The following is a 144,179-nucleotide window of genomic DNA, read 5'->3' as shown; positions in this document are numbered from 1 at the left end:
TTCCCTTCTTCCTTTCTCCCTTCCTTCCTCCCTTTCTTCCTTCCTCCATTCTTTCCCATTGAGACAGATGGACAGAAACTTTGCTGCTGGCTTCTCAGCCCTTTAATTTCTTAACTCAAAGAAATCAAGCTAAGTCTTAGTCTTCCTTCTCTTTGACTTCGGGAACTGGTCGATTTTTCCTCATTTCTTCTCTTCCTCAAATCTTGCCCACTCAGATGCAGATCGCATGGAAGACAGATCAATAATAAGCAGCAGTGTCCATTGCTTCAATTTTCAGAGAGTCAAAGCCATCGTTTTGTCACTCTGTTGGGAGATCGTAGAATCACAGAATCATTGAATCATTGAATCATTTCAGTTGGAAGAGACCCTCAGGATCATGGAGTCCAGCCATAACCTAACCTAACTCTACCACTAAACCATGTCCCTAAGAACCTCGTCTAAACGCCTTTTAAGCACCTCCAGGGATGGTGACTCCACCTCTTCTCTGGGCAGCCTGTTCCAATGCCTGACAACTCTTTCTGTGAATAATTTTTTCCTAATATCCAATCTAAACCTTTCCTGGTGCAACTTGAGGCCATTTACTCTTGCCTTATCATCTGCTGCTAGGGAGAAGAGACCAACACCTTCCATGCTACAACCTCCTTTCAGGTAGTTTTAGACAGCGATCAGGTCTCCCCTCAGCCTCCTTTTCTCCAGGCTAAACAGCCCCAGTTCCCTGAGCCGCTCCTCATCAGACTTGTGCTCCCGGCCCCTCACCAGCTTCGTCGCCCTTCTCTGCACTCTCTCTAGTATTTCAATGTCCTTATGATGAGGGGCCCAAAACTGAACACAGGATTCGAGGTGGGGCCTCACCAGTGCTGAGTACGGTGGCACAATCGCTTCCCTAGTCCTGCTGGCCACGCTATTCCTGATACAAGCCAGGAGGTTGTTGGCCTTTTCGGCCACCTGGGCATACTGCTAACTCATATTCAACCGGCTGTCAACCAACACCCCCAGGGCCTTTTCTACCAGGCAGCTTTCCAGCCACTCTTCCCTGAGCCTGTAATGGGGTTGTCGTGACTCAAGTGACCTGGCACTTGGCCTTGTTAAACCTCATACAATTGGCCTAGCCCAATGATCCAGCTGGTCCAGATCCCTCTGTATGGCCTTCCTACCCTCCAGCAGATCAACACTCCCACCTAATTTGGTGTCATCTGAAAACTTACAAAGGGTGCACTCAATTCCCTCATCCAGATCATTGGTAAAGAGATTAAACAGAACTGGTCCCAGTACTGAGCCCTGGGGAACACCACTTGTGACTGGCCGCCAACTGCATTTGACTCCGTTCCCCACAAGTCTTTGGGCCTGGCCATCTAGCCAGACCTTTATCCATTGCAGAGTACACCCATCCAGGCCACGAGCTGCCAGCTTCTCCAGGAGAATGCTGTGGGATATGGTGTTAAAGGCTTTATTGAAGTCTAAGTGCACAACATCCACAACCTTCCCCTCATCTACTAGGTGGGTCACCTTGTTGTAGAAGAAGATCAAGTAGGTCAAACAAGACCTGCCTTTCATAAAACGTTTCATGGAAATATTTTCAGTGCAAGCATTTAAATCCAAGCTAGCCCATGTTCTTGTCCTACACCATCGCACTCTCCAATGCAGATGCCTGAAGGTAGCTTAGATGGATCCCACCCACTCTGTATCATTTCCAGCATGCCTGAGGATCCACTGCCCTTGACTCTCTATATGAACCCAGTAAGACTGAGGAAATAGTGACTGTCTCTTACAGATAACGGGTCTGTTGATACATGGATGTTCAGCATCGGGTTGTGGGAGAAGCAGAACCAATTATCAGGTCAATTGGCAGTTATATCTGCACTTCTGCAAGCATCACTTTTCACAGAAGAAATGAGAACAGGGAAAAGATGAAATTTCTTTAGGAAAACTAGGGTGAACTCAGAACTGTATATATTATGTCATTCACCAGAATGGTGACATTTGGCATAAGTAGAAAGGCAAAACTCCCTGTTGTAGGCTGGATGACAAGGCATCTGTGCTTGGTGCAATTTGGCTTTAATAAACTGCTTTTCGTATCTTTCCATTTTAAAACCCCTGCAGACATGCACAAAGTTCACTGTGAAATAAATGGAGTTTTGAAATGATTGCTGATGATGTCTTCATACTGATATGTATTTTCATGGAATTATTTCACAAAATATTTTTTCTTCCTTAGAGTTCATTGCCTAAGAGCAATACTAAGTTTTGTTAAAGGGCAAAAATGAGATGCCTTTGTACAGTTGTAATGATCTAATCTACATATGATTAAATGCTCAAGGAAATACCTTGCATGTTACCTCACAGATATTTTGAAAAGCACTTCATAACATGCTACAATATTTGAAGTCCTGAAAAAAGGGGGTTTAGAAACCCGTTTATTTTCAATCCTTTCAAGCTTCTATTGTCTGCTCAGGTTTTTGTTGCAAGAGGCCCTCCTTCTTCATGCATTGCTCCTTCCTCTTGGAGTTGTCATCTGCAGCTAACTTGCTGCTCATCTATGATCTGGAGCCCAGCACTGGTGTCACATTACCAAAGACTGCCCAGCTCTTCTTACTGCTGGAAACAAACACAGAACGTACTATAGATACAGGGGAGGGCTGCTGCTTCACATCGTTCCAAGCTGAATTCTCATACTCTTGCTTTTCACCTGAAGCTAATGGAGAACCTAAGGTTGATGGCCAGCACAGGAGACATATGCACATGCAGACACCAGCCCCCACTCACACACATGTAGCAAATATTTCTGCTGTAGAGTTTCCTCAATCCTTATCTCACCAGAAATAGGAAATTCAAGGCTCTCAACAAGATTATTTTACTGTCCCTGCATCTGAGTCCGGCTGAAAATAGACTGATCCTGGTTCAGCTTAGAGAGAAGATAGATAAGCAAGAAAGGGAAAAAGACTGGGTGTCATAGTGGGAGACAAACCAGCATGCACTAACAGTGTAGGGATGCCAAAATATTAGATATAATAGACCAAATTTCTTCATTATTAACTCCATGCTAACTAATTAACTACACTTTGAAACACAAGTATGGAACAAACAATATATTTCCAGATATATTTACTACAAATTGTACCTCGGCAATGCAAGTCACCTCGCTATGGTCATTTCAGAAATTTCACTCAGAACCAACTTCCTTTCTATCCCCCTTTAGATAATCTCTCTGTTTTTCATTGAAGAAATTAAAGCATACCAACAAACCTGTGCAATGTCCTATTAACTTTACAGAAACAGACCCATTATCTGTGAAAACAAGTAAAAGTTTCCCTTCTGAACAGAAAGAACCTTCCCATTTATTTCATAGAAACACAGAATACCAAGTTGGAAGGGACCACAAGGATCACCTGGGCCAACCTTTCTTGGCAGAAGTGTAGTCTAGACAAGATGACCCAGTACCCTGTCCAGCTGCGTCTTAAAAGTGTCCAATGTTGGGGAATCCAGCACTTGCCTGGGGACTTTATTCCCATGGCTGATTGTTCTCATTGTGAAAAAATTATCTCTTGTGTCCAATCAGAATCTCTGCAGAAGGAACTTGTAACCATTACCCCTCATCTGTCCATGTGGCTCCTTGTAAAAAGGGAGCCTCCATCTTTCTTGTAGCCACCCTTTAAATACTGGATCATGGTGATAAAGTCTACCCTAAGCCTTCTTTTCTCAAGGCTGAACAAATCCAGTTCTCTCAGCCTCTCCTCCTATGGCAGCTTCCCAGTCCTTTGATCGTCTTTGTGGCCCTTCTCTGGATCTTCTCCAGCCTGTCCACATCTTTTTTGTATAGTAGGGACAAAAACTGAGCACAGTATTCCCAGTGTGACCTGACAAGCACCGAGTAGAGTGAGATAATGACTTCTTTATTTCTGCTGGTAGATGCCCTTGATGCAACCCAGCATCCAGTTGGCTTTGTTTGTCACAGCAGCATACTGTTCACTCATACTGAGCTTGCTGTCCACCAGGAGCCCCAGGTCCCTCTCCAGAGAACTGCTCCCCTGGTGGGTAGATCCCAGCCTATGCTGCATGCCTGGATTATGTTTTCCCAGGTGCATGACCTTACACTTGCCCTTGTTGAACTTCATAAGGTTCTTGTTAGCCCACTTCTCCAGCCTATCCAGGTCTTTCTGCAGGGTGGTTTTCCCTTCTAAAGTATCCCCTTCCCCGCTTGATTTGGGGAAGCAAACTCCATCAGGGTACACTTGATGCCATCATCAAGAACACTTACGAAGATGTTAAACAGAATTGGGCCCAATATTGATCCCTGCAGGACCCCACTTGTAACAGGTTACCAATTTGAAAAAGAGCCATTTACCACCAGCCTCTGGGTGAGGCCTGTCAGCCAGTTCCCCGCCCCTCACACGGGCCACTTGTCTAGACCATATCGCAACAATTTGTTTAAGTCAGCCTGACTACACCGAAGGCCAAAGAAAGCAAGGAATAACCGAGTGTACCAAATCCAGCTCACAGAAGCATATAAAGTTACTCCTGCACTTGCTTCAGTGGGATATACCTACATGAACACGTATGAATACCGGGACAACAGAAAAAAACATCATTGCTTCAGTAGGCTTTCCATCCGTGCATTGATTTACCTGCTCTTGATTCTAACTTATACTTGCTAAATTTTAATTACCCTAAAGTCATACTAATGAAATACTGTAACAAGCTAATTATAAACAGGTCCAGAAAGACGCTGTTCACCACTTATGGTATTTGCAAAGGCAAGACCCTAAAAATGCCTCGGCTAACATTCCCGTGACTTTTACTCTGACTGATAGTAGATTTCCATACTCGGGATGAAATGCACTGGTCACACCTCTGTGCTGGTATTTTAGGCTGTCTGCAGACCCAGCAAAGTATTAGTAAAATCAGTTGGAATGTTTACATTTTTTGTTAAGGATGTGACAGGCATAAACATTTTATGCTTTAATGAGATTATGAGATCTTGAAACTCTGGATCTCATGCTATGTGGGAACCTGCACTGTTCGGCCTCAAAGCCTTTGTGTTCACAGTGCCTCATGCCAAACCCATCAGCTAGTGTCAGATCTGATTACCAGAAGTTACCCAGCCCCCGTCCTCAGCCCTCAGAAAGGGTCGCAGTAGATAACTAAGCTATCCTAAGACACATTCAGCAATGGAGTGTCCTTAATCCAGCTATTGCAGTATTTCACTTTCTTTCCTGATAGAAAGACTATCTAATTTTTAACTTTAAGGTTTCTTACTGAAAATTAAGTCCATCACTTCTTGTCACATCTGTCATGAAGATCGGGAGCAGATAGTTCTTTTCCTCTGTGCATTAGGTATTAGCATACTTAAAGATTAATCTCATGTTTCTCATCAGACTTCTCTTTTTTAAACTAAATAGTTTTACCCTGTCAATCAAGTATTTCAGAATTCTTAATCTTCCTTGTTCTGTTCCAGACACTCTTCAACCAATCTTGAAGAGCTGTGTCCAACACTGAACACAGTAATCCAGCTGTGGATCTTCCTGTTCTGTATGATGCATGTATCTCATAAACCAAACCTGCTGATACAGCCTGGTATATATTTTCCTTATTTGCAACAGCATAATGATTTTTACTTCTGGTTTTATTCTCAACAACTTGCAGGTCCCTTTCCATGGACAAGCTACCTGACTCTTCCCCTGCCTGCCTTTGCATGGCCAACTATTCCTACCTAAACTTTGCACCTTGCAGTTGTCCCTACTGGAGTTCATCCTTTTTTTTTTTTTTCTTTTTCCCAGGTCATTTTTCCAATTTATCAAAATCATTCTGAGCTCCAAGCCTGTCTTCCACCATTCTGGCATTACGTCCCTATCTGGAACTGGGTAGTCGACTGCAGAAATATTCTTGAAACAGCCTTCCATCTTGTTACTGAACTATGAACTACCTGACTATGGCTTCCCAAGTAGTTTGTTTCACCTTTTAATCTATACCCCATTTCTCTAGTTTGTTGTGAGCCTTCTTTAAAGTCAGGATACATAGCATCTGCTATTACTCTTTCTGCTACAGAAAGTAGGCAAATTTCTTCAGAATGAAAAACTCTGTTTACTGTTCTCTGTTTTACTGCTGTCTTCTAAGTGCCTGCACATATTCATTTTAATCATTAAATGATAGGTAAAAGAGTTTTTTCCAAAGTTTTTATTCTCTTCCATGGCAATTAAGCTTAGGAAGAGACTTTACCTACTGTTGTGGGCATGGTCAAAGATGGGAATCAACAGTGGGATCTTCCAAATTTCCCTTCTATTAAAAACTTCAGTACAAGCTCCCTAAGGTAGCAATTTCTAAAGATGTTAAGATTAGCTCTTCTCACAAATGGTTAAAAAAATTGAAACGTATCAGCCAAGCAGAAGGGAAAGCAATGACAGTCAAACTTATCCATGTTATGTAAAGACCTCATATGGAGGAGAAGAGATTGTGTAGTACATCTTATTCCTGCCTTTCAGAACTACAGTACTAAGGGACAGAAACTATCCTTGGAGTTGGGGGTGGTTTTCTTCCACTCCTACTTCTGCTTTTTTGTGTGCCTCCTGGTAAGTCATTCAACCTTTTTCTGCTGCAGATCTTCTGCCTATATGGTAGACATAATGATGCTCACTATCCTTTTTTTAATGTGCTTTACCAGCATAAAAGATGAAAAGTGTTCCTTAAGTGCTAAGGTGTTATTTAAAAATTACTTTCCCTGGGCAGGGAAAGTTAAGTCTTAGAAAACAGAGTGGGTTAAAAAAAAAAAAAAAAAAAGATACCATCCTATATAATGATGGTAATGTGCATTAAAACTGGAAGGAGTCTCAGAGTTCATTGCTCTGCTGATTGATAGAGGAAAATGAACATGCAAGGTATGCTTTTCACTCCTCTTTCATTTCACCAGCTGTCCCATGCAACCTTTAATTGCTCAGAAGAGATAAGCACATAAGGACAAGTGCATTATTGGTTGAAAAAAAACATGGACATCAAGTTCTGCTGTACCATAATCCCTTCCTCCACAAACATTAATTTGAAGTCAACATTTATGCAGTTTCGTGTCATTTTTCTTAAGACAATTTTTCAGCATAAACTTGAGTTAAGCGTAGATTTTGTCTAGACCTTGATAACAGAAGATAAACTGTCATGGCATGAAACAGCAAGCAGTACGTGCGTCTAATGGGGTCCTATGGAAGAAAGTAGAACAGCTTAAGAAATTTTACCCTTAACAATTAAACTTTTCCAAGAAATGTAAATAATAAATTTTTAAAAATGTCTCTACAGTAGTAAGTCAGTTACATATATTTTAAGACTCCTTGTGAAAGAACATATGAAAAAAAGAGGAAAGAGAAGAAACTAGAAAACTACTATTGATGATCCTTGAACAGACCTGTCTTTCAATATAGCTTACCCAAAATATTTGATTTTATTTTATTTACACTTGTAGCATCCCCTTGACTTGAACACCATCAGAATATGCCATCCTACCACATCCATTCACATTCCTTGAAAATGTGAAGTAGCTGCTGAAACAGGAAAATAAAGCTTGAAATTTGAAGTGGAGGCTTTCCTAGTGAGCTTCAGAAGTGCCCAACAGATGCTGGGGGGTGGTCTTCCGCTAAAGAATTTGTCAAAGCTATATAATTAAGTGGTAACATTTGTAAATCCCATTTGCTAGAGTGTCACCAAGTTCAAATCAGTAATGAAAGTGTTCTTTGAGCACCTAACAGATGATGTAGACAGACCCATTTCCACATGCTTGCATTTCTAATGTACTTCAAAGAGGAGATTCTTCTGCTAGCATATGGCCTAGTATAAAGCATTTTGTATTCTGGAGTGCTAACCTGTGGGATGTGAAGCAACTCTGTATGGAGGAGGCGGTTTCCATCTGAAAATGCAAAAAGCTAGCATTATGTTTGTGTATGCTCACCAGAGTCTTCATATTTATTCTTTCTTTCTTAATCTTCTTTATTGGCATATACTGTGAATTACACATTCCAGTACTATTCTTAGCTTTGCCATAATAGTCAGCAAGAGGAAGTCTATTTCTCATGTTTCATTCTCTCACACTTTCTTCTTCTTTTATTTTGTTAAACTCTCCATTATTCCCCTGCAATATGATAATCTATCTCCTTTTAAACATGCTCACTTCTGCTCTCCCTTTCACTCACCAAGCACATACACTCATTAACAATAGTTTTCATAAACTTGTCCCCCAATTTTGAAGAGAGGTTACTGTGATGGGTGGTTATATCCTTCTCCATTTCTTATTTAACTCAAGAATTTGTCTCAAGATTTGTCTCTCCATTATGTTTTTTGTTTGTTTGTTTGTTTGTTTTTGACAATGCAGTATATTAACAGCTTTGGATTCAAGACCATTCTCTTGCTATTTCTCACTATTATGTTGTAGAGTGTGGACTATATCAGCCAAACTACCTTTGAAATCCATTTCCAGCTGAGAAGATTCCAGATGAAATATTGTTTCTTGCTTCAGTGTGGATACTAAAAGTTTCAAACATGTCTTTCCTGCCTTCCACTGAGTCACAAATGTTACTTTAAAAATAATCTTTAATTTGAATATGGGTGGTCTTCATAATAGTTCATCCTCTGCTAATAAAGCAGGATCCTCAAACATTGACAGAATACAACGCAGCTTCAAAAACACATTGTCTCATGGATGGGGTACTCTCCCAATTGAGACCATATATCTCAACAAGAGCACTTGAAGAACATATTCCATATAGTTTTAGTTGTGCTTTAATGCTTTTCAGAATCTGGACAACAGGAGGAAGCCCTCGCTGTGTGATCAGACAGCTCTATCTGTATGTACAACAATTGCTTAGCAGATCACTTGTGTCTCTGGATTACAGTGTGATAAACTTGAAAACAAACTGTATCCCCTCATCCATGCCACATCAGAGCAGAGGTCTCAGTTACACTTGCAATGCCACACTGAGGGTTTTGGTAGTGAATAACTACTATTACATAAGTTTGAGATATCATCTAGGCTTTACCAGTGGCAACCCTTGTAGCTTTAGATATTTTAATCCAGAGAAAATACTGGAAAATGTTTCATTTTACAATATTATGGATCCAGATCTATAGCTGAGCATATGTTATGATAATTTAAAGTGTCAGGATAATAAAATCATTTTGGGCAGATTATTTCTGCTGGGCATTTGATATAAGCAATATTTCTCAAGGCATAATCTCCATATTTCAATTTAGTGGGTAACCTCACTCATAGAGTTCTACAACAAGGCAAATCATAGCTTAAAAGTAAATATAAATCAACCCCACTAACAATCTTCTCACAATCAAGGAATCAAACAGGTCCTTGTCTATTTTGAAGAAAGATTACAGAGCTCTTGCAAAATCTCTAAGTTTCCTGTTCCAAGACTGATTTCCAGTTCAATGCTGCTCCCCTTTTCGAGAAAGCTCTTCATCCAGAAGAAAAAAAATTAAGCCAAAAAAGCTCTCCCAGGTCTAGCCAACTCTATCATGGTATTTCCTACTATAAACAAACCTTTGGAATCACAGATCAAAACCTGATATCTATACTATTCTTCGTCTCCCCAAATTAGCGTTGTTCTTATCCTTCAAACTCACTCTATACGATTATCTTTGAGGGACAAATTAGAGTTTCCATTTTATATATATATATATATACACACACACACACACATATTGTCATTGTCATGATGGATAGTATAAATAAACTATAAGCATGCATTCCACCTAGGCTTATAGTGATGTGCATTTGCTTGTGGCACTTTGTTAGAGACACACAATGCCTTCTAACTAAAACAGCACTCAGCTAGACCTAAGGATGGTGCCTGGTGTACCCAAAGGAAATGAAGAGTTTTTGTCACACTTGCTCCTCCTCTTGGACTTGCACTCCTGCTTTGAAAGTAAACCTAGTAGGAGATCTCGCTTAGATGAATCCATCTTTTATTATAACAAGAGTCTCTCACACGAAGAATTTCTTTAGCTTTTAGTCATTCTTTTTTTATTCTATATTTATATTTTCCAGAAGGACTGCTTCAGTTCTTTTCCCGTTCTTGCTGAAACACTCTACTTCATTTTGAGATAGGCATAACCTTCCCCAACAATGTCTTATTTTTCTGTGCTGTGTTCTTTCTCTTCCTCGCCAGCTGAAAGAAGAGTCATTAGTAGCACCAGTGATTATGATTTTATAGGTATCCAACAAAGACAATATTTGTGCTTTGTCTTTTAGTCCAGAAGCCATTCAACACCTTGAGTTTTCCCGTGCAGCAAAAGCTGTATCAGAACTCTCTAGCTCAGCCTCTACAGTCATAGATTGAATATGGTTTAGACGTATATTTAAGCACTCTTCCAAATTTAAGTTTTGACAGGCCTCCTCTTTACCATTTTCCTTTCCCACTTTGCTCAGGCAGGGGGCATTGGTTTTTCCAATTATCGCTTCTTTAGAGGGAGGGTTTCCATTTATTCTGACATCACAGGCTATAACAGTCTAGAAGACCCATTATTGAGAGACCCATCCTAACCCTTGCTTATATTATTTTCATCTGCAAAACTCATTAGACTCGTTGATAAGGGGCAACAAGTTCATGGCTACACTAGACTGTATTTAAATTTTTCAAAGAATTTAACTTATGCTAAGACAACAGCAATTCTCCTAGTTACTAAAATGTCTCAATTCTTCACTTGTATTCCCTTTTGATCCTTTTTGTTTTACATTTACAGACTTCTATCAGAAGTTCTTATAAACAAAATGGATTATTATTTTACTAGTTTTCTAAAACACCTCAAGTCTACATTTAATGGAAAAAATAAGTCTGCAACAAAAAAGCAAGCTATTTAAAATAGAATGTGCCACTACCAATTCCCTGTGCTGTCCTGAACTTCCACTAAAAGAAAGGGGAAGAAAAATTAAATAAAATAGGAGGACATTTTCTTTCCTTTTTTCTCCGTAATAGAAGTTTCAAAGACTAGCGTACAAGAGCAGTGGAACACATAGCACTTTTACAGAGCTTAAGAAAAGCATCTACAGGGAAAACAATTATTTTCTGCAGATGAGTTCTTAGAGGCCAAAGTATTGTGCAGAAGAGACCTCTGAACAGGCTGTTGGCAAGCTCCTCTTGCTAAAGAACCCCTACATGCATCTGTTCCCACCAGCCTCTGGGGAAAGTAATGTTTCTTTTAGCATCCTTTTGATGGACCAAAAGGCAGCACCAAAAGTTCTCCAGACTGTAAGTCACCCACAGGAAGGGCATGAGCTCATATATAACTGGTGGTTCCACAGATGGGGATATGGATGAGGGCTCTGGGTGGGGCTGGTCAGGGCCATTAAGGCCTACTCAGGACCCTGATATAGAGCAAATTAAAAGAAAATAGATAATTCAGCCAAATTTATAGATAATAATAATGAAACAACAGACATTACTAGCTTTATGTGAATTTCAAGACATAAATGTTTGACGAAGAACCTTGGGTAAGATACACCAGTTGTGGAACTATTAACTGAAGTTCTGAAGACTGTCCTTTAGCAGCCTGAATATGTAAAGCTTGGTGGAAAAAAAAGGCACACTGAAAAATGCATTAATTTAAAGTAATACAGACAGTATATCTCCACCTGTTTTGGTAAACTGTTCTCCAAACTATTCAGCCAGTAGCCACAGACACATCTTCATGTGGCAAAGAAAATATGCTTACACAAAAGCTTCCAGAAGACCAAAGTCTTTTTCCACCACAACAAGAATCCATGCAGAAAAGTATGCTGACATAGAAGAGGAACTCCTAGTACTTGCACAGATCTATTTACTGGTTCAGTGCATATTTGTTTGTCTTATTTTTTAACAAGAAACAGAACACAGGTCACTGGATATTTTTTCAACTAGGATCCAAATAATATGACTTCATCTATTTTTTTCCCACACTATGACCCTATCACACAAAAGTTTTTGTAGGAGAAAATACTCTATTAAGAATAGAGTTGGTAATCAACGACCAAATTAAGAAGAAAAGCTGATGATGAGAGCAATCTGACCTCATCCTGGAAGCAATGCTAGTTGATCAAAGCAAGTTAGAGATGAAGAACTAACACGAGTCTTGCCAGTAACTTCAATTCCACCTTCATCAGTGGCGAGTGAGTCAACTTCCAGCAAACACATTACCATATTGGCGGGACTGAAATAACCTTCATATGACTGATAGACTGCCTCTGAAAGGACAGCTGATTTTGGTCCCTTGAATACTTTAGATGGCTGCGTTCTCCCAGTACCTTGAAGAACATAAAGTTATAAAAAATACGTGGTCAGATCACAACATACCATATGCTAGTCTGCTTTTTTCAATACAATCAGGCTATTCAGTAAATAAGCATTTGGAATGTAACAGTTTAGGGATAGGAAAGGATAAAAAGGCACCAATAACAACAATCACCAGGGTCATTAATCTCCTCAAAGCTACCTGCCAGATCTTGGCAGTAGAAGCAACAGACTTGTTTTTTTGGAAAGGACACAAATACAGTACTGTGGCTGATTGCTTCACCAGATATGTTGGTTTGGCTCTACTTTTATAGGCCTCACTGGCACACACTGTCCAGAAAGTAAAGTAAATACTTGAGAAACATGAATTCCTCATGTCAGATAATGGATCTTTGAAACAAACACTCAACATATGTGCATCGAGATTTGACATTAGACGTGGTAGTTTATTTTGCCCCCAGAGCAATCGGTAAAAGGTAGAGATGAGAAGTCCATAAAATAGCACACAAAAGAAAAACACAAACCTTCTGCAAAAATTAATTCATTTATATAAACCACTTCTAGACAGTCAACAACCATTGCACCCGGATCTGCTCCTGCAGAGTTTCTGACGGTAAGAAGATTAAAGATGATTCTATCCATGGCACCCAGACCGCCTTAAACTAAATGTTCCAGCTCAAAGGAATGTTGAACATGAGAAGGTGAAATGGAAATCCATCAACAGCAAATGTCAATGCTTGGCACAGAGCAAAACCGCTGCCTGATCTGAGATCAGGGACTGGAGCTCTTAGGCATGTAGAGCTATTCAGAATTTAGCAGATATTCCTGGCCTCCTTTCTGTGAGGACTCACAAGGATTTCTTTGCAGGTCCTGGACTCACCTGCACTATTTTCCAGTTCAACAAGGAGAGAATAAAGGACCTGTTTGAATTCCCTAATGAAATATAAAGTACTTAGGAGACTTCCCACAAGACCACACCAGAAGCCAGAACTATCCTACTAAAGAACTTTTTAAAACCTCTCTCCGTGTGTATGCTCCATACACTTGTGCACGTGTGTTTGTGTTTTAGAAGTATTGATTTGTCATTTTAATTTTTAAAGTGATCGCCAGATAGAACCAGGATATGCTGTAAGGTTAGGATAATTAATAGCGCAGTTTCAGGAAAGGGTTTTTCCTAGCTGCAGCACAAGCCACGTTCTTACTTAAAACATCAGATTATACCAAATATTTCATTTTATATGAGAGCACCCATATTAAAAAATTAGTATTTTCTAAACCAAAACACTGAAATGTTTATGTTAAGCTCTATCAACCTGGGCTGCTGCAGTGCCTTGTATAGCATGAGGATCTTGTTCTTCCTCCTGGTGACAGAAGTTTTTCTTGGTTTTCAACTGTCAAACACAGGTATTTCTTGAACTGAATATACGATCTAATCCCAGAATACAGCTATCCTGTATCTGTCGTTTTATAAAACAAATTAACTGACTTTAAACGCAGACTCTTCAAAAACACCCTAATACATCTTACATGTAGATATGTAGGCTGCAGGCCTGCATGGTTTATCTTCTTCCATCAGATTTTCTTCTTATTAAAAATTTTCTCACTGTGAAACAAATTGTTTCAGCAAATATTAAGCTACAGTATTACTAAATCTACAAAAATTAAAAGACAAAAAATAAACTATGAAATTTAAACTCCAATAAGAAGTGAAGTAGAGGCAGGTGCTATTTGCACATGCATCTCCACTAGCTGCAGTTTTACTAGGAGTTTCCTGACATGTCGCCTGAAGCTCCATGGTCTTCCAGAGCATTTGTGCAGGATCATCGGAGCATTTTCCATGGACATGATGAGCCTGACATTTCCCCAGCACCCCACCTCCTTGCCTGTGTTTTGCAGGGGTCTCCTTGTGTAGGTGATCTGTGCATATCAAAACAGGGTTTGCAAGGGATACAGAGACAAGAACACCCACATTGTAGTTCCCAAAGCTGGCCAAGTTGGCTGCCTGTTCAACACAGTCAAGACACGTTCGGAAGCAGAGCTGTAGTCCTATAAACAGCTTTACTGATGAACACGCGAGTGTGTATAAACTTCCAGCATTTTGAGGCTAGGCATCAATTTAGTGGATGATTTGAAGATCTGAGTTTCCAGGAACGGTTAGAAGAACAGCTATATAGCCTGAATCCTGTGGTGGATTTAGTCCAGAAAGCTTATGCTTCCTCTGTAATTTTGAAATCTGCCCCTGCTCTTGAAGGATAAGAGGAAAACTTTACTGTCAAAAAAAAGTACTACTTCAGAAGGACTCAGTAAAGCGAGTCCACACTAATAATATCCTGAAGAAGTAAAATCTTTGACTACAGCAGATATAAGATCTCCCCCACAATTTTCTTCTGTTTGTTGGATTTTATTTCACTTGAAAATAAAACATGTAGTTACTTGGGATCTGCATGATGCATGTTTACCTAATTCATTTGCTACTCGGTATTTTCAGTTCAGGAGATTTGCTGAAATTTTTGGCCCTGACAGGTGTCTGTGAAAGGAGTGCAGCTTCAGCAGAAGTCCAAATCTTGCCAAAAATCATCATTTCATAGGCCCAGAAAACACTGAGACCAAATGTGATCATTCTAGACTCCCTTTCAAGACCTCCCAAAGGAACAAGGAGCTGGCATGGGGGTGAGAGGGAAAGGCTCCAAGGTGTCTTTCCAAATGTAGGTGGGCTGACGGGTCACCTGGACCTGCCAGTTCCCTCTTTCCCAGCCATGTGTGGGCACATAAGGCTCTCCTCACCCCTCGCCACTCACCTCCGTGCCTGCAGAGGCACAGGAAGGGCCCAGTCCAGTCCCTTTTCTAAAATGGGGGTGTGCACTCACGTGGTCCATCTGTCCAGAGGCACAGAAAAATCCAAGGGAGTTTGCAGAAAGAGTAAGAAACTCCTTACTGGTCCCACCAAAATAGGCTTGGATATCCTTTCACTGAGCCTCTATTATGTCTCATTACTTCAGTTATTCCAAAGCATTATTTAACCAGTTTTTATCATTTTAACACTGTAAATTTGCATATCAGGAGGAACAAAAATTCAAGAATTTATCTGGTCCACAGTCAGAACTGAAGTACAGATTATGTCTCACCACAGTTAGGGACACAGTTCTATTTCTGTGTCAGCCAAATCAATGCTCCAACATCCAAGACAGAAATCCGAAAGTTTATTTATGTCAGCCAGTGATCCAACAGAGGGTTAACACAGGCCGGTTACAATCATACATTTATCTGTATAGGGTTTTTAAAAAATATATGTATATAGAATTACATTACATTTTATACATATGTATATATGATACATGCATCTCTTAAAGCAAAGTCAAACCTGTCATCAGCTGAATGCTTAACACAGATATATTACTTTTTAACACATTTGCCCAGAAGAGAATCTGCACTAGGGAGTACTGGTATACAAGCACAGTGTATTTTGTATTTCGGTAGAAGATTACCTCACCTCCCTCCATTTCCTCTAAAATCTGGGTAGAAGAGGAAATTAAGGGAGACAAACTGAACTGTGATGTTTAGGGAGTCCCTCGATTCTACCTGTCGCAGTTGTAAGCCTGCTCGGGGTCTCAGGGGAGTCTGGCTGTTCTTACTCCTCCTCTGCCAACCAGACAGTAACGGCCCACTGCTTTTATTCATTACCCTGAATGTAATGCACTAAATTTAACAAGTAACACACTCAGCGGGAATTTATTGGCCTTTTGCAGCATGATTGCAAGGTAGGATATGGATATGGATTCCAATTACTGCTGACACCCAGATAAGAGGAACAAAGCCTATATATGATTGTTATTAATCAAAGGTGATATCTGGTATTATGAAGAAAAGAAAAACCACGAATAATTTAAAAATACTTAACTAAGTATTTTTTCCTATCAAAATGTTGGTTGTTCCAAATAAAATTGTGCTGGTATTTTCTAGCTAGGAATAATAAAAAGGACAGCATATTATTAAAAAAATGGTCAGGAAGAAAATGTAAATAAAACCAGTTATTTATTATAAAATGACATACAGAAAATTCACATCTCAGGAGATGTAATACACTGCAAAAATCCTAAAATAAAAACATGTATATGTTCACAGCTATAGAAGTATAATGATCACTAAGCAAAATAAAAATTCTCAGTAATATATTCCAGAGGGCTGAGATTCATATTCATCTGACAGTATTAAAAGATGGGATAGGAAGAAATTAATTTTTCTTGTTCACATCTGGAGTTTAAATAGGTACAATATGAAATGGGCAAAGAACAAGCCAAAGACCACTGCATCAAAATTCCAGAAACCAGCAGATGTGAAACACATGTATATCTCTCCCAAACCTCTCCTGGGTGAGTACAGAACTGACTACTTAGCTATATGTGATTGCATTCATTTCATAACACTGCAACCCACAGCATATTAAATACTACGGACACTCAGAGCAGTAAGAGGCAAAGAAATCAGATTCATAGGGTTTAGAATTGCTGTTCAGCTTGGACGTAGAAGATGAAAGTCCTTTCCAAGCTATCCAAACCATTAAGGTCAGCAGGGTGGGACCAGAGAGCTTTGTGAAGTTTCTTATTACTGTCTATTCCCGATATTCAGGTTGAGCACATCAGATGAATGATATTTTCTGGTAACAATACTATTCCCTTTCTGAACCATAAGCAGGATGGATTACTTTTCAAAACCAGTGGGTTAAAAAAAGATGAAAATTTCTGAAAAGACACGATAGTACCATTTGCTTGAAATTCAGTGAGTCTGCTATTCATGGATAGGCTACCTCATGTGCCTACAGATACAGCTTCTCTGTTAGGTCAAAACTTAAACAGAAAAGGAGAAAATGATGTTTCAAATACCACACTGGCCTTTCCCTGGCCAACTCTAAAATTCTTTCCTGCTTCTTGAGAACCTCTTCCCTGTGTGCTGTTTCCCAGTCCCCTCAGTATTGGAAAAGCCAATGTATTTGCCCACTGGGAGCAGAAATGACACCAGCAGTGACAAACCATCATGAACTTTTCAGTGAGACTCCAGAAAGGAATCTGATGCGATAACTTGGAGACAAAACTTAAAAGAACTTTGACAATTCTCCTGTCCTTAATTAAGACTTTATTCTACAAGACATTATCATGCTGCCTGCATAAGACATAGTATATGTAGAAAACATACTGCACGTGTAACTTGTGTTAGCTTGCCTTTTCTGGGATGCTTTCTCTCACCTGTGAAAAGCAAGAGACCAGTTTGCTGATGTGGAGGATCATATTTTTCACCTGTTTTGTGAAGAAAAATGCCATAAGCAGATCAGCGATCATGCCTTACATATACAACATAGACAAAAATACAAGTTATAAAGATTTACACATCTCATCAAATAAAGAAGGGAGACATCTTAATCCTAATGAAGGCAATTACTTAGTGAAACAGCAAAGAAGTCATGTTTTCTTACCATATTTTTGCCATTTTACCTGGTATATGAAAGTGTTTTGAGGCTGGGTACAGCAGGATAAAGAAAAGAATAAATAGAGAAGAATAACGTATTTTTTGAAAAAATTACCTTTTAAACAGACCTTATACACATCATATATTATACATTACCTATCATATGGTATTTGTTATGTCTATATGAATGATGTACAAGAGTGTAAAATAATTTTTGCTGCATTTGATGCTGTAAGATATTACTGAGAAATATTTTATTACATATATAGATGATTTCAAACTGAGAAATATTTGGGTTGATGATGCAGCCTTGGGTATCAAAGAGATCTTTTATTTTTATTAATAGCTCCAGCATCTACTCGCAATGTATTAAGTTTATCATTGAGGCAGAAATGGAAGCAGCTGGAGTTTTGATCCATCAAAGCTTGCAGATACGTATATAACATTAGGCTTGAGACTAGTGCTCACCAGAGCTTTGTAAAAAAAATATACCAGTTTCCAAACATAGGCTTTAGAGAGCTTTTGGACCCAAAAAGAAGGGTTACTTTTCTAGTCCTGTAGTTAAAATGCATGCTGGCTTTTACAGTCCTTACTCACAGTAAAATAAAAGCACAGAAGATCTATTTCTGTGATTATGTACATGTTGTTTTGTAGAGAACATGAAACAAATCCTATTTCCTCATATTGCAACTAGATGTTTATATGAGAAAAAAACCCCAGAGAGTGGCTATTGTAGCTTGACAGTATTGCAACAAATGTTAAACCTCCAGCCTTTTGTTCTCAAATGTTAATGGCAAAAAAACCCCCCCAAAAACCCCAAAACTAAACCACACGCATACAAAACAAACAAACAAACAAACAAAGAAAAACACACAAAAAACCCCAACAACAGCCTCTTCTGTAAAAGATTACAATTTAAAATGGTAATGATACATTTGTCTCAAGAGGATTGGTATTCTGTCTGCAAATCAATCAAGATATGGTGAAACGATTGAGAGAGAAATCACAGCTGAATGCATAAAATCCTGGGAACAAAGAATGGTACCTACATGCAGGAGACAGCTGGCAACACCCATCAACGGACAGAGAAATGCATTTCTCCTTACTCTTGTAAATACAAAGCCTTGACAATTCTGGTAGTTTCTGCTATATATGACACAATTTCAGTTTACAGCACAGTCTCAAGAAAGACACTGTGCCCTCCATATTTTTGCTGCTGCATCCCATGGATGTATATTAGATCCAGACTCTCATGATTGGAATAAAATCACTGAAATGTGGATCAGGTTGATAACTTTAATGCAAAATATTATCTTCCTTTTTTTTTTTTGGTCTGAATTTCTCACAATGGTTTTGACACACTAATCCTTAAAAACCATTTAAGCAAGAAGAAGAGGAGAAGGCATCACATTGAAAGGGAATAATTTCATGCCTCAGATGTGTTGTGAAGCATGAGAACGAAGAATGAGTGACTTCAGTCACCTGAGAAGTGCAATGATTTCCAGAAATGCACTGCCTAAAGTATCTTATTGCTATTACTGCATGGAAATTATTTTAGAAAAGGTCACACCCATGGAGCTAGTAAGAATTATTAGATACGAGTGATTAAGGTGGCAACCATACAGTCTATATTCACTGTTTAATAAGTGAGTTCTCCCATCACGTTTTTAAAACTAAGTGCACATTTTAAAAAGACCCTCCTTGCTCAGATGAAGTGCCACCCTGGCTGAGCATGACTCTCAAAGCTCTGCTACAGCAGCTAAGAAAACCCACTGTTGAGCTGCTGTTGAAGAAGACTTCCATGGTGACATTTGCCCAAACACGAAACAAGAGTCCAGGAGATGCAAAGATGTTTGTGCCGACTAGAAAGGCGACCGCAAATGTGAGCATGGCTCCACCTTCGCACCTTTAGAGTGCTGATGCTGGCCTGAACCCAGCCTGCAAGATGCCACCATGGGGAAGCCCCAATTTCCCCTTCACCTGCATGATGCCTCTGCCCAACTCCATCCCTCAGAGCAGCCATCGTCTTCCTGGGCTTGAGAGCACCAAAGAAGTGAAGGTCTGTGCCCCACCAGCACACAAGCTGGAGACGATGGTGCTCAATGGGTCAGAGTCCAGTTTAAGCTGGGAGCAAATACTTCAAATTTTATTATTAGTTTTATCAGAGCTTCTATCACGATTTTGTTTCTTTTACGAGGAAAAATCACTTCCATTCAGCAGAGCTGAAACAAAATGATGTCTTATTTACACAGACTTCATGTTCAATAACAAAGAGGTATCAGAAAACCCGCGAAAACAAAACTTTAAAAAAACCCATCCTTAATTACATGGATAACAGGCTGCAGTTCAGTTTGCTGATGCATCATCTCAGGGATTCTACTATGGCATGTCATTAACCATTGAATGGAAATAATACTTGGATTTTGGAAAAAATAATAATTTTTCTTTTGAAAAAAAATTTGAACCATATCTAGTTTTTTAAGTTATATGAGGAATGAATCTAAAGTTAAATCTTTAAAGATCACACTGTCATTCTTGGGTAGCCTATATGTTTAAGTATATAGCATATATATGTATAATTTAACACTACTAGATACTGTAACAAGCTTTTCTTCCTTATTCACGTCAATTTATTAATTACATCATGCTTGACCATTACTTTCAGGAGAGTTTACTTTAATTCTATGATACTATTTTTTTCCATTTGCCTGATAATCAAAGTAAAAAAAAAAAGGCTAATTTAAAATTTGAAGCACCAAAGGAAAAAAAAAAAAGTAGTTTCTGATTTTAAACTAGCATATTTTGTACTACTGCTAGTCTGTTATGGATCTGAGGAACTGATCCAAGTATCTGAAGCAGTTTCAACTTTGCTGTCACAATGAAATATTTAAATTAAGGGACTTATTTTTGCTCCCTTTGAATTATTATTCAGAGTACCTCAGAAGGATAAAAAGCAGTAAGAAATCAAAAGGATGAGGCATACTTGAGGAAGTATTTTCACAGCCCACTCAAGATTCATAACTAAGACATGATTCCATGTAACTAAGTTTAGCAGCCAACATCCACCACAGAGGCAATATGTAGAGGCAGGTTCTGTCAGAGAGTAGTAAAGAACATTTAATTAGGATGTCTAAATTTAGGAGGTGCAAAGACTCCTACCATTTCCAGCCACATTGTACTGAAGTCTTTTATCAGTAAAAACAAACATTTGCAGGAATGTCACAAAATAAAATTTGGGGTGTTCAGGGTTTTTGTTTTGTTTTGGCTATTTCCATTTATTTGTTCATTTGTAGACATGCTGTAAAGGGTGGGTGGGGATGAGTTTTAAACAGCAAAGAAAGGCTCACATTCAAGATAAATTTACAAGGCATTTACTGATTGCCAGAACGCAAGAAATGCTGTAATTTACTCCTCCAACTTGAACTTCGTTTCTGTTGTTCAACTTTTAGGAATTGTTCTGGGAACAAACAGAAGCATGTTGGTCTCAGCACCTGAGAGTAGGTGAGATCCTGCAAGTCTTTGTCTTTCACATTAGAGAGCATCAGCTATGGAAGGATTTGGGGGACTGGGAAAGACTCGACAGCTTCGGAAGAGACTAATTTGCTGCCAGTTGTGGTACACAGTATATGTTGTGGTGGGTAGTGAGCTTAATTACATACAATAAGGGTTCTTGGTTTAAGAACTCAAGCTGCTCAAGCTGGAAACCATGAAATGGCAACAATGGAACCTTCATGTTCGTTTGTGGGGTTTTTTGTTTGTTTTGGGTTTTTTTGTTTCCTTTCCCTTTTTTTTTTTCTTCCCTGCCCCCGCCATCACCTTGTGAGCTGGTTTGCATGCCCTCATTTGCAAATGTTGTTGGGACAATGTCAGGTTGCTCTGGGCCAAACATTCAAATTTCTTATCTATATTTTATAAAACTTAATCCCACTGGCAATATTTGCTTGATTTCTCTAGTGGTTCCAATGAAAACAGTGTTTCATTTGGCTTTAAACTGTGATCACAGATGAAACATTACGGGACCATGCCAGGATATGAGGGCCAGACACCAAAACCAACTCTAAGCAAAACCTAAAACTACTTAGTCTGTTTATTGGTTATAAAATCTGGAAAAAAAAAAAAAAAAAAAAAAAAAAAACCCTAAAAATAATCATAAAAATTGATACACAAAAAATTACAGTGATCATATTTATAATGGCAAATGTTCCCTCACAATGCTTGGTGGTAACTTTACTTCAGGTTTTTTTTTTTTTGGTAAGTAATATACCACTGATTTTTTGCAAAATGCTGCTGATGTGGAATCAACCATCTTCTCAGCTCCGAGCTGCAGGGTCCCAGACGTGGCAATGTTCATTAAAACCCAGCAGCTGGATAATTTATCATCCATCCGGCAAGAGGAGTTTCACATCTCTCTTCCGTAATTCAAGGGGGACCTTCCTCTCCAGCCCACTCCCACTTCGAGTTTAACCCTTCAGCAAAACTTTTACGCTGTCATTCTGAGGGGGTGTCTAATTCGCACTAAATATGCTAATCAAGAAATAACTGGAGGGCTTTTTTTGATCATTTTGGTTATCCATATATGCTAAATCCCAAGCTTTCAGTGTTATCTTGGTCAAGAAGTCACTGTCTCTGCTCTATGAAATGCCATTTGCTTTGTCCTGTATAATAGGCAAGTTTTAAACGTACTATTTTTTATCAACAAACGCAGGCAGGGAGATTAGCTCAGAAGAACATATTCCATACAGGCAAGACGGATGCCCTGTCTGAAAACTTTGACCTTCCAATCAGGAGACATCACCACAAATAATTTGGTGGGGAGGGAGAGGGAAGGGAAGCTGAGGAAAAGTGTCCACCCTGCCAGGGTCTACATCCACACGTCTGTAGCACGCACAGAGAATGCCCCAGATGTGAGAACCTCGTGATGGATAACGATGGAAGCCTATCAATTTTTGCAGCTAGCCTCTTTCTTGTGGTGAGATTCCCCAGAAAGAAGAGTGTCAATAGGAAACACAGATGGGATGAGTCCCAGCAGCATGATGGTGTGCGCTGCCAGAGAGTCAGCGAGCAGCCGTAGCCCCAGAGAAGCAGATACGTGACTCCTGCACCAGTGGCCTTGTGCTTCTCTGGAAAGCCCTCTGGGATCTGCGGGTGTTGGGAGAGAAAGCTCCCTGGCTCTTTTCAGGATAGGAAAAACCTGCCTCATCCCATGGACAAATTAAGGAAATATCTGCTGGCGAAATTTCCTTTTGATCGATACCTTTTATTGCAGATCTTTCCAGAGACACAAAAGGGGTTTATGCCCTGGCCTGAAACTGCTAAAACTGTAAGACCATATTATGCTGCATAAACGCTGGAAAAGAGCACGTTTGAGAACTGTGCTGAAGAAAATGGTGGATCTTCCTCCTTCTCCAGCCTTACTATGCGAGCTTGAGGGTCCGTCTCATGAGATGCTGGGCTGTCTGCACCCACCTGGGCCTGGATGCTGGGGGCTGACGGGCACCACTGGCAGGTGTCCAGCACCCCCCGGGCTGGACCCCCCCATTCTCCCAGGGGAGAAAAGGAAAATCAGGGAGTTACACCTGGGAATGATGTGGCGCTTCCTCCCAACTTCACTCCCTCGCTGCGGGTTCCAGCCAAAGATGGGGTCCTATGCGCTAAAACAGAACTCTTGTAAATATTTCGTATTCCTGAGACAAGCAAAAAATGCCTGCCGCCGCCCTTTGCATTTCTGTTATTGAAAGGGTCACTAATCAAGCAGTGAACTTACCTTTCCGAAAAAATCTACATACCAGACAATCAATATTCAGCCAGTGCTAGAGATACCCTTTCCCCTGCCCGCCCAGCGAGTCAATGCCAGCCAGGCTGTCTGCCTCCTCGCGGGGGATTAGCACAGCCTGGGCAACGAGCCCCCAGGACTCACGGGGGTGTGCTGTGTCCAACAGCCCCCAGAAATCGTTTGCAATCACTGCTGTAGGTATGGTAGTGGCGAGACTGGGAAGGGTTAAAGTTTTGTCTGTGACACTGAAATTGAGGCCAGCTGTAGGTCATATTCACGTCCCAGTCACAGGAAAATGAACCTGTGAGACAGAACCTAATTATCTGCTAAACCAAAAGCCAGTCTCAGTTCAATAACTTACGACAGAGCTGGCAGCCAGATATAGCGTTGCCATGGTAACGGGGAAAAAAAAAAATCCGCTGCAGTAGAGAACAAGAAGGAAAAGAAGGAGACTGTAACCCTAAATATGCTGTAGCCATTTGATCTTGGACAAGTGGGTATGTCTAAAGAGCCAGATTGCTACAACTGTCTATCCACTTTAATATCCTCTATAATTACTGAAATGAAAAATGCAATTACAGTGTGCTCCGAGCTAAAAAACAGGAGTAACTGGCTAACTGGGAATTAATTTTAGAGGGAACAATATCGGCTTCTTTCCCCTCTCAACACACATGAACTGAGAAGTATGTGGGGGCTGGAGAGAAGAGGCGCCTGCTTCCCGCTAGTCCAAAATCACTGCATGCCAATCAAATCCTTGGTTTTCTCTATCATCCTTCCCCTTCTCCTTCTTCTACCATCCACAAGCCACTACACACAAGGGAAAAGTTTCGTAGAGCAAAACACTAAATATCTCAGTTTGGAGACCCTGATGTCTGAACTATGTGAAGTCATGGGTGACGTGAGTTTAAAGCTGTGTGTAGAAGGTCCCAAGTGTAGTCCCTTACATGAGACACACAACAGATCACAGGGCACCAAAATGGACCCAATGCTCTTGGGAGTCACGGGACAAGGGATCCCATCCTCCCAGCATGCTCCTAGTGGGAGCTAAGCACGGCTCAAGCATCACCAGCAATGGATGTGGGGCTTTTCCCAGTGGAACCCCCAGCAGCAAAACAAAGGACGCCATCCTCAGGTGGCTGTGGACCGCCACCACCCTGCTCTACCAGGCTGCTCGGCGCAGCCACCAAAAAGTTCATGAAAAATCAAACACAAGCACTTACCAAACACAAAACCAAATGCGTGTTTTGAAATACATCTTCAAAAACTTGTAGATGCATATATATATATGTGCTCACATTGCCTACTGCTGTGAGGACCACAAAACCAATGTATAATCATTTTGGTCAGAGATGTGGATTTGATATCAAAAAGATCAGCAGTGATTTCGTTAAAGAATATACATCTGGTTTTGTGTGTGCATGTTAAAGAGATTTTAAATGTAACATCATGGTTAGAAAAATACAATTAAACACATTTCAGTCAGCACCTCTGTATAGGTGTTTCTAGCTGCCAGAGCTATCTGTGTTATCTGGAGCAGCTTGCTGAACAGCGAGACTTCACCCCCCAGATGCTAGAAACTGCACGGTTTCAGATGCTCACATAGGCATGCTATTCAGACTCAAAAGGTTCTTGCCATTACTAATTTTATGAGAGACTTCTAAAAAAATTATAGTATTCCGGGGCTTAGGATAGCAAAATCATTTTCAGCCTGAGAGTGTGATTAGGCAATATTATTGTCCTCATATTTTTACCGTGCACAGGCTTTTTTTCTTCTAACTGGGTAAGTGAAGTCCAGATTTGACAGTTCTTTTTCAGAAAAAGCTCTCATTCTAGTAATAATGCTGTCTAAACAAGTAATAGTCATTTAGGTATGGTGCCTTCTGAAGTGGGTTATGTATCAATTGCTACTGCACAGCACTGTATCCATAATGAAAAGAAAGAAAATTCATTGAGGAATATGTTATCAGTATTCTAGCTCTTTTTTTTTTTAGTTAAACAAGCAAACAAACAAACAAAAAGACACAAAAAACCCCAAACCAACAGCAACAACAAACAAACCACCAAAACCAGAAAACCAACACAAACCCCACAAAACTCCATAGGCAAAAGATTTTGTAGATCTCGATATCTCCATATTATTTGAGACTAGCATCCTGGTCTTGTAAATACATACCATTAGTGCCTAGTCCAGTGAGCAGCTCAGTTGAGGTGATAGAAGTGTCTAGTATCTATGGAGAATTTGAGAGTGACCTTTCTATACATGCACAGGTTTTGTTAGCAGTAACATAGATCAAAGGGGAACCATGGTATTATTTTCAATGAGCCAGCCTGACACTTGGCATCAGTGAGGTCTGCTAAAGTCAGTGGGCCTGAACCTGATTATGCTGGTCATGAATTTGGCCTCATTTTCATCAGAGAAAATATAAATGACCCTGTGCTTTTCCTTTGTTGAGCTCTGTATTTCTGAAATGTTAGTAACTTGCTTTTCAACCAGTCCAAGAATGTGCTGAGTCTCTTCAAATTGTATAAAGGATTTTTAGGGAAATGTCTTCTGTAACTGCTGGCAATTGGCTTTAATGCACTGATTTTCAGCTTTCAAGGATCTAACTCATTAAACTGATAAGTTATTTTTGAAAGAAATTTTCTAACAGTGCCTCTGAATCTTTGCTACAAAGAACACACACAGAGGAAATTCAGAGGCATGCAAACAATGCAAAAGAAGAGAAAAACTGTTGGGAAAAGGTAACATTCAGTTCAGCAAAAGGAAAAGAAATTCTGCTTGCATTTTAAAAAGTGAAACAAAAAAATACCCTGATCTTCACACATGGGATAACGAACAAAAACCTTGACTTTGCTACTCAAAGGCATTTGTTTCCCATCTGCAGACACTCTGAGACAATGTATCCCAAAAGGTAGACTGTCCTTTCCTTCTCAGTTACGTGGATCTGCTGAGGAAAGATGGGCTCACCCAGAGGCCGAAGCAAAGGAGATCCCCAGCGCGGGTTTGGGTACGGCTGTGCTTCTGACACAGCCACTGTCACAACTGAAGCTTTTTTGCAAAAGGAAGCAACCACCCTCACCTGTGATGCCAGCAGCATATTTATCACTAACAAATCCCTAGACCATACACTTTAAACAGCTCGTGGCAGCTGTGAAAAGGGTAAACTAGAGTACTGACATAGTATTTGTTTACACAGCTGAAATCCAAACGTGTGACTCAGTTGGTCTTCTGACATTTGTAGAAAATGGTAGGAAAAACCAATTAATCGAAAATGAGAGCACAGTTATGTCATGGCAGAAACATTAGGGGCAGCAATGGATTAAAGAGTCTATCTTTTAACATCAACATTAAAAAAATGTAGAAATTAAAAAATGAGAATTCGTGATCTATTATATCAGTAACAGTAGTCAAATGCTGGCTTGCATCTGTGTATGAAACTCTGGCTTACATACACCTGAGCTACACGCAAGCACCCACTGATGTATTTTACAATTCTGTGCTTTTATCCAGCTTCCTCCTGAAAATATAGACTCCAAAAATGAAACTGGTTGTGATAGTTACACTGGCATATTTTAAGGGAGGTAAATTTCAAAACAATATATGTAATTTGTGAAGTTCATGAATGTCCAATGGAACAGGACAGGTAACACAGGTCTCAGTTTCCCTACGTGTAGGTGTCTATTGCCCTTTATGAGGCTGGGAGGTACGTCACACAGTCCCTATGGACTTGCGATCTTCTGGAGTGGCAGCAGTAGGATGCCCTAAGGCAAATGGCATGAGACATCTATAGCTTCTTCATATTTTCTAAACATTTCTCTTGACTTATGGCTCCTCCAAAGTCCCAAGTACTGAATTTAGTGGTCACTATCACTATGACAAGTAAGCTTTAGTGGCACTAACACGTGAATGTACAAAAACCAGGTGTGAGCCCTAGAGGAAGTGTCCCTCAGACAGAGATGGTCAAGTCCTGCACTCCACGGATGCTCACAGGGCTGAGTGGAGCGATACCCCGCACCGCTCCAGAGGGTTCGGTGGCCTGGGCTTGGTGTTGCACCAACCACCCCGCAGCGTAGCCAGATTAGAGCTGTGCATTGGGCACAATGGCTACCCAGGCCATTTGTTTTCTGAGCTGACTATAAAGCAGAGAGCTTGCTTTTCCACTGTATTGCGTAGTTATACATCGCAGCATCGAATAGGGAGAAAGTGCTGTCACCCTTATTTTACACAGTTTAAATGACTAGGCAAAGGGGATAGCAATGGAGTTGTCACCTCCTTTGCCTTAGTCATACTGGGTGAACTGGATTTTCTTACACAGATTTGTCACCACCGTGCTGAACAGCTAACATTGAACTCAAAGGTTCTCACTATGCAGTCAGGTTTGAAAGAAATACCAAGTAACCATATCAATCCATTTTGATTAGCCTCATCAACCGCATTCTGTTATCTCTTAATAAACAGGTATTATACAGCAGAGTAGCTTTACTTGATCTAATCCTCCTAAAATCATCACTTAATTAGATGTTAAATTTTGGCTATGAACTAAGAACTCAATGATTGTCTTAAAAATAGGGACTGTGAATTACTTCAGATAGTCTTCAGGAAAATCACACAATGTACAAATTGTGAGGCTATAGTTGCTTTAAAAAGCTCACATGCAGTCCAAAAAAGTTGCTATATTAAAAGCTAAAATCTCTGTTTAAACTAAACAGTTAATATTTAAACTCATGTTCCATTAAGAATACATCAGGATAATTCTGAACTGTGAAATAATACACAGCGAGTCCACTTGATTTGTTTCTATTTTTGTTGCAGTTTTTAGGTTCTGAGCATACTAACTAAATATTATATTTCTTTGCTTAAATCTAAACATAACCTTTCAGTGTGTTAATAGAGATGATTTAAAGTCCTTTTCTGGAGCTAGTATTCTACTTTGATTCAGTCTTCAATGTAAACTTTTCATCTTGCTCTTGAAACCTGTGACTCAGTAGGTATGATGTTCTGACAAGGGCTGCTACGGTGAGAAATACCTTCCAGCATGCATTACACTGTCCTCCATGTAGTTTGGGGATATGTTAAGTACAAAAGGATCAAGCTCATAGCATGGAGCTTTTCAGAAGTGGAAATAGCTTAAGGAAGTGTTTTGCAAGAATGGTGGCCGCTCTTCAAAACATTTAAATTTGATGATGACATTTTAGCAGCTGAAGTCAATGACAAAAGCTCCCCTTGACTTTAACAAGGCCAGAGCATTCCTTTATGGAAACTACAAGGCTGCAAGATTACTCTGTCTTCCAGGTCATGATTTCCACTGATAAAAACAGTTGCGAGAACATCACAGTGCCAAATGTAACAGTTCTGATCTAATCCACCTTAAAATCTCTCCATTGTATGGAACAGTGTGAGGCTGGAAAAGTTTGCCAATAACCTATATGTATCAGGAAAAAACGGTGTTGGGTAAAATCTGTCATATAACTGCGCATTACAAATTCTACCTGTCAAGAAAACAGAGAAAGCAAATTAAGTGAGCATAATGGTGCAGGTTGCATAGAAGTGTTGTGCCTTAGAAGTCCAAGCAAACCACTTACACAGGGCTCCAACATTTTCTCGGCCTTCCTCAGTCGCAAATGAATCTGCAGAACATGGAGATATTTGTAATCAAGAAAAGATACCATTTTTATGATAAGCAAAAGGCTTCACTCAACTAAAGCAGAAGTAATTAAACAAATGCACAGGAGAAAGGAAAAAAATTCTACCAGGAGTGCTTAAACAGGTTGGTACCACCTATTAGTCACTGCATTGCAGTCTGCAGGAGACAGGGAAACACAGCAGAGAAGTATCACTATGCTCGTCCGGATCTTATCCTTTTCCCTGGGCATGTGCTAGTGGCTATTGTCAGAGAGAAAAGATTCTGGGCTAGATGCTAGCAATTTGCTGGGTTGCTAGCATTTCTTTCCACACCAGCGCCCTGCCTTTTGCTGCTCCTTCAGATGTGCTGCGATAAAGACAACGGGCAGTGTCTAGACGGCACAGAGCTATGGCCTTTGAAAGTCATTTGATGCACTAGGTCTGTGTTATACATGCATGGTTTTAATGAGGTTCTTACAGGTTTTTCAGGAGTATTGTCCAGCAGGCAAGAGAGACAGACAGAGAGAAAAATCCTTACCTTTGATTTCACACCTGTTGCTATAGGCACGGCTACATGTTTCACACTGTCCTGTTTAAGAGGCTTAAACACGGAATCACCATCAAACATTTTTAATCCTCTGTACACTAGGGACATTTTTCCTTTTTCAGCTTCACACAGGAATGTAACTGTTGGCAAATTTAGGTACAGCTTACTCATTTAGCTTAGATTCTCGTCGATGTATTACATTATGCTTCCTGCCCCGCCTTTTTTAACCCAAGTGTCCTCCAGCTTGTTTTGTTTTGCCAAGTAAGAAAACTGACATTTTTTCAGGGTGTAGTAGCTCCTCATGTAACAACTGGAAAAAATATTTCAGGGTCATTTTTGGACCTTCAGTCACTGAAGGTCTGATGCCACCTCAAAGCCTTCAGCTGGGGCAGCGGCTACGTGTACTACCTCAGCTGTGACATGAAGGAGCTGCTCCCACAGCCAGCCCTCCTCCAAAATGTGCTATATATCAGACAGCTGGACCAAGGCAAGTTTTGGATGGTATTTACTCACATTTGTTAGTGCAACAGTACCGTGGGTGCTACAATCAGTAAGTTCATTCCCCTCCCTCCTTGAAGGGGGATACCTTGCCTATACAGTACATTCTTACAGACCAGGCCAAATAAAAAATAATTAAAAAAAACCCCTTTTATTTCATTCTCACGGGGTTTCTTTTTCTGTATTCAAATAATACAAATTGCAGAGATTTTTAGACATTCCGGGCCATTTTGGGCGCAGGGATGCAGTTACAAGCACGAAAATTGGTTGTGCGATGGTCAGTGCTGGGCTACCAACACTGCCACCCCATTGGAGCACCCCACAGGTGTTCACGTCCAGGGGAGCAGGGCTGCGAGCTCACATACACAGAGCCGGGCCTCTTCTTCCACCCTTCCATGTGCGGGCAAGCTACTGCCTGTGGAGGTGGTAAAAGGCTGAGGTAGTCGAAGTTGCACAGTCAGCCAAAGGAGCTGTGCCTGCCGCCTTCAACAGGCTGGCAGAAAAGGGAGTCTCTTTCCTATGTCTATGTGGAACCAGGTCCTGTGCTGCACTGCTTACACACTCGTATTTCTGTGATTTTAAACTGTACAGAGGAAATGAAAGTCGTTGAATGACACAACTAATCCTTTATTAGGTTCATGAAAATTACGAATAAGACACAAAAAAGAGCAAGACCAGATTTGGAGCAGTATCCCAAGATTTGTGAAATGAAATTGATTTCCATTCAAATCAGGTCTTTTACTCTTCTTGAAAATGTCAAGGTGTCAGCCTTGGCCATTACCAGACTGCGATTTATAGTTGAGACAAAGTGAAAATACTCAGGTGACTGTCTGGAAGAGTACTGCTGTGTCTGGAAAGGCTACAGATGACAGCCACCTCCTTTCTTAACCAACTCGCATTGCTTATCTAAGATCAGTCTTCCCACACCCCTCCTCCCCAAACCCTTGATAGAAAAATGATAAAACATATAGGCTTGAAGATTTACTGAGATCAGACAAATAAGCCTTGTGAAGGGAGTAGGTTACAGAACTTCGGAGAAACACATTAAAAATAATCCTTTAGCTAGCTATATCCTAGCTGTTTGGATGAATACCTGTAAAATGTGAGACTGATTGCCTGGTTTCAACACATAGGTATGTTTTAATCCATCTGTAGGATCTATTTCTGTAACTTGAGCATACTAGAAGCACAGAAAATGCTGAAACCAAGTAAGTTTTCAAATAGTAAGAATAATACAGCTGCTGTCACTTCATTCTGAAATTAAACATAGCTTATTCAATAAATAGATTAATGGAGGTTAAAAATTACCTGGCTAATATTTAATCAAACACTGATGAGCTAATTTTGTTATTTCTCCCATTAACATAAAATTTTGCTTCACTAAAGGCAACAGAACTACTTAACAGTTTAGGTGCCAAACTCCTACTAATTTTAGCTGGAATTAGGCACCTTCAAGTAGCTCAGACAAGGCTTTTTTCAAATTTATTTCTCTCTTTATTCCTTCAGCTATACTCGTGGCCTCAGTATACTGGAGTGAAGGAGAGTAAACAAGATATATGAGTAAGTCAAACAAAAGAAAACAGGAATTACTAACACAACTAATAATACCATCCCTGACACCAGATTGCTCATTCTGGTATTACTATTTGCAGAGGATAATGACAAAATAGGAAAGGTTCAAACAAGAGCAAGCAACATGATCTGATCTTCCCAAAAACCTAACTTACAGTAAGACAGTGAAGACAATCTCATTAGTTTTTCAATGAAAATTCTAAGAGTGGAAAGCAAATGACCATTCAAATTGTCAGGAAAAGATTCAGTAGCTGGAAGCTGATGCTAAACAAATTCCAACTAGAAATAAAGCCTATGTTTTTAATAGTGATGCAATAGACTACTGAGACGCTGTTGCTGGGTTATTATGGATTGTCTGCCATTCCAAATCCTAAATATACACTCTAACCAAACAGAAATTGTTGGTGTTGGTGTGGGAGTTGCATGGTGAATGCTTTGGCATGTTTTATGGAGGAAGTCAGACTAGATGATCAAGTTTGCCTTGGCAGTGGACATGTGATATATCTGCCACGTGTATGAGACACAAGGGGGAAGGACAAGGAGGGAAGGAAAGAAGGAGGAGATGTCTGGCTGTCTTCCTTGCCTAGTGCTTGTAAGGGGCAAGCCTTGTGTGGCACCATGTTTCCTGTTTCAGTGAAACACAGACAGTACCTAGAAGCAGAGAGCATATAGGATGGCATTCAGCCACAGGTTTTCCTACAGGGCAGGAGAGTCTCCAAGTCTCCAGAGAAGACTACTGCAGATACTAAGGTCTTCCGTCTCTTCGTAATCTGAGATGGATGACAACTGAAGGATTTTTTGGCCATAGTAAAATCATACAGAATTGAGATGCACTTAAGACTGCCTTACAGAAAAATGTTGTGTGGGGTTTTTTTTTTCCTACTAGCTATTGCACAAGATCATTAGGAACATTAAAAATATTAATCTGAAAAATAGCAAATGTGTATGCCAAAAGAAAGTTGAAGAGTCTTGCTGTAGACTAGATGAACACTAGGATGTGAGATGCCCTAGCTTGTTCAGATGTTCTCCTCTCTCTTCCCGACCACGGTGCTAAGTTATTGCGAACACCCAAAGAAAAAAACTGTACAAAGAGGGCTGTACAAGAAATGTATAAAATGTCCCCTCAAGCTACTTCAGTAAATCATGACCTCCTACAGGCTACTGAATGCTTTGCTAATATTTGCGTTACGCTGTGGTCTCAGAGCTCTAACCAAAGTCAAGGTCCCATCGTGCTGGTCACTGTGCTCCCAGTTACTGAGTGGTGGTCCCTACACGGAATAGCCCACGGTCCGCCTGGACAACAGAGGGCGTACAGGTTTACTCTCTGAAACAGAGCTCAAGGGAATCGTCTGTGTTCATGCTGTGTGCCAGGAAGGGACCTTAAATCTTTAGCCATCAATGCAGGAAAGAAGAGCACGTAGGCGGCAGTTTGGAAACATTTGAAATGTTTTAAAAAGCATTAGCTATTGCATGTAGTAATTTTAATTTCCCACTAGCATTTAGGGAATGATTACCAAATTTCAAAAAGCCATACTGCAGCCTTTGGAATTTATTAACTCATAAAAGCCTACCAAACCTTAATATTCAGACACTGGCAACACCCACAAAAAAACTAAACCTCTCAGCCAGTCAGGAGAGGCTTCCAACACTGCATTGGTAACCTGCTTCACTTTTAAACTTCCAGCCAGTATTTTAGAACTGGGTGCCCCAATGACTCCTAAAACATCGATATTTTGACCATACTCCTCTATTTCAGAAAGAGGCATAAGCTTGAGAATTCATATTCACAATAATATGCCAACACAATAAACACCAGAAAAGCACGGTCTCCTAGGTTTATTTAAAATCTAACAGTAAATCTAACTCCCTGAATACTCCAGTGTGTGTATATAAATACACCAGCAGGAGCTATAAGCACTGTGTATCCTCAAGACTTGTGAGAAACCTTCCCAAGGGAGAGACGAACCCTCCACTTGCAGGGAAAAGCTGTAAATCCCACCACAAAATGGCGGCACCGGCCATCTCACACACCGGCCTTGCTAAAAGCCGGTGGGAGGGTACGGAGGTGGAGGCGCGGTGCGCAGGCGGTGCTGTGCCCAGGCTCGGCTGGGGCTGGCTGCCCGCAGGACACCAGGCACCACGAGCCTGCTGCGAGGAAACGGGGAGCAGAACTGCCCGGCTGCCTGCTGCGTGCCCGAAGCAGAACTCGCCCCCTCAAGGATAGGGACCGATCATCACAGCTTCTGGAAATGGGAAACCGACTAAATGCCGGCGGCAGATATTTCATGCACATCGCTAGCAGAGACTGCCTCTGCTGAAGAGAGCGGAGGAAAGTTATTCCATAACCCCCCCGCTACCCGAATCACAGTTATTAAATTGGATGTTCCACGGATGATCCGCTGTTCCGAGTGTGCGGCGATCAGGGCTATCATGCCGTTCTTCGGGAGAAAATGATCAAGAAGCACAGGTTTATCTGGAAAACTGCAACTAGTAACCTAATATATAACCTCTGACCACTGGTGTTTTTTCTGAACAGGGCCGAGGGAGGGGATGCAGATTCTGCAAAAAGTTACAGGTAGGGCCAATTTATACGTCCTTCATGTTCAGGATGAAGAACCACCATGGAGACAAATGCAAAAAGTGGGAGGAAGCTAATTCAAACTCTTCGGAGAACGAAGCTGGTGTCTTGTAAAGCCTTACTGTGAGGCTGTGGAAGAGGCTGAAGCAAATATAATAGATGATTACCATGGTGGAAGAGAAGGTGAGAGGTGACAGCTACTCACTAATAATATTGTGATTCTATTTCACAGAATACCTTTAGCAGAAAAACGCAACTAATTCACCTAATTCTCTGGCATCCCTATACCAACATGTACACATACATTTCAGAATTAGAGAGAACTAGAAATCATGGGAAAGTCCCACAATCAAACTTATTTATAGACATGAAATTGTTTCTTTCACATCAAAGGCAGTTTACAGGGGACAGAGAGTGCAGAGGAACAGACAGTGAACCATGAAGACTTTTCCACTGCTAACTGTCTCACTTGTATGAGAATCATTGTATAAATCGGATAAACAGAACCTAGTTCTTTATGCATTGAAGATACGCTCTTCATCTGATTTACCTTCATCTGATGGAGATGCTTTGAGCAAAGGGATGTATTATGAAGAAATGCATTCTGCAAGGAAAGACTTGAGTTTGAAATTAAATCCTGTGCTAAACTTTTCAAGAAGTATCTACCTTCGCTCAAGTCTTTTCATGGCCCTGCTTATTCCTACTTTAAACTTCTCACTTATTGTACTTTAAGCTCCATCAGTGAATGTAAATGGGGTTTCAGTATACGTTTAGAGCATTCAAGCATTCTTTGTTACAGTTCCCACCCTGCCGCATTATGTGAGCTCTGCCACGGAAGTCCAGCAGTCGGTTTGTTTTCTGCTATTAATAAAAGAACCCACTTTTCCCCACTTCTTTGAAGAAGTTGAAAGGGCTACATGTTAGAGGGGGAGGTGGCGGGGAACAGACTGTGGTGTAATCCCCAAACGCAAATGCTGTCCAGATTAGAAACCTCCCCGAAGAAAATTTACAAATGCTAAGACTGTGCTTTTTGTGTGATGAACACTAAAGCAATAACTTAGCCACATACTGGGTTCTGCCTAATGCTTAAGGAGCCTGCTAGGTGAAAGGAATTAAATGAAAAAAAAAAAAAATCTTCCAGTTGGCTCTGTGCCGATGCCGTCCAAACCTTTCAGTATCCAGTGACTTACTAGTGTGACTGTTTTCATACGTATTTAATCGCTGAGGTATCTTCATATAATACTTAGGAATTTGGTAAAATAGAATTAAAAAAACCCAAACCAAACCAAAACACAAATGGGATTTACACTTTGCCAGTGTTTTTACATAGCCTAGGAAAAGCTTAATTAAAGGGGTGGGACATGTCTCTGCTGAATAGCTGTTTTTCCTTCATACCTTCCCATGCATGACACGCACACATCCAAGAAAAGAAGTTGGGGGGATGGTGTGGTGGTGGTAGTGGAAGAAAAACACCCCAAACCAAAATTTACCGGCCCTAAACTACTCAGCACAACCTTGTTGATTTGCTTGGCCATTTAAATAAATCAATATGCTCCTTGTAGAGAATTACAGCCCCACTGTAACAGCCAGCACGTAGGAGAAAAGTACAGAATATTATCTTTTTCCCTATAGGATACTCATGTTATTCAAACTATCAGTACCATGTCTAGTTTACTGTACAATTACAACTAATTCTTAACTCCTAAATAAGCAGGAACAGGAGTAAAAATTCCAATCCTGAAAGCCTAGCAGATATACTTTAGTCTATAATCAACTGGTTGATTCTGTGATTAATTTTAAATCCTACTTAATAGCTTAAATATGTTTATAAAGATGAAATAATTTTATCAGTGTTAATCTTAATAATCTTATGTTCACTTACTCTCTAAGGCTTCCATAGTTCATCCACTTGTTGCTACTCAGACACTGCACATAAAGCATAGCTTCACACACCAATTAATATAGCCAGATTCTGCTCAGAATACAACTCACCGGGTAGGAGTAATTCTAGTGTTGCCAAGGAATGGAACGATGCAGCATCCAACAAACTCTGAAGATGCCTATTGTAATCATCAAACAATGAAAAAATTTAACAAGGTGAGAAATGTCTCAGATATGTTGTTTGGACAAAAACACTTTAAATGAACATAACAAAATAAATCTAATTTTAATTGAGCAACACAGTTTCAGCTGCCATTATTATAGGATTCCAGACTTTTTTTTCTAGTACATGTACCTATCTGAGTACCTAGGTAGCTCTAGACATCAGACAGCAGTCGGTCTTCCTTTTTTTTTTTTTCTTTCTCCTTGTGGGCTACATTCTGTTCCTAAGAGGAGATGACTGCTTTTCAGTGTGAAATTAAGTACCCAGTCAGGAATTGAACATAATCATCACATGGACAAATCAAAATGATGGCTACATTTACAGCCTACAGAAATTTTTCCTGCACTGCATATTAACACACTGAAAATGTTGTGTTAGCTAATCATGAATGTGCCGATTTTCATTACCCATGGAAATGCATAACATCTTCTGTTAAACTTCATTGACATTTTTCATCAAATGAATAGAGCAATGCCCTGAAATGTGATAATTGTAGATTCTTCTTATACAACTTCAAGTAAAATATTCTTTCCTCTAATTTCAACAGTAATTAACTTGGATTGGAATTCCCTTGACTCATGTAACAGTCTTCAGCATGGTATTAATGGACCCTAGTATTTATATGGTTTGAAAAGGAATCCTGTCCCTTATATGTTACATTATATTAAGGTGCTAAAGACTTTCAGGTAAATGAAAAGAATTGATCAAATCACTCCAGCTTAAGCTATAGGCTTTTTTTTTTTTTTTGGTTTAGGTTTAAAATGAAATGTTATCTTGTTGAAACTTAAAATGCTTCAAAAATGAAGCTCTGGAAAATTGTTGCATCTCTCATGAAGACAAAAAATTAAAGTAGACAATTATCATAATAATAACCCAATTGTATATGGCAGACAAAAGAGAAGCTAATACTTCCCTCTGCTTTTTGACTGATGTTTTGTTGGGCTGTAGCTAAACAGCACTTTAAGTTGACAGTAAATTAGCAAACAATATGAGGGAGGAAAAAAGAAAGAAAATCATGCAGGGGTTAAGATGTTTATGTAAAACAGTGATTTTCCTTTTTAAAATTAAAACGTACAAATAAGCTGGTGTCAGAGCCTAGGTGATCCTTCATTTCCACCGCATTGAGCAGGCTCACATCAGCAGCAGACAGCCGTTAATATATGCGTCTGGCTCAGTCTGGTCTACCAACTAGGAATTCATAGAATTGTTAATATCATTCCTTTTTTGTATGCACCACGCATCATTTTCACTCTCTCTCTCTCCTTCCTCCCCCTTTGCAAGAGCTTGTGTTTTGGTTTTTTGTTTTTGTTGTAGCACAAGCTGATTACTCCAAAATCACATATTAAATAGTATTTAAAAGCATTCTGGACTGAAACAACATAAAGTCATACAGAAATGAGAATATATTGAAATTCTGTATATATGTATATATAAGCATAGCATACCAAGGATGATGCTTTCTGTTTATTTGTGCTAATAGAGACAGCTTTCATATACTGTCAATGTGTAAATAAGACTGCTTTCTGCGTGGTGTCTGTAAGCATTGTCACGTAGTCCCAGGACAAGGAAACATCTTGGTGATCTTGGTGGGAATCCTGCCCAAGTGAAGAGAGGGATTCTCACTCCCCTCCATCCACCTCTGCCCCACCACAAGGAGCTCAATGTCTACCAGAGGTTGGTTTTGCTGTGTTGAAACTGGGGAAGAAGAGGGAGGAGGGAAAAAGGAAGACAGCGTACCAACTTTTTCATCTCTATGGCAAGGGGCGGCAGTGAGAACGATGGGCAGAGAAGGGTCACTGGCGTTATCCTAATTCAGGTAGCAATGCAGGGGCAGTACGGCGTATTTATTGCTTTTGCTGTAGCACCAAACAAGCCAGGTAGGGCTTTCAAATGATTCATTTTCTCCTCACTCTCACTACAGAGCCGAGCATACTTGAAATCTTCAGACTGACAGAGACAGATGTTTGACACTACAGTTTCACCTCCATTGTACGTACAGTGTTAAATGCAAAATGAAACCATGGTGCTGAATGTGAACCGTCCACATTCAAGTAAATTTTGCTGATTCAAAAAAAAAAAAAGCAATGAAAATCTTTAATATGTACAGATGTGTGCATCGTGTATCTGATTAAATCTATAAGGATTTTTATTTTGATAAATACTGCACATAATTTAATTTGTATGCTGATGGGTATATACAGTTTTATCTCATTATATAGCTTGAATGAACAGAATATCCGTTCACCTGATCAGTATCTTAGACAGTTTTCAGTATGGAAAACTATTGCACACAATACATGTCACTTGCCACCAAAGTGCTTCATGATTGTAGCACCTGGCTGGGTATGTTCATCTTTTCTATATAGATTCAGATCTACTTTTTAAATATTGCTTAAATAGAAGTCAATGTTGAGTAACACGTCTGTGTTAAAAAATCACCTCTGCGTCTGAATGTTTGCAAGTAGCTCTTTTGAGTGTTCTTAGCATGTGGGATTGACAGTTTATGAAGAAAAGAATTGCATATTTACAGGAACTGTATCATCACTGTAATTGCTAAGGCAATATTTTTATGACTATTTAAAGACTAATTATATCTTGAGCAACTTGAAAACTGTGCACAGCGCCTAGTTTCTGTCTCTTAAGAAAACAAGACAACAAGAAAAAGCATTATACTAACAGATAAGAACAATTTATTTTAACAATAGTGTTGATGCTTACAATAAAACACAATTCCTCCCACACAAGTGGAAGAAATATACTGCAGCCAAAATACCACTTCTGAGCTGAACGAATAGTTTAGATGCCTGATCTGTGTGAAGCCTTTGTCTCAGTGAAGTCCGATGTATCAACAAGGTCCTGCAGCATCTTGGGTTAGACACAGGAAACAGAGAAAAATTACTCAGAACTAACCCACCTATAAAATATTAAGAAATACAAAAAAAATTATGTGTTGTATATCAGAAGTTCAAGACTAATGAACAGTGCAGAATCACTTGTGTGCTTGTGAATCTTTCTAGGCAAAGTCAGTGAAGTACTTAACACAAGGGACAACCTAAAGCACACTCTGTTTTTGTTAGAGAGGGAGAAAATGCAAAAAGAGATGGAGAGGCTGGAAGTTGAGTCCGGTGCTTAGAGTATTGCCGATTCAGTTTAAATTGAACACATACAAGAAATGTGATTTTGTGTGCAAAGTGATTTTAACTCTGTAATATGATTTTTACACCGATATTCTCTATCAGATTAAAATGTAAATTCTATGGGAGAATATTTTAAATGCCATATTGTGTTCTCACTTAGACAAAGAAAATGATGGCAAATAACTACAAAATAATCTTTGCCCCATGTTACAGGAAAAGCTAAGCAACAGTTTTCCTGTAGACTGAAATCATTATTCAAACAATAATAGAATGAATGTTTTCTAGGCCTCAAACAGCAGTGTTTATGCTTTATGTTTTAAAACTTAATACTGTAACAATACAGCTGAAAACATACTTTGTGGTAATTATCAGAATTGTCTATAATAATAATATTATTATAATTGAAAGCCTTTTGTATATCGTAGTATCTGTTTTGAGATTGAGTTGTATTTGGGTTTTTGGTTTTTTTTTTTTAGAGGTGCAAACTGGTGTTCAGTTTAAATTGTAATTCTCAATGTTACATGGCATCTACTCCAGTTTTCTAAACATACAAATATTTAACATCCTAATGTTGCACAATGGATAACAGTTTTGTTTTGTTTTTTGTTCGTTTAGGAACAGTTTTGCTGCTTAACATTTGAAATAGGTATATTTTCCTTTTTTTCCCTTCCAGACAAGAAAAGCTCCTTTGGTTCTCTAAATTCTGCAGAGAAACAATCACAGTCCAAAGCTGCTGGTTCCCCTCCGCCTAGGTCCCAAGAGCCTGACTTGTGATTGTTGCTAAAAAACCTCACAAGTTAGGGTCTCAGGGACTAGGAAAAGTCCGATATGATCCAGTAGAATTCGTCTTCCAATAAACTGAATTGCTTAGTAGTCATAATCGCTGTCAGTAAAACTTTCATTGTTAAAAAAAAAAAAAAAAAGAAAAAAAAAGAGAAAACAAAAACCCAAACAAACCCTCAAAACAATGTCCCCCCAAATCAACAAGCCCTCCTTCCCCCCAAATAAACAAACTACAGTTTCAAGTAGGGGGCAGAAAAGATCAAATAAGCAGGCAAGACACATACATACATTCGAACAATGTATCAGCTGACTGAACAGACTTTTCTTAGAGTATCGTCCTTAACTTTTGAAAAGAAAAACCAGAGAACACAGGAAAAAAATCTTCACTGCCTCGTCTTGCAAGTAGCCATATTATACTGCATCAGAGGGAAGCATCTAAAAATGGGTTAAAGTCTGCTTCCAGCAGATTTGTACAGTAACAATTTTAGTCGAGTTCCCTTAATGCCTGAAAGAAGGATTAAATGCTTGTTAAGGGGTTTCTAATTGAAATCTTTCCCCATTATACTTTTAGTCCTACTGTTCAGGTGGGCCCTGGCTTACAGAGTACTTTAAACCCATTCAGGATGCCAGGATAACCTTTGGGCGTGTATTCACTTTTTGCCTCTTCCCCACGTTCAACATTTAATCCTTCTACAGACTGCTAGCAAAAGCCTCTTCCTTTCCAATGGCAAAACTGGCTTTCGCTCCATAAGCTGTAGAAAACATTGACATGCAGAGAAGGTTGTCACTTGAACCAGATTACTCAAAGCACACATAACTTTCAAATACTGTCGATACAGTAAGAAGAAATGCTCAGATTCCCTGAATAATTTCGTTCTGAAGCCGAACACTTTTAATGGCACGACCACAATCCTGAATTACTTTCGCATTCATTCTCCTCCGATCTTTAGCCTCGTTTGCAGAATGAAAAAGAAAATTTCTGCTTTAGGGATGGGATCCACCGTGGCTTTTTTTTTTTTTTTTCTTCATCAGAGCCCAGAGCAAAAGAAACAGCAGCCATAAAGGTCCTAGCCACTGGAGCAGAATCTGGCATAGAAAACTCAATGCTCTTCAGGAAGCCGTTCAGCTTTAAAAAGGAAAAAAAGAGAAGAGAGGGGGAAGAATTAGAATCTCTGCTGGTCGAACAGGTGAATCATCCATTTACAAGAAAGCTGTACAGAACGCTCTGCTGAAGAAAAGATTTGCCAGTGCCCCCCCACCCCCACCCCTGCCCTTCACCCTCCCCTCCAGAATGATACTTCAGATTTCAGAACATTTTGGATCATTTAAAATATTATTTCAGCTGATGATATAATGCAACATTATATAAGAGCCGTTTCTTTGTCACTGTGCACCATTCAATCAGTTATGCCTCAGACACAAAATAGTTAAACGAAACAAAATATATATATATGAGAGAGATATATATGTATAGCAGTCCCTAGATTTCATTCAATTTCCTTTTTTTAAAGCTGATCATGATTTAACAAACAATTTTGACCACAGCTTTCAAATCAATAATTAGAATGAAAAATCTCTCCCCTCTATAAATATGACATTAACATAATTATACCACCCCCATCGCATAGACCCATCCTCTTTAGGGAATACATCTGATGCTCTGAAGATGGAAATCAGTCAGATTTTTAGTTGCTCTCAAACGTACCTTTGCTTCTCACTGACTGACTGGCTTTACCTTCCATGCACACACGCGGTCACTAGCACACGCACACACACACATGCGCGCACACACACACACGCACACGCACAGAAAGGCACGGCAAAGCGGCGGATGCTGACTCAGAGCAGTTGTGTGTGGAGGGGGTGGTATCGGCTGGTATTTTCACTGCACTCATCATTAACATTAACTCACTCTCTAGCATCCACCCTCTCCCAGACCTGCTGGACTGCAGCATTTGCATGACGCTGTCACTCTAGCCCTTGTGGCTCAGATGTTGGAAGAAAAAAAAAAAAAAAGCCTCAAGGCTCTCATAAGGAATGCCTTCATTTCTTCCAAAGGGTCTGTCTTCTTATTTTTCCACCTTTCTACTTCCTCTGTTGCTGTGTCTCAGTTGTTTGACATCTTTCCGGAAGAAAATGTCTTGAGCTGCAATAAGCCAGTAGTCAGTCGGTCCTCCCCTCACCTCACACTCCTATTCCCACCCCCTTTTTTTCCTAATCAATAAGACAGATCTCCAAATGCAGTTGTGAAAACAGGCTCTGACACACAGACTTTCATCCTCGATCCTCTGCCTCAGGAATAGCAGGCAACCCAGGCTCACACGTGATGTAGAGAGAAATAATGCCAGTAATTCTTGAACTGTCTTAGGAGTTTATTCTACGCCTTCTTCATTTTTTCCTTTGCTCAGATAAATACCAGTGGGAAGGACACACTAGCTTTCAAAGGCTACAAGGATTCATTTCTTCAGAAAATAATGAACTTTAAAAAGACTAATATTAATCTTCCTCAAAATTGATGCTGTCTTTTTTTTCTTTTTCTCCCCACTCATTGTGCTCTTTATAAGTAGGAATTGTCTCATAGCCAAAACACTGCCAGGGTCTGAATCACCATTCACTGTGCTGAAATCGTGAGTTTCTGGAGTTCAATCGGTATTTAACTGGACTAAGTAATTATTTTTTCTTTTTTTTTTTTTTATTTTAGACTTGTTAATTAAAAAAAAAAATAAAATAGAAGCTGCTTGCGTCAGAGGGAGCGCTGCAAGAGAACAATGGCAATACACCCGAACCACCACACCGAGTACTGAAAATGCATGTTTGAGCTACACTCGTGTATTTATCTGTACGGTATTTGCTCCATGTTGGTAGAGCAGTCTGCACACATACACGTACATCGAATACACACAGACACACAGAAACTCAAGATGGGTATATAAAATACACAACACCAAACAAAGCACAAAGGCTGCTAACTGAAACACAGGCACAAGTTGTCTGACAGGCTATGAAAATCCACAGAGCATAATTACGGTGTGCAGTTTTACCTTGTTCCTTTGTTCTTAAGGCAAGGGACTTTAATGACTTACGGTGTTGACAATCTTTCGTCTTTTCCCTTTTTACGCCAACAGTATTTGGGCATTATTTTTTCCAGACAATACCACGCCACTGTGATTCGCGGTATAAAAATTATTTACCAGAGGAGGGGGGGACAGGTGATACGCCGTTCACCAACCAATTCTCAAAGCTGCCTGGTGCCGTAGAAGCTCTCGGCGCAGCCGGGCAGGCGGGTCCCAGGATGCAGCGCTACACCGCAGTCCCGGCTCAGGTAGCCTTTTGGCAACCTGATGGCGGCAGCAAACGTGAAGGGCATCTGCTCGCGGTAAAGGTCCAAAAGAAAACACCACGCAGCCCCAAAGTAGAGGAAGGAAGCCAAAACGCCGGGGTACACGCCCTAAGCCCAGTTTGTACGCGCTTATGACCGGTCGTCACGATGGTAATTAATTTCTTAGGTAAAGGATGGAGGAAAGTCGACAATTAGGAGACAATTAAGTTTGTAATCTCGGAGAAAGGGAGAGACGGAGACAGACACACACCCACAGAGACAGAGAGCGAGCGGAGAACGCCAAGCATGAGACAACAAAAACAAGACCGAAATCAGATTTGGGAAACCGAAAAAATACAGGATTACAGCATTCAGCTTAGCATTTACTGAGGTATAAAAAAAAAAAAAAAAATTAACACATGCACAGCGTGGCTTAAAATACTTATTGCCATCAATAGTCTGTGACGGATGCCGGCTTCTTACTGCTATACGTACATTAGATTGGTCATCGCCTCTTAATCTCCTTTTGCTCAGACCCATCCATTTTTTGCTGCTCCAGCATCTGTGCCCTTTATGCTTTTTTTCTGTATGGTTACCCACAATACCCTGGATAAATTAATGTCATGACCTCGCTATGGCTATCAGACAGAAAAAAAAGTCTACTATTTTAATAATTGAATGTGCACGTACAGCAAACTGCCTACTGATAGCCCAGCTTTGTGGACTGCCTCCAAAAGCAGCCTTTGCTAGCTCTGCGAATCAGAAACAACAGATGCAAATACTAGCCACATAGACCCAGCTCTCTGTCTTGCCTTTTTTTTTTTTTTTTAAAAAAAACCCACCCTTTTCAGTCTGTGCCGTTTCATTTTCCCTGCGTCTGTCCCCTCAATGGTTAAAAACATTAGCCTGCTGAAATTAGAAGCTTTTGAATAAACGCATAAAGATGAGTGAAGAGTATAAATGGCTGCAGATTCTGGAAATTTATATCCAGACGGTGAGTAGGGAAGGGTATCCAGGTTCAAGTGCTGAGCCTCACTCGGGTGCACCTCTGGGGCCAATGGGACTGCAGACTAGATTAAATCAATAGTCGTCTGAAACGAGATGTCGTAATCAATCAGCTCAATTACCACTGTCATAGATCTGGGCTTAAGGTCTTTCCTGATTCCACTCTTCTAATCATTAACCCTTATACATCCTCAAAATAGGAACCCACACTTGCTCTGCTGCCCTACCTTTCAGATCATCAAAGTTTAACTTAGCGTTTTCCCTTCTTTTTCCCTTTCCCTATTTAAATAATATGAGAATGGGTCAGCAAGCAACGTCTCAAATGTGAATATGGCAAGGCTAGATGCACTACTTTAAAGGTACCTATTATGTATTTGCTACGTGTGCTGCTATATATTATTATTATGCCTCCGGGAGTGGCTGGGTGGATCAAAGACTGCTGTTTAATTAACATTCAACTCAGCTGTTTCCTTGGAGATTAAAAATAGAAGACTAGTTGAATTAAACTGAAGCTGTTCACTCCTTTCACTAATCCAATATCATAGAACTCTTCCCCCCTCAACCGAGTTAGGAACAACTCATTTCTGGTTAATCAACCACTAGGAAAATCCATTTTCAGTCTAAAGGTGTGAAAAGTCAGAAAGACATTTTCATATGCATGTCTGAATTTCACCGAATTGCCCAATCATTTACATTTTGCATCTACAGTACAGTAAATCCCCAATGCGATGCGAGGAGAAAAGAACCATCAGGGTTGAATACAAGCAGAGCCACTTTAAAATCTTGCCTGTAATTACTATTCGCTGTATGAAAATTCAATGTCATCTATTTAACTTTTTTTTTTTTTTTTACATTCCTGTGCAGGTCCTGAAAAGATCAAAAAGCTTTTCATAAAAATGCTCCAGCAATTGTCATATATCCTTCTCTCACTTTCTCAGGAGGAAAGAAAAAATCCAGGTAGCAGGTATCCAGAATTTTGGTCTCTTAAATTTGATTTATTCTGCTGATAGAGTCAAATAATAATAGTGAATGAAAACCCCAGTACCTTTACGGTTACATCACTGTCTGTGCACACTGCCTCTGTTTCCAAGCAGAACCACACCTTTTTTTAACCACAGATCTGCTTTTCAGCCGGAGAGACCGAACGCACAGCCTCAGTCTGCACAGCACTGGGAATGCCAAATAGCAGAATTAGCCCCTATGCCACAGCAATGAAATTCTGGGGAGGAATTTGTGCTCCTAGAGGCGCTAGGAGTGGGTATGGGACAGGGGCAGCAAATCGGTCTCTCACGGCAGAGGCAGGGGTTCTGTCTGTGGGAGGGCACCTGCTGGGACAGGGCACCGCGCCATCCAAGACAGGTTATAATTGGAGATCGATTGCTGGATTTAATGACCCAGCTGTTTTCATTAGTGGAAATGTAAAAAAATTGTCTAGAAAATCATTCAGCTGCTAGCATAGGTGCTTTTTAATAGGCTTATGCCTCAGCCAGGAGCGACTTTATTGCAGTAACTGACCCCTCACAGATGGAAAAAAATGACCTCAGCTTTGCATCTTTTTTGGGAAAGATTTAGCTGACAGTGGGAAGAGGTACAAAAAGAACGTTAATTCTGTCCTTTAGTAATGCTAAATGAATGCAACGCACCAGACACCACCTTAAATAACACTGGATGAAGGGTGGTGCTGGGTTTGGCAGGCAGCGGTGAGGACTGTGGGCTCCTCCACAAGGGGACAGCATTCACAGCCAGGCTGGGAAGACACAGTTATTGTACAGGGAGAAAGGAGTGAGAGCAGCAGCCATTGCTGAAACCACCCCAAAATAATAATAATAAAATATAATGATAAAAAAGGGTGGGTTTTTTTCTGGATTATTGCTTAGGGACAGAGAGGGAGGAGATGTGAGGCTGGGCGTGGATGTCAGCTGCCAAAACCCGCTCTAATACAGGATGAGCCTTTTTGTTTCTTAGACAGCAAGAGTAAGGTGATTTTCAATATTCATACTAACTTTGCATGAAAGACAAGGATTCTTTGTAATAAAAAATAACAAAGTTAAGAGAATGCGATGACAAGAATTAGATACTACTGGAGCAAAATCAGAACCTAACACTAATATCAAACATTATTCTGATTTTTCAGTTCTCATCTTCATATTCTCAGTGTGCTTCAACAGGGAGCCGACACCCTCATCCCTCTTCTTTTTCTAGGAGCAAAACTTTCATCATCACAGTGCACGTGAAAGGGATACCCATTAAAATAAAAGGATTAGATTCCTTTAATGCAGCATTTAAACAACGTAGAAGGATGAGACTGTTAGAGTGACCTGTGTCTCAGTGTACACCACAGTTTTCTGATTGTCCGTGATACCTTCTCACCTCACCGATGAACAGCAAGGGGATAAAGACTTCAGAAAAATCCCACAGTTATCTAGACCCAGATCTCTCATGAAAATCTACCCTCTTAATTTCTTGTTTAGAAATGGTACACTCAGACTCTGCCTTATTTTTTAATACAGTGCCTTTTGTAACTTAGCTGAAATTCCCACCTGATCATGAAGTATTAAAAAATACATGTAGCCTACACAATCTGTTAAGGAAAGGAAATCACACAAATAAAAATACAGATAAACAGCAATATCCTTCTCTCCCTTTGCAAGCTCCTTCTTACTTGAGAAATGCTATGCTACTGTCTCCTTGCTAACTTGACAATTTACCTGACCTTTATTAAAACACAGACATATGACAACAGAAATTATTGTAGTCTGAATTACTTTGACAATATATGAATCTCATTCAATAGACGTTGATTTCACTGACATTTTCAATTAAAAAGTAATTATTTGTGAAAACTAGCCACTATGATAATATTTATTATTTTTCGACCTATGTTTTCTTGAGGTTCAAAAGCACAAAATAGTGAATGAATTAATTTTTCTATTTATGATCACTTTTTATACCTACTTCACTAATTGTTTTGTGTTACTGCTTAATATATCCTCAGCACAAAGTGAAGAAAGGGCCTGGTACTAAAATTCCAACTGTTCATAAAACTATTTTTGACTAAACAGTGAAGTGCACATTTGCAGTCCGTTCAATAAGACAGATATAAAATGCCAAGTACTATTTTAAAAATCCTGCTTCATAAGTCTTCCAGTACGACATTTTTACTCTTCCCTTACTAATTAGGTGTATAGGTATATAGAGACATATAAAAAAATTGATAAAAATGCAAGACTATGTGGAAAAGGATTGCCAAATATGTTTTTTATTCCCATGCTGGTTTCATGCTATTGTTGAGATCACCATTGGTCCTGATCCTGCAAATAGGGCAATTCAAGTAACTTTATTCAGATGAATATTGTCTCTGAAATGATCTGAACTATTTTTCTGAGTACCAGTTCTTGGATACGCATATGTCAAATAATAATCAGATTTTACGAAGGGAAATTAAATGCATTCTGTACCTATTGCAAACAGAATGTACAGAATTCTGCTATAGAAAACAAACAAAAAAACAAACAAACAACTATTTTCTTAACAATGTGATCTGAAGATAAACCTCTGTGAGAAACATTCGGACACACTATTTCTACAGCCTTGTTTTAAGAGGTTTCAAAAGTAGGCTGGAGAAAGTCATTTTAATAAGAAAATACAGAATAGCAGGTTCAATGCCTGCAAAACCAGAATATTTTACATTTTCTAGACAGTGAAGGTTAAAGCTATGCTGCATTCTCATAGCTCTCTCTCTCTCCTTTCAATCAATCTCATTGATTTTTTTTTAAGGGTCAGAGGCTATACCTTCATTGATCAAAGAAACAGCCTGACACAGCGAAAGAGTCTGCCAATTCCAGACAAATCAATCACACCTTTGTCTGCTTTTGATACATTATGGTTATTTATTCTGCATCACCATGACTTTCTGTCGCATGGCTCTTAATGTAATAATGCTGCTCGGGGACAACAATCAAAAGGGGGGCAGGGGAAATATTCTATGTAAAATATTTTAAGCCTCTCTCTGGTATTTCTGAGGGTGGCTTATGATGGAACTTGGCCAACTTGTTTGATTTCATTTTTGCCTTGGAAAAGAACTCTTGTTCTGGTATTTAGCTCTCCTTGGTCAGCGTTTTGTAGGATTTTATAAAGGCAATCCTTTGAAAATGATTTCTGCAAACTGTTTTTAGAAAAGTAATTAGATCTTGATAGGACAACAAATATGATCTAATCATAACCATAATTTTCCATGTTTATACACTGTTTCAGAAATGTTTTAATAAATAGAATGTAACTGATACCTGACTACAGCTACTGACTGTTTTATGACTGTAAAATGAAACTAAATGGTCAGCCTAATATAATTGCTAGGAAATATTGCTGAATAAACAGATATAAGTGCTGAAAAGCTCCTGGCTTTGCAAACTATTACGCTTAAAGCCAGCTAAAGCGTTAAAAACTGCACTATATGCTCACTGTCTGTCGTGACCGAAAGTTATATGCTGTTTTTTATCTTTCCGTAGCATCTGCAAGAAGCCTTTAAAACTACTGTTGGTGTAATAGCAAATCTTTTGTTCACATTTGATAGCCTACCACTTCCCAAGCAGTTGCACTACTTAAGAGAAATCACTTGTGGGTCTTGTGATATTTGTTATAAGTACAAGCATTAAAATCCAGTTCTAAAGGCGAAATTGTAGCCAGAGACAAGTCAGTGGCAAAATGCCCAGTGACTTCAGTGGAGTCAGGACTGCAAGAAGTTACATCTCAAGTCCTTCAGCACAAGCTACCCTCAGCAGAAAAAGCAGCTCGTGGGATTTCACAGGACCATACCCTTGCAAAGAATTTAAAAACAATTATTAATAACACATTTCTGAGCAAAATAGCTAACACAGCTGTGACGAGCTCTGCGAACCATGCAGCCCTAGCAAAGACAGTGGAACTGTTCAGTAAAATTAAGCATGTAAATCTCTGCAGAATCAGGATATCAGATAATAAGACATAATCACTGTCTTGAAGAAATTATTCACCTACGTCGTTAGAACATTAAAATAAGATATATGATAATCCAAACACTTGGCATTAGTTTCTGATTTCATTGTGCCTGCTCTGTAAATTAATGTGAACCCGATTTACAATTACATCAGCATTATTATGTAGAGCAAAAGGTAAGTGGTATAGAAAGCTGAAATATTAAACCCATTAAAAAGTTATGAGTTTGACAGAGTCCCTACATGTATTTGTGTGCATGCCAAGGAATGCATTTTAAAACCTTTAACTAAAGGAAACTGCTTTCCAGTGATAAACTACAATGTCTAAAAGACATTGCTAAAATGCTACCACCACCCTCAAAGGCTGAGAGACCTTAAAAACGGTTGCTGGCTGACAGCACTACGCAAAAACATGCAGTTTCTTCTGTAAAGAAATAAAGCTGAATGTGCAACATTTCAGAGAAGTTTTGAATAAGTCTATTTGTCCGGCTTACTTTGCAAAGGCTCTGTAGAAAACAGCACCATAAACACTTTCAGTCCCCACACAAGGGCTAAACAAAGAGTCCTCTTTCTAGCCATTTAATCCAGTAATTTATTTTTTCAACCATCACATAAATCGAAACACAGCTGTAACCAATGACTTGCAGATCCAGTTCCCTGCCAGCTGGATCTTGTTCTGCTGAAGCAGCAAGATTTTTACATTGTTCACTTCTGTACATCTGGAGAAATCATTTGGGTTCAAAGGTGACTAGAAAAGCTCTTTAAATAAACTCAACCAACAGTGAAGAGAGGCCTAAGTATCTACAAAAGCTACACAGAGTTCCATTTAAAAAGTTGTTTTTTTCAAATTAGCGCATAGAGCAGTTTGATTCTTTAAACATTTTATTATTATGACATTTTAATTGAATTATACACTCAAATAAGTATTTTGATAATAAAGAAACATTTATAGCTTCCCAAGAACTTTCAAACACAGCACCAATACTCAAAAGTGATCACAGTCAACAGTTTCTGTATTTATCACATTTAAAAGAATCATCAGAAAAAAAGCAATGGAGTGAAATAAAATATCAAAAATATACCTCAATTAATGCATCTTAGCTGTTTCCTGAAATGCCGCTCAACTTCGAAACAAAAAAGGAAACAATATGAAAGCATATACTGTACTTAGATATGCTGGACCTGAAATCTCTTTGAAGTTAATCCTTAAAATAGCCTTACTTCAAAATGTCTGCATCGTCCCTTACTGCATGAGTCTGCTAGTTAGGCAACAAAAATGCCCCCGACATTTAAAATTGCACACAGTAAATTGATTACAATGCATCATTTCCTTTAGAAAAGCAATCACAAAGCAAACCCACTGAATCTTTCAGAGGTAAATAACAATGAATATTGAAGGCTCATACACTGTGTATCTTTGATTACTTTTCAAACAAAACAGGCACTCAAATACATTTACAATGGAGGGGTTTCATGCCTAGCCCAGGCCCCACTAACAAAAGTACTTACAACACTGAAAGTCTCTAGGCTGGGTCTTATTTGCAAATTCATAAACCAAAATTTGTCATTGGATAAGTGTTTCCCTTCAAGCAGGTAAGCAGGACACATCCAGAACATGCCCCAGTTGTTTAGGTAAAGATGTAGTTCCTTTACTTCACATTATTGAAAGGTATTTCAAAATTCAGTCAGGGTTCACTACTGTAATTGCTTCTTTTCCTTTTTTAATACTTACTGCTATAGCTGGTTTGAAACAATGCGGATGACAGTGTCCTTTCCGCTTGCCACTCTGGCCACATCTCTGCGCTGGCTTCGTGTTGTTGCCTGTAATCTCCTCCCTCACAGATGAACTGAGTAGCTACCTCACCTTCAGCTCTTGCTTCTTGTTGTCTACTCTTGCCTGTGCTTCCCCCTTCACTCATAATTACAGGACTGCACTGTTAAATATGCTATCTGTGCTCTGTTGTGAAAATAGGAGCATTTAAAAAAGTAAAAAGAAGGAAAATATCACATCTTTAAAAGCCAGATAAACCAGATAAATCGTCTGCAAAAATTAACATGCACAAGTCATAACCAGGTAATTACTACATCACTCCGGGGCAAACTTCAGGGTATTTAGACATGCACTTCTGTCCATTAACATGTATAGATTTACGTAAACATTCTAAAATTAAAAGTATCTAGTTTGCACTTTAATTACAATGTTTCTGGAAAGCTTTCTCCCTTCATTTCCTGATGTGTATTTACCCTTACCTATGGTGGAGTTTTTGCCTGATAATTAATGTAAGTATCACGAAAGGGAGTCAATTTTGACAGAACATAATCTGCCACTGCCCAATGACTGAGCTTCTGTAGTGCCCCCCGTGATCGACTTTTCCAAAATCATTGGCACAATTAAACACTACAAACTTCATTTACCATCCATTCACCATACTTCTTTTGCTTTCTCACCAATAACCCTCTCAAGTTCAGACTCTGTCTTGTCAAAACTATCTGCCTCCATTTTTAATAAACAGGTTAGGATTTATTATCCAATTCAGACATCATCCATGGCCCATTATTTAACATTGCCTGCCTGCCTGCCTAGGGTTTCAGTTAAGTTAGATCTGGGTAACTTTGAGTCACAATCTGAAGTGCAGTCTAGGAAAAGTTAAAGTAGCCTTGAGAGAGGTATTACCTATATTTGTTAGGTGCCTTTGGTTGCTTAGAAAACCTCGCTTAACTCTCTCACATCGCAGTTGGCAGTACAGATGGTACTCTGATTTATCCAGGAATGTAACTCCCATGGCAGCCCCTGAGGCAAAGGCTTTGGTGGGTTTTATATATCTGGTTTAAAACCTAAGCCCTGCTGAATGAATCTCCCAACTGGAAGTCCAACTCACTGAGCTAGAAAGACTGAATCAGAGATTTTTAGATCTGACATGCCAATTTCAGAATGTGCTAAGCCAGATCTTCCAATTATCTGAATTTTAGTTTGGCAAATGTTACAGGTGCTTCTACCTAGGGGGTTTGGTAATTATGCTTATCTTCTAGGAGATATTTAGTTATGCCAGTTTAAATTGCAGAGAGCCCTTTATGTACCCTGTACCACACTGCAAAAGGGATGAATGACTTTCTAGGGCTGGGGTATCACACTTCGCATACATCTCCCCTATGGAGGACAAAGCTTGTCAACAGAGACTGAAGAGGGAGCCAGAAGCTGCTTCCATTTAAAGTTGAGTGATGTTGCCAATCACCTTTTTGGCAGACTCTTGTTCCCGTGCAAGGTAGCAACTCCCATTTGCCAGTTCTCAGCGAGTGTGCAACCCGGGACCTTCGACCCATAGCGTAAATTAGGATATCTGCCGAAAGAGGTGGTCCTTTCTGCCCTCCCTTCTGACCTCAGTCATTTGTTCCTCCACCTTGTTTGTGCTGACACTTGCATCTTACAGCTGCGTCGTAAAGCAGATTAGGGAAGTGACCCCAAAAGCAAACCAGAAGAAATACAAGATTAGTTTGCTGCTGGATCAATCCTTGATGTGGCTTGTTAAGCAGCCACATAAACTAAGTGCCAGCACAAAAAGCCAGGTGGAAATGAGTGCCACTGGCAAGAGGATGGAGTTCTCCTTTCAGTGGCAACCTGAGCTTAGCAGAATACAAATGGCCCTACACTCAGCTGGAACCAGAAGCTGTGTGAACCATGGTCGTTCAAAGTCACCTCTTTAGGACACTGAGAGTCCCCATCTTCTTTCTGTGCACTAGCCTTACTACACCCCCTGGCATCCATATTGAACCCTGCAATAGAAAATTAAAAATACCGTCTGTAGCAAAGATGCGAGACTGTATTGCAGCCAGAGAGAAATTAGAAGATACTGCCAGAGGATAAAAGACTTAACACTCCAGGAAGTATCATGTAGAAGGCTGTTCAAGGTGGTCAGAATAGTAAATGAGATATTAGCAACAGTCAAGTAATACATCAAGGCTATAAATAACTGTGAAATCAGGTATTAACAGTAATTATACAACACACAAAGGAGGTGCTCAGAGATTCCAGTATGCTTGAAATGCAAATTACTGCAGAGCTAAGGATAGCCGTGACAACAGATTTAAAACCAAAATTAGACCTCTGATTTTCAGACACTATGAAGAAGTTAATTTGAACTTTGCCAAAAAGGGCTTAAATGTACCGTACACATATAATTACTTGTACAATCTTCTCCTTGCATGTATCTCATTCCACTTATCCAATTTAGAACAACATTCTCAGTCAATTATTTACAAACATAAAATAGACGGGCTTAGGATTTTCATAAAGTGCATTATAGTCATAAACCATAGAGAGAGAATCAATAAATTGTATGTTATCTCCATACAGCATTCAGTATTTCCCCTCCCCCCCTCCTTTTTGTTTTTTTGGTAAGTAACATGCCTATCATTGATGTAGTCAGTACACTTTTCATTGGAATTTGATCTACAGGCACACACCACAAGGCAAACATATGCCTTTTCCTTCACAAATAAAGTGCCATCAGACACCGGATCCGTGTTTGTAAATCATTTTCGAGATGCTGTGTTCTCGCACGTGCAATCTGAGAGCAACAACATAAGATGAAACATATCATTGTGAAACATATCACATCCCCTACTTATGCAAAAAAAAAGGTGGAATGGCACGATCCACAGCTAGGTCTACGTTGTGCCCTGAATTCCTAAGCAGAACATCTCATCACAATGACTGAGCATTTCAGCCCAAAAAGGACCACGCCTCTCTGGGGATCACAGTATTTGCAAGCACATCAGAACTCCATGTGACGTGTGCAAGCGACAGACCACCAGCTGCCTGAAAGAGACCAGCAATGCGAGCAACTGGGCAGCTTAAAGAATTATTGCACATGCAGAAAAAAAACCTTCCCGAAGCCACACTAATTTACTGCTGAAATAGCCCCCAGAACTTAACTTCCTTTTTAATAAAGTAAATTTGACGTAAAATGCTAGCTTAAAGCACTTCATTTGCACATCATGGAGGGATTTGCCCTTCAGCATGGACCTGAGGAGATGCGGGTATCAGAGAATAAAGGCATCTTTTCTTCATCATTCATTATTAGGTTGCAATGGCACCTTGAAAGGCACGGTTTCCTGTGTCCATGATGTAGCATAAAAATGGCCATAAAGGGTTAGATCCAGGGGCCTCCTCGCTCAGCACCCTGCCTTCAACACTGCATTTAATGGACGCCAGAGGTTTCTCTTTAAATTAGATAGGCACAGATAAGCCCTCTAACAAAAGACTGTGAGATGGCTATAAGGAAAGAGACTTGGGTTGGATATTACTAAGAGAGGTGCCAGGTGGGAAAAATGAAATAGCACAGAACCGTGGTAACATATTTTCGGGAAATGATGGAGGACAGAGGGTACATAGGACAGGTAACAGTATTACATGCTGTTCTTCTATATTCACTAAAATGTCCCTGTTTCCCAGATCCTCTCTGTTTTCCAAGAATATTATTACAGTGATTTCAAAGGCTCTTTGCAGTTGTATCATGAAGGTCAAATTCCATTCAACATGAGCAGTGGCAGCCACACTGTCTTTGAATATAAGTTCTCTGTTGCAAGGAATCTCTTGTTACCAATAGGTGAACTACTTTGTACGGTCAGGCCCTGAAGTTTGCTAAGTGCAGGTATCCCAGAAGACAAAGAAGTAAAGCCAATAAAAGCCAACAACAATAACAGCTAGCCAACAGTAACATGTTTTTTTAATAACTACTTTTGTTTTCTCTTGCCATCCTGGGATCCTTTGGGATCCATCCTGGGAGCTTTGCAGAGAGGGGAAAGCTACAAATACAACTTCTAATGACAAAATCAGGTATTTCAACTACATCTGGGAAGTTCAGAAAGCCAGTCTGATGATACTTTCTGTAGGTGAGTCTGATAAAACATAGTTAAAAACTATTATACTCTACATGTCATAAAAGACATAACTGACTATTCTAAAGAGAGAATTAGTCCATTAATAAAATATACAGGAAGCTAAGCAAATATACTACTGTATTATACTACTGGAGGATTAAAGTTCTTTGTAAAGCCATAACCAGGCAACTGAGAGATTCTTATAGATTTTTTCCTTTATTAGGCAGAAACATTATACCTCTGTACGAGGTACAGACAACATAAGCACAGTTATTTGAAAATTTAATTACCAAAATTTTCTGTGGATTTTAGTTAGGTAATTGCAGGCCTTCCTGTGTTGCAAACAAGCTCTGATCTAGCCAAATGTTTAAGTCCCCAGATTTATAAAGTGGTTCAGTCTGACGCAGAAGTGGCAGACTGCTTTGCTACACCCACCATAGAAAAGGGGCACTATTGAGCTTTGATGATATTAGAATTTTTCAAAGCATGTTGAAGCATAGTATTTTTTCAGCCTGCCAAACAGTGCCATTATACTTGCTTCATTCTTAAAACTCAGCAAATGAGTCAACAAGCATCTTCATTATTCAGTGGGTAGTATCAGAAAGCATGAAGCAAATGATACATGAGGACAGGCTTGTAACTTCTACTTTTCCATCAATTCGGACAGATTTCAATTCTTTAAAAATTGTCTCCTGCACTCCTGTCACAACTTTAGCTAGTAACCTCGTGGCAGCAGCTTTCTATTTAAACACCACGCATTCACTCCTCAATAAATGCACAGCAAGTTACATACATTAACGCACAGTTTCCCCTTATTCCCAGGGAAAACTACTTCTGTAACTGTCATAATATTCATACTCATGTTTTCACAGATTATGAGTGGGGTAAATGTGCACTAAAAATATTCTGTTCATTATTAATATAATTTCTTACTATTTTTTACCATTTTTGGAAAAAGAAAAAAATATAGTGTTCCTTTACAACCAACATGCATTTGGAGGTTAAAAAAAAAAAAAGGAAAAAAAAGTAAGGAGGGACCATAAAGTATCAGGTGGCACTCCACATTTGTTCATCTAGAGTCTTGGAACGATTACTAGTGCTCGTGATACTGTGTCCTGGAATCCTCTCACTCTGAGTTCCTCCAGGTTGTATTCTGCTCTTAACAGGCAAAAATTAATTGACTCATTGTCTAACCTGAAGACGGGATTGTCTTTTGATTTATAAGACATTCAAATATGACATTAATACGTGTGGGAGTAAAATCCACAGTACCTATGTACATTTCAGCTTATTTCCCAAAGGGATAAAATAGACTTGATGGAGCAATAACACTTCTTGCACAGACCACCCTTTCACTTCAAATAAATCAGCTAAAGTGATCTCAAGCAAAGGACTGATCTGTTCAAACCCAGTCATGTCATTCATTAAGGTCTCACTCCTCTATTTCAGGGCTACAGTCAGAATTTACCCAAATTGGCATTGAACATCAGTGCTATTTCCCTTTATCCACAGTGGGAAATAGCAGTACTTGAGACGACAATCAAGTGCGGCAAGCAGAGATAAACGCTGACTTTTACTGAAGTCCACTGCAGGTTAGTGAAAAGAGATGTTGTGGTATCCTTAATATAAGATTAATAAATTGTATTGTTATTCAAAAGCAGACCTGTCTTAAAATCAGCATTGAAATAATTAGAATGAAGATTGTCAGAGGAAGCACGGAAATAAAAACATCCTTTATTTTTTTCACAGATTAATCAAGTTGAGTTAAATTAGTAATATTTTAAGTGGGTGTAACTAGTAATTTTTTAAGTGGGCATATGCAGGCCATATATGAAATTCAAATTTTGAAGAGTCTTAGTCATACAAAACCTGTTTTCTGAATTTAACTGTGTACATAAGCAGTCTGCATCTAAGTGAATTTGATTCAATCAGTGCATAAATGACCACCGTGCTCTTAATGGCTTTGAAAGGATATCAGTGGGAAAAGCAGAATGTTAGGTATCAGTGCCAGCCTGGTGAGCAATACCAGTATGCACTTGGCAAACTAAATGGGGAAGACACAGCACGGACCAGGAATTAACACGAAGTAAATTAATTGGTGGGTCCTGAATGTCACAATTCTACTTCATGTTAGGGTATACAAACATGATCTGAACATGTCTACCTGCAGGTAAAGAATATTTGAACTTAATTTTGGATTACAATTAAGTTAATTTACATTTTGTGGATAATAACCTGCACCACGTAGACTGGATCCAGAAAATACATGGAAAAGGCAATGCTGAAGGAGAGATCATAGGTTACATAAAACATTTGTACTTCCATTTTAACATAATAGTAAAGTACTGCATAGCATTCTCAGGAAGTCTTGGGCCAGAAAGCTTGCACTACATATTTTTGTCTATAAAAATTTGGTTTGTTGAGGCAACCCATATACAAACAAACTGTAAGAGAATATTTTCTCATTTGCAATGGCTACTGTGGTATAGCCAAAAGTACTCTAAAATGAGATGTACCAGTCAAATGAACTTTCACTAGCTCATCCCATTCTGGCCATCCTATTATCAGAAACACTTTGACGATCTGGAGAGAACTGAAGAGAAGTAAATATTTTAAGTACTTGCACAACAACAGCCTACAAGTATTTGTTGGGCATTATCTCCACAGGAGAAGCGAAAATTTTTTCTATACAGAGTCATACGTAGGAGGAGTGAGATGGAAATCAGAATAAGAATTTGTATTTGTGTAACAAGAAATTATTTTTCAAAATGAAATGGCTAATGGCTAACTTCTACAAAACTAGCTTACACTAAACATGAGCATGGACTAATCCTTCACTGGTTCAGTAAGCATAATGGATCATTTTCACCTCTAGTTTTTTTGTACTTTCATATAAAAATAAGGAAGTTGAAGAACCACATCAGTGGTAAGAATCAATAGAGAGGACGGACCCCAGAGCATGGCAGCAGTAGAAGTGAAAATAGAGTTTCACCTGCCTTGATAGGCATTGAAAGGAGATAGCAATAGCAACATCAGAGTGAGAATTCTGCAACCTCCCCATGCAGGGAATACAGGTTCTTATGGGGATATGAAAATATTTTAAAATGTAAAAGAGAAGAGGAAGTATTTAGGGATTAAGAGGACTATTTAATGACAAAAGAATTGTGAAAAAAATTTAATATTGAAAACAGGGAATTTAGGAATTTAGAGGCAGTTTGCAAGTATATGAAAGGACCTCGGGCAAGACACGACTTCCATAAAGAAGCAAAGAAAACAAAGAGTAGAATGGTGCATGGATTTGCATTAGAGTTAAGAGCAACTATTACAAGGTTTCAACTGAATTATTTGGTTTGGGGTTTTTCTGACATTCTTTGCTGTAATTGTAGTGTGGAACAGCCTGGCAGCAATGTAAAGTTTAGGCAAAATCTGGACTTTTTCTTTATGCTGAACAATAGATATATGCAAGCATGTTCCACCTATACCACGTTCAAACTAATTTCTACCAAGGGACTGAACCATGGCCACCTTAATGAACATCTTTTAACGAATTTCCACAAATCCACTCTTTTTCAAATATTTTGGAAAGTAAAGTTGTTTGAGCAACTGCATAATGCACTTTTCTACTTGAAATCTATTTTAATCATTCATACATAATACTGAAAAAAAAGATGCTAATTTTACATTTTCCGTATTGTCCTCTCCTGTATTCCACTTGGAGGTGCACTGTGTAGAGATCTCTGCTGTGACTGTGTGACTGTTCATGGTAAGACTGGTGCATTTCTTGTACAACCATGTAGTTCATTTGTTTATATCATATATTATTTACTATTATCCTTACCTTTAAGCTGTAAGGACACACATGTAGCATGTGCCTAGCAGATGGAGAAGAGCAACAGTCTGGCTAACTACAGGTGTAACTCTGTAAACCTTAGCTGTTCTCAGTAATAAGTAAAACATAAGCAAGGAACAAGGGCTATCCACAGAAACCTCTCAGCTGTTTCAACAGTGGCACAGACGGGGTAAATCTTGCACCATAGAGGGAACAGCAGGACAGAAGAATTCAGCTAAGACCTTCACTGATACATTGCCCATCTGGATTTCTGAGCCAGAAAAAGAAACTGAATGGGATACTCAGCACCCTGTAATGGTTGATCCTACGAGCACTTTGATTTCAGTTTGGCTTTACACATCTAAATTGCCCTCCCAAACAAAAACACCTACAAGTTTGGATCCTTCTTGCAGTGACTATCATTTAGATACTTACTTAATGAAAAAATATATTCTTTTTACAGATGAAAAATTTGCACCTTCTCACTGTCACTGAATCTCCACTTACTGTTGCACTTTGGAAAGAGATACAACATATTCATTTGGAAATATATTGTTTTCTTCTCTCCTTTTGCTCATTGTTTCTCTACCACAGCAGTCAGAATAAGAGAAGATGCTGCATTATGTGCCATCATCTGTGCTGTATGTAGATTAATATCACATAGACAGGATCTTGTTGCCATTGCTTCTGGTTTTGTGGTGAGAGGATTCTTTTATTTGGAGGATTTATAAGGGGAGGGGAAAGGCCATTGCAACCTTAAAAGAGATCATAGGTTTTATTGAGTTGTCCACAAAGACTTGATCTCTTTTCCTGGTATTTTTAAATCCATTTAGAACCCAACAGAGGTCATAAATAGTTCAAATTACTTCTTTCAATGCCTGCTAGCTTTCATAGATCACTGCTGAATTTCATTTGACATTGTTTCATCTGCTGCTGTAGTTCTGAGGGTTCCCTCCTGAAGTGTTTTGGACTTGAGTAACCCAGCCAATTGTGCCATTTGCAGATGTTGCAATCTCACTCTCTACTTTCTTTCCAATTCATTAATACAATTACTAAATAACAACCATCATAGTGTGAAACAATGGAGCAGCCCACTGTAATCTTTCAGCCCTAGAGAAGGATGACTAGATATTTTTACTTTAGATTCTGTATCTAGCCATTTTTACCCCATGATGAGGATTTCCCACTCCCTCAGTGACTACTTAGCTTCCTTAGCAGCTGCTCCTGTGGAGAAAGCTTTTTGAAGTCCAAAAATTATGTTGGCTGATTCTTTTTTTTTCCTTTTTATTTTTTAATGGTTGGTTTTAAAAAAAAAAAAAAGCTAATATAATACTGAGAAATGAATCTCTTTTGCAGAAAAAGCCCTGGTAACTACCACCTGTTTGCCAGCATTTTACCGTCTTACTCGAAATAGAACATCCTCTAATTCCCAGTCTCTTTCTATTACCCAGAAATATACTGCACTGGAATAATCTGAAACAATTTTCCAAAAAACTGTCACAATACTGTTCAATTCAGTATTGAAGAATTGCTACTATTTAATTTGTCAGTACAGAAGCTAAAACATGGCCTCATCTAAATACGAAATGCTTATATATTTTGTCACATTATCCCCAAAGTAATTTCGCTTAGAGCAAAAAACTGAGCAATACTGTCCCTTTCACAGACAACAGAGATTGAGATCTTTTAATTAAATTAGTATCCACATACAACCAGCAAAGCAACTGAGCAACTCCAAGCAGAATGAAGATCCACAGACCTAGACCCTTTTTGATTTTAACCCTTCTGAACTTCTACTTTTATATTCTCAAACTGTAAATTTTACAGTTGAACCCTTTCCCACTCGTGCCAAACTTTACTCCCAGTATCACGGGACTCTTGAAATTCATGTCTCAATATTGCAATTTGAGATTACCTAGCCTTTTGCCACAGACTTTAAAGAGTTAAGACAACACTGCTCACATAGACACTTTAAATTTATTGTTTCTAAGGTGCAGAACATACAATTCACATCTTGCAGCACGCGGTAGTAAAATGGATTTAAGCCAATTTTGAGCCCTCTCTATCCCGAGCGGCTGTGCATCTCCTCACACAATTCAGTCATTTCTTTGAGCCTGACTTGGTCCTGGTGGGATGAGCTCAGCTGCCCATGAGCTCCAATAGTGCCTGGCAGCTCCCGGAGGGGCCGGCCGGGGTTCCCCCAGCTGTGCCCTGGCTGGGTCAGAGAACCAGCCCTCCCCAGGGCTCACCTGGAAAACAGCCCAGTGGCCATTTCTTTGCTTCCTGCCACAAGAGAGCTCTTCTCCAGATGGACCTGGGGCTTTTAGGGCCATGTCTGGTGGCCCTGGTGGCCCTTGCTGTAGGAAAGGGGCCAGGACAAAGGTGAGGATCAAGAACAGGTGGGGTTACACACCATTGGCAAGGGCACTTCTTCACCTTCCTTAATAGAAAGTCAATGCTGCAGCAAAAAATTAAAGAAAAAAGTTTGAACTTTTCCATCACTGTTTGCTGTCCTTGTACATTCACCTCCTCTTAGACAATGAAGATCAACAAAGGTGATTTTAGTTTTATTTGTAGAGTCAGTTTTACTTCCAGGATCCACTGAGCCTCAGCACTTGAATTTGAATCAGTATTGTTTATTTAAAGGGCCTTCATTACTGCAATATTTATATGTGCATACATTATGTACCTTTTAATATTTATGACAATGAAATAGCATTATCAAACCTATGTTATTATTAAATATAAGATATGCATTAATTTCAAGAAGAACTGTGGGGCAAACTGCGTAATTACTACATTACAAAATGCAATGTGAGAACATCACACTGATAAAGAAAACACATTCCAGTGTGATACTCGGCCTTCAACCTGTGAGATGGTGCTTTTTAAATTTAGAGCACAGAGGCCAGACTTTTAACATACTGCCCAGAAAGAACTTCCTGAAATATATTGGACTAGCTATCGGCTCGGCGAATTAGAAAGTTTGTCTCTTGATCCCAATGACAATAATGATATCTAGCATGAGCTTGGCCAAAACATTTAATTGTCCAGAGCTCCCGCTTTCCACCATGGATGTCATGTCACAAAAGGATGTCAGATGCCTCGGTATATCCTATTTGTTAGAATCTGACTGTGGAAAAATATTAAATAGAGGTGTAAAAAGGAAGAAATACACATGGACATTTGCTTTCAGAATAACAAATCTGAATGCTTTCCTGAGTACGAATGCTCTTTTAAAGACCCCCAGTGAGGTTACCAGGGAAGATGACAGACTCCTGAAAATCTGTGTATTTCTGTGTTTTTTTAACTATTCCCTAATGTTTGACGAATATACTAGGAAAGCCTTACACATAGATGTATCTTGCTTAATAGTATACCCCACTTATTCTACTGAAATGTCCAGTGAATTTTTCGTAATGCTGTGAGTTGTAGTCCTGGTAGGGAATAGTTTTACCTTTCTTCCATATACTGATGATAGTAATATTTTTAAGCAGATAGCATTGAACCGCTCTATATAAAGCTGACTTATCTTTAGAAAATAGATTTCATCCAACAAATTATAGAGGTTAACAAAAAGAGAACTGTTCAGACAGCTATTCTGCAAACATCATTTGGTGAAAAATTATTTAAAAATTTATGTTATGCTTTACATTTTATAATTATTCACTTTTTCTTCATGATCTTCTGTTGATTAACTTTGAACCATTGTTGTGCAGTTTCAAATGAACACTAATAATTACACTTATCGGATTATGTTATTCAGAAGATGCTAAAACATGTAAGTATAAGGATTTTTAGGATTACCGAGTCAAATATTGTAGGATAATTTTCTTTGTCTAATAGATGGTCATTAATGATCAATTCATCCTTTGGCATTGACCATTCCTACTTCTAGCAACAAGGCCCATTTCTCTTAATGAAAAAAAAAAATTTTGTCCTGAAAGAACTTGACTTTGTTAAGACTTCATTTGTACACTTCATATACTTTAATGTGTCCTCTGTAGTGGTCTTTACTTAGTCTTCATATGACTATTTCCCTGTAGCACAGAACTATCATCTGGAAGCTGGGTGAACTACTAGCTCTAAGTTTATAAAAAAAGCTCTTAAAGCTTAAGAAGGGACAATAATTCACCATATTTCCTCAATCATTTATCATTTGCCTTGCTCTTCCTTGAGTATAGATGAAGAAACTTTTATATTAACCAAATAATGAACTGGTGAAACTACATTCATGAAAATTTCACATGGGAACAAAGAAATAGATTTTTTGGTAAATAGCTTTAATTCATAAGAAACATTAATATTCTAAACTATAATATGAATTACATGAATTAGCCTCCTTGTAACCAACATACAAAAAGAAAAAACCCTTTAAGGTTACATCTCTTGCCACCATTCTGGTTGTTTTGTTTTGGTTTGGTTTTTGTTTGTTTGTTTTTGTTTGGTTTTGGTTTTGTTGGTTTTTTGTTTTTGTTTGTTTGTTTTTGTGTTTTTCTTTGTTGTTGTTTTTTGGTTTTGGTTTTGTTTTTTGGTTTTGTTTGGTTCAGTTTGTTTGGGTTTTTTTTTTAGATTCTGTAACAGATCTTCAAGATGAATATACGGAGACAACGGTTGGGAAAAAAAAAAAAAACAAACGGATATTAGGTAACGTCCTGGCAACTTTGTGTTCCACAGTATTAAAGTGAATGTGCAGGCTCGCACCAAGGAATGTTCCTAAGTATTTATCAAATACAGTCACACATTTACTTACATCCACAGGTTTAAAGTTTAAAGCAGTTTTAAAGCTGCTGATGTCCTCTGAGGCCATATAGGAGTTTTTAGAAGAGCCAGTATTTTCAAATGCTATTGCATTTAACAAAGATAGTTACATTTCCAGTATTTCAAATACCATGCTATGGACACTACTGATAAATGACGATTGGGCCAGAATTTTATTTGAATATTTTAATCTACTTCATTAAGGACTTTAATTATTTCTTATAGGCAAATTTTGTATTTTTTAGGTATTTGGATCCAGTCTAATTTGAAATGAAAAGTCAAGTTTGCTTGTATTAACTGTGGAGCTGTAAGTGAAAAATCACATTAATAAAACTAATTCACCTAATACATTTTACAGAATTTGACTTGTTCAGTATTTCCTAGTTTCACCTATATTCATTGAAATATAGACTTACATTAGTGAATACTTACTTTTCTTTATGTACAGATTCTGTTTCCATTAACACGAGTTCTGAAGTAAGCCTTCGCTCAGACTTCAGTCAGTAAGAAATGTACTCTTAGATCTTAACAATGTAACATCACATTTCACAGAATCACAGAATCACAGAATGTTAGGGATTGGAAGGGACCTCGAAAGATCATCTAGTCCAATCCTCCTGCTGGAGCAGGAACACCCAGATTTGGCTACACAGGAATATGTCCAGGTGGAATCTTTGTTTAAGAGATGCAGTGTATAAAACGCATTGACAGAAATCAACTATAAATTGGGGGCTGGCTGATGTAAGTACAGTTCCATTACATGGAAAGAAGAGAAACAATTGATAATGGTCAGAGTAGTCAAAAGAATCTTCCAACACAATTTTATTAATATTGTAAAATAGCTGTAATTCCCTCTGATGAGAAATTAGTGTCTGGTACATTAGGATTATATCTTAAAAGAAAGTATGATTTTTAGATATTTTTATTTTCCATCTCAAAACTGCCTATAAATATGATTAACTCTATGTTAATGCTTCTTTTTGTGTAAAACAAAAGCTTTGAGGATACCTTTCAGGAAGATCAAGGCAAAGAAAATATCACATTTCATAAACATATCAAGAGCCTGTTTTGCTGTTTAGCCATTTAACTTAACATGTAAGTAACCTTATAACACCAAACTCTAATTCTGAAAATGCATAACAACATTATTTGATGACTCATACCATAACTATACACATTTTCTGGTTTTTTATGTGATAGAAAAAGTAATGTTCATGTATAAGAACAGAGATGCACAAATTCTTCTCAAAACAAGAATCTGGATGTAAATATTCAAACTCCGTTTGGATCGTGAATATGCCAGTCTCAATAAGAAAAATAACTAAGGCTAAGATCTCGGTATCTCACACTGTAGATGTTGCTGTTTTAACACATTCCATATTCTGTGGATGTTTTCATAGAGTTGAAATATTTGAAACAGCTAAATTTTCTTTAAGGAGATGGAAACTTATAATGACTTGACCAGTTTAATGATATTTAGGGAATTAATGACATATTCCATTAATATGCATCATATGGAACTGCTATTATACTCTGGAAGGGACCAATAGACGACTGTTCGGTGTCTGGAAGTGATCAGCAGTCAATAACTTCATTCTCTCATAAAGCACTTAATTTTAAAAGGGAAGAAGTTCTGTAACCTCAACAACTCTTCAGTGCATGGTTTGAATCAGAAACATTGCTACTTCTAGTGCCACTGCACATACTGTTCTTATTCACGCAAATGTTTAACATTCTTGATTCTAACTAGGAATTTCCCTAAATTAAGTTTTGTGGTAACAGGCTGCAGATTAATTACAGTTCATATAAAAGCTGGGCTTTTCTTACTCTTTTTGATTCAGGCTTTTGAGTATCTCTTATTTATCATTTATGTAAATAAACCCAGCAGAAGCAAAGGAAGGGCACCCACATGAGCTAAATTCTCCCTTATGATGATACTGTGCAGTAATAATATGGCTATAATATAATCATTCGGTGTTTGTTGTCTTAGACAAGACTGAACTAACAAGCATCATTAGATACATTGCCTAACTCTGTCAGTATTAGGCAGAGTTATGGTTATCTGTGTGCCATCACAATGGATTTTCAGTTTATCTTTGAATTCTGTGGGTTCCTAATGCTCGAGAGTGTGGGATAATTTTGGGATGGTTTCAATATGTCTGGAATGTATGCTACCCTCAACTCCTATTCTTTAGACTTATCACCCTTCTAATTTAGACTTAAAGTGGGATTTCTGCTCATAAAAAAAAAAAAAAAGAAAGAAATTGAACAGGCAATACAAAAACTTATTCCCATGAGGCCTTCTGTTTATTTGCAATATGAAGGTTTTGCCTGTCAATTTTCCTTCCTTCCTTCCTTCCTTCCTTCCTTCCTTCCTTCCTTCCTTCCTTCCTTCCTTCCTTCCTTCCACACAGATAAGACTCTGTGCCTCTTGCTGCACTCTTCATTGAATAATTCAGGAGCTAAGGTTTGGTTTTGGAAAAGATAATGAAAAATTACCATTAATTATTCCCTTGCCAGCTCATCCATGTTTAGACCATTCATTTCTAAATTTTATGAACATATACTGGTAAATATTAAAAAAAAGAATCTTGTCTTTATAGAATCACTGATAGATATCAAAAATGGATAATCTATTTTTCATGCTTTACAATATCTGCTTTGAATAAAACATACAGTTTGAAAATAAGTAGGAGACTGTGGTAGCTATTTCTGCAGTATTTGTTCTGTATTTGGTAAATTTCTTACTAATTAATAAAATCATAGATTTCCAGAAGTTACAAGTTACTTATTTTCCATTAAAGTTTTGCAGTGATAATCTTCAAGGTGTCCCCTTTAAAACCACATCCTACAAAACTCAAAAAATGAGATATTTAATTTACCTTTCAGTAGATATTGAGTATGAGGGTTTGGAAAAAAGAAAATCCTGAAGAAAGGAAGGAAAAGCATTGCCCATCCATTATTTGAAAAGTAAAGTTTAACTAAGTATTATCTTTCTTAAAATATTTTCACACCACACCTCATTGACTTGTTGAAGCACTTGAGTTCAAGTTCAGTGAAAAAATTCCTTACCAAGCTTGTTTTGCAGACTTGCATTAAATCTCCAATGAAGCTTCTGAGTACAAGTTCAAATACATTAAAGGCCTAATCAATAAAACTGGAAAGCAGCCTTGCAAATCACGTTGCCCACTAAGAACAGTCATTAAATTAGAGTCAAATCAAATTACACAATAACTAACACCGGTCACTGCTCACGTATGAGAAGGTATCCTTAACACAAACCTCCACCTGCCCAATGATGCACGCAGCCCGATGTTTGCTCCAGACTTCCAGGGTTGCCCCTTGGTGAGGATTCCCACGTCCTTGGCTCCTGGCTCAGGGAGCTGTCTGAGCCCAGCCCCATGGCCTTGAATCACAGCCTTTATCCGCTTTGGTATTTCCAGCAGCTCGCACAGCCAATAAATAATGCATTCATTAGGCAGGCTGCATGGTTACTTCCATAGACCAATACTTGGACTTATTTTAGCCAAAAAAATCCCAACCTGACTCACAGCTACACTCGATTCCTTTCTTTTGGGCACAACATCACCTGTACGTGTCCTTGGTGGGGTGCTGGGGTGGCCGCAGCCCCCACGTCACCCCTGCCCAACAGCGCAGAAGGGTCCACAGGTTCCTGCTGGTGCTGAGGGCAGAGGCAGCAGTGCCCAGGCCGCACTCCCATCATTGGCCTTTGCAGCAGGGGGCTGGGGACAACACGGTCTCCCACAGCAGACAACTTCTCCACAGTGCAGGGCAAGGGGAGGGAAGGAGCCATGTATCCCCTTCCTGCCCCCGTGTAGCTGGCAGTAGTGCCAATAGGTGACTCGGGTGTGCAAACTGCTTGCTGTTTAAGTTGTTGGCCTCAACCTGGACAGAGCATAAAGCTTTAAGCTGAATTTTAATTTTACTAAATTTTATTAAACGCTCACATTTTACAAAGCTGAGCATGTTGGCTCTAACTACATTGTTTATATTGTCTTGCTTTACGACAGCAAGAGTAGAGAAATTAGAGGGCTATTTTCTCATAAAAGTGGCTAAGCATGTATCGGCGCTCCACGTTTAGGTAAGTGTCTCACATACAGAAGCATGACCTAGAGGCAGCACCAACCAGCTCATAGAGTTAACATCCATTATGAAGCTTATGGTCTGAAAGCTGTAAAAATGCCTTTGCACCTGACGTTTCTCTTTTAAAACTTGCCCAGATGTTGTAAGTCAACAGGATGCAGCTTCCTAAGTACTCAAGACATTCTGGGAAAAAGGTAGGATCACTTCAAAATGTTACATTAAGCATGAGTTAGGTTCTTAGACTTGGCATGTGAATTTACATTTTGGCCATTCCAATATAGCTATACTTCAAAACTGAAATAATAATGAAGAAACCTCTAAATTCTTATATCAGAAGCTAACCTTTCAGAAGAACAATGTACTTTGCAGTGGTTTATAACAATGACTGCCAAAACTCCCCTTATCACCACAGGAGTCATGTACTTCACAAGTCACATCCTGACTAAATGCCATCTAAAGATAAAAATACATTTTTAGCAAAAAACCTCCCTGTGGCTGCAGCCAGACTGCCAGCTGTGGTACTTCAGATGGACTTGAGCATCCAGTCTCATCTCCACGTTCGTGTGCGCCACAATCAATACAGGCTGACTACTACTGAGAATTTTCAGAAACTGCCTTCTTATACAGCCAGTGATGAGACACGAGGGCAACATGCGAATTAAGTGGTCTGAACTTAGTTCTTTCCAATACACAACTGGAAATAAATATTTGGGCAGTAGGGCTGAAGAAATTAAAAGTGAATACGGTAAGATACATACCATTGGATAAATCTAGCCTAACTACAGATCAAAAGTTGTTATCATTTGGACAAAGGAGCAAAGCACATCACTTAGGATTGAGCTGAACAGCTACATTGGTTCTCTGGTCCCCGTACTCCAGCTCACAAAGATATCTGTGCACAGTGATATCAGTTTTGGCAGTGGCCCTCAGACATGAGGGTCTGGGGGCCCAGTCACTGCTTGAATCAGCTTTGCCACTAAGATTGGTGACCTTAACAAAACTTCCTTAAAACTGCCTTGAGTCTCCTTCTGTACAGGTCTGCACTCTGCTGTGAAAAGAAGCCCTTTTCAGCAGCTCAGTTACAGTTTAGTTCAACATAGTACAAATCATACTTCAATAAAAATTCTACACCCCAAAATCCCGCTTCCCCATAAAATACTCAACTGACCCAGGCAAATCTGGGGGTTCAAAGCACTTACAGAGTAAATGTCCTTCGGTTGTGTAAACTAAGGGTATTTGGGCTTTTTGAAGAGGTGGGGAGGCTGGAGATGGAAATACCCTCAAAAAGTCCAAGATTCATGGGACAAGCTATGATATAGAATAGCAGCCAAGGATCCCCAACTCAGGACACATGAATAGTAGGGGTATGTTGAAACCATGTCTCCAGCTTTCCTGGTCACAGACTACAGTTGAATCCACTTCCAGATCCAGACTGAACATCTTTCTAGGGTAACTTTCCAGGAAACCAACTATTCACAGGGACGTAGCATGCTCCAAATGCTGTTCCTAGTCTAAAGGAGAAGTTCTTTCAAGTGATGGTGAAGTTATCATGTGAAAGTTCCCATTTGATGACTTCTTCCTCAAATGGGAAGTTAACAAATTTGTCTTAGCAAACTAATTGCAATGAATGAGATGAAGAATTTGGGGGGTTGTATTTTTTTTTTTTTTTTAATATCAGTGTAGTGCCATGCAAAAAAACCCAAACCCAAGAGTATACATCCATAAACATACATATAAAACATTTCCAAGACTGACGGTCATCTTTCCTCAGAAATATAAATCTGTTTCGATACTGAAGTCACCACAAGCCTGGATGCATGTTATGAAAGAGTGAGCCTTGCAGTGTCCAGGGACTTTGCTTGAAAAAAATTACACTCACACAGAGTTTGAGCAAAGTCAATCCCATGGTCTCAAACCAGATTACTAAGGTGGTAGTACCAAACAGCTTGTTCTCCTTCCAAAGTTGGAGAGTCATAGCAGAGAGGCCTCATGGAGGACTTGGTTTGAGTAAGCATTTGCTTTTTTCTAACTTTATGAATGTGGCAGTGATCCCACTCTTCTCTCAAGCCGTCAAGGTATTCACTGTCCATCCCTGTTGCTGGTATATCTGCAATGCTCTACATTCTTTGCCATGACTATCATTCTGTCAGGAAATGAAGAATCAAAAAAGGACCAGTGGAGGAATGTGTGCAAACCAAAAGTTTATGGAGACGAAACAAGAAAAACGAAGGGACCTGCATTTCCCAGATAAAGCAGAGAAAAACCTAGGTAAATCACTCTCAACCACGGAGATAAACCTTTAGTTGAGGAGACTCATAGCATTCAGACAAAGGCAATGTATGCATAATATATCTATGTTAACTACATGCAAGAAAATATAAAATGTACATCCTTGCTTTTCACCCAATCACAAAAGTGAAGTAGGCACTATACAAGGCTGTTCTGACTCTTAGAAAAATCATTAGTCTGGTATTCTGTATCTGTGTCATTTTGCTGAGACTCTTGGTACAATGGTTAGAGCATATCAGCACCAGTCTTACTCAGCCAGACAAATATATTAGTCAGAAAGCCTCAAAATACTGTTATTTAGGGGTGAGATCTTTCTATTAGAGTGAGATGCAACAAAGGCAGTAGAGAGCAATAGGATTCATGCTTATTTTTCTGTAAGATCAAGTAATATATTGATCACACTTGCAAAAGAAAGGATAAGGGGACAGTAGCCAGGTATTTCTGAACAGAGGAGAATGTCATGCTGGAAAAAGGGTGGCATGATCTTTGACTTTTTATTCAGATTTTGCAAGTATTCTTGAAATTACTTCATCAATGAGAGGCCCGTTCTTACTGTTTCTAGAAGTAGCATAAAAAAAAGAGGTGGAAGGAACAAAACAAGATAAGAATTTGCCTGAAATCTCCATATAAGTGATATAATTTACAATAAAATACAGCTGAAATATCCAGAAGCCTTGTACAAAATTAAACTCTACCAAAACGATCACGCTGATGTAAATATTTTTAGTATGTGAGGAAAGACAAAGCTGAAACCATTTAGTTCTTCTGTACTATGTAATGCAAAAGCATTAGCTTTTCAATCTTGTATTTAACCGTGCTTAAAAGCAATATTCACATTTAAACAGGGCCTGCCAGACGTATTTAATTTTAGTTTTATTAAAAATACCAGAAGCTGCTCTTAATAGATAAATTAATGTCATATGAAACCACATCAAAAAAATTTGAAAAATTTCAAATGCACTTCTATTCCAACTTTATCAGCTAAGCAACCTATCACAAGTCTCTAGCTGAAGAGTTTCAATAAACAAGTTTCAGAGATTACTAAGGGCTGTTTGTCATTTTTAAAGGACAGATTTGCAAGGAGAACCCTTTCTGGGATTGCTTTTAAATATTTTACCACATTCTTTACTTAAAAATCTCTAAATTACTTCAACTTATTTGAAGACGAGAGGAAGTTAAATGAACCATGAGACCAAGGAAAACTTGACATTTTCTTTTGTTGAAGTAGAACGACAAAAACATAAAGTACATCAGCTACAGAGAAAAAAAAATCTATAACGACTTTCAACTTTTATAATGTAGATCTATAGGATTATTCATAAAATAGATCATATTAACTATATTGACCCATATTCACTCATATACTTTTGACTCTTTTGTGCTATTTCAACAGCACAAAATTACTAAAAATGTGCTTTACCTACTCTGGTAAGCTGGATTAATGGCAGCTTTATTCCACAGAAAGCTCTCAAAATGGCTGGGCCCAAAACACCCAAGCTCTGTTAGTGCATCCAACCCACGGTTATTAACTCTGAAACATCCCTTTAACTCTGTTTTCTTTGGACATGCCTCTGGATACAGGCACTGTGGGCTGCAGAAGGAAATCCAAACTCTCCCCAGCTCTCTGAAGTGACTTAGCTCTAAAGACAAACAGGATCTGGCATTAAAGCCAGTTTTTGCCGTTTCTGTGTTGGGAACCAGGGTTAAGGCCTTGAATCACGCTTAATCTTTACCAAGGAAATTGTGGGAAGCAAAAGGGTGCTGGGCAGGTCAGCGTCTCTGCGGCCAGTTTTTCTATGGGACCAAACTTGTGAAACTTTTAGGACCTGTGTCTCTCAAAGAAACCACTGGGAGTTGCAGATCCACTGGATCTCGAGATTTGTCCCAAAATACCCTACTGGATATTTCTTCTATGTGCAAGAAGCAAAGTAAAGGCACAAGGATGATAACATTATGGCTTACTTACAGGAACAAACACTGTTTGATGGGCCCTAGACTGGAACACATCCATGTGTAGCTGTGTTACAAAGTGCATGTATTTCCTACAGAAGCAACATAGCAATATAATGCTGGGTACTACATGACTGACTAATATTCCAACTGCACTGTAAAGCTAAAAAACGCCAGACTGTGCCTAAAACGGACAATATGTTTCATGACTTTAAAATGAAATCACGGAAGACCTAACTCCATCCAGCTGTTCTTAATAGAGCTTTTTCTCCCCTTTGCTTTTCATTCTCTACCTTAATCCGCTTCAAAATTACCTCACGATCTCATTTATTTTTGCTCGTAACATGATAACTCTTACAGAAACAATGTACTGCACATTACTGGGCAAGAAACCTAAATTAAAGAACAGAGAAAGAAAACCAGAAAATGTATATTCATTAAAGCTGGTGATGCTGCAATGGAAATTTGCATAGCAACCTGCAACTATGCCTGATAGAATTACAAATTTATCCCGCATTTGAAGGACAGATGAAACATTCCCACATTTTCTGCATCAGTCATTTCTATTCGGTTCAGCTTAGTATAAACAATCCCCCTTATTTTGCAACTAATTGAAGAATTAATATAAAAGGATTGAACACCTGTTGCGCTGTTGGCAGAAAACAGCAATTACAATGTTTCTTTCCATTGGACTTAAACTACAAAAGAAAAAATTTAAAATAGAAAAGGAAGAAAACATACTGATGACCGGAGTCCTTTTGAATCCACAGAGGATATTATAGTTTTTATTCAGATTGTGAGTGTTCCCTGTTAAGCTTCATCAGTTGATCAAGGTCTCCTCTCTATTCCCCCATTTAGTCATTGCCCCCTTAAGCGTTTTCCATTAACTTGGAGTAGCTCTGATTCACTCAACCTCCTCTCTCCCACACACTTTAACACAAGCTTAAAATCCATTGTACATCTACCTAACCATCATGCAGATCATCTTTACCAATTTCCTATTACAAATATTAATCACTGAAAATAAATGCTATTAAAAAGAGACACTAAATCCATTTTTGTCACCTTTTTTATTTCTTATCTAGGAAAGTAATTAGGTAAACCTTAAGCTGAGGTAGAGAGTCAAACATAGGGATCTGTAAGCAAGTCATTTTTTTCAACAGGCAGAATTGAAAGGAAAGCAATAACCAAAACACAAGGAAGCATCACATCCACTTTAAATAAACATTCTTAACTTTTCTTGCTCATGTAAAACCTAAGCCAATTAAATGTTGGAAATGTCAAATATTTTGTTATGGTCACCTGCAATAAAAGTAAACCAAGAAATGCAGGGATTCAAAATACCCTGGAGAAAGACCTATTTTCATTAACTTGGCAGCTCTGGGACCACAGCCTCCACTCCTGCGTGGAAAAAACATCTCTCTCTCTCTCCTCAGCCCACAGGAGTCCTGCATGTCCACAGCCCACATCAGTGGTGTCCCTGCAACCACTGCACCACATGGGCATGGCCCAGCTCCTTTGCTTTATATCAACAAACCTTAAAGCATTTTCCAGCAAAATTACCACTATTACTATTACTAATTATGAATTATTAAACTCTACTCTTTACACTTTTAATGGAAAAGTGTCTGGAAACAGTATCAGCTTTTCCCAACTATTTTGGAATAAGCGTTTCTGTCTGGTCCAGATGCTCCTACATCGGCAGTAATGCCTTCCATCACATTGAGGAGAGTGCATCTTTCAGGTAATTTTCAGAAGCAGGCCCCACTTAAATAAATTATGGTGGATATACAGCCACAGTCCTTTTCCCTCTTGTTTCATACCTGTTTCTGGGAATGGCCAAACTGTAAAAATACTCAATATTTTTTCTTTCTTTGATAAGATACCTACTTATGGGATGTACACATCATCCCATCTCATTTTTTTGTTTATTTTTCCAGGATAGAGAAGACTGAAAACCAGCATGAAATGGGAATGCACAACTTGGGGCATAAAATTCCACTAGCACACCTTCATCTCCCTATTCAGACTGGGATCAAATACACATTTTTTTTGCCTTGGTGCATTCTATTATTGCTTTTTTTTCAAAAAAAAAAAGCATGCCAGACGTACAGGTGACACAGGGGTTGTGGAGGGCTCATTCTGTCTGTGGCACCCGACCCACATGGGTGGAGGAACCTGGTGCTGGGACCTGCCGCTACCAGCAGCGCCCAGTGCTTTGGGAACTGCCCGCCTGGGGAATGGGACTTCTCCAGGTCCTGCTGAGTTAGGAAGATAATCAGAGCCTCAGTCAGGGCCAAAACTGACAAGGGCCTTGGGGGTCAGGGTCAGGCTGTGTAAGGACATGGGCGCCGAGACCCCAGAGCAGGATTAGGTGAGTGGCACATGAGTCATGACACAGTGGAAACACAGGTGGGGCTGCGGGTCATTTGGATCTGTGTTCATAACACTGAGTTGTGGGGGCATAAAGAAAAAATATCATAAATCCAAGGAAGATCAGTATCAACTTGTGACACTGCCCACCGCTATGCAAGCAGCAGCGTGCAACATTTTTTGTAAAGTATTACGAGGACAGAAAAAAATTGTTCTTTTCCCTTTAAGAAAGAATGTGCACCTGTATAGCAACAGCAACAAAAAACAACTGTATAGGATAAGCTATTTCTATGGAGAAACAATAAAGCATTAAATACTTGATATTTTTCTGAATTTATAAATCAAAATAAACTTTTAAAGCTTTCGTGTTAATGGAATTAGAATCATCATCAGTCTTTCCTTAAGCGTCTGCAGTACGTAGTCACAGTCCATTAAGAGAACATGTTAGCATTGTTCATAACAGGATGTAAATGAAATAATCAAGTAATCAGGACTATTTCAACATCAAGAGTGATTATTATGTACAGCCATGACACAATACCTTTTTGCATACTTTCCCTGATCAGATTAAAGTGGTGATGAATTCCTCGATGGCTCAAGTGTGCTCCAAGGAAAGCTAGAAGGTTGTACAGTTAACTCCCAGGGTGTAACTCTAAACCATACAACCTACTACCTCAACTCGGATGCACACAGCTTCCGACGGTGACCATAAAGTCTTCTTCACTTCTTCGGCCTTTCTTTGAAATGTGACAGCAGCCACAGGCTTTATATATTTCCCACGGGGGCAGGTTTTCAACTGCAGCTATTCTCCACTTTTCAGATGATACGGCATATTCTTAGATAGATTTTTCTACTGCAGAGGTAGAATATCTGTTCTACCCTGTTTACATATGTATAGAGATACATATATGTGTGTTTTATGTGTATTTATATATACATACGTATTTGACAGGAATGATGCAAGTCCAACTACATTTCTGGAAAGAAATGACCATTTGGTCATATTTTACAATAAAAATAAAATATAATTATCTTCTTCTTTCTTTGGGGGTTTGTTGTTGTTGTTGGTTTTGTTGTTGTTTTCCCCCCTACATTTTTTGAATGTAATACCATGTAATGGTATATTTAATAAAGCCAGTAACAGGTATATCCTACTATCCCTCACTGGAAACCCTACAATTCCCTCACACCTCCTTGTAAATTCTAATATTAAGCCAAAGGTGCTTAAAGCAACCAAGAAACAACAAGTCACTTAACCAAGTTTGAAGATAAGGCAATGGGCAGCATTCCAAAAACAATATATAGTTTTGTACACTCACTTGGGCTTGTTGTCAAATACCACTGCCGCGTATGCTACATACATACACTTTTGCCAGATCACCATACTGACACAGACCCATAGAAGCGAGCTTGTGCAGTGCGTTTCAACACAAGATCGGATCTACGGGTTTATGCCAATTGGCATCGTTGATTAGCATTTTCCTTTTACAGTGAGACGCAGAAGACTTTAAACAAATAAACATATGAAGCAAAGTAAGAACAGTATTTAAGAGTTAAAATACTACCATCTATTGCAAAGAAGGCTACTTTGAGTGTAACTGCATAAATGGCAGATGCACCAAACAAGCCAAAGACTTGTAACTAGTTTGTTTTTTGAAAAGGGAAGAAAAAATACTTTTTTAACAGATTGACGGCACAACATTATTTTGTCTTCAGCAGGAATTAATGTCCTTTTGCACACACTTTGCCTTACTGATGAACTCCCAACTCGCGACAACTTGCATCTGACTATGGCATGCACACAGCAGGCAAGACTGGAATTCATAATCGGATGTGAAATAGAAGTGAACAATACAGGTTTGTCCTTTGTGTCTGAGCTCATATCATATACTACAACCCAAAATAAAAATCACTTCACCGAATCTGAAAAGCAACAAGGCACACTAGAGTACAGCTACCGTACAATATTACAAAGACTGCTTAGCTATTTCTTCATATTACAGGGCATTAAGTAATGCTTGACAATAACTTGTTGATTAAAAGATGCCTATTAATCAAAGCAAAGAAGTTAATTTGTGTATTTTATTCACTAATCCTCTCATCAATGCTATTCCCTAATAATAAGAATGAAAGTAGAAACACAATCTTGCAATACTTCAGGGTTAACTCCCACAGCAAATACTTTCTTCTTGTGACCGGCAAGTGGTACGACACAAATTATCATGCACTGAATGTAAGCTGTCCTACCCAACAGATTGAAAACAGGTCCTCTGAGGCAATAACTAGTAATTGAGAAAGGTGAGACACAGATAAAGTTTTATAACTTACATATTCTAAATGAGAGCATTGATAAACACTGCATCTTTAAGCATCGTATCTGACACATCTGAAAAACTTGTAACAATAGAGCCACAAATGCATTTGTAAGATACAGGCATAAGAAGCAGGTAGAATGTTAAAGCCACGTGGTATAGAAAGGTCTTTTATGATTTTAGTGGATTACTGGAATCTGTATCTGAATAAGATTTTAATGCCTGCCTTCCACCAGTTCCCACTGAAGGCCTGTTTCTGCCATTGCTAGTCGGGCAAAAATGCTTTCAAGAGAATGAGTGCTGTCAATAACAAAGTTTTTGAATCAGGGCAATGCTTCATTTTCTTTCAGACTGAAACATGCATTTCTAGTTCAGTCATGACATCTGAGCATTAGCAAATAACCTTTTTTTTCTTGTTTTCTTTTTTTTTTTTTTAATTTAGTGGATTAAATCTTGCACATCAAAACATAGCCTTTTCCATTTTAAAATAATGTTCATTTATTTTCTGGATCAATCTGTTTTAAACCTGCTTTCACTTCACATACAACACTTCAGTAATCAGAAGGAATGATATTTTTATAATTGTTTTCTGCTGACACTGAAGAGATATGTAAGACAAGAACTCAAACTAGAATAGTTATCCTAGTATCAGAAATAAGTATGCAGACTGCATATGTAATTTACTGAATGATTGTAATAAGTGCTATAAAATCACTTCTCCAATTTTCCTTTTCCTTTTTTTTTTTTTTGTGAATAGAAGAGATATTCCACATTTCAAAAATAATTGGTCAATGCATTATAGTTTTATATTGGCAAATAGACACATGTACTATAAATATACTAGTAATATACTACTAAATACATCTATGTTATTTATTCACTAGGCATAACAAAAGAACAAATTATGTATTGATCTTTCAATTCATTCTAAAGCTTCATGGAAACACAGAGTACAAAGGCTACTTAAACTGCAATATTCCCTACAGAAAATAATTATAACAAAAGTTTAATACATATCTGTGAAATCATATTTATAGGCTCTTTTAAGGAAAGAAATTCTTTTAAAGATAATCTGCTTCATGTTCTTGCCATTAACTTTATTTTAACAAAAAAAAAAAATTAAGATCACTGTATTACCTTCGCTGAATTCTGGTATAATTAACTTCTTCAGTTTCCTTTTTCGTTTTTTTTTTTTTCACTAAAACAAAAAGTGAGAGAAAGATTTTAAAATATCTGTTTTATGTAAAGTGTTTTCAGAACAACATGAAACATACACAAAATTAGTAATTATGCTTTTAAGATATAAAATCGACTCACTGCTGACGCCCCTTTCAGGGCCATGGGAAGACATGCTGTGAACACGCACACTTTGGCAAAGGGACTATTTAATTTAGTATTTACTAGGGTTTTTTTCACCCCACAAATATTTTAAATTTATTAGGAATTCCGGAAGGGAAGGAGCATGCCTAACAAAAATAAACAGTTTTTATCAAATAGTGCATATAATGAGGTAATTTGGTAGGGAACTTCATAAAAATACTGGGATAAACTAAATAGCTTAAATCAAGAAATGTTTGCAAAATTTTACGGAAAGAAAAAAAAAAGTGATTACTATGATCAGACGTAGAAACTTTAAAAGTTCTTTTAAGATAATGCAAGCCTTGGTTCCTCAACAGACCGAGGTACTAATGACATACTATTGGGGAGGGCAGTATCACCATAAATCTAAGAAACACTTTCTGGTACAAACTGGGCAAATGGAGGTATATGTGTCATATACATAAGGTCTCTGTTCAGCAATTTCCCAGAATTCATTGCAGAACAACAAAAATATAAAGTAGCAAAATTAGCAAATAATCTCAGAAGTTACTGTAAAATCAGCAATGTATAAAAAGTGAAACACGTGTTAAAACAATTCTACTTTTTAAAGTCATAATATATTTATAAAGCTTTTTATTAGACAAACACCTACCAAGAACATTTTAGAAAAAATACCAGAGTTTTTGAGGAAAAAAACATTGGAAGTTTCAAAGTAATTTCTAGCTGAGGACATCCGTATTTTTAACATAAATTAAAAAGGCTAGGAAAATATTAAAAAAAAAATTCTGAAGCACATAAAACACCAATTTGGCTGAGCTTTTTCAAAATCTGTCAGTCAGAATGAATTTTGCTATACACTCTTCTAATTGCCTAGTAATATGGTACAACAGACAGACAAATGCTCTAAGAAAAAGGCTCTACTAAAGCATCATATGTTCAAAACTTACTGTAACTCTGCATGCATTTATCACAAACATTCTGAATTGATATCTTAAACACTGTTTTCAGCTATTCCTGGACAAGTGCTGCTTTACCGAACATCTTAAAATAGTCACTGTTACTAGCTGCAAACAAGGCTTACTTCATGAATGTCCCAATAATGTGACTTTTCTTCCAGTGCTTATTAAACTGAATTCTTTGTAATGGATTTAGATACAAATCGTAAGAAAAGCATATATGAATTAACTCGATAATAACTTTAATATAATGGCTATAAGAGCGATCCTTTCTAACAGTTCGACAGGTTTTTTTTTTTTTCTCTTCCCTTCTTTAGAAACCGAAAGCATGAGTCACACCATAAAAAAAAGCATTTACTTTCCTTAGCAACCAGATCTAAATACTCACAACTTTCTTAGAGATAACCAAAGCTTAGACTGAATAAATGTAACATTAAGGTCTTTGCATAACTCCAGTGTTTAGCTAAGACAAAATGTGCCTAACCACTTATTTCTACAGATCCTCTATTTTTTGTTTACTTTCTAGTTTTAGCAGTATTAGATCAAACATACCGCAAAAAACCTAGTTTTTAAAAGTGTGAACAGCTGAGTACATTAAAATTAATACACAAGGACTCAGTTTGAAACAACATGTTTAAAACAGCTTAAAAAGGAAAAAGAGGAAAAAAAGAAAATGAAGCTATACCTGATATGAAAGGTACGTTTTCACCCAGTGCCAAATACTGCTATATGAGCAATAGTGGAAAAAAAAAAAATCATTCCTTCTTTCTTTTTTTTTTTTGGTTTTTTTTGTTTTTTTACTAAAAGAATCAATCTCCTAGGCTCAATTTGTTACACTGTTTTAAAAAGCTCTAACACATCCTGATGTCTCTGTAGTGAAACATGCCAGGTTTTGGGGTTTTTTTTGAAGCAGGAGAGTCACTTTTTTTTTTTTTTTCCTGCACTCTTGTATGTAGGACAAACTCAGATTTGTTTCTTCTTCTTAGGGCTCCTGTTCTTTCTCGGAAGAAGACCAGGATGCCTGTCTTCTCTCTCGTGCGCTCTTCTCGGAATTCCAGGCACAAAGCACTGCGCAAAAGCTGCACCAATCCTTGCCGCAACTGCCTGCACAGGACTAGAGGTGGGGAGAGACCAGAAAATTCACCTCGCCCCTGCGCTGGTTTTATAAATGGGGATTGCACAAATCTGCCGGAGCAAAGGGGTGAAAAGGCACGATGCCAGTTTGCTACACTATGCTGCAATGATCTCACGTTCAATGCTGTCGCCCCGTTTGCCCGGTTCAAATGCCTGTTCATTAAACAGGAGGAAGGAAGGAAAAAAAAAAAGGCAGAAAAATGAAAAAACAACTTTTATCCTTCAAGCACTCAGGAGGGCTGTTCTGAACTACAGGTCAGCAATAAAAAAATAAAACAGACAGTTAAAATGCAGTTATGAGTCATAAATATTCTGCTTATATTTTCTTTCTTTCTTTTTTCTATTTGGAGATAAGAAGCAGAATTTATCAGGCGTGAAAGGGACAGCCTCCTGGTGGTGTGCCAAAAAAGCCAGAATAAAGGCAAAGTTGTGCTTCAAAGCTCAATCGCTTGCTGAGTCTGGCTAAAGTCAAGTATTAAGATCCACCATTTTCTGAGCCATGTAAGAAAAGAGGAAAAAAGTCAGAACGGGCGCTGCTTTCCAAGTCTCCGTTGGCACCATCACAAAATCTCAGCCGTAAGGTCACATGACGCTCTGCCAAATGTGGAGTGCATTCCCATAAACCATTCTGCTGATACTGCGAAGGCAGCTATTGTCTAGTTTATACCCAAAGTTCAGCCCACTCTTCATTGAATTAGCTGAAAAACGCATCACCTTTGGGGGTTGGGAGCCATGGAAACGTCTACCTGGCAGGCTGCCCACTTTTTCTGCCCATCAACCAGAGATGGAATTGTGCCACCTAATGTAATGATGACTAGGAATGTGAAGAGTCGTCCAAAGTGAATCTGATTCTTGCAAAGCCTGCTTCATTTGCACAGCAAACTCTGGCTTCTTGTCGTTAAAAAGCGGGGCGGGGGGGGAAGGAAAGGGAAAGAAAAAAAAAAAAAAAGGCGCCTTTCTCCTAAATGTAGCAATTAAAGGTCTAGTAAACTTGCCTAGTCTGCAACTTTCCTTCATAACATACGGAAATGGTTCCCAAAATAAAGCACTTGGTATAACAAGTTGTCTGATTTAAAGCAGCACTGGCTTTTCCCTGAGTTAATGTGCCATCCCCTAGACATTTTTGCTCCTTTAACAAAATAAAAAAGAAAGAAAAAAAGAAGTACACAGCAGATCTCTCATCTCTTCTTTTTACCTGTCTTTATTACCTCCTGATTTTATCTAGCACAGATTATACGTGTGTGGCAATACCCACTAGTAACAGTGGAGATGCAATATTGCTGCAATCTCCCTCAAAGCAGTCTCCTGAGAAAGCTGGTTGTCTTTCCAGCAGCACAAACCACTTCATCTGAGCCCTCTTATCTACACTAGTGAGTAGGACAGCTGCTCTGCAAGTTTGCAAACCAGTGCATTTGAGACCGGTCAAAATGCATTTAATCTGGATTTTGTGAAAAGAGATGCAATCAGGCAGAATTTATAAGAGATGTAAGTTACTAAATAGACCAAGTAGTAGACGTAACTCTTCTGCTACAGACCTGCAATTTCGGGTTTGCCCATCTATTGTTCTAAGGTAAAATGTCACGTAAAATGTCACTTCCAAATGAAAATACCATGTAACCTACTAAGCAACATATGCACACTCTCCCAGCGCCTAAAAACCTTGTATAGAATAATTTATCTCATAGCTCAGCCTTAAGAACAAATGACCAAAAAATCCACTGACTGTTTCTAGACCACGAAGCTTAGTAGCTACTGCAGAAGAGATTTTAAAAAGGTGGTAATTTGTCTGATTCTCACATTAATAAAACAGAGACATGGGAGAAGCCTCTCTACCTGTTAGCATCTGTACAAATGCTCCTGCGAAGAGGAGGCTGCATGCTAAAGAGTTTACAGCTAAAAAACTGGTAAGGAAGGGCGAACAAAGTGGGAGACAACAGGCTAGAAACCACAGCGGGAGGACAGGAAAAACCATTCCCAGGGCCACTGCAGGCAGTAACCCTCCAGCTCGGCTACTTTTATGTTTTGTTTTACAGTTCTTTCCAGTTTCACTTTATTTACCTGAAGGAAATTGAAGGTTCATTACTGAAGGAAGGAAGTGTGAGAATGGGGGCTTTGAAGTGGAGGAAGACAGCTAGGAGGGCAGCGCAGCCCTCGCGGGGAGGTGCCGGGGCTGTCCCCCGGCCACGGGGGCTGGCGGCACCCGCGGCTGTGCCCAGGCCGGGGCGGTGCGGGCAGCAGGCTGGTGGTGCGGGGCAGCCCCCAGACCCAGGTTTTGGGGAGGGCAGGTGTGGCTGGGTGGAGGAAAGCACTCAGGGCAGCCTCTCCGGATGATGAAGGGCGATGCTGGTGAGGAGAAGGGAGAAGGAGCAGCTCCCATGGCCCAGCAGCGGCGAGGGGCCAGGAGAAGATGCTGGGTACAACATCAGGGGATGGATGCGACCCCGCTCTGCCTGTCGAGCCAGCACGCCTGGGATTGGCCCCGCTCTGGGGCCCAGCTGGTGGGACCCGCCTGGCATAAGAGAAACTTGCTACAGCCCCAGTAAAACAGCCCGTGGCTTAGTTCCTCTCTTTTCCAGATCTGGAGCTTTTCGAGGGCCAGCAGCCCGAGGAAGGCCCTCCAACGCAGTGAGGTGGTGTAAGCGCTCTCAAATGGTCTTTTGGGGTGAAATGCCACGTGCATGGTTTTGAATCCAGAGACACTTTTCCCTGTGAGCTAAAGGTGGCTGCCTCGGTGCTGTCAGCAAGGGGAAATGCTGCTTGTCACTCGGGCTACTTGCCACAATAGTCCCATGGCCTAGACCGTGGAGATCACACTGACTTCCAGGGACCACAGGTAAACTCTGTATGTCATTATGCCTCAGCCATAAAAATGACATGGGTGGATTCTCCCATAAAGATCTTTGAGATTAAAAAATCTCCTTGAGATTGTTTAAAACTAAATTCATTTATCCAGATTCATAAAAATCAGAAGACAATTGAAATGTCCTTAATTAACAAGTATGTAGAAACAGAAACTCGAGATTCCATTTTTGTCACTTTAGTATGTTTCTTATTGATTTGAGTCAGCAGATCAAAACAGATTTTTGATTATTATTTTTTTTTCCTAACAGGGCACATAGGACTCAAGCTCTGTTCGTTCCACCTTATGTTTTACCATTAACCATAAAAATGTCTAGGCCACAATACATCAATGTCTTCAAAGGAACCACTCACAAAGGTGAAACCTAAGAATCCAAGTGCGTTTTGAACCATGGTGAAAAACAAAGGTTTCATTAGAATTGAGTAGAAATCTCCAACTAAACAACAATGAACTCACATCTTATTCAAATTAACTACTATTGTTATCAGTGATGATGTGAAAAGGACAAGGCAACAGCCTGACTTTCAGATCTCAGAAGGGTGTTTGCCACTAATTACAAATAATAAGCAGTCTGAGCTGGGCAAATCTGAGCAGCAGCTTTTGAGAGACAACAGACATAGAATCCTACACAGTCAGTTTTACTTTCCTGCGTGGAAAAACTTTTCAACATGTGGATAGCTCTCAACAATGAGTACTCACTTCACCAATATTCAAGAAGAATGTTAAAAAGCTGTTAAAAAAATCACTTGCATATGTGCCCGGCGACAATTAGAGACGTGGATGAATCTCAGAGTGCTTTGCTTATGAACTAACACAAGGAAAACACAAAGGGAACCAAAAGGACTCATCTGCAGGAGCGCCTGGCCCTGTTCATCTGCAGCTGGAGGAGGTGGGGAGGCTGGGTGGAAGGAGGCTGCACAGGACCAACTTCTCCACGGGAGAAAAGGGCACCAATCCTTCCTCCACCCGGGAGGCAGGAAGGGGACGGCAAAGAAGACAGGAAACCTCGGCTGGGCTGAGGGCTTCTGCTCACAGCTGAATGTGGTTTCCATGTCAGTACTTGGCTCCCGCAGAACAACCAGCACCTCAACCTTCTGAGCTTAGCGGGCAGTTTGCAAACTAACTGGAAAGAAAAACTCCGAGCCTTCCCTGGGCAATGGCAACCCATAGAAGACTTTACAGAAAAGCTGAGAGAGAACGAGCAAGAAACACAGCAACACTCTTGGAGTAAAGAGAGACGGAGACAAGGAGGAAGGGAATTTCTTCTCTTTCACGTGGTTGTTCTCAAACACAAAACAAAAACTACCAAGTATGAACACACAAAGTGAAGAGGACATGCAAGTGCTGGATGCATTACACATTTCTGGATAACTGTAAGGTACTATATTCCATAGCATAACACTCCGCAATAAAATGGTCTTGCTCTGCAGACTGCATTCTCAAAGTCCCTAGTATATAGAGGTGACAAAAATTATTTGTGGAACGCATGCAAATGAAAAGTTATCATCTGCTTGCTACTTTCAGTCTATCTTCAAATGGCACTGTGCCTTCTCTTTTTTTCTTCCTTAAGGTTAACAGCACCAAATTAAGAGACTTAAGCAAGATGCTCTGTGGTAAGAGCCAGATATGTCATTCACCACAAATTTAACTGTAATTTTCCCTTTTCTGAAATTTTCCTCAACAATCTTGCTTTAAATTCCTTCTCCTCTAAACTTTCGCTATGTTATTTGCAACCTGTTAAACTTTTGGCCACTTTGGCTGTATGACTGGGTACCTAAACTTCGCAAGCTTCTTTCTGCTTCACTACCAGAGAAAGAAAATCTTTAAAAATAAACAGCAAAAAAACCTGAGTAATGGACAGCCAATATTCTTGTTCACACAGAAAAGCCTTCGTCACAGATGTTTTAAGATCAGCTATTCCCTTAAGAGCGCAGGTATTCATAAATAGCAAAGGGTGCCAATATACTGAATTGTAACAGCTGCTGAAAATTCAGATGAGCCTTTTCCAATAACTTCTCCACAGTACAAAGAAATCCCCCACTGCAAACAGGAGCCACCCTTCTGTTCTTCGCAGGGAAGCACATTGTGGTAGAGTAAGCAGCGTGGCTGCAGTGCCGGTGCTGGGAGGAGCCCATAGCGAGGCCCAAGCAAGAGCCACGCTCCATCGATATTCCCCATTTCTCAAAAGAACTGAGGCTTTTAGGGGTGATCATTCAGAAACAAAATGACATGATCCTTTCCCCACAAACAACAAGACAGTACCTCAGACAGGTAAAAATGCTGTAGTGTTAGAAAATACCAAACCAAACCTGATGACAGGAAAAGCTTTGCCAAAAACATTTCCTTCAGCATTCTTCTTCCAGCCCCCATTTACTTCGCCACTGTCACTTGAGAAGCTTTCAGTAAGTTCAGAGCTCAATCCCCTCACATACTCCAAGGCTTAGACATAGAAAAAACACTTCTTAGATTCTCTTTATCTCATTCGTCTCTTGCAGGTCTAAGTGCAAACACAACTGAGCATTATCATCACCATTCATCAGACGAAAAAATCTGAGGCATCTATTTTTTCCCAAAGTTAAAAGCTTTTAGCACATCACTCTTCGAAATGCCCAAGTACCATGGCAGTTAGATGTTTTTTTCAGTTATAGAACCAAAGGTACCAAAGATTAACTTGTTTTCATAAACAATTTATCATTATTGTATAAAGCATGGAATACCTGACATTGCTTAGTGTTAAGTACACTGCATTGAATCATAAGTACTACCTTGAATTAGATAATTTCTTAATACCACCTACACAGTTTGCACCAACTTGACCACTACTTTTGAAAACTGAACTCTGAAGACACCTTAATCTAATTCCTGGTCAGTAGAGCAGGGAGACAGTAAACACGGGGAATTAGCTAGTGAAGAGAGTAAACAACAAATAAATCCTTACACACCTTCTACTTGTGAAAAATAAAGCAATATCAACTTCTTTCGCTAACAGCTCTTCAAGCCAAGGACAAGTATAGCAAGAATTGAAGCCAGAAACTCTTTTATTAATTCCTGATTTAGCAGCATGCTTAGTGCGTAGACCTGCGCCAGTGTAATTCCCACCCCAATGCTCCCCTTTAGAACCTGCTGCAGTGCTTAGCTGAGTTGCACAGCAACATATAGGGAACAGCTTCACCAACAGGAATGCTCTAGTAGGCTTCAGAATGAAAATTCCTCACGGGTCTGGGATCCGCACAGATGTAACTCAGTGAAAAGCACGGATGCATTCCTGTTCCCTCCTGTCCTGCAGGTCATGCAAGGGTGCTCCAGGGCCACTTATTTGTCCTAGGATTCATTCTTGACCTGAATATAAACTGGGAACAAAAAGGATGCCAAAAGGGCATTCTCTGTACCATTGGTTTCTTAATCAGTGGTGAACAGTATTTATGTTTTTACTGCATACCTTTCCCATACGACCCCATACGAATCCTGGTTGCTCAGAACTTAAAATCTTATGCAATGTTATTTAAGAAGAGCATTTTGCGTAGCTGTCTTGTGCCAAAAGTAGCCTTTGGTAGAACATATGCTGTGTGTCACCTATCACCCAGCTGCTATAACTGACCAGTCTCACAACTCAACTGCTTATGGGCAAAGAGACAAAATAAGTATTTTTTGAAACATTCTTAATTATTTCAGGAAGGAAGTTACATACGTCTTCAGCTCCTTATATTCCTACAAATCTGGACATTACTTCCCAAAACATCAGAATGTTTTGTAGGCAGGTATGTATGTACACATATCCAAATACACCCCACATATTTTTGTAATTTAATTACAAAAACATGAGGCTCGTGTATGCACTTTGCTGGGTTATGTTCTAAGCAGGTTGAGTTCTGTTAGCCAAAAAAAACCTGGTTAGGTCATATCTCTAAGTTGAAAAGAAAGAACATGTGCATTATAGCCCAATGTAAGGTATGTGTTTGATACAGTAGACTAAAGGATCAACTAGTTTTGAAGGAAAAATGATTAAAACTGGATAGGAAACAGTTTCCAATATCCCACTTTTCAATTTCCCTACTGCGAATTTCTGAGTCTGCAAAAACATATCACTCCAAACAGCACAAACCTTCAAATCTAGATTTTTGAGTACTTTTATATTGGAGCAATTAACACTTCGTACATTAAAATGTTTTAAATATTCATTCTAGATTTTGACTTCTTCAATATTTTTGTACAAATGGCTATTATTTCAATTTTTTAAAGTTCGAATTGGCATAATTTTGTAAGTAAAACTGACATTTTCAAATAATCAACATCCTCAGATAACCTGAACAACATAGAGACGGAGGCAGAGGAGATCAAAGGCATGGAGACTTCTCGGAAGATTGAGCAGGCTATGAGTGATCAAAGGCAGGGGAGAGAGGACTCTGGATCTTAACTCCTGCTTCCACTATACATGTATAATTTACAGGTTATTGAATTGTGGAGAAGGGAACTGTTTATATATTAAATATAGGTTACAGGCCTGAAAAGTTATTTAAAACATGAAAAATGAACTCTAGTTGTTGAAAATGTCTAGGCAGGATCTTTCACAATACATTTTCCCAATATTTTTTTTCCAAAAGGAAATAGTGCTAATGCAACCAGCTTTCTTTTTAATGAATTGGCATTTTCTGACAAAATCAAACAAACAAACCAAATGGCACAGTATAACTGGTTGGTGTCACCATAGAAGAGATATTGTGTTGTTTGAAAGCAATAACTCACAGGAATAATGGAAAACTCATGTTCTGAGTAAAGTGCTACTAATTACCTCAGCTTGTCTTTTTGGAAGATTGAGAGCACACATAACTCAAAATTTTTATCCAATTGCAGTTCCACACTATCTATGTGAAAGTCACACTGTGCAATCACATAAGGACATTTCTTTAGTTTTTGTCCTACACATTTTGGTGATATTCCTGTGTACAATCAGACTTCCTTCCATGAGACTTTTCCCAGCTTACCAGCACAGGGCACCCAACTCAGCACTGAGATGAGCTTTCATGTAATCGGTTGAGTATCTTAGCTACCAGATCCTTGGTTACTCGGTCATTATTCATCTTTATTAGAATTAAGTTCTGTACTGGAGAAAACACCTGCAATTAAAATTTTCCTAAAAAGAAAGAATTTTTGCTCCAAAGATTTGATTTGGCAAATCAATTAAGAATATTTTTTCAGAAGATCCTGAATAAATACATAGAAAATACCAAACATTCTGTGTACACGTGCAATAAATGAATTCAGCAATGCAGAGATTTAGTAATGATACATTAATTCATATGATTCGTGACTTTACAGCTCATTAAATTTCATGATATTACATATATCTGCTGCCCCAGTGAATATGTAACATTGTGAATTTCATGTTAACACCAAATTGTTTTCTTGGCAGGGAAACAGAGCCATACCACAGCCAATATTACCATAGTGTAGCTGAAAACACACTTGAGCTTAAGAGATAGTTCTAGTTCATACTCAACAAGCAAAGCTTCAGACTTGGACAAAGGGTGACATATTATAAAAAACCTAAATATGCTGAACCATTTAACAAAAGCAGACAGCATAGTCTATTAGTTACTGGTTTGAAATTTTCAATATGGAATGCCTGAACAGCACAAAGGAGATTTCAGAGGACCAACCAGGGTCATGTACCTAGAAGTCGTTTTTATGTTTTCTAGTAATAAGCAGAAGAACTTTATTTCTTATTTCAAATTGTGACAGAAGTACCTCAGTCCAGTTTCAACATCTTCCTGGCACTCTGAACTACTACTACGTGTTTATGTGGGCTGTATGGACCGAGTGACTTTACTTTAAATTTGTATAATGCCTAGTTCTTTGGGATCAAAGACAAGAATTTGCATATTTTTATTACAACAACATGTAAAACAACATTTGAACAAGAATGATGTGAATGAATAGAATGCTTTTTGATCAGTACTGGGCACATTCTGGTTTAATAACGAGGAGGCATTAATTGTTCCAGTGGCTCAGAGGTAGAGTGTCTACAAAAATGTGTGCAGTCTAGGTGGAGGGAACTGCCTGGTTTGCTTTCCAGAAAGACTTGGTTGTTGAAGGTCAGTTTATAACAGTCGCAAGACATTTGTAATGAGGTACATTCAAAGGGTACGCAGCTTCATGGTATGTAAAGGGATGCTTCTGAAGATATTCTCATGCCCTCTTTTTTTATATTTCTCCAACTGTAACAGGAAATTAAAGTTTACTAATCATTTAATCTACAAATACGTTACTTTCAATGTGTTAACAGATGGTTCATTCAGCACAACTTCAGTGGACTATATTTGATTACGTATCTCCTTCCTGAAAAGGTATTTTTCTAAAACGCTATGGCAACCGATGCTTGCAGAGCATGAAACCAAGCAACCAGATTTCTGGAATGCATTTCTGGATAGCTTTTATCCAGCAGGAGAGAAACAGAATGCAACATGCAGAAAGCAGTCCCCTTAGTTAAAATGCAGTAAAGTTCTGCTAACAGAATCTAGTTCTGTACTTAGAGGATTAATAACAGCCACGGGATTGTGAATTTAAGAGAAATAAACTTTCACAAGGAATGCCAATTTCCTATATGAATTTTAACAATATATACTGGATAGAATGTAATGTTGTGCACAAAGCATGCAGCAAACATGTCCTTAATGCGGTATGTCCAGTGATGAACCTTTTATTTCTGTGCTCTGGGAGAGGAATGGATCTATATAAAGGCTCTAGGCCTTTATCATGCAAACTCTTACACTCGCATTCATCTTTACTACAATTAGCCTTCTCACTGAAATTAGGGCAACCATCCATAACAATATAAGCAAACATGCAGAACTTTGTTGAGCCTTGAAAACAAAGCCACCCCTAGCAGATGTGATTTTCAATTATGTAAACATAAAAAAACTAGTGCAGTAAAACTCCTATACTTTATTGAGGTCTTTTCAAATGATCTAAACAGTAATATTTAACATTAAGATGAACCAAAACATCCATCAATATGTCGTCGTCCACCTCAGATCTTTATCTTATGCTGGTATCTACTCACAACTTGTAGCAGTTCCAAATAGCCAAGTGGCTCCTCCCATACATATGTGGAGAATCTCCTAATAAATTGCTTCTTTACCTACCTGGCAAAAAGTTGCTTTTGCCATGAATGGTACCTACTTGTTTCCCTGAACTTCCTCCCCATTTTTCCACTTTCATCTCTCTTCAACGGTATCAGTGATCTTTCTTATTCAGGACATACATGGATGTCTCTGTGCCTAACGAAGAACCCAGGATGCCCCAACAATCTGAATAAATGAGCATAAATACTGCTTTGCCCACAACAGATGTGGCAACATACTAGAAGTATCTAATAATGAAAAAGAAACAGAAGTATTTGTAGACATTATCAGTTATAATGTAAATACTAAATCACAGTTTCGCCAAATCTGACTTTGTACCACAGCACTATTTCATTTAAACTTCCTTTTGTGATTTTCATTCTGAAAACACTATTTTTTTTCCCTGTGGTAGAAAAATTACATATCTCAAACTCATTTATAATAAACTATTTCATGTATTTATTTTGGCAATTCCTCCCCAAAAGTCAGTACTTTTTGAGTCAACGTGATGTGACCAAGCCCCCTTTTTACTTTTGGTATTAGTGAGTTACTTAATAAGAGTAATTTGATTCTACAGGTGTATGGCCCACCCTGAGCTACTCTTTAAATATTACGGTGTGTGTTTATGCACAGACACATATCCTGTGACAATATTGCTTGGCAGTGAAACACATGTATTACTCCCTTGAGTACAGTGTATGACAGGGTAAATGTTTCACCCCTCTCACAACCTTTCTCGCTCTCATGAAGCCCTCCTTGGAATTAGGTTCTGGAGCAGAGGACATGGGAGAGACTAGTATGGATCTGTGAGTGTTATAAAAAGTTATTTTGCTGATATGTAACTCCATTTTTTCTGCTTGTGACATCATCTCCACAGTACCGTAAGAAACTGCTACCAAGAGAATACTTACTTTTGTGGAGGAACGATAATTGATAAGTTGCTGCAAATTAAGAGCTCTGCTCTTCAAGAAAGCAGATTCTGCTCCTGATATCAGGTTGTGCACTGTAAATCATAAAGTTTGCAAAAATGTTAAGGCAGCAACTGTACAAGTTTCAGGTAAGGTCATATGGTGAGTTCCTAGAGGTACTATTCACATACGTTGCTTAACAACAGAGGCATCTGCCTGTTGAAAATACGCCAATGTGAAAACCTTATCCACCTATAGTCTGAGTCAAGCTGGACCATTGATATTTTTCCGCTAAAAGTTACAAATTGCTTATTTGAACTCTTAAATATCTCATGTCACTCGAGGTAGTAAATATTGCCTATTACAACTAGGAAAATATGTAGCTTTGCCTTTCTAGGATTTGTGAAAACAAGATTACTTGGCATAAACTGATTTACGTAAAAATCCAGCACAATTTTTGTATGATATCTGGGTCCAAATTCAAGCTCTACATTGTTTTCTGAATTAAAGTTTTCAGTAGGATGAACACCAGGATTTCAAATGTTGTGCTCTTTCCAGTTAAAGAAAAAGTTGCAAAATGAAATATCCATTTGCTATTTGACATAACTCAGAACTGTGTAATGGCCATGAGAAAGACAGCTGCAACATTTACAAAATAACCTGTAACACAAAATAAAAACAATGCAAGATTCTGTTCTCAACATGCTTCAGACCCATTTTTGCACAAGTTTGATATCAATGAAGAATTATCCATTTAATTAGCTGGACATTTCTTTAACATGTACTGCGCATAGATATTTTAAATACAGATTTTCTTTAGAATCTGTTTTGTACATTTAAACGATCACTTTAAAAACAGAAAACACATCAGAACTGCAGAGGTTTTTGAAATATCATAAAATTCCTTTTATATTTGACAGAAAGAATCCCTTCAATTGTTCTTTGATATTTTCTTACTCCATAGTCTTCTAGCTTAGGTTTAATTATTTTTGGAGGCTGCTCAGGCCCTGCCTCTTTATGTATTTTCATCTTCTTGCTTTTTCTGTGTACCTAACACAGTTTTATTTTTTAGCTTATTCGTGTTTGCCCTTTAATACTCACTTCGAGTATGTTCTGAATGCAGGTTTGCAAGGTATTGCCCCAGCATCACTTAGAACACAAGGTCACAGGTTGCCCAGGTGCCATCAATCCTTGTTGGGCACAGTGGCTCTTACCAAAGGAAGGGTTCTCTAAAACTCCTGCCCTGGGAATAATCTCACAGAAGAGCTATAAAGATACCATATTTTGAAAACTTTGTTCCTTTCCAAATTAAATATTAGGTTGGTTAAAATCCAATAGTCAAAACTTCTGGCCTTTTTAATAGGTTTTTATACCTTTTAACGGTCTGTCAGACATTTCTGAATTACTCTTGAAATAGATACCAATCTTCATGGATCAAACAGCAACCCCTTACTAGCCTTAACTTCCAAAAGTCTTTGCGATGTCAGCCAAAACACGTTAATGTGTTCTCTTTCACCAAAGTGGATTTAATTTTCATTATTATTGCTTTTTCCTCTGCTTTCATTTGACATATCCACATGCAGAATTTGTTAACATTTAAGCATGTTTCCAGAGTTTCCCTGTTCCTCCTTCCCCCAATTCTACAGGAATCATCATGCAATAGCAGAGCACTAAACAACAGATGCTAATCCCATAGTTTAATGCATCACCAGAAAGTAATCAGATATTATGATGATAAGAGCAGTATAACAACCTATATGGAAAAAAGTATTTTCATTGTTCGTTTTTATTTTTTCTACCAATTTGGATTTATGTGCTTTGAGGAAACTTATTTCCCAGGAGCACATCTATGATGTACTACTTAAATGACAGCAGGCTTAACATGAATTCTTTTAGTCTGTATAAGCACGTCTATTATACTGATAATATTGTAGAACCTTTAGGAATATTTAATTGCCATTCAAATGCTTAACCACACAGAAACCTAGTTTATTTTAATATAAGGTTTAATTAATCTCCTTCCTACTGCTAAAATGCTGTGTGAGAAAAAAATACTCTATAATCAATGTCATCTATATTTCATAATTTCTCATCACCAAAATGTTTTATTTGGTCAGACCTGTCCACTGGCTCCTTCTTACTTCAGTTTACTTTTTCCTGACGGAATATAGTCTAATCTAATCTAAACACTTTCTTACTCCTTTTTGCTGTTCCCTCTTCAAAATGTCAAATGTACTTAATTGACAAGATTTCTATCAATTTTTAACTTCTCCTGATATCAGTCCCTAAAGAGTCCTACCTCCTAACTGGAGTACAAACATGGAAACCTCAGCCGATGTTTAATAAGAAATAATTGCATTTTGCTGAATCAAGATATCAGATGATAAATTTTTATTCTAAGTAATAATCCTTAATCTATATCTTACATGTATATTTCTATTAAATTTTTACATGAATGCAATAATCTTATCTAAATATTTTGTAATTGTTTGTAGAATAATTATTTTATTTTGTTTTATTCATAATCAATCTTTCTCCAGTGTAGTCTGTGATTTTTTTTTTTCTAGAGGAATGAGCAGGATCATGAGCAGTAAATTTGAAACAGATTTGTATGAAGAAACATTAGAAAATGCAATGCTCCCTAAAATATATTTTGTTCAGTTTAGAGATAAAAGTCAATCATTTAAAGTACATAAGAGGATATTAAGCCTGCTTAAACTGTAAAAGTTAACATACCTGACTATGATGTTTTTAATGATATTTTCATAATGTTGCCGTTACAACTACATTCATTATTAGTACAGGCTTACAGCCAAGCCTATTGGTTAACTTATTAAGTCTCCAAGTTACCCTTCTGACCTTCACTGCCAGTAGATATTTTTTGCCAATGCTGTGTTTTTAGACTATAATTTTTTTATATGATTTTTCTAAATGAATGCACATTAATCGTAGCCCAGACTGATGGTTTCTGTATATGTGAAAAGAACATGAAGAATAATACACAGTAGTTCACTATAAAACAAATCCAAACTCTTAATTTATACTTATGAAAATAATGGGACTACTCACATGAATAAGTACTTTCACTGGTAGAATTTGCAAAGTGGTGTTCAGGCCTTGTGAAAAATGGCAGGAGAGGGGGGAACTGTTGTGGTGAAGCACATTAAACATATGGGCCTCTCCTATCCTTTGCAGCTAAGAGATGTTCAGAGAGATCATGACTTTTCTGTTACTACTCATCAAAAAGTATTACAACAGGAGCAGATTTTCACATCTTTAGTAAGACTTGGAAACAAGTCGCTGCTTCCCTATAAAGAAATCACCAAGCTTCTGTACCATCTAACCAACGAGAAGGCACCAATCTGCCAAAGGCTTTCTTTAAGAAAAGAGTTTTTTCAGTCATTTTCTTAGAAGAGGGAAAAGAAGTCATAGTACTTAAAGGCACAGGTAAAATGGTTTTAATGGACAGCCATGATCAGAAAAATAAAATACTGACTTTCAAATGCAACCAAGATTCAACAAGAGCTCTGACTGTTTATAGACTTTGGCAATTCTTCTGCTTGCTTAGTTGTCACATGCAGAATTCTGGCATTTAAATCCAGCTGTTAAGAAGTGAAAATGTTCACAAGCTAAGATGAAAAGAAAGTTTGGATTTGTGTTAGACAGGCAGGGGTGGGGAGTAGGAGGGTATGGCCTATGATTGACACTTTTTAAAAATTACCATGGCTACTTTCTTTTCGATATGAAACAGCAGAGCTAAAGTTTTAAAGATGCACTGCAAGTGATTATGGGAGTATGAACTAACTTGCTGATAAAATTCCAAGGAGGAAGAAACCTACCATTCTTGTTTAGCACGGCTATTAAAATGGTGGTTTAGGTGACTTGTGGTCTAAATATCACCACCATCAAACCCTGAGCACCCAGCATCACTGCCTTCTTTCCAAAGTGAGTGACACCACTGTATGTATAAACGCGAGTCTGAAGTGGGAGTGCACGCAGGATTAGTATGAGATATTAAGCCTTTTTTTAAATATATACTGCTTTGGGCAAAACACAGTAATGCTGTATGCTAGAAACTGCAAAAGTAATTCAGAATCTGCCTCACAAGAGAAATACTTATTAAAAATATGTCTTGTTGGTACAGTTTGAAATGTTTAATCTGTTTTTAAAATGTTGAGCACAATATAAATGCAGACTGTGCAAGGTTCTACTAACCAAAAAACCTAGTCACAGCGTTATGACAGTTTTCTGACATCTAACCATCATAGCAAGTGAAAACATGGAAGAGATGGCAGGTGGGAAGAAGTACTTGATATTCAGGGAAAATATTAATGGATGTGTCTAAAATGTAACTACCTTTTAATGTGTCATGCTTGGGAATATTTGCATAATATTATCCCTAAAATTGCAGTGTGTACATATTCATTTTACAGTGTCACTCCCAATAAGTCTGGCGTCTGTACATTCAATGGGCCAAATCTAGCACATTTGCAGCTCTCTATCACAGGCATTAGGAATCTCAGTTGAGGAAGTGGCTCAAAAGCAAGACAACCCAGACAGACATGAAGAAACATCTGTTTCTGAGAAAAACTGAAAGCCTCCAAACAAATCATCCTAGGAAACTGTGTCCTGCAATGCTCCAAGACACCCTCCATCCTTTCCCCACATATATTCTTTCTTAAGTTGTTCTTCTTCCTCTGGATAATGCCTGTTATATAGGTACTACTAATCCATACATAAAAACACACATACTAAGAGTCCACGAACAACCTGCAAAAGATCTGAGAAAGAAAGGTGAACAATTTACAAATATGATCGTGAAGTTTAAAAACCAAATAAAAATCCTCAGCGATGAAGAATTATGAAGCAAAGTATACGCTCTGTATATGTCCTTAGACCTTGGTGTTATACACTTCTTAGAACATTTTTTACCTCTCCCATTCTGCACTCCCCACTTTTCCCTAAGAAGTACATCCTTAGATACATGTGAAATGTTTGCTTTAATTTCTGTTCAGTTCTAAAAAGATTATGTTTCTTATTCAATAGAAATAGTAAAAAACCCCCCAAAATAAAACAAAAAAAACCCAAAACCAAACACAAACAAACAAAAAAACAACAACAAAACCACAAAGCTGTATGTGTCTAGTCTCATTATCAATGTGAACAAAGTATTTTCTATTAGATGGTGGCATTTTGGAATTTAGCTTGATGCCCATCTGCAGTGGAAAGCAGGGATTGCACCACAGATCCTGTGAGTCCAGGCAGACAAATATGTGTTTTTCTTGTACTATGTGAAACAACCACTAAAGGCAACAACACCTTACAACAGTTAAGGTTTCTATTCCATTTACTCTTAAAAGCATGAAGAAAAAATTGCAAGCACTGAGTCTCAAGGAGGCAAAGACATACCCATGAGTGTGCATTCAAGCACCATCACTTTCTAGCAGGGCCCTGCCACATTCAGTTTTCAGAATGATGGATGGGGAACAGATTTAGACCTGTAGATCTGCCATTTCCCAGCTTTCATGTTTCACTTTGTGGCACAAGAAACTTCCTTAGAACATAATTTCTTTACAGTGTAGTTTCTATTCAAGAAGAATTAGATGTGCTTGCTGAAAAGCTTTTTGTTTTGTTTTGTTTTAAAACCATCTTGAGTTAATAGGATACAAAACTTTAGAACATATTACTGTCTTAAAACAGAATTGGCACACAAAACTCTATAATTTAACTTCTTTAATCTATTATAGCTGCTGGTGTTTCCAGCAGAGCAGCTGTAAAAAGGTTGGAAAATATTTTAACTCATTCTTAGCAAACCTTTCCTCCTCATCCTTCCTACAGTTTTCTTCCTGATTATTTGCTTTGTAGCATTCCAGTATATCAGAAAACGAAGTTGCTAATAGTGTACAAAAACTATCCCCAGAGATGGTTAGAAAAATGAAACTGTTGAGAAATCACAAGACAGTTGTAGAACAGCTGTTCATTTTTACTATATATTAGGAAAATTAAGCAACTAACATCAGACATAAAAGATTCAATAATAAAAGTAACTTCTTGAAGATACCAGTTCAAACTACAAAATAATACCGCTGGTATAGTTAGATGAAATTTCCCTCAGATGTTCCATGAAAAACTACTTAAAACTAAGCCTTTAGACATGACAGTTTTTAAGATACCGTAAAACATGAAGCACGTTTGTATCTCATCCAGTTATTCATTCTGAGAAAATGCCAAAGTGACAACAGTTATAGCTCTACTGATCCAAGACGAGGCTTGTAGTTCACAGCTCCTGTGACTTCTGACATACTACTGTGTGGAGGTATTTCAGAAAAAAATACAGGGCGTTCCAAAAAGATGGACCCGATTGCAAAGCAGTTGTGGTTTCAAATTGGGTCCATCTTTTTCAAATACCCTGTATTTTACATATGCTATGCTATTCTTACACGTCTGACCAATTTTTAAAGGTAAAGTTGGAGCCCTACAGAATCAAATTGGTGAGACGTTTCTTCTTAAATACTCACATATTCTACTTCAGGTGTTCAATAATTTGTGTTTCATATGGCATTTCCTTATAAAAACAAGAAATTGTAGGATGAAGAACAAAGGCATAATAGGCAATTGCCTTAAAAACTTGCTTTAAAACTGTTTAAATTTAGAACAATTAGGTATGAAACTATTTTTTCAGGCTTCCTTCTCCGTATAGTAACAATCATAAGAATATTGCATAAATTATGAGATTTAAGGAAGAAGAAAAGACTTGGTTCTTACTTTCGAGTCTTGGATATTCTTGCTTTCATAAACAGTTAGAAATATCCTAGAGTCTGAAGATAGAATGAGTCTTTGAAAACATCCTCTGTAACTACTAATGCTACAAAGTTAAAGAGAGCATGAAAGGAGGAGTTCTTTCGCACTCACATCCAACAGCTGAAGCATTGACAAAACTCTCTAACTGCAAGATGGATGGCAGGAGAAAAGAGTTGCCAAGTTTGCTGAGAGCCTGACCCTGCAAGTGGTCTCCTGTGCTTGCATGAAGATCTGTCAAAATCTGTCTTGTCTGAAAACAAGGGCTTTCTTTGTCTGGATGTAGCTCCAAGATTGGAGCCCATATATGTAAATTCTAACAACTTAGTATGTGAGGTTTGCACAAAGAGTACTAAAAATATTTTAATCGGTTAGTTAGCTTGAGGCTCTGTATGGTTAGACTTTCCTGGGTCTACAGACATAGCACAAAAAGAGATGCTGTGTATTCCACACACATTAGAACCTATTGTTCCAAGGCTTGTATTTCATTTCAGAAGATCACAAACCAATTGTATTTTCCTTTAAGAAAGACAAAGAGAATGCGTAGTGGCAGAGCTAGTTGAAGCAAGACAGAGGTTTCAATCCTGACTTCTTGAAAATGCACAGTTGGCCACGACCATGGTCTCGATCCACTAATGAAGGCTGGATTTGCCTTCTCTAATCAGCTCTCTTGATGACTGCAGTACACGCTGCTTTTATTCTTCAGGGGCAGGTCCTCTCCCTACCAAGCTGAGATCTGCATAGGAAGGGCGTGATCCGCTATCATGAAAGTTGTGTTTTAACTGTGTGGGTACAGCATCTGACCCAGCATGCATGAAATGTGCGATCAAAGTGAGGGAGAATTTCTGATGATAACCTCCTGCTGAGAAAAGGCAGATATATGTGCTATCACCCTGAAGAAAGTCTGTCCAGAACAGCAAAAACTTTGGAGACATTTGCCATCCAAGTCACCCACAGGATTTAGCATAGCTGACCAGTAGCTATTACTACGTAAGAAGGGAAAACGGGAGTGAACTTAGGACTAATTAAATAAAAACAGCGCAAATCAAAATTTACAGAAAAAATGGGAATTCTGGGGGCTTCCATTACTGACATAAGCTGAAGAGAAATACCGTCTTGGCAAACCAAAATGGCATGTTAGTTACAGGGAGATCCACAAGCAATCTTTTTATAATTACTTGTACTAAACTCCTTCATATTCTTGCACACCCAAGCAGAAAAAGAAACAGCCCTTCTAACAAATGGCTTCATTTAAGGCCTCTCTCAAAATGTACACATTCACATCTTTTTGTCAGCGTTTAAAACAAAAGTCCCAGAAGAGCAATTATTTGCTGCTTGTATTATGAGAAATATTTCTGAACTAAATTATTTTCAGTAGTGAAAACTATTAGCACTTGAATGAAATTGCATTCTTTTAATAACGATACTGCCTTTTAAAGGACATTTTGCACCCACCCAGAGATACATGGAATTCTGAGTAAGGATGTATGCAAACTCCAACACATAGTCAAGAATCCGCTTTTGTTTTTCTTCTGGTTGTTGATTATTCAGGGGCAAACTGAAACAATTTCATATGTATCGTATGTATACTGTACGAAACTCACCCCTGTGCACAGAAACAAGCACACAGTTTTGTACCATCCAAGGCTACAATATAACAATAATATAGAAACTCCCACATGGGATGAAACCTAGGGCCAGTACATCCAGTACTGGGTCTCTGAGACAGGACCAGTTGTTTCAGAGGAGGTTTAAGTGAAACACAATTAGTAGGCAGTCATTGGTTTATTTTATTCTAGCTCATACACCTCTTGGTTTACAGTTTGTTTGTGAACAGATCTCTCTGTGTATCCAAAACCTGAGTGGAGGGCGATCAGCTGAATCCCATGGTTTTGTTCAAGCATAACACGGGCAACCAGATTTCCTGTGTGAAAACTGTGAATCCAGTTTTCACTCCCACTGACTGCTCCTCATAATGCGCTTTGTGTCTGTCAGAAACTTGATGTGCTACAGTAGTCCTAACTTGCTAAAATTTCTGACCACTTCAAAGAGGATCAAGCACTGTTGGAGTACAAAAAAATTCTGAATGAATTTTCATGCCAGTTACCAGAGCTCTTCTGGCATATACTGTAAAGGTTTATTTCCCTAAAACAGCTATTAAGATCTTTTAATATTTCACATAGCCCTAAATTCACTCATTGTAATGAAAATTTAAGGTGCCACCAGTAGCTCAAAAATGCATTAAATATAGATTTTAAATGAAAGAATTAAAAAATACCATTTTCATGTTGCATTTTCTATGTCCATATAGAAAACGGCTTGTCCATAATCTGTGTACTGTAGAGAAATTGTATAATAATAACACACCCATACTTTTAGCAGGTTTTCAATGCCTCTCAGAATACCAGTAGGCTTGCAAACTTTAAAATACAGTTTTTTGTCAGAGAGCTAATTATTGTAAGAATTGTTGTTGACTGTATCTACAGAAAATTCCATTATTTCCCAGTATTGCAATAGCAACCCAATGCCTCAGTCACTAAATAATCGTTCAAGCTCACAGCAACCTCCCCACCAATGCCAGCAGAATAGCGGGCTCATCAAAACCACAAATAATCTTGAAAATACTTCGATTCATGTTTTAAGTTGGTAGAGATGTGAAAGGTGCCAAATCAGCTCCTGTTTCATGACCAGTAGAAAAGATCAGCATTGCCCTCCATGTCGAGCTCATTGTCACCTGTATTCAGCCAAACCCCTCATCTCATCACATATGTGTTCATAAGCCAGGATCCAATTAATTTGTGGAAATGTGCAGAACACATACGAAGTCATGTTTTGTCCATGGAGCAGAAGTACCTACTGTAGCTCATTTTTCCTACTTTGTGAAGGCTACAATCATCACCATTAAGGACAAAAAAAAGAACCCACATAAATTAAGCCAGTAAGGAAAGCAAACAGTCTGTAACTAGGAGACTTCTTTTGGGTATCTAATCTTTGACTTTGGACTGGTTTTCTTAAAAAATGTCATTGACTGATAGACATATTTTATCCAGAAACATAGACAAGGCAATCTTTGAGAGTGGGGGCCTGGAAGGTACAGGGAAGAGGTGAGAGAAAACAGTTTATTCACTAAAAATGCAATTTAGATGATCCAGATGAATTTGACTTCATTCTTTTAATAAAATAAAAATATTTGTTCTGTTAAAGATGCGTTTGGAGAAATCTTACTGAATTATATTGACTTTTGTTTCAGAAAATGATTGATACTTAAAGAATGTTAAAAAATGAAATTAAATTTGTTATTTGAGTCACAGTGTTTTCTTTTCTTAGATTTCTCATATTGATGAATAAACCAATTATTATTTCAAATCAATGTAAGCATTACAATTTCATTACAATTCATATCTGAAAGGCAAGTGATATGACAAGCTCCTCAGGAGACACCTTGATATAATAATAAGAAGAATAGAGATTGTCAACAGCCATTCTTTTGTTAAAGCTGTTAAAATTGTATTATTAACAGATTTATTTATTGCTGATAACTGCATCTTGCAGTGTTTTGCACAAAATACCATTAAAAAAATTTAAAGCCTTAGTAATGAACCTTGGAGGAATGACTAATTTGGAAATGTCAAAGATCCAGAAAAAGAGGGCCTAGATCTGGGGAAAAAAAAAAATCCAAATTTTGTTCCTTGATCATTTGTCCCTTGTCACCCATCTTTTAATATGAGATGCTTTTGAGAAGCCCTCAAGATTAACAGCTGAAATCATTAGGTGTTTTTAATCCAATTTTTCCCTCCCTGCTTGCAAGACTGATTGCAGACTAATTTGCAAACAAGATGCAGGAAACACGAAAGACAGCATTAGCTGAGGTCTACATCTGCTCTTTAAGGGAAATAATGGTATTGAGAATAGTGGGTTTGAAATTAATTCTCAGGAGAAGATCCAAAGGGAAGAAGTTCCTGCTTCGTGGACTGAGATCAAGAAAGATTTCCAGGTGTTGACAGCATCACAGAAAAACCCATTGATAAGGTTAGAATGATAAGATGGTAAGAGACCACCTCATCTAAAATAAAGATGAGGTTAACTGCACTGATGAAATGCTAAAGCTATGGAACATTTCAGCATGAAACAAGAGAAATACTTCCACGTCTTTATTTTCTATTTTGTCTGTATTTAGTTATTTTAACCAGGACTAAGATGAATCTACTGAAAAGCACAGGAACTTTAAATCTAAGGCAAAACATATCTGTATACTGTAAACAAAATGTTCCATACAAAATCATGTACTTAATTCATTTTGTCTACCCTTTTTTCTCCCAACAAGGTATCACATCACCACGAGAAGCATAAAAATGATCGAATTGAGTGTGGGCAATGTTGAATGTCTACTGCAAGCAAGTTATACGCCCAACTCTCTCATTAAAACCCGTAATAATAAAAGAGATGGTCAAAAAAGTGTTTTCTGCAAACTGCACCTACAGCATGCAACAACAGCCAACCAAACTGGAATTCCACAGGTAACACATATAAGCCAGCTTACCAACCTATGCAAAGTAAGAGTGTAAACTGGTGCTTCACCTTGATTTTTTGGTACGCAGCAAACCAGATCATTAACTGCAATTTCATTCATTTCATAATTGCATATTATTAATTTCAGATCTACAGAAAAGGTGTTGACAAATTGCCAAAGCCACTTCCCAACAGCCACCCTAGTGTTGCTGTGCCATTCCCGTGGTGTCAAAACACCATCTCAGGAGTTCTCATCAGACAATCGTGTTTGCAAGCAAAGAAAAGCTCAACTTGTAAGGCTTTGAAAAAAACACAAATATTAATGCAAAGCGTGAAGAAACTAGGACAACAAGAGAAAAGAAGAAGGGAGAGGAAGAATAGAATTAAGCAAATCTGGAAAATAAACTCATTTTCTAACAAAAAATTAGAGATCTCTGGAAATTTCAACAGATTTTTTAAATTAGAAACTGACAACGGCAGCATTTTAAACATATTTATAATAGATTTTGCTTAATGTCTGGAAAACATTTTTATGAAAACAATTCTCACTATGTGTATTTGCTTACCTAGTCAGTTAAGCAAAATTCACTGGCCTGAGCAGAATGCATTGTAAAAGAAATCTGTAAAAAAAAAAAAAGTTTATTTAAAATTCATTTCTCCCGTATTTTTGATGACAAATTAGTTACAATGAATGGTTACTATTATATAGAAATTGCAAGCAGCAAAATCATACTAAAGAAAAAGCTTCCTAAAATCTATTAGGTCACTGTTTTCCCAAAAGAGTCCTGCCTGTGTGGCAGGATTACATTTATAAACAATAGTACTAAATCAGACGACATACTACACCGTGCTATTCAAAATAGATTAAAGGTATCCGTTATCTAGTTGGTATCAACTTTTGCATCTTTTTATTCAAATACAAACGTATAGCTATCATTTCCTTAAAGGAGACTCAGATTTAAAATATGTCCATCTGGGAAAAAAAAGCAGGTATTTCTCATTAAATGTTCTTGAGGGCACTTGAAGACACAGAGTTCATTTACTTTCTATAACATTTCACAGAAACACAGTATGAAAAGAAGATTATTAAGACCATAATGTGATTAATACAAATATCAGAAAATGCCCAATGATAGCCTGCCTGTGCAACTTTTATTTCTTCAGTGAGTATGGAATATGCTACAGTTACTAATTGCTTGGTTGCCTGGTATTCTTCCATGGGAACTCCTCTCCATTCCTTATACAAACAGACATTCAAAAAGTTCAGACACTGATATTTTGTGTTATCTTCATCGTGTAACATGTGGACTGGAGGAACATTCACGAAGTAGTATTCGAATCCCAACAGAAAAACTGCAGTATTTTGCTATTGTCCATACACTCTAATAATGAATGCTTTGACTGTGTTGCAAACACTGTGCAACTCAAGTTCGGCAAATTATTCTAGAGGAATAACATGGTCACAGATTAGTTCCTTGATGCTAAGAGATAAAGATGAAAAGTGAATACTTAATGCAGGTCACACAGGCTCACTTTTCCAGAGGACTCAGCATTACACAGCTCTTTATACATTCTAGGTACTGCTCACAACAGTTTCAGCTGGAGACATAAATACCAAGCGCATTGCAAATTAGGTGACAAACTGACATTACGAAAATGGGGAGCATGCAACTGCTGACCATCTCTAAAATCTTGATGCAGTGCACTTCAATCTTGATGTGTGAACTCTGCGGTAAATCATAGGACTGAATTTTATTCTCTGGGGTTTTAATCGACTTTTTCATGAGATTCCTTTTTCTTGTCCTCAGTCACTAGACACTTTCTGCTTTCTGTTTCTGAACAAGACTCTCCCTTACTACAAACCAAATTCACACTCAGAGATGGCCCATCCGCTCACTGTCTAGATCAAGGACAGTATGAACGAGAAGTGTCAGTCTAGTTGGAGGCCTGTATCTAGTGGAGTGCCTCAAGGGTCAGTACTGGGGCCAGTATTTTTCAATACATTCATCAACGACTTGGATGAGGGAATTGAGTGTACTATCAGTAAGTTTGCCGATGACACCAAACTGGGAGGAGTGGCTGACACACCAGAAGGCTGTGCTGCCATCCAGCGAGATCTGGACAGGCTAGAGAGTTGGGCGGGGAAAAATTTAATGAAATATAACAAGGGCAAATGTAGAGTCTTGCATCTGGGCAGGAACAACCCCAGGTTCCAGTATAGGTTGGGGAATGACCTATTAGAGAGCAGTGTAGGGGAAAGGGACCTGGGGGTCCTGGTGGACAGCAGGATGACCATGAGCCAGCACTGTGCCCTTGTGGCCAGGAAGGCCAATGGCATCCTGGGGTGTATTAGAAGGGGGGTGGTTAGCAGGTCGAGAGAGGTTCTCCTTTTCCTCTACTCTGCCCTGGTGAGACCGCATCTGGAATATTGTGTCCAGTTCTGGGCCCCTAAGTTCAAGAAGGACAGGGAACACTGCTGGAGAGAGTCCAGTGTAGGGCAACAAAGATGATTAAGGGAGTGGAGCATCTCCCTTATGAGGAAAGGCTGAGGGAGCTGGGTCTCTTTAGCTTGGAGAAGAGGAGACTGAGGGGTGACCTCATTAATGTTTATAAATATGTAAAGAGTGTCACGAGGATGGAGCCAGGCTCTTCTCGGTGACAACCAATGATAGGACAAGGGGTAATGGGTTCAAGCTGGAACACAAGAGGTTCCACTTAAATTTGAGAAGAAACTTCTTCTCAGTGAGGGTAACAGAACACTAGAACAGGTTGCCCAGGGAGGTTGTGGAGTCTCCTTCTCTGGAGACATTCAAAACCCGCCTGGACGCCTTCCTGTGTAACCTCATCTGGGTGTTCCTGCTCCGGCAGGGGGATTGGACTAGATGATCTTTTGAGGTCCCTTCCAATCCCTAACACTCTGTGATTCTGTGATTCTGTGAAGTGTGTTATCACGTAAGGAAAGATTCCCCCAGCACATTTGCAGAGGGTGATTACATCAAGCTGCACAAGCACACTAGTACTGTTTGACTTTACCACTTCAATAATGTTATAACACAGGTTTGCTTGGTAAGTAAATCTCTATTCAGGGTATTGGGAATACATAAATTCTTCAGAAATTCTGTTAGGAAGCATGATAGTTGCCAACCACAACCAACATCTCCAGTGCTGGAATGTGTAGGTGGTTTTCCTTGCTGTCAGGGAATAACTGACAGCATGCCATTCTTTCTGCAAACTCATACAAGGGTCTGAGGTTCTACACAAACCAGGAACAAAATGTGTTTTACTAGGAAAACAAACAAACAAAACACAGTAACATAACCAAAACCTGTAGAGCTATGCAATTGATCAGACAAATAGCCCAAAAGTGTGCAGAGCAGAGAGAAACTCAGAACTCCTGCCCCTCCAGGTTTAACTAAAGCCATGTTTGCCCGAGAAAGAGTATCACTTTTTCCACCTAAAGTCAACAGTCTCACCAATGACTGTTCATCTACTTTTTCCTGGCAGTATTGCAAGGGAAGCTTTGGATTTGAACTCCAGCCAGATAAGATATTTCCCACCATCCTTGATCAGTCATGGTTAGACTCCAGAACCAAGCACATTAGAGACGGTCCTGAGGATTACAGTTGTTTAGCATCACAGAGCAAACTATCTTTCCCTGTTAGACTTTTGGGAAGCCTCTCAGTAACAACATGATATGCATGAAAACCAGCAATTTACTTATCTTGGTCACATCTCAAAGCTGAGATGGACACTCATACCTGCTGATGCAGGCCTTGCTGCCAGTTCTCCTGCATCAGCCAAAATCTCTGAACATATAATTCTGCTCTGGGAAAAAAAGGCATATTTTGCATCAGCAGCTCTGCTTCCTTCATTAATTATGTCACAGCTTCTTTCAGAACAAAAAATAGTGCTCACTCCTCCTTAGTCCACTTATCTCTGTACTGCTGAGAGAAAGTAAATTGGGTTCTTTACCATCTAGTGCATTGCAAACAAACTGTTATTCCCACTCTCACTGGAGGAACAGGCATCATGAAGAGTCTGATGGGGGTAGACAGGACCTTTTTACCTGTGATGAAGTCCAAGCAGGAAATGAAGCAAGTTTCCATTCTAATTTGCAGTGTCTGCAGACACAGTCACCAAGTTCTCATTTGCAAACCAAGCACACATGAAATGACATTAAAGTCATCCAGGTACTGAGACAATTATCATGCAACTCTAAAGATACAACTTTTACAGTCAGTTTTCAGAGCAGAACAGTGTTGTTATTCTCTTTTTATCCTTTAAAGGTTTACTAGTAATCCTATTTTATGTATATTAATTTTAAGTCACTTATAACGAGATTTGCAAAGGTATTGATTTCAATGGGAGTTAAGGGCTAAAGATCTTTATATGGAGCCACAGCCTTCATCCTATTAAAACTCTACATTTATTGTCTGCACACAAATCATTATAAAGCAGGCATTACTCAAGAAAGAACTCAATAGCAAGAGAAAAGCCCAATTAACAAGGAATTTGACACAATTATGGAAGTTCGGAAGTTGCCTGAGGTTGTGTTTGACTGCAAATCATTGAGAAAAGATGAAAAGGGAAGAGGTTGTTTCATCCCCACTTCCAAAGTATTATTTTCACTTCAACTCTACATTATTAATTTTTAAAACCTGAAGTATTAGGACTTCTACAAAGTCACAGGTAAGGAACAAAGATGCCATTGAGTGGCTTTCTAGAGGATCTTTATTTTGCAACACTACCATCAGTGCCCCATCAATAGGTAAAAGCAACAGAATGAGGTTCCTGTCTACAGCTTTTGGATGTTTGCAGATAATTAAACTGGCTTTTCTGGCCCTAGACTTGTAGACGTTAAAGTCAGGTCAACACAAATAATGATAGAATGTACATTTTAATGCCTAAACATCTTTCCTTCAATTCCACACTCATGTATGTGAAAAAAGGAAAAGAAATTAGAACTGAGGGTCAATAGAAATAGACACTGGCTAATCAAAATAAGGATTTTTTTAATTACTAAAAACTGTTTTATTTTATTTTATTATTATAGACTCAAGTATTTCATAAAAAATGACACTGTAAATTCTGCAGCTAACACTGTAAATTCAAGAGATAAACGACATCTATTAGTCTATACGTTTGCCTAAGGGGCACCAAAAAAGGTGGAGAGAGAGGGAGAATCACATCACAAATAGCTTTGTGGTAGCATCAAGGCATTTCAGGACAGCATTGCAAAATGCTTTTATGGCCTTTTTAAGTATAATGCTGTGATGGGCTTCATACACTTTCTTACACCAGCAAAATACTTGGTTGGATACAAACACAATGATCAATGTGTCCAGTGAACTTTCAGAGCTGCAAATTCCTACCTTCCAGCATGCAACTGTTCTTACTCTTGTGCCAGCTACACACAAATCTCTGGCTTGGAACCAGGTTTCTGTTCTCAAGGTGGGTTCAGATATATCATGATACAACACTCCTGGTGAGCTGGAGATTTTTTATTTTCTCAGTTTTTGTCCCTAACAATTTCCTAGAAAGCAGCCAGTTGAGCTAAACAAGGGTTCCCAATGCTCCTAGGACACGGATGGCTCTACTCAGCATGCAGTGGCACCAGGTAGAGATGCTGTTTTCTCCAACTCGGGCCTCCTGGGAGGGATAGCTACCCATACAGACACTGCCAGGACCAAAGAAAAGATCCAAAGTTTCAGATGGACCCCAGGCTGGCTGTCCTAATTAACGGTCCGATGAGATAAAAACACGGCTGAATAAAATGGAGGAAGCTTAGTGCTTGCAACTACTGGGGCAGGGCTGGAGGTGAGCACTACCAACCATAGGAGGGACCACCATCACCCCAACACTGAAGTCCTGTCTAAACTACTGGAGAGTGGGCTACAAAGTTGGTGAAGGGTTTGGAGAGGAAGCCGTATGACGAGTGGCTAAAGTCACTTGGTTTGTTCAGACTGGAGAAGAGGAGACTAAGAGGAGACCTCATGGTGGCTCCAGCTTCCTCACAAGGGGAGGAAGAGGGGCAGGCACTGATCTCTTCTCACTGGTGACCAACAATAGGAACCGAGGGAATGGCAGGAACCAGGAGAGGTTTAGGTTGGACATTAGGAAGAGGAGGATGCTTCAAGCATACATAACACCAAGAATTCAACAAAAAACCTGCCAGGTTCATCAATATCAAATTAAACCACTTTCGCTTCATCAGAGAACTCATTCTATTGACCGTGATGGGCCCATGAATACACTGACGCTCAAAGGCCGGTTCAGTTTTGCTGAAATTCACTCCTAGGTTGTGTTTTGCTTGCCTGAAGTGCCTGAAAAGACTCCCGCTAGAGAGAGTATCACCTTTATTTTCAGAACACCATGGGAGGCAGTCACGGCCCCAAGCCTGACAATGTTCAGGAAGAGACTGGACAACGCCCTCAGACACATGGTGTGACCTGTGGGGTTGTCCTGTGCAGGGACAGGAGTTGGACTTGATGGTCCTTGTGGGTGCCTTCCAACTCAGGACATTCTATGATTCTATAATACAGATTTATTTCGCTTAGTGGGCAAAGCTCTGGCAGACTTATTTACACTGTTTACAATAAAAGCAATGCAACAAACATGCATGAGTTCCTACTATTCAGCAGGACACACTCTTACCCTAACAACTGAATGACAGCATGTTTGTTAAACACGACCGGTTCTGATCCCCTTTTGCAGCTAAAAACAAATGAAAGTTATATTACCTGGCACAGAACTTGACAGTATAAAGCAATCAAACAAAATTCTATATATTTCAGGAGGAAAAGACTGCTAACATTGTAAATGGTGAGTAATAAATGCATGCATAAAGAGCCAACAGAATCCTCTAAATTTTATTGAAAATAATGGAGCTCCTTTAACTTTTAATGTTTTAAAATTCCCTTTTTTATAACGAGTATTTCCAGCTGAACAGGTTTAATCTGAAAAGACTAAGTCATATTTAATGTAAAAAGATGAAGAAGTTATCTACCAGTACCTCAAGACACCACTAAAATTAAACCGAAGATTAATGTGGGGGAAAAAAAAGTGTTCATGGTATTTTCTGCCTTTAAAATATGTACATAAGTATACACTAGAACCAAGCTCTTTCTGTCTCATGTGTTTGTGTAAACAAACACAAACTATTTAGAGGGATTTTCTTGATATGGATTTTTCTTTATATGTATATAATTTTTATTTTATGGAGAGTTCTGTCTCAGAAACATAACAGAGAAAACTGAACAAACACTTTATTAAATGAGTTGAACTTCTTTGCATTTCTTGCAAATGTTGACTGATTTGGGAGTGATAACACTTCTTTCTCAAGCAAGATCTATTCTACTTTGTAAGGTTTCAAGTTTAGTTCAGTTCTCAAATTAGGGGTGAAATTAGACTCAAATATTGGCTTTGCTTATTGTAGTCGGATTCCTATAACAATACACAAGCAATGACCAATTTATCAAAACAAAGCTTACATAGCTACTTTAATTTTGTTTCACTCACTGTTAAAGAAAAGGACAAAGCAAAAGTCATTTTTCTCCTAAAGTGCTTAAATAGGATTAATTTTCATATACTTACTAGGGTTGGATTGCACTGTAAGCCCATTATAGCAGAAAAAGAGAGAAGTAAAAGCTCCACTGCATCTGGAGGAGGATCAGAAGGCACATCCACAACTCCCACACTGTCACCATCCCCTGCAGCTCACTCCTCACGACAGCTACTTCGTGGGGCACCTGGAGCAGATCTACAGCTGGGCAACAATCCGGGGAATCACCCAAGAAGCCTCCTTATTCCCCTGCCATAGGTAAACAGCAGATTTCTGTTTTCCTATTGCTCCCTCCAGTTTTGCTGCCAGGGTCCGAAGTGTCTCGCTGTGGAGATGAAACCCCACATCCACATCCGAAGGCTCGCAATAGGCAAAGACATCCTACATACCATTTCCAGACTCACACCTGGAGACAAGTACAACATGGTGCTTCACCTTCTGTTTTGCTGAGTGACTGTGAATGCTGCTGTTTGTAAAAAAACTTACCATGACACTTGCCCCTGTTTCATATGCCAGAGCATTCAAACTCAGCAACATGTTGCACTTAGAATCCATGCAGCATAAAGCTGAATGTACCGTTGAATAAAAAAAATACTACACAGGAGTAATAGCTCACAAACTGATCTCAGATACCTCATTATAGGTGCAGAGCAATTCCATTGGATCGTAAAACAGAAAAAAGACACATCCTGCTCAGCCCTCACTCATTACAATTTCTTTTTGATTACAAAAAAAAAAATAGTAATAATAAACAAACAAACAAAACCCACCAACATTACACTAGCTATTTATCTAGTAGAATAACTTAAGATTTTTGGCACCATTTCAGTTAAGCTTTGTAATTTGGCTTGTAATATTTTTAATATACCACATGAATAGAAAACTGCATTTCAAAGAACTGCAAAGCCACAAGTTACATAACAACACCTGCGAAGTCGAATTCGTTTTAACTCATAATAGGTATAATTAGCACAATAGAAATTAATCACATTATATTTCAGTGTATCTTTAAAATGTTCCAGATGCTTTATGCTTCCAATACTTCATTTTTATTTACTCAAATTCTTACTAAACAAGGTTTGTACAAGAACAGTACATAGGCCTGACAGCTAAACACCAAACTGCTCTTATTTTTTTTCGTTAGTGTGACTACATGAGAGAAAATTATATTCTGTTTTCTGCTCGCCCCCTCAAACAAACCAAACAAGAACCTCAGCTAACAAATCTATCCAAATGTAGAGCTATACAGAAGGTGTGATAAGATGACACATCAATTTATTCTTTGTTGGGTTTTTTTTCCTATGAAACTGCATGGTCTTAGCAAAGTAAAGAAAATAAAAGCACAAACCGAAGTAAAAACTCTAATATCTGAGATTCTTAAAGACAGTCTCCTATGAATATTTCATCTTCCATATCCAGACTGAAACTCTCTTTGTTTACACTTCACCCTAAGCATTATTCTCTACCTTAAAATTTTGGTATCTGTTCCTAGATAAATTCTGGTTCATCCTTCTTGGTACAGCTTCAGTATTCCCCCTGCTTTCTCTTCTGCTGACTATCTCATCCCTAAGTGTTTTTCCACATAAGTCACATCTCCACCTGTAACTATTTTTACATCAGGAAACTGCTGACTACGTGGCCAAACACTTACCTACAATGCACTTCTCACTATCACGACTAAGAAAAAAGCTGTGGTTTCATCGCCCATGTGAGAGCCCGGCTCACTGCATGCAGCCAGCCTCAGGTCTCCTCCTGGGGCCTGATGCAGACAACTGAAGCCAGTGGAATTTACAGCACCACTGTGACCTCTGCCTTTAACCTTGAAAACACTACGTTATCTCTATGGCACCCTTCTTTTCTCTGGTAGCACAGACAGATTCCTTTCAGAGGTTTTTCAGCTGGAGAGAATATTTCAACAATTATTATTCCTCTGACTACTCTAAACAGAAATCATCCCACACAAAATGTTTTTCTTAGCTGCAGATGATAAATCTTCTGATTTTTGATCCTTCTGTGAGCTCCCCTGTCTGCACAACTTCATCTACAACACTAGTCTTTCACTAGTCAAATACCATAAATTGACATCTCTATCCCAGTAACCACTACTGTCACGCTCTCCCACTTCTCCAACATATTCTCCTTCTCCTTTTTCACTTCCTCAGTTATGTCTGGAGCTAGATGATCTACCAAAAAAAAAAAAAAATCCTTGCCTCACTTTTCTTCCATTTTTTGTTCCTGTCCTTGTATGTCTGACTTCCATGAAGAAGTCTCAATTCTAGAAATATCCTCTCTTATAAAGTACTTGCTTGTGTTTCTCCTCCACTGCCTCCTCTCTCAGTGGGGAAGTTGATAAGGCTGCTTTCTCTCATTCCTCGGCATCCCCTTGGACCAAGCATTTCACTTGTTTTCTACTTAGGTCATGTCCAGCTACAGCACAAAATACAGTCTTCCACCAAGAAGCGTCTCTTGTTTCTGGCACGAGTGCAGTTCAGTACACTGCTGATTTTTCTGTCCTCTTAGGTGCACTGCTTCCTCTGCCTTCCAAGCTAAGTGGAGCAAGTTATTAAGAAAATCCTTGGTGTGTGGAGACAACGTAATACACATTCCATCCTAAATAGTGTTTCAAGGTACTTAGACAAGCTTCATTACTGAATAATCTGAGCACGTAACAAGCTTTAGGTATTTATCCCCACAACAGCCCTGTAAGAGATCCCTATTTTTACCTGACAGGGAACTGAGGCATAGGAAAATTACTTATGCTACTTAACTGTAGGATATCTGTGATAACTCAGGAACCAAAGCTAAGTCTCTGATAACCCAGGCTAGAATGGTAATCTACAGACTGCTCCTTCCACTTCCTAAATGATAAAGGTTCAGCAAATCTTATGTATGTAGCTTTTTTTCCCCTGCTGCCCTTGGAGTGATCTGTGCATAGATGGAAATCTGAACATCTGTTATCTAGTTCACTTTACCATTTATAAACTACTAAATAATGTTAAGAATGCTGAAAATAGCATCTTAAAATTAACTCACAGGAATGGGAAGAAATGACAAACTGTGCTCCTGGGAAGAAATAACCAATTGTGTTCCTAACTCATTTAATATGATAACGAAATTAAGTTTGTGTAAATGTATAAATATTACTGTAATGATCAATTAAAAGCAAGCTTTGAGATCAATTAACTTCTGGCAATCCTATAACAGCAAATATTCCACGTGAGAAGTTATAGGAGTACTACTGCTACACTGCTGAGGACATGCTATAATGTTACAACGTACATGCACTTCGATTCTACCAGCACATATTATCCCTTGTTTCCATGCACACATTAGAGCCACAATGTCCATTTATGTGTAAGACCACATCTAGATGAAATTACCCCAGTTAATGCATATGTCCCAAGCTGAAACTTTTAAACTGGGCCAGACTGAATTAAAAGAGAAAAGAAAAAAAAGAAAAACACACTGAAAACACGGCCCTGCATGCCATGAAGTTTGGCACGATCCTAAACCATAACAAGGCCATGAATGAGCGTATGGCATTCACAAGTACCAACATGCTAACATTTAGCTTGATATATCTTACAGATGGCAGTATTTTGCCACAGCAGGGAGAAGATCTTGGCAGGGAAGAACAGAAAACAATAAACACTGAAGTTTTTAGAACTGGATTTTCAGAAACTGGACTACATATTTGTGACATCTGAAGCTAGTCTGGAAAGAAAGCCTTTAATTTCCTCTGTAGCTGTTGCCAAGAATGCAAGGAAACCTTGAAAGGAGGAGGAGGGGATGAGTGAGGCTGACTGTGGAAGGTAAGGATTTGCAGCAGCAGGATGCGATGGTACCCTGCCACCGTAGTGAAGAAAACACTGATGATGGGTTTCCTTCTGCAAGGTCCAAAGCTCAGACTACCAAAAGTAAAGCTTAACTATCAAAAAACTCCATTACCCAATATATTTGTGGAGGTGAATACTCTAGGACGTTCAACGTTGCAACATCAACAAAAGGCTTTTAGCAGCATAGAATCATAGAATGCCCTGAGTTGGAAGGGACCCACGAGGACCATCAAGTCCAACTCCTGTCCCTGCACAGGACAGCCCCACAGTTCACACCGTGTGTCAGAGGGCGTTGTCCAGTCTCTTCTTGAACACTGTCAGGCTTGGGGCCGTGACACCTCCCTGGGGAGCCTGTTCCAGTGTCCACCACCCTCTGGGGGAAGAACCTTCTCCTCATGTCCAACCTAAACCTCCCCTGGCACATCTTCCTGCCATTGCCTCGGGTTCTGTCATGGGTCACCAGAGAGAAGAGATCAGCACCTGCCCCCGTTCCTCCCCTTGTGAGGAAGCTGGAGCCATGATTAAGTCTCCCCTCAGTCTCCTCCAGGCTGGATAAACCCAGTGACTTTAGCTGTTCCTCATACAGCTTCCTCTCCAAACCCTTCAGCAGCTTCGCAGCCCTCTTCTGGACACTCCCCAGTAGCTGAATATCTTTTTTATGCTGTAGCACCCAGAGCTGCACACAGCGCTCCAGGTGAGGCTGCACCAGCACAGAGCAGAGCGGGACAATCACCTCCCTGCCCGGCTGGCAATGCTGTGCTGGATGCACCCAGGACACGGGTGGCCCTCTTGGCTGCCAGGGACACTGTTGGCTCATGTTCAACTTGACATCGACCAGAACCCCCAGATCCCTCTCCACGGAGCTGCTCTCCAGCATCTCATCCCCCAGTCTGTATGTACAGCCAGGGTTGCCGTGTCCCAGGTGTAAAATCTGGCGCTTGCCCTTGTTAAACTTCACATGGTTGGTGATTGCCCAGTTCTGCAATTTGTCCAGATCCCTCTGCAGGGCCTCTCTGCCCTCGAGAGTGTCAACACCTCTTCCCAATTTTGTGTCATTGGCAAACTGAGTATTCCATCAAGTCCTGCATCTAAGTCATTTATAAAGACATTGAAGAGTGCTGGCCCTAAGATGGATTTCTGTGGAACCCACTAGTGTCATACAGCTCCTTGAGCTTTGGCATGCCATCCCATTGCTCATCACTGACTGGCCTGGTACTGCCCCCTTCCCCCTTCCAAACTAGTTTAAAGCCCTATCAATCAGCCTTGCTACCCCCTGAGCAAACACCCTTTTCCCCTTCTGCGAGAAGTGCATCCCATTGGATGTCAGTAGACCTGGTGAAGAATAGACCAACCCATGGTCAAAAACCACAAAGTTCTGCCAATGACACCAGTCTCAGAGCCACGTGTTAAAGCAGAGCTTGCTTCTTGGTGGGTAAGTACTAGTTTTCCCAGACTCTATGTACCTATAAAACTATCTTAACATAGCCAAGGAAAATAAAAGATTGGCTGACTCAAAACTAACACCAACAAAATGGTGGATCTCTATTAGCAGAAACCTTACCTTGCTTCCAGTATAGCCATATGTATGTCACTGAGGGCTGCAACAAAGAACCATCTTCTGCATCTCTCCATCCCTGCTCCACGGGGCATGTGGAGCAAGGCTGGGGGCCATAGGGTTGCCAGGGTGGTGTGCTGCCCTGCCTCTCCAACCAGCCCATTCCCGCAGCCCCCAGTGTGGTGAGCTGCCCTACCTCTCCAACCAGCCCATTCCCGCAGCCCCCAGTGTGGTGAGCTGGGCCAGGCTGGAGATGCTGATCAGGGCTGGCAACAGCCCAGCCACTCCCAGTCGCCACTGCAGGGCCTGGACATGGCCAGGGAGAAAGGATGGGATGGAGTTGGGGTCAGAGTGGTGATCGGCTCAGCAGGGCCGAGGGCTGGGCATGGGTGTGGTGTGTCGGAGCCAGGGCCGAAATGCAGCTTTGAAGATGAGGGTGAGCCCTGCTGAGGTTTCTCACAGCTCTCATCAAGACTGGACACCCGTTCTCCAAGCCAAGACAGCGAAACATTGGGTGGAAGTGGTGAAGGGGTGTGCTCAGGGCTCTGGCACGTCCAATTTGTACTCATAGATACGTACACACCACATACTACTGTACTTCTGAGCAAGCAGGCAGCAAGTGCCTGCTTCACCACCTCTGCGCCCTGGCCAGCCCCACTGAGTCCATGCGGGACAGGGGTGGTTCGCCTCCCTTCCAGCAGGAGGATTTACTCATCACAAAATCCCGCTCCTCCTGGAAAAGAGGAGCCAGAAGGGATGGTGAGTCACCACTGCCTCCCCGCAGTGCCCCTCCAGCCACACCACTTTGCCTTATCCTCCATGCAGGAGAACTAGGAAAATCGCACATGATGCCTGAGAGAATACCATATCACAGACTCTTACTAAAAGCAACATTTACCATCTAGAAGAAAGAGGGCAACTGTGCACAGACCTCTTTATGGTTTGATGTACAAGACTCCTTGCAAACATACAAAACAGGCCTCCAGCATTTTGTGGTCTTTCTAGTGGTTCTCCTCGATTTGCTGACTACAAGCTGCTGGTAGCCTGTAAGATATTACACGATAATCTCCAAAAATATTGCAGGATTTAAAAACTGAGAAAGAAGAAAACATATGTACATCCCTGCACATGCAAGCCAGTACAGAAACAAGTGGGGAAAACAAGCCTCATAAAAGAGCATCAAAAGTTTTGCTTCATTTTTATCTATTGGTAAATGAAAACCATTGCACTATCACTGCTGAGGAAGGTCTTTGGTTTGTTTGTGTTCTCCAAAAGGTTCAGTAGTCCTTCGATTAAATAGGATTGGGAATCACTACTATAAAGCACCCATGGCTGTAGCAGCTGAGCTCCTCCTGAGTAAATTAGATCTGCACTGTACAGCACTGACTCAATTGAAAGGAGCTATTTGCTCTTCAACCCATTCTTTAATGTTTTTTATAAAAATTGTTGAGAGACTGAAAGAATGTTTTATAACAATCATCCTGCTGCTGGTAGTGGAAATACTTTATTAAGAGTGCTCTGGAAAATGTTTTGGGAGTTAGTCTTTCATATGGGAGACTCGTTTACTGAGGATACTACTTCAGAAAGCCAGCCTGCCATTTTGCAGCATTTTTCTTTTCCTTTCCTTCACCATTTTATGTTTAAATGAAGCCAGTCAAATGATGTCCTCAGGTCCTAGATTTTTATATCTTTATTTTATATCTTTATCTTTTTATTCCGTTTCCCAGCTCCTGAAATAATAAGCATTACTGTTATCATAAGCTAGCTAGTCACTCTGCCACCATGCATAAGCAATCTAGTCTCACTTTCTTTGTGACATTTTCCAGGTTAAGGGAGAAGGCTAAAGCTTATACTAAAATCATAAAACAATGGATTTTGTATCCTGAGTTATTCCTCTTCAAGAGCTCTTCCCAACTGTCATTACACATACCTTCAGCTTCCAGCCTGCAAATCCTTCCAAGGAGACCCTGCCTGAACCCTGCCCATGAGGCAAACGAGCAAAGTAACCATGCGCAGGGTGGTACACATCACCTAGTAGGCTATGCAGGTGACAAAAGAAAAAGTAGCTGCTGCTTCTTTGAAACACAATGTCAAAGGCTACCTTAAAAAAAAACTGCCCAAAGCTCATCAGAGATGGCTAAAATTCCAATATGTTCTCCAGCGAACTGCCCAATACCTTTTTCCTTAATCTGCACTAGATGAGAGCTTTTCAAAAAATGAGCAAGCATGACTCAATTTTATGACCAATGCACCATTCGCAAAATGCCTTCCAACCAGATTGCAGTTCAAATAAGACATGTGTATTGTTGAAAAACAAAATATGCTGGCTGAACAGAATGTATTCAGCTATATTAGTTTTTTTCTGTCTAGATCCAGCACACTGGGAGCTAAATTAATCTGCTGAGTGCTAAATTCATCTACTGAGAGCTACTGTAGATCCAGCGAAATGTTTTGAGTGCTGTAGCAAACAAGTCTCACTCGCTCAGGAGCCCTCTGTGGGCTGTTGGTGTTTTAACCATTTTGTCTGCTTTCAAGCAAGCAAGCAGCCAATAGATGAGGAAAACGCTCATTGATTTGCAGTGGCAGCACTACAGCCAACCAGCCTTCGAACAAGGCACAATCATGAATCTCTCCAACTATGCATATTTATATGCAGCTGTCATACCTCCAAGTCTCCAGTGAATACAAAGTGCGTGTGTGGTCACCAAGATGCACAATGCCATTCTGCAGCATGCTCTCACAAAACTATAGAAGGGGAAGACAGAATATACCGAAACACATTTCATTTTCCCTAGCTAGACTACCCCAATAGAGTACATGTCTAATACTAGTATACTATGCTTCCATAAATTCTTAACCCAGAGGCATTTTCAAAGGGATAAATCATTTAAAGGGAACAAACATCTTGAAAGAATATGTTTTCAGTAGGGCAGGCTGAGCTACAACAAAATAGTAACACAGACAAGCTGTCTTGCCAACAGTGGTGTTGCAAGGGTAGCACACAAAGGCACAAGATGCATCTTGCGAATGTAACTCCTCAAGTCAAAAGTGGGGGATGGAATGAGGAAGAGTGACATGGGGTTTTCCTTTTGGCTCAGCAAACTTTAAGGGTTCAAACATACCAAAAAAAGGGAGTGACCTGTGAAGCCGAAAGAGAGATGTCCTAGTAGAAACACAGATAGAGAAATGGCTCTGTGAAAAAGAAAAACCAGAGATCTGCCACTCAGCAGAAGGCTACTGAAGTAAATGCACTATAGATTCAGGGAGCCTGGCCAGTCTATATAACGGTCAAGCCATTAGGTGTCTACTGAACTAGAATGACATTTTAAGTTGTTTCTTACAGTATATTTGCCTGATTTCACACAAAGCTTCTGCAGACTGGCATCAGAAGAAATCCAATGCTGGAACCCAAATCATGCAGCCTCCGGAAGGGGTTGAAACGAAGCCTACAGACTACATGTACAGGTGAGCATGGCTGCCTCTGGTCCAGCTCCCCACAGCTGGGCTCACTGGCACATCCCCATGAGGAAAGTCCATCCTAGGAGCTCCCTTGGGTTACTAAGTTAACACAGGAAACTTGAGCTCCCAAATTAAGCCGGACCTTGCTGCTCAGGCAAAGTCACGCTTGCAAACAAAGGTGCACACAAAAGCTTGAAATCTCAAATCATTACAATCCAAAGCCATAAATCATATTTTTATATATTCTTAAAACATCTTCATTGAGTTGCTGGTAATATTTGCATTTGCTGCTCCCTTGCAAACTAGCCATACTAAAACATAAAGGGTGAAAAAAGAACAGGATGGAGTATTTTCACATCTGGTATTTACAATTGAAAAAGACTACAGTTGGGTTTTATTTATTGTGGCAATCACATATAAACTTAACTCCTACTACGAAAGTATTCTCGTATTTTCAGTTTCAAAGAACAATAGAAAAAGGCTTCCAGTAAATGCCAAAAGGAAATCTCCTACATAGTACATATATGCTAAATAAAACTGCTAATCTGAGAAAGATTATGAGAGAAATCTACATCATTATAAGATCAGACTCCAAGTGGTATTGTATCAAAATGATGAAAATCTTGTATGGATCAGGAAATGAAGCAAATGGACCTATTTTATCTTCTAGTTTATTACTGAAAATGGGTTTTATGATTTGCTGTGCATAGTTAAAGTGCTACCCAGACAAATTACAGCTGCTCTTTTAACCTGAACATAAGATGGCACAGTTCCAGCCAATCTGAAGTACGGTTTCTAGGCAGGATGTCAAATCTCAGCCCCCTGGGTTCCAGAATGATGGATTGAACCTTGAAAGTTGCAGCAGAGCAGCATATGTGATTTCTGTACTGTATTTTGATCACTCATTAATATATTAAAGCATGTTCATGCATGTTATTCAAGGTTTTGGTTTATTGTTTTAAACTATCATTCAGAAAAAAAAAGTATTCTTTTCCAAAGGTAAACAAACAAATACTAAAAATGAAATGCTAATTTAAAGGTAAAAGAACTGCTTATAAATTTGTCTTTGTTTACTGAAGAGGACACTGGACACAATGATGCAGCCAAAAGGGCACCATTTTAGAAGCCAGATCTCCTAACACAACAATTGGCATATACAGCCTACATCTTATAAAAAAAAAAAAAGCTGTATTTTTTGCATTATCAACTGCTGCAAGTACATAACTATTAATCTTTTTTAAACAGTTTTTGGCATGCAAATATACTGTCCAAATGTTAGACATCAGACATACTTCTCCACCTGCTTGTTCTGATGCTCCAAATGTTGCCAGACCACCACTTCCCTAATTTATTTTCCTCTCTTCTGTGTCCCTTTTACTTTCAAGAATGATTTCCCTACAAAATTATAATTAAAACAAGGAAAGATATCCCTCCAAACTCCCCTTGGGCAGCTGGGGGAAGGTGGAGGATATTGATATCGTATATGAAGACTATTGCGGAGTTCACCCTGATCATGTGCTTGGGGAGAGGCTCCCTGGACAGGCAACATCACCCAGAATACTGAGGGGCTCTGGGCTCAGCCTGCAGGTACCATCAGTGTTCAAGAAATAAATATGTTAGCAATACACTAGAGGGAAATTTTCCACAATGAGAACGATCAGCCATTGGAATAAACTCCCCCATGGAAGTGGTGGATTCCCCAACATTGGACACTTTTAAGATTCAGCTGGAAATGGTGCTGGGCCATCTTGTCTAGACTGTGCTTTTGTCAAGAAAGGTTGAACCAGATGATCCTTGTGGTCCCTTACAACCTGATATTCTATGATTCTGTGGTTCGATATCACCATATTGCACACTAAACCCCCTGAAGTCTTTAGCTGACCGAGATGCATGTAAATCCACACTGTAGAGTTTTCAGAAGCAGAAGCAAAGTTCCTAAAAGATGAGGCAGCTTCAAGATGAACACACACTTTTTGTAGAAGACAAAACTGAGGAGCCGAAAGTCAACATACAGCTATCTTAGGAATGATTTGCACAGCCCAGCATTTTTTAAGCTTCTAATTTACACTTTTTTTTCAGCTAGTTAATGTCTGCCTCCAGGACATGTTGTTAAACATAGTATAAACATTGCAATTTTTCTGCTTTTTCAACTTCTACGGTTTTACCCTTCAGAATCCTCTGGTTTATGATGCAATTAAAAAATACTTTGATTTTTAATTTAGTAATGGAGTTACTAACCTCTAGCTTAAGAATGGCTTTACATACATATTATCTATATATTTTAAACCATGGAAACGCAAATAATACAATTTCAGAATCTGGTTAATTTGCATTCCTGTAAAATTATTAGCTTAAAATAATCTATAGTTTTGAAAGTTCTGACGTTGGCCAAGACTGTATAATAGACATACATAGAAGACTGAGGCAGGAAGGCGCCTCTGGAGATCACCTGGACCAATTCTACTCAGCGCAAGATCAGCCAGAGCAGGTTGCTCAGGGACGTGTCCATCGGGTCTTAAATATCTCCAAGGATGGAGACTCCACAGCCTCTCTGAGCATCCTGTGCCAGTGTTGACCACCCCCCTAGTAAAAACTTGTGTTTTTCAAGACTTTTCACTGAATACCACCAAGAAAAGTCTGGGTCCATATTCTGTACTGCATCACACCAGGTTTGTATATACATCAGGCACATAATGTATTGTATTTAAGCATAAGAAATTAAAATAGCTAAAGTTCATTAGCTTACAAATCTGCCTTCCCATCTTTCCAGCTAATTTTTAGTATGTAGCTGAGGTCATGCCACCAAGAACAACAAAATAAGAAAACCAATCAAGATGTACTAACTGAAAGAAAAGATGACAGAAATCCTTACTATCTTTATCTTTGTGTCCTGATCTTTGCTCATAAGTATGTACAGAGAAACCAAAAATGACTGGGTGAGATTCAGTGTAGATCCTCAGGGTTTAAAAATACTAGATTATTTTTTTAAGTTTCAAAGGGAATTAAGCACTGAGATTACTTTAAAACCTAAGGTATTTCAAGTGTGAAAAGAAACCCCTTTAGTTTTTTGTTTGCTCTTTAAACAATGCTGTGGACTGCAAAATAGGTTGTAAGATTTTACTGCATTAAGACTAAAAAGTAAATAAACATTTTAAGTTTCTAACATCATCTTTGCTACTAATAAACTTTTCATAAGAAGGGCTATGAAGAAACACTCCTCAAATCGAAAGTATAATTACATTGAAGTTCAAAGGAAGTTTCAGTTAATTTCAAAATTAATTCAACAGATATTTTTAATTAAGGTGTGGAAAGATAAGAATGTGACTGTCAGACATTACTTGGAATTTACAGGCTTTTGCAAATTTGTATTTTTGAAATTTGATTGACTCTATATGCAAACAAATGGTTACCAGACAAGCTGTATGACTAAGCAGTTCACGTTTTTATTAATGTTGTAAATCTACGTATGCCGTCATGATGTGCAGCCCATAAATAAATCTACCAACAGACTTAGGTAAAGCTATTAATTTAGCTATAACATTTGTCATGAAGAGCACTATAGATAATTGATTATAGCCTACATCAAACATAATTTTGAATGAAATCTGTCTAATGTGAGCTGCTACTGCTGTTTGCCATTAAACTCCTTTGCTCAATGAATCACCACAAACAAATGACCCAAACAGTTCCCCAAAAATAATATGAATTTGTCTTTTATTTGTAATTGGAACATTTGGTATTTTAGCTGGCCAGTTTTCCAGGCTTAGGATCCTACACTTTATCATGCTTAAGTTTAATTTGGTGCCAAATGTTGGACATTCGTTTCTTGGGTATTTCATTATTTGACTTCTTACAAAGCTGGGAGACTGAGGTCTTATTTACTAAAAGATAAAGCAGAGAAGGCACAGCAGCAGCAGCAATTCCTCCATACTGCCTTTCTAGCACTTCTGGAAAACCAAAGCAAACAAAACAAACAAGAGACTACATACCTTTCTGCCCCTTCAGCTATCAGATAGTCTACTAAGGTACACACTGCAGAGGTTGGATCCCTCTGTGATACAAACACAGGGACTATGAACATTTCAGCCTGAACACAGGCAACCGAGCAGCCGTCAGGAGATGACTTCAGGCCTCTGCCAAGGCAAACCAAACAGGCAGCTTTCAGGAGTTTGCTTATCACACCCCAGGAAAGAAATTCTGGTTCTTCTGAAGTCAATGGCAAAACTCTTGTTCAACGGGGCCAAAATTTTGCCTAAGTTTGTTACTGACTTTATAGCAGTGACAAAATCTGATATCCTATTACCAAACTCTTAAGACACCAGCTGCCTTCCTGTTCAGGATCACGTGTTAGCATAATGTTTTTCCAATTATTAAATAGATATTTGAGGCCATAAAAGGGAAACCAAAGAAGAAACAAAAAGGAACGCAAAAACAAATTAAAGGACAACTGCTAACTGTTAGCATATATACTCTAAGTACAACAAATGAATTTTCCAATGTAAAGGCACCAATTTATTACCAGAATGCTTTTTTGCTTTGGATGGAAAGTAAGGTCTCTTTTGTACTTTTTTTTCCTTTTTATTTTATTCTGTCTTACTCTTCATTATCATTAAATTTCCTGTAATTAAGGCTGCTGAATTAAAAACACATGGCTGCTTCTGAAGCCAATACTTCTCAACATACTGAAATTCCAGAACCATGTTTAGCCATGAAAGAGCAGATCAGTTTTCATTATTGCTATAGGATTTATTAAAACTCAGTACAGCACAGCTACAAGTTCTATACACTGCCCTATCAGGCAGTTACTGTACCTGTGAGTATAAGTGCTGCACAACTTGAAAGTCACCTTACAGAACGTGACATTGTAATGTAGAAACCCAATTCCCAAAATGTGTGCTGATTTTACCCTAACTCAAAACCACTGACTATTATGGGACAAAATCGAGGAAATTCTGCTGAAGTAATATATTTTGAGACTTCACTGGCTTAGTAATTTTCCAAGAATATAGTTTCCTTCCACTTCCACATTTTCATATTGTTTGCTTTATCATTTTGCAGTCGTGGTTTATAATGCATGATTTACCCCAACATGCACTTGTCACAGTTTTGTTTGGCTTTACCTCCCACCTGCAGACCTAAAGAAAAACTGCTTCTTTAAATACATTTTTCATATCACAGTAATTAAATACTAGATAATTCTTTCCAAGTAATATGACAGCTTGTTTCAAAGAAACACAGAATCATTGTGCTTAGAGAAAGATGCTGTCTAAAGATATTGTAAATACTGGTGCTCACAGCTTCTTCTCTTTAGCTTGGAGAAGAGGAGACTGAGGGGTGACCTCATTAATGTTTATAAATATATAAAGGGTGGGTGTCACGAGGATGGAGCCAGGTTCTTCTCGGTGACAACCAACAGTAAGACAAGGGGTAATGGGTTCAAGCTGGAACACAAGAGGTTCCACTTAAATGTGAGAAGAAACTTCTTCTCAGTGAGGGTGACAGAACACTGGAACAGGCTGCCCAGGGGGGTTGTGGATTCTCCTTCTCTGGAGACATTCAAAACCCGCCTGGACGCCTTCCTGTGTAACCTCACCTAGGGGTTCCTGCTCTGGCAGGGGGATTGGACTAGATGATCTTTAGAGGTCCCTTCCAATCCCTAACATTCTGTGATTCTGTGATTCTGTGTGATTCTGATGAGGCCAACGTGCTGAGAAATGCCATTCTTCAGCTACACAAGGGCATTTCAAACCATGTCTGGTTTTCACCTCCAGTCCTACTCTCTGATAAGCAATAGATTTCCTCATATATTATCTGACTGGCACTTAGAATAATGCATCACAGCAGGTTTTGCAGGATGCTATTTGTGTATTCATAATGAGCAGAAAAAAGCAGGAATGAACTTTAAGTACTGTGTGAAGAGCAAAGGACAATCCTTTGAGTATAATCTTTTCAACTCATTTTATATGCTCAGGTTATTCAGGTTATTTTTTGAAATGAACTCCCACAAAAATGGCAGCTTTTGCGTCCTTCTTATGATGAGCACTACACTGTTTGAAGGGACCAGCTAACTCCTATAAATGGCTTCATCCTTCAGATACAATATTGACATTTTCTTAACTTTATAATAAAATGTATGATGATTTAAGAGTTGGTCTCCAGGAATAACACTAACTAAAATGTATCTCCAGATATGTAAGAATTTTGCAACATACAAACTTTCAGTAAATATCATAGGGCAATATGGTCTCTGACACAGAACTTGTTCTTCCTGGCTTAAAATACAGGAGAAGGATCATTGTTTGGAGTCACGTAGCACTGTCCATAATGAAAAACAGACGCAGATTTCAAAGCATAAGAAGACTAGGCACTACTTCAAAACTTGGAGAAGAGAGTGAGGTGGGAAATTTGAAGTTTGCTTCAGACCAGTTACGCGAACCTTTCTCTAATTTTCCTCAGGCTTAATAACCCACATTACAAGAGCTCAAAACAAAGGCAATGATTTTCCTGTTACTTCAGTTCTGGTACCTAACTTATCTTAGTTAAGAAGACACATTTCTATGTCCATCAATGGAGAGAGAGGGGCTTTTCCAGAGGGAAATTCCAACTGCCTTTATTTCTGAGTTGGTTTTTTTTATATTAGATGATGGAAACAGGTCCCAAACTCTCCAAGAATGCATGCCTGAGAACCATATTGCAAAATCAAAGGATTCCAATGAATGGTTACTAATTTCTACTTCTGCCTGCCTCCACTGACAGCACAATAAGTGGACCCTATCCTGGAAATCATAAGAAATTCTTCAGAAGTTATGACTGAACTATAAGAGTAAGGAATTATTGCAAACTGTTAGGAAATACTGCCCTGTGTGGGTGAAGGCAGACCCAGCTGAGCTAAAGTGCTGCACTGTCAGGAAAACACACAAGGATCCCATTTAATCCCCTCCATAAACTTGCAGTTACTTAATTGAACAGAAGAACCTTACGACACGATGCCACCTCCTTTTTTAATAAAAAATACACTCTGCCTCATAACCGATATTAGCAAAAGCTTTATGAAAGCAACAATCAAAGGCTAATAAACAAATAGACAAGTGTCCAGTGAACGTGTGATGCAAAGGTTACCCTGTGTTTCCAACAAGAAAAAAGAGGCAGGAGCAACACTGGGAATGAGCAACAGGAAGGGGTGGAGCAGAAATGACCAAGATGAAGCCGAAGTGACTCTGGGGCACAACTGAGCTGCCCAGAAGTGGTGTAACAGTGAGCACTAGAAACTTTCAAAATCCATAAAAGCAACTTCCTAACTGGATTCCAAAACAAAGAGGAAACCAACGCAAGTTACCCACGTGTGATACCAGTACAACTCTCTTGCGTGACAGCCTCTATTGCAGCATTTTGAGCACCCTGTTCTTTTGAAAGAAGAACTCTTAAGAAAAATCATAAAAGAAGGAAGTGCAGTAGCTAAACTAGTAAGTGATAGAGGAAAACAGAAAAAAAAAAAAAAGTCATGAAAAAAAATCATGAGAAACCCACACGGGAAAGCTTTTATTTCAAAACTGACTACTTAAATTCAGGCCAAAGTCTATTTGAACTTCAGTTAGGAAGTTTGTTTGCTTGCTGTTAATAAGGTGGTGAAAATCACTTTAGCACCACCTTGGTGTTCTCAGAGGGAAAGGCTGAAGTGTTTCACCATCAGTTGACCCAAATAAAGGAAAAGACATCTATATAACACAGCCACTATTCTTTCTAGCTTCTTCTCGAGTCATGTGTTGGAAATAAATCCTTCAAACTTTATTCCACCAAGGTATGGTGCACGTCATCTTACATATAGTCCATTTTGCTAACTTTTCTGATATCACATTAAACTGCTGAGAAGAGATCAGTTGTCACAGAGTCAACAGAACAAAATATTCAGCATCTATTGTCTTGTTTTAACTGTGAGGCTTTGAGTATGTATAGCTATCAAGAAGAAAAACAGAAAGGAGTGTACATGACTGGAAAATAAACAGAAAACTGCTGAACTAGCACTGTAATTCTAGGATAATGGGCCCTGATGCCTCCCCTTCTCAAAGGCCATTTCCCCTTCTGTTTTATAAATATTTTTTCTTTTCTTTTTTTTTTTTAAAGTAATTCCTATATTTCCCATTGAAACCTGGGTTTTCCTCTTCTCTATCATGCCTCATTACCCATGTTGTGTATAAGGAGGAAAGTGACTTCGGTCAGATTGGAAGATGTTCTGTGAGACAGCACATGATTCACTCCGGAACATTTAAGAATTGTATACGTGCAAGTACTATTGACATTTAACTTCAGATTTGGGGGGAAAAAAAAAGCACATTGGGGGTTCTTAGCACCAACAATCTTGTTTGATATTGTTTCCTGGAAATCCCGCCTCACAGATGGCGTAAAGCAGCAGTGTCCCTTCTAATTTCATTTGTCCATTATTCTGATCTGATACCTGTCCATCAGCAGTCTCCCACGCTACCATAAAACCATGAGTTCACTTTCTAGACTACATCATAGATTCCTCACTACTTACTGGCTCATTACTCAGGAACACAGTCTACCAAATTATTTCAGCTTAAAACTGATTTTTCAACCTACACTTCTCAGCTGGAATGTTGCACTTGTTTGTAACAGGCAAAATGTCAGACACCACAGAGATTTGATTTGGATTTGCTCTGAAGACTTCAAAACCCACCTCCTTGTGGTGTCCCTTCCTCTTCCCGTTTTCATAACTTCAGGTCATGATAGACCCCTATTTGTTTCCTTTTCTGCTCCTCGATTTCCACAATCTCATCACAAGTCTGACATCTATTGTAGAGATACTCTTGTGGAGTTCCCTTCAATTCCTGCTGCAAGCTCAGGTCTCTAAGTCCTGATTCCTTTGATACTGATCCTCTGAGGGATTTTTGGCAATAACAATTCTTCTTGCCAGTTTCTTAATTTTTAAAAGGAATATAAAAATAACTGTTTACCAAAAAAGAAAAAAAAAAGAAACAAAAAAAACCCCACCAAAAACCAGTTGTTTTGTGCTCAGAAGATGAATAATACTTTGAGTGAAATATAAGCCCAGCTCGGAAGGGCAGCAGAAAGGCCAGATACTACTTAATTCCTACATTGGCCCTATAATTATTTTGACCTCGTTTATCATCTGTGAGGTGTTCAAACAGATGTTCTTCAGCACCTCAGCAGACCAACCACATACCAGAAAAGATCATGGTACAGACAACATCAAATACATTGTCTAAAACCTGGGGGAAAAAAAAAAAAGTGTTGAATTCAGCAGTAAAAAGCTGAAGGTACACACTGGAAAAACTTGGGAGGACTGTGACTGATAAGGGATCAAACAGTTTATGATAGTAAATAGGCCACTGCGCTGTCCTCTACAACTCAAAAGTGGATGGGAGAAATGTCACAGAAAGATAGGTTTGTCTGTTTCTAATGCATGCAGAAATTTGTGCTTTGGATTTGTTTTTTGTTTCTTTGTTCATTTGTTTTTGTTTGTTTGTTTTTTTGTTTTTAAAATAAACCCAAGGGAACAGAAACTTTTCTACCTGAGAAGATAAAAAGAAAAGTGGATCTTCAAAGCCCCCAGCACTTAGGTGGATTACATTGCTTAAAAATAAGCAGTCACTGCCCAGAAAATGTCTTTTCCAAAATTCTTCCTGTCATACTGTGCTACTACTATAAATTTCCAGCCAGATGAATTTTACCAAACTTACGTCCAACTATGGACCAGGAACCATGGTGATCAGTTCACCATCTTTTAATGTTATTTAGATGTGTCTTTAACTGTAAAGAGTTCCATATGCCTTTGAAAACACAATTTAGTAAGTTTTATTTTTGTGTATGCCTTTACTCAGTATCTCCACAATTCCTAGTATTTTTGGATGTGTTATGGAAACTTGCTTCTACCTAAATTTGCTGTCTAGAATCCTTACCTTGCCCACATCCTTGCTATATTTTCAGACTACATGGTTTTTACTCCATCATGAATTACATTCTTGTTTTACTTTATCACCATCTTTCCTGTGTTCGACACAGCTGGATTTTCTTTTTCTTTTTTCACTCATATGCAGAACACCACGAATAGGAATTTTCTTCATTTTCTTCAAAGATAACAGACATGTCCAACATGTCTTCTGCTCTCTTACTCCATCTAGTTTTGTCGATGTTTTCTATTTGCCCTAACTCACTTGTTTTGGATGTCCTGGTATATTTTGTCTTCAGCCTGTTTGCTTTCCAGTTTGAGAGCTTCCTGGCAGACAAGGGCTGTAAATTTGCCTTGTAGAGCATTGAGGCAAACATCACTTAATGAGTAAGATACCTGGTTGCTCAGGAGGAAATGTGTTTTACACCATGCTATGAGACACACTCTGCCCTACAAACTCCACAGCTCACATCAAAGGAGAGAATCTGAACATTACTTTGAACTCTTTGGACAAGAAATTACCTATCTACCTATGTAACTTTGATAGTATTTGATGCATCTGTCAGTGTCCAATATCCATCATTTTTAAAGGAAGATATGATAGGCAACTGCAGCTCTACCTCGCATAACAAGACTTTGCAGTTTACCATTTTTTATCAAGAGTTTATCATTTGCATGTTTTCTGAGCTTATTCATAGTGTGTTACTGAATCCATTGGCAAAATACAGACTCTGTGTGCTCATCTTCTGTATGTGCAAAAGGATTTGTTTAGCATTAGACAAACATTCTCAGCATTGTACATGTCTGTTTCTTTTGGTGGTAAGAAAAGGCTAAAGTAAAATCCAGACTAAATTACCACAATTCTCAAACCCCAATTTATCTTCAACTGTCCTATAAGTATGAGATCTTCCCACAGGCACTTTTTCTTACCCATTTAGGAGGCTGCCATCCTGAAGCCGAAATAACTTATAATTTGTTAGAGTTTGGGTTTGGGTTTTTTTGTTTGTTTTGGTTTGGTTTGGGGTTTTTTTGTTTGTTTGGGATTTTGGGGGGTTTTTTTGTGTGTTGGGTTTGGTTTTTTTTTTCATCTATCCAGAATTTGCTAGTAAGTACTCCCTTTTATTTAGCTTTACTGAAGTTGGGCTTTCCAACTGAATTTTCAGTGGTATGTTTCAGATGCCTCTGGAGACAATGGACCTATGGATGGAGAAAAAACAGAGCACAGAGAATTTGCTCCTGGACCAAGAGCTCCAGGAGAGTTGTTCCTCCTCATTTCAGAAAACAATGCAGGCACCGTAGCAGGAAATACAACTGCAAAAAGGACACATGATACAGGCTGAAGAGACTTCTTTTCCCAACTTTCATCCACTAAAATAGCTCTTGCCTTACAAATCAATTTGCCAGACATGAAATACTGTCATAATAAAAGAAGTCAAATTTTTCTAACCAACTCTTTACAAACTTAGTAACCAGAAGCTCTGTGCACAAATTCTCCCTGCAGTGTTAAAAAAACGTGTGTCTTGGGGTGGGTGGGGGTAAAGTCATAGGAGAAGAGGGGAAATGATGGAGGGAATGGGAAGATGGGCTAAAGAGAACACAAGGGATCATCTAGTTCACCATGCTTCCACAAGGCAGCACCTGTTATCCTTCTCTTTCGTAATGCATTTGACTAATGACTCCACTTCATTCAGACTTTTCTTGTAAATCAGATCTTCAAGACCTCTGCTTATCGTCATCGTACGCTGCCTCTTTCTTGCTGTACAGTGGCCAAATCGGGCTGTCACACTCCAGACTACCAACACACAACGAAGCAGGGAGTGTCTGCCAACAGCATTTGCGTTCACTGTACAGATGTGCATCTAAACCAAACTACTGACAGAGGGAGAAACTCATGCCCTGCTCCTAAATGGCTAAAGCTCATTTCCCAGAGATATACAATATCCCTTTAATCATCTGAACTAGGAAGCCTTTTCTAACAAGAGACTGGATAGCGCAAAATAAAAAGCTTTCTTAGTTGCATCACAGAAAAATGCAAATAATAAATGTTTAGAATGTATTCGCTCTTCAGTGTCTCTAGTAGTTGAATCAGCACTGATCAGAAATAATCTCAATTCTGAAGCATTTGATTAGCGAAGAAAACAGAAATGGTCTTAGGAAAACAGGTGAGGAGGGGATATATTCATCTTCAGTGCCAGTGCCACAGCTGATAACCCTGCACAAGAAACAGAAGGCACAGTGCCCACATTTCCAGCTGAGAGCAGATATTCCTTCATAAGAAATTTAAAAAGCAATGCTATGATCACTTTGAATGACAACCCTATTAAGAGCTGTGTCTTTAAGCCTTCCTTAAACGATGCTGAAATATTTCAATAGGATGATATTAGGCAACAGCAAGATACCAAGGGATTTCAGCCCAGTTAGCGGAGGGCTGATGCTGGGAGAAGACAAGTCACTAGGGTCACGCAGCTGGACAGTAGGACATGGGCCTTCCCCATGGAGACCACCTCTGGTTTCCCCAGGACTCCTGCTAGTCACGCTGCCGTAGGTAACGCTGCTTTGGCTACAGACATGCACAGCACAGGCTTCCCAGCTGCTGGGGAGGGGAGAAGAAATCTCAGGGCATCAGCCGATTGCACAGCCGTGTTCCAGCTTCTTTGCAGCATAACAACCTCTGTGCAGGTCTCGTATAAGGTATATCTGTAACACTGTGACACATACTGACCTTGAGTAAATCCCTAAGCATGCAACTTTTGGTGGTTTCAGTGGTCTTATTTGCTTGAGTAAATGAGGCTTTTCCACAGCCAAAACATTTCAACTAGATTTTTCATATATTTCTGCTATATCATCTACTTCATTGTCTCTAGGAAGGAACAAGACAACTCATGGCTTAAATCGATACTTTGTTAATGGTTCACATTGTAGAAAACCACAAGCACAAAGATTAAAGAAGTACAAAATACATGATGTGTCTGTCACATGATGCAGTTAGCAGGACATATTTTAGGCAATTTTCCCTCAGGAAAGACTGGTTCGTTAAAAGGAAAGTTATTTTCAAGGAAATGTGTCGATTCATTTACCATTTAAAAAAGCAGAAAGTGTTTTGAAATTGCTCAAATATTCCATTTGGTATTTTCAAGATGAATAAGTTCTGGTTTAAAGTGCAAAATTACTTTCTTTTTTATCTTCTTCCCCCAAAGACTAATATAGATATGCAGAAAACCAAACTAAAATGAAATATTTCAAAATTACTGATATTACATATTTAAGTTGATCTTATTCACCTTCACCCGACCTTTATTTATAAAATAGTTGATATTTTATCTTTTTTTAGTATTTCAGAGAAGAAAAAGTTCTGAAACTTCAAAAAATTCTTGACACAAGATAATTACTTATGATCCATCTTCCAGTTCTATAAAGTCATTTCATGAGAATTTTTGAATAATGTTTTTTTAGAAATGTTTTGGATGTCTCTTTCTTTCTCCTCCCTGATTTTTTTTTCATCATTAGGGATATATTTTTTTAAAATGGTCTTACTATTAAAGGGTCATCCTTTTTCTGTCACTTAGTCTTCACAAGGCCTTACTCAGTGATTTCTAACATTATAGACTATTTCCTTCTAGCAACTGATGTGAAGCCACAGACGGACATCTTTAAATTAAGGTGAAGAACAGGTATTTGGAAGACTTAAGAAATGCTGGTAATGATCTTGATTTACAAGAAAGTGTCAAAATCAACAACTCAAGGCCCAAGGCAAAAAAATGTTCTAAATAGAGATAAAATGCAATATAAAGCGGAAGTTTTCAACATTTTTTCTAGGTGAAATAGGGTGCATCGCACTCGTTGAAGTCTGGAATACTACCAAATGCAAGGATATAGATGTTCAGAAAAGGATGTCCTTGCAAAGTGGGCAATAAATAGCAGCAACGGTATCATAGATATTATACATTAACAGTTTCTCCACTCACAGTCATCAACTCACTGGCCTCTTACAAATTTGTACTCAGTGTGTGGTAGATGTTTATACTACAGAAGAGCATTGCCTCAGCTGCTCTAAGTACACTGGACGGGTTTGTTGCACTTGAGGGGAGATACATCTTTGGTGGGTTGTCTTCTGCATCTATCAGTCAAGGTAAGATCTTTACTGTCCAAAAAGCTGCCTTCTTCTTGCCTCTCGATCCACAGCCCCAAAAGACTTTTTGACATCTCCCCCAGTCAGGTCAGTGTTTTACTTCTCAAATAATAACAATATGATTAATCAACAAGGACTCAAAATTCTGCAGTTATCAAGGATGTAAAACTCCAACATTTAAATAATCTATTTTTTCAGTAAGCTACTTATTTTGGCTAACCCATCTGAGCGTCTATGAAAATTGACCCTTTACACAAAAAGGTTATGTACAAAACTGAGCTAGGTTGTGGGTCTGGCCTGGGCTGTCTCTGACACGAATAGCCACTTCAGAGAAGTGACCACTAACAAGTCTTAATTGCAACAGACTATAAGTTAGGTGTCTAGGTAGTGTTCATTTTGCACATTTTCACATCTGAATGTCTGTATTTTTGTAGACATTTCTAGGTTTGATGTCCAATGGCATTTTGCCAGGAAAAACAAAACAAAACACCTTATAACAGTTGAGTGCTAAAATCCTACCTTCTGGGCAAACAGTGATTTAAATGTGATTTAATATTAAATGTATGTGCATGTGTTAGTAAATACATACTTGTAAAACAGTCACCGGTAGCACAAATTTGAAGTCTTTACATCAAGGTAGAGCGTGTATAATATAGCCAGTCATTAAAACATTAAAAAAAGGGTCTGCTGTACTAGGAGCCAATATTGCTGAAATCAGCATTTTCACTATGAAGTGAGTAATGTCTTGCTTATCATCTGTTTCAGTGTATCCTCAGGATGCCCCAGGCACATCTAGGGTGCCATGTGCTGATCTGGACCCTCTAATGTTCAAGCCAGAATACTCTCGTTTACCAGCACTAGGACCTTTCCAAGTTATTATGTTATTGCAGAAAAGAAGAGCACATAAGACAGTTTGCTATCTTTACTACCAAGGTTGCATTTTGACTCCCTCACTGAATCCATCAATGCCTTTGTAACAACTCACACTGTTTCATACAGAGAAGTTAATCCAATAATTTACGTATGGACTACATGCTAAGTTTTGTATCAAAAATTATTTTATCTGAGCAGATATTTTTCTAGCTAAATCTTCTGCAAAGTATTCCACACTTTAAAAGAGGGTTTCAATACTGCTTAGTCAAGAAAGAGAGATCTAAATGGAAAAAGCAACTTCTACGTGGAAAAGTCCAACTGAGAAGAAACATCCAGAAATTTGCTCAGTGTCACTATTTCCCTAAAATAAAATATTAAGGATTAGAATCTCACTTGACAAGGAATGCTATGAGTCACATCTGTATAGGTAAAGGAAATATATACAAATGTCAAGCAATATTGCACATAGTATCTTAAAAAAATCTGATTATTTAGCAGCTGGTCAATAATCCAAGACCCTCAGGCTAGTAGGTCCTAGCCTTCATTTTTTTCAAAATTAACTGGAAGACATAGGTATCAGACATTGGTGCAGTGCTGGAAGTGTTGTTAGAAGATGGCAGGCGCAGCATTCTTCCCTTGGATTTATTCCGAGCAGCATCAGTAAATAAAACCTCTGGAGTTGCAAAAACTTTATTGTGAAACAGGAATTTGATTTCAATAACAATATCTCCAGGGGAAATACTAGTCCTAACAAATTAAGTCGATATTAGGAAAAATTGTTTGTCCTAAAAATCTACATTTAGCTAAATCAAAAGATCTGTAATGTCCTCGTAACAATATTTTAAAGTGTAACACCTTCTTTGAATTTTGTTCTAATTTATTTTTTTTCAGATAGTTCAACTAAGGATGCACTATGTAAGCCTATAAGTACAGACTTTCTTCTGTTGTCTGTTCTGTGACAAATTAAAGGTCAATTTTCAGAACACTGTCTTTTTCTTGTTTTCTGACTATTTACACATCTTGAAAATTAGGATAAAGGAGCCGAAATCTAATGTTTTAGGGTAGTATTTTTTTTTCACTGCACTAAAAACAAACAAATAAATTAAAAAACCCGAACCTGCTGCATCTATCTGGTAGCAAATAGAATCATTAGCAAGGAATCACCTTTCATGTTTGCATGAAATAAATGCTAATTTTTGTCCAGATAGATTTTGCGTATTTGCCATGGCTCAGTTATGAACTACTCCCAGAAAAATCTAAGAACACAATGTGACATAAAAATCTACTGTCTGTTGTCTAAAGACACCTCAGTTTTACAGTGGGGGTGTTGATGCCTCAAACTTTTTTATTACCTGAAAACACATCAACAGCTTCATAACGATGAATGCAACACAATTCAGTTTGTATTTGCAAAATTCATTTTTGGAAATGGCAGATGTGTGCCAGCACATCTGGAAACCACTTTTAATTATACTTTCCTCAAGTGGGAAAGCAGTAGCTTGTACCCATTGTGAAGCTTTTATATCTGACCACACAAATGCTAGCAACCACCTGTGCTTTACACTGATTTTCATTATAGAGTATATCACATTACTCCCCTATTATTCCAGAATGACATTTGAAGCTGTTGTGTGACTAAGCTGCAGCAAGTGTGGTCTTGAAAAGGCCTCTACTCTACAAAAATGTAATAAACTTGATTGCAGCTAGGGTACTTACCACTGAGGATATCACAATATGCATGCTCCTAAACTTGGCTTCTCTTGCTCTGAAAGTCATAAAAGATATACATTAGCATTCACGATTACCTGTCTGGGAATTGGAATTTAGCAAACTAATGTATGCCCCCAAATGAGATACCTTGTAAGTATGTGGAACTCCTTTCCAATATTTGTTTCTTTCCTACTATTAATACAGGACTATTATAGTCAAATACTCTGCTTCTTCAGCCATGCTCTAAGATTACAAAATGCAATTTCAACTGTGATCTGTCAGCCTAACAGTATTTCAGTTCTGTCATAAATATTTTCATAGGTTGCAAACACTGTGAGTTACATGACTAGGTTGAGTTTTTTGAACTTAACCTTGCTCCTCTGCTCCCCTCTGTCCCACCCAAATGTAACAGCTTTGTACAGCACTGTTTTTCATTTCTGACCAAAAAAAAAAAAGTTTCAGACGTCTTTGGAATCTTTTTCTTCTTTACTACACTCTTTCAACATTTTGGAAGAGTATAATATTGACACGCAAAATTTTGTACATCATAGTGGAAGGGAAAGGTTGAGCATTTGTAACGTTCAGCCGGTGGGAGACCTGGCGTGCCCTGGGACAGAGTTGGCAGAAGTGAGCACCACGACGTGTAACTTCGCAAAATGTAAAGTACACAATTTTACAGAGTATATTTTAGGACAATTTGCTATGCTGGCCTGCACAATGTGCAGGTAACAAAAAAAACTCCGGACAACACTTTACCATGATTTAATCTGCTTATCAGTTACCATGCTTGAAAGAAAAGCCTTTATGCATCTAAAAAAACATTCACCTGTCTCATATTTTCTGCCTTTAATTCAGGACTTAAGTTTTGCGGTAATTCATGAAGCCACAGAGGATCCCTCATGGGGCTGAGCCCTCTCCCCGTGCCCTGCCCACACAACTTCACTGCCTGCTGCCAAGGGCTCTGGGGCCGCAGCTGCAAGAAACTCATCCTGCTTTGAGAACGGCTCAAAGCAGAGACCTCAGCCCGGGATCCCGAGGCAGCCGCTCCGCTCCCTTTCCACCAGGCAGAACAACAACCGGTCTGTACGGTGTTCAGGGCCTTGGCTTCGCTCCTGCCCTCCCGCGCTCCCCCCGCTGCGACGTGGAGCCGCAGCGTCCCAGCGCCGCTGCCCCGCACCACCCAGGAGAGCTGCTGCCCCTGCGGCAGGCAGGGCTCCCCGGGTCAGCACAGACGGAGCAGCGAGATTTGCTTTAATGCACCTTTTTATTTTTGTCATCTCATGGCCTCCCATGCGACACCTGGTAAGCATTTAAACGTCCGCCCAACTCTTATGCGTTAAAATAATGTAGGGAGTGTTCACTGGGCCCTACATAAAACTTTTGCAAAAATGTTCGTAATATTTTTAAAGATCTAACGTGTTAACAGTCCATATCCCTGCTGCTGTAAAAGCACAAACTGAATTCACATTGCAAATACATTTACTATCCGTGCAAAGAAGTAACGATATTCCTCCCCCTATTCTATAATCTGTGGTAACAATTTTAGATTGCTAGAAAAAAAAATGTTAATTTCTGTAAACTGTTTAAGCCTCAAAGAAAAAAAGGATCCTGGTCTACTTTAAAACACAGGCACACTCTGAATACAACTTGTTAAAGGTTTTCCAACTAAATACACTTACAGGGTAAACAAAAACTGAAGCACTCAACAGTACTCTAAGAAAGATAAAAATAGGCGCTTTTTTGTTTGAAGATGAAGGTATCCTGAAATCAACCTTACTGAAAGAAAATGATGTCTAATTATCAAAATAATAGACCTAGAATCTAAATTCAGTACATCTTGAACATACGCTAAGGCAGCATTTAAATAGGGATATACTAGAGGATGAGTAGATGCACTTTCTGAACTCTGCTTGAAATGGTGATACGAATTGATATAATCAAGGTCAGCCACAAGAGTCATTTTTAGAAGGGGAGAAGGATGAGGGAAAAGACTGCGAATGTGCAAAATAAGCACTCAGACGTCTTGCTTCTTTACAACGCAAGGGAGGTATGTCCAAGCCTTTTACTTGGTAAACCTCCCTCTTCGAGGAGTGCCAATGAAGACAACAAAGCTGCTCAAGAAAGATGGCAATGCCAGTCACGCTAGTGCCATCAGGAACTAAGAGGGATGAGGCGGCTTTTGGCATCCCGGAGCAGCCAGGTCACAGGGTTCTGGATCCAAAGAGCTGCGAAGTCTCTGCTGATTGCAGTAGGCCCTGGATCAGTTCTTTCCCTTATACATCTTTAACTATCCCACTCGTAACGCTGTCATCGTGAGCTTAAGGATGTGACTGGGAAGGAGAGCAGAAACGTCTTTGAAGTCCTGAAATATATCCAAGATCCTGGATACCTGCCATTTTAAAACACTGAGCTGAACACACTCGGCCTTAGCAGTGGGTTAAGGGTCGGGAAGCACGGAACAAACAAACAGAGAAAAAAACCCCACCATGGCCACATCCTCCCTGCCTGACTCCTTCTGATTCTGATTTTGGGTGCACTGGAGCCGTACCCCCATAACTGGGCACGCAGGCAGACCGCACGCCCGCAGCCACGCCGGAGCCTGCCTATTGCGCCACTGTCCCCAAGACTCACTGCAAACCAGCCTCAGGAGCTGGGGCTGGGGGCTACATATGTCTGCAGAAGGGGAAACACCTGGACTTAGGGACAGGGTGCCGGGGAGGTGGAGAAAGCAGAGGAGTTACCCCTGGGGGCAGGGTACCGCCAACAGGAACGCCACAGCCGTTTTCCCCAAAGCAGGGTTGATGTCGTGCCTGTTCTCTCCTAAAGCGAACTGACCGAAATACTAAAAAGTCTTTGCAATCCTATTGGTCCTGCCAAGGGAGCTTGACTGGCAGGACAATGCATCTTTGTTCTCAGTTAAAAACATTATTTGGGCGCAGTAATTATTTAAAAGCCAAGAGGAATATGATTTTGTGATTATAACCATAATTTGTCAATTGTAGCAAATCTTTTAAACTATCAATGTTTGGTAAAGAAAAAAGAGAGAGGGAGTAATAACAAACACTACTATGACTACACATAGCCTTCATCCAGCCAGTGCAATTTTACTTGTATTCTGAAATCACTGTAGCATAATCACAAACCAAAATCATATTTGTAGCAAAACACCACATAGGACATGCTGATATGAGGGGATTTCATTAGCACATTGCAGTACTGGATACTGCAAGTCATCTGCCTGCTACGTTCTCCTTTTCCTAAGAACATAGAGCAATCGTGGCTATTCTAATACAGAAAAATGGGAAGCAGAACAAGAAAGAAATGGAGAGACTTTGTGTTAAATTGGATTTTTTGTCTCCTCCTGTAGTTTTTATCACCCAGATGACAAAACATTATCATTAGCAGTTTATACCAAAAGTTAACATTTGCCCATCGTTTTCGGTTTTCTCTAAACCACAAAGGTTGGAGCCTGTTAGGCACTCCCCTTATCTTACTCTGTTACTTTAGAATCTAAGAGTGCACTGTGCACATTAATCTTTCATGGCAGAGTTCACTGAAGTTCTGCCAAAATTCAATAATTATGCTCCATCCAATGCAGCAATTTATTTATCTCATTGTTGGAATCTAGAACATATAGAACAAAGTGCTTAGTTTATATGAATGAAATGCTTGCTAAAAAAAGCCCCCACAAGACAAAACAAAACAGCCCTGTTTCATGTCTAAAGTTTTAAAACATGCAGTAGAATCTATTGAAGAATAAAGCTTTTTTTACAAGACCTCATGTTTTCTTGATAAACAGAAAGTGTTCTACAGTATGTTTAGGTTTTTATTTTTCATATAAGTGAAAGTATTTTACAAATACATTTTGAACTTTTATTCAAATGTATAACAATATGTAGCACTTACACTGCATTACTAAGACATGAAATATTAATGTCTAATGGTAATTAAAAATGCCAACTATAAAGCAAGAATTTGTATTTTGAATGGAGAATAAATTGGTTTATTGCACTGAAATGCGTAACTGGGAGTTCAACGATTCTATGAAGCGAAATCTAAGATACAAAATTACAAAAAAGTTAAGCTTTATAATTGCACTTTTTCATTATATGTTTGCAAACAAAAAGAAAACATAAAGCCCTCCAAGTAGGAAGGTTAGAGACATGTTATTCCCGAGGGCTGTTGAAAATAAAAATGGCATAATGGAGAATACTTAATATCCTTCACCTTTTGCAGGTTCAGGAAAAGTAACTAGACAGTTATTTATTAACCTAAGTATAAAGAAGAAACATTAATCTACCAGTTTGGGATTTAAAAGCAGAATGCATTATCTATACATTTTAAACTTAATACTTATGAATACGGAATGCTAATTTATCTGATGGAAACATGACTTCTTTGTATGTTCACACAGACAATACATTTCTTGATGAAGGAAAACGTTACTTTTGTGTCTGCAATCAAAAGCCAAACTTATAATATTTTAAGTTTTTAAGCAAAACTCTCTTTTACTTCATATAGTAGATTTTACACTTCAGGCATGCTATCTGAACAAATTTTACTCTGGATTTAGAAACTGCTCACAAAGTTTTTGGAGCATAACTTGCTGTGATTTATAACACAACCCTTCACCAACCAAAACAGAAATGAAAACGTCTAGAAGTAGTGCACTAGCATGTGTTCATTATTTCACAGTAAAACCTTCTAGGTAAAACCAGGACTATCACAGCAAAACATTTTAAAGTTAGTTTTGCATTAACTAGATGTGTATATGCATATTTTAAACTAACTGTACCTAGTTCAGTAGCTCAGGAGAAATTATTTCCATGCATGAGCAAATAAATTCCACAACGATTTGCAAAAATTCTACTATGCCATTTATTTTTGCACCCAGTTATAGTAGTTTCCTGGCAATGCTTTACATTAAAAGAGGATCCAACTGTGATGTATTTTTCCCTGTTGTAAAACTTTTTAAAAAACCAAGAAAAATACAATTAAGTCCTATCCATTTTATTTTACTAATGTTCTCAATTTTTTTCAACATGTTAATCTTGTCTGCTTTCTTTCATTGTAAATGCAACGTGTTATAGTTAGACTCATAGGAGAATTTCAAGTATTGTAGCTTAGTCTCCTGCAATGTAACAATGAACAAACTCTCCCAGGCAAGCTATATTAAAGTACTGGTTCTGAAGAGTCTAAAAAGCTCGAGTTTTTTCCCCATCTAGCTATGTCTTGCATTATGTAATAAAAGAAACACACACACCCCCACATACAAACACCTTACAGCAAATGTATGGTTTAATAGAAGAAAGACAATACCTGAAAAGCTCATTTTAACAGCAGGAACTACTGCGAAAGGGATCAAGGCTGGGGGGAAGGGGGCAGGGGAAGGTGCGAAAAGGCTGTTCCACATCGATATTGCTGCTGAAGTATGATATTGCTTATAAGTAAACAACACATGCAGGAAGAAACCAGCAGCTCCTTGGCTATAGCCACACAAGTGCTGTTATGTAAAATAAAAATACCTAACAAAAATGCTGCCCAACGCATTTTGCCTTTACATTGAACGCACACGGAAAAGCCACTGGGGTAGAGTATACAGAGCATGTAATAGGAGGTCCTTAATTTCCAATTGCTGGGTTGCTTTGTTAAATACAGATTAAATTCACAAAACGTTCAAGTGTACAATAATAATGTATTCACTTACAGTGCCAGACTTGTTTATATAATATCAGCGAGGAATAATCACCCATTTATTGCACTGATGATCTCCAGAAGTTTCAAAACTCTGAGCACACTTGAAACATGAACTTTCGCAGCTCCTTATTAATGTTTAGACTAACTCCCTTTCCCCCTTTTTAACAACAAAGGACAACCCAGCTCCTGCTCCTCGTCTCACAGATCAGACCCGTACCCAGTTTTCAAGGACTCGGGATAAATCCAAAGGCACATTCAGAGATTTTCCTTGCAAATTTCCTTCCAATGGATCTAGACGTGTATTTTTTGAATAGCTGTATCAAAAAGCTTCACTCACACAATTCAAACAAAGAAACTTCTCGAAAATGTTATTACTTACTGTTCACTGACCATAACTTACTGAGATTAAAAATTTAAAGATTCATCTGCTTTACATCCACAAGTGTTTTAAGCAACCCCTAATACTGTATCCTGCTTAAATGTGACGATTAGGGCTGCTTTGGCATGTTGAAAAATATAAAGGTACCAACGATTCTCATTATGCCTTAGCTTCTTGTAGCATGGTTTTCGGAGGTGCATAAGCTGTGGAAATTTAGAACGATAATAGCAACAATTTGGTACACAAGGAAAGAACAGACTCCCTCTCCCCCACACCCCCCCAAATGCTTCAGATATACTGTATAAAGTCATTTTGACATGCCTACACAACTGGTTGTGGCAGCTTTCAGACATGATTCCTAATCACAAAAAAATGCTTCAGGTTCTTTTAGAGAAAGCTTGCCGTTGGGAAGTTGATTTTGGCCAAGTGCCAAAATCATGTGCAAAAGGGGCCCTCATTACCAATTCATGGCAGCCTTCAGCGCTGACAAAAAAATGTGACCCAACAGGCTAAAGCAACAACTAAAATTAAAAAGTATGAGACAAAGACAACTTACTTAATATTCCTTCCATCGCCACATTAAACTTTTCCGTAATTAAACCCTTGTTAGTTCAAAGCAGTTTTCAACTACTCTTAAATGATTGCCCAGGCAGATCTGTAACAGTTGAAAGTTTTCCCTGTAAATTCTCCCCAGCCACGCCACTTTTAACAGCAATTTGGGTCCAACAGCAAAACTTTCTGCCGTGTGCCTCTGCAAGAAACCCCTCTCCAAAAAGAAGCGAGGCGCCCGCGCGTATTTCAACGAAAACTAAGCCGAGCTTTACAAGATTCTGCAAGCGTTAAAGGCAGAGGAGGAGTGAGGAGGGGGGAGGAGAGAAAGAGCTCGATACGCAGGAGCAGCTATTTCCTAAACTTTCTACAAAGCTTATCAAAACGGGCATGCAAACATTAAGCAATCGCAATTAACAGCGCTCGCTGCACCACTATCCCATAAAAGCAAATTTGATACATGGCCTTACCTAGATGTCGTCTGGCTTTTCTGTGGATCAAAAAGTTTCCTGCCTAAGCACAGAGATATTCTTTCACAAACCATAAAGGCCCCTTTTATTAATCCAGCACTGTAACAGCCTGCTTTCTACACCACGTTGAGCGCGGGATGCGTCAGCTTTCGAGCGAAAAAACCCAGCCTTAATACACAATTAGTGGCAGATTGTATAATAGTGGATTTATCTTAAAGAGTGAAAAGGCATTTTTTAAAAAGCAAAGAGGGTGCGGTCAGATGTTAGGCTATCCCTGAGAAAAGGGGCCTAGGCTGCACTAGTACCTAAATACTAGCAGAAGCTTACTGGGAAGGGAGCCAATGGAATGACTTTGTTTGACCCAGCTGCCAATCTCTCCTGAAGCACTGCGCCAGACTAAACACTGACACTATTTTAACTCAAATCAGGCTACAGCAGCTGTTTGCTTTCCGGCTCTCAGCTATGCACCATGGCCGTGATGACTCTGCACAGCACATATGATAGAGCCGGGGCACTTCTGCTAAAATACATTCTGTGTTTGGACCGGTGGTATAGAAGTGGGGGCCGGGGGGGGTGCTGTTTTGGGGGTTTCTTTCTTCCTTTTTTCCTCCCTTTTTCTTTTTTCTCCCTCCTTTCGTTCTTTCTCTTTCTTTCTCTCCTCTCTTTCTCCCTTTCTCCCTTTCCCCCTTTCTCCCTTTCACATCCCTGCCTCCATTCTCCCCAAAGTGAAATAAAAAATGATATTTGAGGCTCGTAGGAAATTCAGCATTGCCAGTCAGGTGAAAGGAGAAAAGTTACTGCTTGGGACTGACAAGAACCAGAACACCTTGTAAAGGTGGGCATGCGCATGCACTACTCCACAATCCATCTCCAACCTGAAATTATTTATTTTCATCTTGCTAATTGCTCTACAAGTGTTCAGCATAAAAATAATCAACAGATTCTCCCTCTCACTCATTTTTAAATGAAAACATAAAATGAAAGTGTGTGCATGTATATATGTATGTAAGAAAGCAGGCACTACATGTGTGCATACATGCATGCATTTACATGTGCATCCAGATTCTGATCTAAATTACACCAGCGCAAATGGCACTGTAAGCAGTGAAGTTATTACAGGTTAAAACTGAGAGTGGAATTTGGTAGCCAATTTATATAGGAAAGTACATGAGACTGAAAAAATACATAAGCGTTACTAGTTATAGGCATATGGCTTAGAGGTTGGCACATGTTGTCTAATTCAAAAAAAGTCAAAGATTTGCAGCAACAGAAACAAAGCACATATACACATATTAAAATGCGGTGGAAGCTT

General features: G+C 38.9%; 1 long non-coding RNA gene across 1 annotated transcript; it reads right to left on the bottom strand.

Moving 5' to 3' along the window:
- Positions 1 to 39,088: 39,088 nt before the first annotated feature.
- On the bottom strand, positions 39,089 to 143,135 carry LOC135998463 (uncharacterized). Its single transcript, XR_010607535.1, has 5 exons — positions 142,868 to 143,135; positions 135,779 to 135,827; positions 103,288 to 103,341; positions 78,253 to 78,313; positions 39,089 to 41,446 (listed from the first exon to the last, which is right to left on the bottom strand). It is a non-coding gene; the product is annotated as an uncharacterized LOC135998463 (long non-coding RNA).
- Positions 143,136 to 144,179: the final 1,044 nt, after the last annotated feature.

Source organism: Caloenas nicobarica, chromosome 1 (genome assembly GCF_036013445.1).
Source record: "Caloenas nicobarica isolate bCalNic1 chromosome 1, bCalNic1.hap1, whole genome shotgun sequence".
NCBI classification, from domain to species: domain Eukaryota; kingdom Metazoa; phylum Chordata; class Aves; order Columbiformes; family Columbidae; genus Caloenas; species Caloenas nicobarica.
Note: the sequence above shows the minus strand (reverse complement) of the source record. Positions and strands in the feature narration are given on the sequence as shown.